Source organism: Staurois parvus, unplaced genomic scaffold (genome assembly GCF_062004578.1).
Source record: "Staurois parvus isolate SC_StPar_1 unplaced genomic scaffold, SC_StPar_1.0 ptg000318l, whole genome shotgun sequence".
Taxonomy (NCBI): Eukaryota; Metazoa; Chordata; class Amphibia; order Anura; family Ranidae; genus Staurois; species Staurois parvus.
In genome coordinates this window covers 1,886,972-2,031,150 of record NW_028318114.1, presented here as the reverse complement: position 1 = coordinate 2,031,150, position 144,179 = coordinate 1,886,972, and the positions used below count along the sequence as shown (strand labels likewise).

Genomic DNA, 144,179 nt, shown 5'->3' with positions numbered 1-144,179 from the left:
ATTGGGCCTTGGTCACAGAGAATTTCCAAGTTTATTACAAAATAAGCATACGTCCTCATGCACACTGGATGTTTTTACAGCTGCTGTTTTTGGCTTTTGGTGTTTTTTTCTACAGCCAGTAAACTCCACAGCATGTTATACTATGTATCCATGCACACATAGACTGTAATCAGCATTCTTTGGCAGAGGCGTTTTTTTTTGGCTGGAAAAAAACCCAGAACTAGTTGGTTTCTGGAGAAGTTTTTTTAACTGTAAATATGCTCTAATGCTGAAAAATGCAGCAAAACACGGTAAAACGCGGGAAACCGGCATTTTGGACTTTTCTTTTAGCAAAACCTGCTAAAAACCCTAAAAAACGCAAACGCGGAAAAACGCTAATGCAAAAAAAGTTAAAAAAAGCTGAAAAATGCACGTGTTTAACATGACTTTACACAGCTAATGTTACCAGTGTTATTAACATGCCCAGTATGCATGGAGCCTAAAGCTATGGTGTGCAGCTACCATGGTTTTGAGGGCAAATCTTGCAAGCTAAAGATTTGCTGTCCCAGCAAATTTATATGCAGATTCACCCAGGAGAATTTTGTTTTAACCGTAATGCACTGTATGGTCTTTGATCTAAAGCCAGACCTTAGAATGTCCAATGAAATAGCTTTTGTTTAAGTTTAAGGGAAGGAGGGAGGGGAGGCACAGAGCAGCCATCATGTCAGTGAATTGGAAGCTGTACGGAAAACTGACAAACTGATTTGGGGAGTCTAAGATCAGATAGGAAACTATACTTTAATTCTGGATACTTTTTTTGTTGTTTATTTTATTTTGTGATTGATTCAAGGTTAGCGGTCATTTTAGCTACTGTTTTGGTTGTTCTCATTTATGCTGGGGTAGATTTTTTGCATTTTATGTCAACTGTGTTATTTAGCTCTAGTAAATCAGGGCCTTGCTGTTTTTAATTGTTCTGCTGCTGGCCACATTTACACTACCACAGAAAATACGGATAGCTATAGAAAACTACTGGATAATTTCTGTCTGCTGGACAAAGTGTTTTTTTTACTGTTTAGTGTAAAAGTATGTGTTGCTGATAAAGCTACCTGGAAAAAAAATCTTTTTATTTTAAACTGAAATTAATAAGACTGGAATGCTGCTGTATATAAACCTAGCTAATTGTGAAAGAAAAAATTAATTCCATAGCCAAATATAAGCTAACAGTTGTGATCTAAGGTAGCTCATGAATGACAGCCAGCCGGTTTGGTAAAAGCAACCAGTTTGTTTATTTGAGAAAACAGATAAACAAAAAATAGCTTTCTTCAGCCCCAAACAAGTTATCAGTCCAAAGTCCTGGTACAACAAAACAATACAGCAAGCTCACTGCCAATCTTTGGTCCTGCACTGGAGTTATGGCTCCTCCATGGTAAGGGTGCCAGGCAGGCCACAAGGGGGTCAGCAACCCAAATCTCAGTTTGTTTGAGAGTTCACACTTTACTTACAACTTAGGAGCCTCCCTCTCCACTCAACCTCATTGACACAGTTGCTGAACCCTGCTTGCTGCCTTTCAAGACTTCCCCGGCTAAGGCTTAACCCCTGCAGGACCAGCGATGTCTCCAAAATTGTCTTTCTTAAAGGGACCACAATTCAAATATTGGGGAGATGTGTGTGCCATTTAGGACACATTCCTGGTGTCCTGTACACAGTGTATAAAGATAAATAAAATAGTGCAGCGCTTGTAAATAGATCCAATGCAGAAAACAGCAAGAAAGCAGCAACAAACTGAAAGTCAATCAAGTATCCTTGGTACTCGCAGGGGTGGGGTCTTAGGGAATTAAGCAACCTAAATTGGACGCAGAGGAGATTTATTACACAATGTCTTGATTTCAGCCTAAGCCATAACTATTTTTGGTATGATAAGGTTTTCTATAGACAGATTAGGGGTGTAGCCATGGGAGCTCGTTTTGCCCCAAGTGTGGCAAATTTGTTCATGGCCTACTGGGAACAAGATTCAGTATATAAAGATAAACCTACTGAACTGGCAATGTACAAGAGGTATATAGATGATGTATTCATCATATGGAAAGGGGATGAAAGAAAATTAATGGATTTTTTAAAACAGTTAAATAATAATAATAAGAACATAAAGTTTGTATGGAAATGTAGTAATCAATCCATCCAATTTTTGGATTTGGATATTCAAGTACAAGGGGAAATTATTAGCACTAAAACGCATTTTAAAGATGTGGACAGGAATTGTTACATTCCGATAGAGAGTTGTCATTTTCCCCCTTGGTTACTTAACATCCCAAAGGGCCAGTTCATCAGGTTGAAAAGGAACTGTACATACAAAGATGATTATAATATTCAGGCCATGATTTTAGAAAAAAGGTTTGCATCCAAAGGCTATTCGGTGTCGGATCTTGAGAAGAATAAATTGGAGGTGGCTAATATAGATAGAGAGAGACTTATTGCAAATAAAATAAAAAATTATGATAGGAGAAGGTTGATCAAGTAGCGGTTATTTTGGATTTCAGTTTACAATATAAAAAGATCCAAAATATTTTTAAGAAGCATTGGCCAATTTTAAAGATGGACCCCTTACTAGGCAATTTATTGCCAGAACAGCCCAAGTTTATTTACAGGAGAGCTCCTACTTTGAGGAATAAAATTATGAGGAATGTATTAGATCCACCTAAGGTGAATAGAGAAAATACCTTGTTCAATATTACAGGTTTTTATCCTTGTAAAAAATGTAGTGTCTGCAAAGCCACAAAAGGGCAGAATCAAAAGAAGAATGCGTTTGCGTCTAATAGCAATGGGAGGTCATTTGGGATCAAAGATTTTATTACGTGTAAAACTGAAGGGGTTGTTTACGTTCTAGAGTGTAACTGTGGTCTGCAGTATGTGGGACGCACTAAAAGAGCTTTGTGGGTTAGATTGAGAGAACATGTGAAAAATATACAAAAGGGTAACCCAAAACATAGTGTCTCCAAACATTTCGCCAGTCATCATGGGAATGACCCCTCTGGATTGAAATTCTGGGGGGTAGAACGATATAAAAAACATTGGAGAGGGAGCCACAAAGTGAGAACAATAAGTCAGGCGGAGTCGAAATGGATTTTTCTTATGCAAACGCTGACACCTAGAGGCTTAAATATTGAATTTGACCTCAATTGCTTCATTAATGATTTTTAATATTGCTTGGTTTAAGTTTAAAATGTTTAAAACATAAATTGGTGGTTTTAAGAATATATATGATTCCATTTATGTGAACATGTGGTATGGGTATTATACAGGAGTTTTATTAGATCATTTTTTATTGAATTTTATTAAATTTTATTAAATTATGTGGAATTAGGTGGTAATTAATTTAATTAATATTTCTTCAAATTAAAAATTAAAAATTAATATGTTTAATATAATCATAATATATTAAATTAATTTTATGAAATGGGGTAGTTTTAAAATATGTCTATGTGGGAATCAGTGGTAGTGGATATGTGTGATTTAATTTTACACATATATCGATTAATCCCTCTATCATGTTTATATATTTCCATACATATATTCATTTATCCTTTGTCATTTATTTATATATAGATATATTTTACAGAGTATACATCAATTTTAATAATTTATATGAATCGCTGTGTTTAATAAAGGTTTTTGTCATTGGGGGGTGATTTTAATTAGTTTAGGAACAGTAGAGAAGGCATAATGGGAAACCAGGGGAAGTAGCGGCGGTTCACGGCCGTCCTATGCATATTGGGCTCCAAGAAAATGGAGGTAATATACACGCCCCTTGTAAATTATCCTAAGTGGTTAAAAGGAAGTCCGGCCATCCAATGCGGCATCCTGAAGAAGCCACGTGATCGTGGCGCAACGCGTCGACGTATTTCCGGTCATAGGGGTGACGTACTTCCGGTTCCGGGTTCAGACGCCATCTTTGTACACCTGAATATACCCATAGCACATGGGGAACTGCTTCTCTCTGTTCGAGGATATGTGAGTGCGTTTTTTTATATATCTCTGAGTGCATTAAAACAGTGTTGCACTATGGAGGTCTGCTTTTTCTTGCATATGCGCCCTGTGTCTGAGTCCGTATTGTGAGGGGAGTTATTTGAATGGAACTCATTGCCTGGAGGAGGATCTTGATTAAGTCGGTGGAGGCAGTGGAGGAGGAAAAACCTGGCAGAGATATATAATATATATAAAGCTTTGTGACCCGCAAGGGTCGAATGTGGAAGGTGAGGGGGCACTTTGGCTATTATTGAGGGGAGTCACATCAAGATTATCACGTAGAGCACAATTGCAGCATGGAGTGAAGTCATTGAACACTTTTATTATTTTGCACAGTGTGGCATCACTAATAATTTTGAATTGATTTTTCATCTAATTGTTTTTATTTAATTGGATATATGTATCACTTTGCACAGTTAAGAGGCATTAGTTGATCATCACTATATCACCAGGGGGCGTATAATTTATATGTGGGGATGTTGCACTAGACATTTTCGTTTAGATTGATTATCTGTTTGCACATTTGGAATTTATTATTTAGGCAGGAGATAATTTTTCATAATTTTTCATTTTTATATAAGTTGAGCGCTTCACCATTAATATAATTTGTTTGCACATATCTTGAGGTATAAAGAATAGGTGATAGCAGCTAACTTTTGGTCACTAGGTTCTGTGGAGCGCAGGGGGATTTTTGTAAATATAAATATTGGCACAGTCATAGAAATGAAAAGCCCTTATGTACTTGGATTTTTAGAAATGGGTTCCCAAATCGATATGTCCTTGCTGTGGGAATACCTGGGGATTGCTCACTCTAGAGTAATATTTTGAAGCTCAGAAAGTTCTTAACAGTCATATTATTAGTTTGTTGACATTGAGGTTATATTTGGAAAAAAAATTGAAATGGCCCAATGAGGCTAAGACTATGTTCCACAAAACAGTAAATAGTGAAGTAAACTCAAGGGTATTTATCTTAAACTTTATAAATATGGGGTGCCTTTAAGGGTTTCAAAAGCTGGGAGACGGGGCGGGGTTTTAGAGTCATGTGACCGCCGTGATTTGCTGTCACAGTAGTCACATGATCGGGAAAGGTCCCTATCACAAGAGGAGATCTGGACCTTTCCGTGTGTACCAGACATGTGTGCTGGGAGAGTGCAGGGCGCGCCCTCTCAGCACATATTTTTTTTTAATTGCACGCAAATGTGCAGCCACTCAGCATCAAGGCCCAGATGCCGAGAGGCTGCACATTTGCGTGCGGAGGTTATGGATTTGTGTATTTTTGCTCAAAGGCACGCCAAAAGATCCTAACCTCTCTGTACAGTATTTTAAAATAAATTGCATTGGTATATATCTCCTATGGCAGTGACCAACGTCTCATGTTTTTTAAAGTAGTTTACCTATTAGACCTAAAACTTCCAGAATTTTACAGCACGATTTGTTCACCCTAGACTTTATTTGGGTTTGCTCCTGTGTTCGGGTTTATCAAATGAACAAGATTTGCCAAACCCTTAGCAACCCCTTGGGCAGATTCACCCATCGCTATTACTGAACAAGAGATGGTCAGCACCTATCTGTTTGGAGGGATTCATATTAATGGACTTCTTTCTTTTCACAGTATTGAATGGCATATGGACATCAATCAACATAACATTAGTGTTGAGACCCTCCTGCGCTCCAAATAATGTGTTTAAACAATTAAAACAAATTAAATATATGAACCCCAAACAGCTGCTAGCATTAAATCATATACCAGTGATCAAGTGAATATAAACTATATAAATGCTGCGCTACATTCAAACTTATTAAGTGAATGTGGAATCCAATGACACAAATCCAATATAGTGACAATAATAATGAAATAAATAATACGTGCTTACTAATAACAAAATTATCAAATAAAACACCCAAAAAGATGAAAAAACACAAACATAAATCTATACGCATGTGCATAAAAATACACATACATATAATTACATCACACGTGCAAATGTGAAGTGAAATAATGATTACTTATTAAACGCAAACAAAAAGTCCAATATAAAAATGTTGAAGGTGAACAAAACTGTAAACGGTGTTTCCAATAATACTGTAAAGTGACCACAGGTGAAAACAAATCGTGCAGGTATCTGGGTGTAGATAGAGCTTATGAATCCAACCACCTTCTGGATTAGCCTCTCACCTCATCACTTCGACCCTTGCGGATCAAAGAGCAATAATGGATCCCTCTCACAGATCCTCCAGGCACCACAGCACTCCAAAACCGCTTTTCAGGATTTAATATTCCCACTCAAGCTCTTCTCCAGGTATAGGTGAAATATCAATCTCTCAGAACAAAACAGAGGAATCCTCCCATAGTGTAGTATATTTATTATACCATAGGAACATAAAACTTTTTGGTAAAAAATTCCACTTACATAGCAGCCAGTCCACATAAGACCCTCATGCTCTCAGATGAGGATATATCTGTGTTTGTTGGGTGTACAGCTGAATAACAGGTGTACCAAGATGGCCGCCACGCCGGAAATACGTCACCGCGCTTACGCCGACGCGTTACGTCACAATAACATGTGACTTCATCAGGGCCCTGATGAAGTCACGTGTTATTGTGACGTAACGCGTCGGCGTAAGCGCGGTGACGTATTTCCGGCGTGGCGGCCATCTTCGTACACCTGTTATTCAGCTGTACACCCAACAAACACAGATATATCCTCATCTGAGAGCATGAGGGTCTTATGTGGACTGGCTGCTATGTAAGTGGAATTTTTTACCAAAAAGTTTTATGTTCCTATGTTCCTATGGTATAATAAATATACTACACTATGGGAGGATTCCTCTGTTTTGTTCTGAGAGATTGATATTTCACCTATACCTGGAGAAGAGCTTGAGTGGGAATATTAAATCCTGAAAAGCGGTTTTGGAGTGCTGTGGTGCCTGGAGGATCTGTGAGAGGGATCCATTATTGCTCTTTGATCCGCAAGGGTCGAAGTGATGAGGTGAGAGGCTAATCCAGAAGGTGGTTGGATTCATAAGCTCTATCTACACCCAGATACCTGCACGATTTGTTTTCACCTGTGGTCACTTTACAGTATTATTGGAAACACCGTTTACAGTTTTGTTCACCTTCAACATTTTTATATTGGACTTTTTGTTTGCGTTTAATAAGTAATCATTATTTCACTTCACATTTGCACGTGTGATGTAATTATATGTATGTGTATTTTTATGCACATGCGTATAGATTTAAGTTTGTGTTTTTTCATCTTTTTGGGTGTTTTATTTGATAATTTTGTTATTAGTAAGCACGTATTATTTATTTCATTATTATTGTCACTATATTGGATTTGTGTCATTGGATTCCACATTCACTTAATAAGTTTGAATGTAGCGCAGCATTTATATAGTTTATAATCAACATAACATGTGCATGCTTGCAGTCCTCCTCCATGAAGATACAAATCCATATGTGTGCTGTGCATGACTTGTAGCAATGGTTACTAGTAAGGCATGGCATTTGGCAGTTGAATTTTTAGTTAAAATTATAGCAATTAGTACTACTAATGTAACTTACCAGAGTAGTGACATAATGTAAACCAGTTATAAACAGTTGTTTAGTGAAGCTAAATATTGGCACAATCATAGAAATGAAAAGCCCTTATGTACTTGGATTTTTAGAAATGGGTTCCCAAATCGATATGTCCTTGCTGTGGGGATACCTGGGGGTTGCTCACTCTAGAGTAATATTTTGAAGCTCAGAAAGTTCTTAACAGTCATATTATTAGTTCGCTGACATTGAGGTTATACTTGGAAAAAAAAATTGAAATGGCCCAATGAGGCTAAGACTAAGTTTCTTCGAAAGAGTAAATAGTAAGGTAAACTCAAGGGTATTTATCTTAAACTTTATAAATATGGGGTGCCATGCTCTATCACAAACCTATGCCTGAATGGTATATTAGAACCCAAACATGATTTTATGTGCCTATTAATTATAAGTCTGCATGATCTCAAAAACATAAATGTGCAAAACCATCAATGCTAATCCATACTTAAGTGACAGAAAATGAATAATTGTTGATGGTTTTAAAAAATAAAATAAAAAGTGAAAAACCAAAATATTAAGAGATGATATTAATAATGAATTAAAAAATAATAATAAGGTGAAAGTCCAAACAAATGTGCCAAAAAAATGTCCTATCAATTAAAATAGTGATATAATAAATATATAAATAAATAAAAAGTCCAATAAATTCCTGTGTAAAGACAAACTTTGTACAGAGTTCAGCAGGTTGGTAACGTCAGTATACTCTCCTTCCAAACAGCCTGTGGTTATATAGGTGGAGTTGTGTAGAGAGGAAGATGCCGTGTAAGCCTGTATGGTAATAAGGATCTCTCCCTCCTCAGAGCACTCCTCAATCCAGCTCTCTATTGTTCCTCATGTGGGCCATAGAAAAAAAGAAAGGTATATATTGTCTTATCATAGATAAAAGAATGACTTTATTGTGCGCCCATTATGCACTCACATTGTAAAAAACAGTACACACTTTTATGATAAAACCGCTGCATGCGGTGGAGACCAGCCTCGTAAGTGTGCTTACACACACTGTCAGTACTCGCCGTATTAGGTAGTCGTATACGCGGTGACGTCACTGGGGAGGGGCACAACTCCACCTATATAACCATAGGCTGTTTGGAAGGAGAGTATACTGAAGTTACCAACCTGCTGAACTCTGTACAAAGTTTGTCTTTACAAAGGAATTTATTGGACTTTTTATTTATTTATTTATTATATCACTATTTTAATTGATAGGACATTTTTTTGGCACATTTGTTTGGACTTTCACCTTATTATTATTTTTTAATTCATTATTTAATATCATCTCTTAATAATGAGATTTTTCACTTTTTATTTTATTTTTGAAAACCATCAACAATTATTCATTTTCTGTCACTTAAGTATGGATTAGCATTGATATTTTTGCACGTTTATGTTTTTGAGATCATGCAGACTTATAATTAATAGGCACATAAAATCATGTTTGGGTTCTAATATACCATTCAGGCTTAGGTTTGTGATAGAGCGCGGCACCCCATATTTATATATTTTCTACTCATTGCTGGCACACATTTATGAGGGTGAGCAAGAGAGTCTGTGACCTATTTAGCACAAACGATATATAATATATACTTCAGTGGCTCACAAGTAATTCTATATTACTATTTACATTAAACTTGCTGTGCTCAAACTGTTCATCACTACCTTTTCAATCCCTGAGACTACATGGCTCATTTGCCTAGATTCAACACAGGAACAACTATGCATTTTAATACTTATCATAATAAAAGTAATGGTATGCCAAATCTGTACACAATGAACAATTATTCTTCCTTAAACCTAAACTAGCATTACATTTTTTTTTTCATGTTAAATGCATGCATGCTAAGCATTATGTAAGTGTGACACTTACAGGTATTTGTTACCTCTCAGAGATCACAGCACTTCCCCAGATAATGCCTCCACCAGCTTTCTTCTTCACAGTTACAGTCTGTGTTCACAAATGTCTGACACACAGCAGCCCCTTGCTCCAGGCTCTCACTTTGTGAAATGATGCAAAGTTACAATGTTGAATTATTACCATTGGTGTAAAGGGAGACAAAGGAAATACATTCTTCTTCCTGCAGCAGACTGATGACATCATCTGAATCTAGGCAACGTTTTTTGAATTATACAGGTACAGCTTTTTAGAAATTATAATGTTGCTGTATATTGTGAAATATCAGGACAGGAACTTATTCCTGTGGAATCAACTTTATCATTGGAAAGCATAAATAAAACTATAAATGCATATAAAAACAAGTAGCCCTGGTCTTGTTTTTATATGCTTTTATAGATATGCTCAATAAAAAGTGCTTTTTGCACCGTTTCTTTCTCCCATATTTTACAGGCAAAGATCCCCCTCCTTGAACAGTCTGCAGATTAAGCAGGCATAGCAATCAAAAGCCAAGTGGGAGAGGCTCTGTAAGACTAGTGGAGCCTAGTGCTGAGCTGTTAGGACCACAAGACGGGGAATTCTGCAGCTGCTGGTCAGAAGTACTGGATCACTAGTTGTATTGTACATGAACATTGCCACATAAGCTATTAGACAACTCTTTCTGGGGTGTAATAATGCTGGTAAGTGATTTTACTTGATCCTTACATTCTGCGAATAAGCATCTACAGAGAGACTTTGTGATATGGGCCATTCCTCCATGATACACATATGCATTTATTTATTTATTTTATTGGGCTGAGTTGTTCCTACTATTGGACTATTTGGGAATATTTATTTTTCCCTGAAATTCAATAAATGGAATTTATTTTGTTAGTTTTGAGAAGAGAACTTATTTTTAAAAGGTTTGCACAAAGCGCTATAACTTTTACTGCACTTATTGTTACATTTTACCTAATGGTGCATGTAGCTGCTAGGGCTTCGCAATTCTAGTACAATTAAAACTCTTAGATACAAATTGGTGTGAGTGAGAACATTAGTGTATATTTGATTAGCCATGGCAATAGACCAAATCTGTGTGAAGTAAAGGCTCTGATTGGGTGTCTCTGCCTGAAATCAGGATTTTGGAGGATGGAGAGTGGAGGTTTGATAGTGGAGGGTGGTAGAGAAAATACTATACAGTGAGGTAAGGGAGGAAGCATGGTGAGATTGTTGGAGGAGAAACAAGACTAGATTGTAAGGAAGAATGAGCAAAACTGAACGGTGGAGCTGTTCTGTAGAGCATTACTGTAAGCCAAGGCCAACATTCATTATGGCTTTAGCATAGAGGAAATGGGTTAAATGATGCAGGGCATCATTTAAGCTAACAGACTGGAAGCAGCAGAAGATTGAAGTAGAGTGCTGTGACAGATAGGAGATACATATTTCCTGGGAAACGGATTTTTTATTTTAACTATTGCTGAAAATTTAAATTGTTTCACATTTTCAAATGGGACATTGGAATTTAAAACTCTTCCCCATTTTGATAAGAAAGGATCCTTCCAAGAAACACAGATGCATTATATAACTACAGCTTTCTTTTTAGAACTCTGATTTTGATGTTCCAGCATTGTCCCATATTGGGATTTCCTCATTCAGCAACATACTGTATCCTCTAAAAGCTTCAAAGGAAGTTGGTGTTGGAAGACTATGCTAAGGTCTGTCATCACAGGTCTGAATGGAGTAAAGGTAGAAATATAATGCCCAGCAACTGTCACCTATTGTGAGTCCTAGTTTGTGAGGTCTAAATGGGGGATCATCTCCACTCAAAGCAACAGCTAATTATACCTTACTTGTGCTGGTCTACAGTACAATTGCACCCCCTCCTCCTGGATCAGTCCTCACCTGGTTACACCTCTATTTTTTGAATTTGTTGGATTAAAACATCATAACAATTTGTTATTAGTACATGGGTTTCCCTCACAACATGTAGAAATTTGGGTATATAGAATATGGGTATACTGTTTATTTTTCATTTTCAAACATACTGTGGATGGGTGGATATGTTTCATGAGTAGCTTATATCATGTACTAATGCCAGTTGAAGAGGTTGTTTTGCTAACATTACAATAAAACGGTTTCATATGCTCCAGGCTTAACTATGGCAAAATTTAATTATTAGGGGCCTTTCTATAAGCCCACAGGGTTCCAGCAACTTGCTTGTAGGATTCAGGACAATCCTTTCTCTGTCTGCATCTAGGTGATTTCACTAAAAGGAAGTTGCACATACAGGATGATCAGTCATGGGCTACCTTCAACAAATGTTATGCCTGCGGTTAGAGGATATCACCCATACAGATTTGAATGAGAAACTCAACCACTACTCCTCCCTTTCTGACATAGAGCAAGTTGCCCTGCGGTATTGTGTTGGATTTTATTAGCTACTTCTCCATCCCATCCCATCCTACAGCAGTAGGTTCTAAGCAGGGAGAAAGAAAACATGGACATGCAACATAAACTGCATGGAAAAAGTTCCAAAAGGAAATATATTTGATCAGTAAAGTTGCTGGCAGTGATGTAAGTATCTGCAGTTCTAAAAGATGTCTCTTCCTATGTGCAGTGCATTGCTTTTTACTTGGGTTTTGTATTAATCCTATCTTACTGCTGTGTTCCAGGAAAGTAAGCTGATCAAAAAAGATCTAAAAACAACTTGAAACAGATTACGCCTTGGAAGCTGGTCTAAAACTATCCATCTGTGTCAAGATGTTTCTATGTGTAATTAGTAATCACTTTCTGGGTCTTGACATCCTTCATTTTTATTGCCATTATATGTACTATAGTTACAACGTGATCAAAGCCCTCAACCTTAGGTTTTTCCTAAATATCATCAGGATAACATTTCTGGCAATCGCTCCAGTCTCCAAGGCTCTGACTTTGATATTTTAGTGATTCCCTTTTACCAGTAAACTGCGGAACAGCAGTAATAATAGGGGAACATTTTAATCTAGGTGGTGAAATGAGTGGAGAGACAATTTTAATTCTTTTCATCTGCTTTTGAGTTTTGTCTAGTGTTGAACTAGCTCCAAACAGGTTTTGTCTGGATCTAAAAATAATATCTTGTAACCTGTAAAATAATTGTCAGGGCCACCTGCAGCAAGGTTATGTTGATCTCTCTATTACTCTATCACACCACCTTTTTAAGAGGACATGCAGACTTTTCCACTGCTTAACCAAGGTTGTAATTTTGTCTCTTCACTCTTACCACCAATGAAGAGGGTGCTGTTGCCTTTTATATTAATATTATACAGTATTTATATAGCGCCAATAGTTTGCACAGTGCTGTACATTATAGTGGGAGACAGTACAGTAACAATACAAAGCGATACACGAGAGGTTCGAGGACCCTGCTCCTTACAATCTAGGGGGGAGGGGAGAGTGGTACAGGAGGAAATATCTGTGGGGGATGGAGTGGTGAGAAAAGCGGAGGAGATCAGCAATTAGGTGAGGGCTGGGTAGGCTTCTCTGAAGAGATGTGTTTTCAGGGTGCACCTAAAGGTGAGGAGGGTAGGTGACATTCTGATGGATTGGAGTAGCGAGTTCCAGAGGATGGGGGAAGCCCTGGAGAAGTCCTGGAGATGGGCATGGGAGGAGGAGACCAGGGAACTGGAGAGTAGGAGGTCTTGTGAGGAGCGGAGAGTGCATGTTGGGTGGTAGATGGATATCAGGTCGGTGATGTAGTTTGGGGCAATGTTAATATTTTGAATTTTATGCATTGGGCAATTGGAAGCCAGTGGAGGGATTGGTAGACAGGGGAGGCAAATACGGAGTGTTTGGTGAGGTGGATGAGTCTGGCCGCAGAATTCAGGATAGACTGAAGCGGGGATAGCCTGTGTTGGAGTAAGCCGGCGAGGAGGGAGTTGCAGTAGTCAAGTCGTGATATGATAAGGGAGTGGATGAGTTGCTTTGTGGTTTCTGGGGTTAGGAACGTATGTATTTTGGAGATGTTGCGGAGGTGGAGTCTGCATGAATTTGTCAGCAATTGGATCTGGGGCTGGAAAGACAGATTGGAGTCTAGAATGACACCTATTACTATGTCTATGTCTATAGTTAAAGCCATAGAATTTATGTCCTCTTATATTCATCTTCCAGTCTCCACTCAAATCTACAGTTTCTTAGGAAACTAGGTCTTGCAGATTTTATATTATTATCTAATTTATCCTGGTAATCTGCTTTGTCCTTTTTTAACATCATGTCCCATCATGCCCACACACATTATGAATTTTAATTAGTTAAAAAAAGTGTTTTGGCTTGTAAAAAAATGATTTTGTGGTGCTTTAAAGTAGATCTATCTGTTTGACACTGAGACAGAAGCTGATGGGAAATCCAAAATTTTACAATTGTTACCAGAACAAATCAAAGTTAAATTTTCAAAGAGAATACCTTTTCCAGTGACAGTTGTCTGAGAGAGCATTTCCTTAACTGTTTACAGGTATTTAATTGGTGCCAACAATTTATGCAGCACTTAACATTCACATCGATCCCAGCTCTCAAGGAGCTTGTAATAAGGTCAGTATCACACACTCTTGTTAGTGCCAGTTATCCTACGAGCATGTTTTTGGGGTTTGTTAGGAAACCAGAATATCTGCAGGTATTAGGGCAAGCCTCTGTTGGGAGTAGAAGCAATCTCCAGATAATTCATGAAAGACAAAGGGGAATACAAAGGGGCCTAGAAATGTAGACTGTTTGTAATTTTTGTTATACAAGAGGTTTGCATTAGCAGCTCACATTTTGGAAGATAAAGGCAGGCACATAAAAATGGTGTCAGGTGAGGTGGAAAAGGTTCCCATCGCTGGCCGTGTCCATAGCAGTGCTGCTGTATAACCCGAGATGTCTTTCATGGTACAAAAGGTGATAGCTGCAGGGGATGATCTAATGGAGGTGACTTAAGTACAGTTCTTGGGTGGACGTGGGGTAGGCTTCCCTGAATAAGTGAGTTTTCAAAGATTGCCTAAAGGCAGACAGGGTGGGGGCTGACCAGACATACTGGGGTAGGAAGTTCCAGAGGATGGGAGAGGTTCTGGAGAAGTCCCACAGGCAAGCATGGGAGAAGATGACAAGGGAGCTAGAGAGCAAGATGTCTTGGGAGAAGTCCTTGGGTGATATTTGCAGATGAGGTTGGTGATGTAGCTAGGGGCAATGTTTTAGATGGCTTTGTACATTGTGGTAAGTATTTTGAATTTTATACATTTGGGCTAGAAGAAGCCAGTGAAGGGATTGGTAGAGAGGGGAAGCAGTCGCTGATAGGTTGATAAAGCGCATAAGTCTAGTAGCAGCAAGCATAATAGACTAAAAAGGGGATAGCCTGTGTAAAGACAGGCCAGTGAAAAGGGAGTTGCAGTAATCAAGGTGAGATATAACTAAGGCGTGAATACGTTGTTTTGTGGTGTCATTAATCAGGAAGTGGTGAATGCTGGAAATGTTGCGGAGGTGGAGGTGATAGGATTATAGCCAGTGATTGGATGTGGGGCCTGAAGGAGAGGTCAGAGTCTAGGGTTACACCTAGCACCCTGGCATGTGGGGATGGACCAATGGTTGTGCTGTTGATGTTAACCTCTTGCCCGCCACCCTGTAGCAAAAATACTGCTACAGGGAGGCAGGGCTGCACAAAATCACACACACACATACACACACACACACACATATATATATACTATATATATACTATATATATATATATATATATATATGATTTGCATTTCGGGTTAGGGGGCGCGCCCATTGGCTATCTAGCAGAGGCGTCCCTAGGGTTGGTGTCACCCAGTGCGGTAACACTTGGTGTCACCCATCCAGAGAGGAAGGAGTGGTGCCGGTGTAGTGGTAAAATGAGTATCCTGGCTCGTGAATATATGTATCCCCTGAACCAACTGCTCATGTGCCGGGTTCAGGAAGAGGAAGCCAATCTCCAACTGTAGCAGAGAGCTGCCACAGTTAACCCCTTACAAGCTGCAAACCACTGAATCTGATCCCGCGGATCAATATGGGTTGCAATATCAGTTAACCCCATATAGGCTCAACCTATACGGGGTTAACTGATCTTGATACCCCATAGTGATCCGCAGGATCACTCCAATAACTGGCCAGGAACTTCACAGAGCCCAGAAGCTCTGCTGGCATACTGCTCCTGCACCCCTGTGTTGTTGTTACCCGATGCATCTCGCACCCCTCACACCCCCCTAGGGTTGCCACTGCTATCTAGTAAGTGCATATGGGTGGAGGAATAACAGCACTTTATTTTGCACACTGGATGGATGTCAACACTGGTAGTCAGTTTTCTTGGTGGATCTTTATGGAACTTTTGTTGCTACAATAAAGGTGGGAGAATATTTGCACTTTATCATTAATTTTGCACATTTATTTATTGTATGTCATTATACATTGACATTTGGTGTTTGACATTTTATTGTATATTCCTGCACCTTTATTTAATTTTTTGGAATGCATATTTACGTACTGCACTTTTTTTTATATACTAGGCCAAAAAATACAATGTTCACCTTAAGGCTTTCTAGGGTCATAAATTGCGCATCTAATTTCCTAACTATGTATCACATTTTTGGACACATTGACTGGCCACACTAATTAGGAGTTTTTTATATGTGAGGTTAGGAGTGCTTTTACTGACCCTAACTACTATCTCCTTTAGCTGCAGAGGCAGTGGTCATGGGTGTACACATGCTGTTGTTGCAATGCTTTGCTTCTTAGCCATGGCAGGAATTGTACCCTCTGTCACCTTTAAGTAAATGAGGCGCTTGTGTGGGGCCCAAGGAGTTAAATCAGGCAGTGAAGAGGCAATACAATACCTCCTCGCTGCCTGTCAAATGTTCCCTGAAGAGCAATCTGTGTTTGTATCACTGTTAAGAGAGTACCACACATATGAACAAGGACACTGTGACTGTCTGCACTCATCTGGTGACATTGTACTGCTGTGGTGGTGATCAAAGACAAAGGCTGGCTGCACTGATATTTTTATATATGGCCATATCTGTTCAATACAAATGAAAATTCATTGTATTGAACATTCTTTCATAGTGGTAAAAGCCTATGTTTAGTTAAAAAAAAATTGCAAAGGACATTACATATCTTCAGTGTGATGGGTCTGTTATGCTGCTGTCTCCTGCTTTGGGTGAAATCCTTCTTCAACAATTTCCTCTACCCCTGTAATTTTCACCATACATCGGGTGTTAATAGAATTGAGGGTTCTGTAACAAGTACCCAACTATGACTGTCCTTCCTGCTCACCTTCTCCATTCATGGAAGCCAGTATTACAACTTTTGTAAATAAAAAGTGATCTATAAATGGAGGATGGGCAGATGTTGAAGGGGCCTCCATTCATAGATCACATTTCATTCATAGAAGCTGTAGTACAGCATCAATAAATGAAGGAGGTAGGTGGAAAAGTTGGGCATAGTTGGGTACTCTTAACAAGTGCCTGTCACAGGTCTGTCAGCTCTATTAACCCTTGCTGCACTGAAAGATTACAGTGGCAAAGACTGAGGAGGCATTAGAGAAAAAAGATTTCACCTAAACCAGGAGACAGCAACACAAGGGACACGTCACATGCGTATGCATTATTCATCTTTTAAACTACATTTAGGCTTTAATAAAGCAAAAAATCCTCATCAACTACGTCCAAGCACAAGATCTGTGTTGTGTACAGTAATATCAATGTAGCACTACCACCTTTGGAGTCGCTATAGATTTGGGTCCCCCTATAGTCCTGCACACCCAGGAAACACTCATTTCTCACACAGACTTACATCCAGTAGACAGTAATCAGTCCTTTAGCTTGTTTTTTTGCGATTTTATTAGGGGATGAATAACTTGGATTGAGTAAGAGGTGTATGAGATACCCAAGGGAACGGCAGCTGAGGACAATCTTCCTGGAACTATGCACAAGCCACTTTAAACAGTAAAATCTTCTTCTGAAGAGCTAGCTAGGTTCTCCTAGTGTACCACCCCAGACCCCAGATACTCCTGTATCCAGCTGTCTGAAGTACTTCCTGGGCAGGGGATCCAGTGCCTGTCACTTTAAATGTAGAACAGTCCTGGGTAGAAAGCTAATCCAGTTTCCCACTAGTGTTCCTTCCCTTTACTGGCCCAGGAGGTGTAGGTCTACTCAGTCCTCTGTCAGTGAGCAGATGGGTAAGTGGATGCTTCCAGGCCTTCCTTGCTGCACAGATGGTCCTCACTCTGGGGGGAAATTATGTCCTGAGCTTTCCTCCGCCTAGAGGTGAGCCCCTTCCCAACTGGACCACTTCCCAGGCTCCTGATTTTCAGCCTCTCACTTCATCTTCCAGCAGAGCTCTCCTGCTGCTGAGCAGACTCCACCACATTTGAAGGCTGCCCTGGCCCCATGCCAAGCCTCCTGCTTGGGGATTGGCCAAAGTCCTCCAAGTGTGCAGGCCAGCCCCTCCTTACCCCTGCCTACTGCGTCTGGAATTTTCTCCAAGATTCTAGAGCAAGGGGAGGTATCGGGAAACTGACCTGCAGAGCCTCTCAGCTCTGACTGAAATTCGACCCAACTAACTAACACACACAGGCTGCTATTCAGCCCTCCTAACTGAAAATCAAACTCTAGCTCCCCCTGGTTATCTAGAGGGGCGCTACATCAACATTTCATTGCATATGAAAAAACTGTCAGACAACTCACACCTCTGTTAAGAGATCCATGCATAAGAAACAAGTGGTGCTCAGTTTCCTAGAGGATATTTTCGGATCATAATGACCCTGCTTTGTCCTCATTATAATAATACAGCACATTGGTTACTGCTTAAGCAAACTGTTCAGTAATTGTTTTATTATATCAATAATATTAATTTTGTTTCTTATAAAAAAAAGTGTATTAATTCAATCTTTTTATGTTTGGTAGTAAAAACAAATAGCATAGGCACTTTTGAAGTAATAGAGCTGCATTTTAATGTTATTTATTACATGGTGAAGATTTACAGTGTATATTTTAAGGGTTTTATAGCAGTTGTTTAAACAAGACAAAGCCACTAAAAATAATCACCTAAGCATTATTTATTTATAAATGCTGCCACACATCTCATGTACTGCAGTAAAGAGACAAGGATATGTGAATGCAAATATCTCTTCAATGTAAATAATGTATAGGTAGCTGGTAAGCTACCCACATTTTCAGCTAAATTAGATCCCTGTGAAGTCTAGCCTTGGGTGTATCTTAAGATATTTTCATCTTCTCCAGAAAATGTTTTCTGGGCACGGATAATAACTACAAGAAAATTCAGTGCAGATAAAAGGATTCTTGAGATTTGTGACCAGGCTGTTAAAGTCCCTTCTTCCAAATGCACAGGAAAAAAAGTGTTAGCACAGAAACCACATCTTTAAATGAGCTAAGACATCAATGAGTGTTTGTCAATATTTGAAACAATGTGCATTTGGAAATTATTGTATATTGGGATGATTCTAGTTAAAAAATGAGAATGTAGACAGAATAAATGTAATGAATAGATGAACTGATTTCAGAAGGAAGAAAAACTAATGTTATATTCTATTTTCCAAAATTTAAGAAAAACCTTTGATAATAGGCTACCTAGAATCACATTATTGTTGGAAAATACTAAGTGACATATAGGTAGTCCTAATTGCATGCTTTTATGTTGTTTGGCAAAATAACTTTGTCTTGAATTTATTTGGAGTCCTGAAAACACACACGAACACCAGCATGCACACACACATTCAAGCATCCTCTTGTAACATAGTGTACATACTGTATAATCTATAATAATTAAATGACATCTGTCAAAATATTCACAGATTAAACTACCCTTGGTTGCCATTAATATGTACCATCCTGTACTGCTTTGTGGGTTTAATTTTTCAAAGCTGCATTGTAATAGCCCTCGACAATATGCAAATTCTGACTTTTACAACAATTGTTTATGGTCATTGTGGGACTTTATTTATGTAGCACCCTCCTAGGTAGGTGCTAGGATTTGGATGGTTAGGTTAAGTATAGCTGTGTTTCTCTGCTTAACAGAGAGGCTGTTAGGAAATCTAGTTGGGTACTCTGCTTAACAGAGTGCTGTGATGGATTAGTCAGGTCTAATCACGATGTTCTGGTGCTGCTGAGTTTGCCTTGAGTTCTGCCCTCCAGGAAGCTATGAGAGCTATGGGAGGGAACTAGGAAAATGAGCAGCATGAATATGGATACAGCACTGACCAATTGTAAGTGAGGGCAGTCCCATTGCATGCTGGAAGTGGTATTTATGTTCTGTGAGCACATGGGTTTGGTATCTTTCCTGGGAAGGGATTAAACCAAGCCGGGCAGGGAGCAGGCTTGCCTCACCTGGCACTAACTGCCATACGGGCCGCAGGTGGTCGACCTGAAGGTCTGAAGTTAGGGAGAATGACCCTGGTTCTACAGTATACTGACTGAGGGGGCAGTCTGCCAAAGCTCTGTCTGGTATCACTGGAAGGAGGCTACCATTCTGTCCTTGGGCCTTGTGAGTACAGACATTAAGGAATTTGGAGAGTCTGTGTGCTTGTTATCCCCCTGGTGCTTGATAGTCAGCATGGGTTTGAAAAGGAAAGGGAACACTGGCTAATGTTCTGAAGAGCGTATCCAATTATTGCTACAGCAAAGGAGTTTGCTCAGCTATGTTACCTTTGGGCTGCTGCAATCTGACGTAACTGGCTTGTAACTAAGGAGCTCAGCCCTATAACTACTACTACTGCAAAGAGGGACTTACTCCTAAATTACTTGCTGCTACAATCTAAAGAGAAGTCAGCTATCTGCTTTCAGACAGGACTTCAAAGTGCTCAGCTAAGAGATCAGCTAGATGTCATCAGTGTGAATAGTTATGATCTTGGAATATCCTACTGTGAAGAAAGGGGGAAATCTGGACAAAAATACAAGTGGTTCTTATGAGGGTGGCGCTACAATTATGTAGTTTTCATTTTTAAATAAAGGTGTGGGCTGATTTACTATGTATACTTTTTTTCTTAATGTTTCAGCAGGGGTACTCCTTACTCATTTACATAGGGAGCAGACATCTGGGGGCCCTCCTATTTTAAAGGCATCCTCCTAATGTTGAGAGAATGTGGGCTGGAATGATTCAGGAGGAGGGATGGCACACTCACTGCCCCTCTCTTTCCCCACAAGCAAGGCCACATGTTTGTTTTGTGAGGGGTTCCCCTCAGAATCCATACCCTCTCCTTACTCAGGCATGCAGTCTGAGTGAGCTGGCTGTCTTGAAAAAAATAAATAAAAAAAAAAACAATAAATAAAATTGTATGAGGTCCACTTCAAATTTCAGACCAGACCTTTATAAGGTTTTTGCATGCTTCTTAAGATAGAAACCACTCAAACAAAAAAGTTCCCTCAACATCTGTACCCATGCATTTACCCAGGCATTTAACCTTGCTGGCCAGAAAAGGGAAGGGCAGAGAGCATGCAACCCCCTGAACCATGCCAAGCTACATGCTCTCAACATTGGGAAGGTATCTTCCAAAGGGTGGAGGGAAAATAACCCAGTGGATTTGGGGGTCTGCATGGGGGGATCTATCAGAATTTGGAAACCTTCTTTAGAATAAGAGGACCCCAGATATATCCCTATGTCAAATTTGCAGTGTACATAATACCACTTGTATTTATTCACAACGATAAATAGTAAATGCTCACACACTCCAAGGCATCCACCAGTATGCTAGTGCTTAGAATGGGTCATGTTTGTGCTGAGAAGCTGCCATCAATGTGATAGCTTTGTGCACAGGGCTCAATGTTGCCTTTTATGAATTCCCCTGATTATGTACTTGATCTTTGTTTCCTCTTCCTACATGCTCAATGATTATATGAAATGACAATGAAAAATGTGGAAGAAAAATTGGCCTCATGTCCATAATGTCTGGTGTAGTTTACCTCAACTTTATATAAAGAAAGTGATGAAACTATTTTTCATTCTTGTGGCTTGAATTGACCAGAGAATTGAAAATTATAATTTGTGCACATTGAACTCATAAAGCAATATGGTATAGGAAGGTGCTTTAAACTACAACTTTATGTAATACAACAACAAACTATATATTCCAATTTTTTGCTCAGACCTGTTAGGTAAGTAACACAGTTGTACATATTATGTATGTTATTTCATGCAAATATATTTTTACAATTTATTAAAAAAAACACACAGCAAGCATATACACGCCGTTCATGGTTAAAGATACCACAGATATTGAGCTGTCATCTTATCTTAATTCCTGCTTATGTTTATACCTCATGTTTTGCTCAATCCCTTATCTTTCTGTCAGCCTACATGCATAAAACCTCCTTGTCAAAAAATCTATACAGTTTAACATATTAAAGCTAGGAAAAAGAAATAATGATAGTTGAGAGAAATAAAAGTAGGAAAAAAAATTGCTTGATTTCCCCCATCAACACAGTCAGTGTTAATGGGGGAATCCTTCCCGCTAAGTTTTTTGTTCTCTCAGCAGGGGGCAGAGACGGGGTGCAAGGGAGAGCTGTCACTATCGGAAGAACACAGTGATTATTGCTAGCAGATAAAGAGGCAATAATTGCATGAAACATCCAACAGGCTGGTTGTACCCAAGCCGTGCAACAATTGAATGCCCATTGATGGTTTGAATCTCAGCTAGTCCCTGCTAAACTGACCAAGATTCAAACCGTGGTTACATGGTTACTTATTCAGTTTATCGGTCGCGGAGTTACCTACACAGTGTTCATTGGTTTGGGACTGGTCCTGTGACCCCCACATAGGCTGTTCTTGTTTGGGAGGGGTATTTATTTCAAAGCATATTGAAAATGTTTTTGTGTCGTTTTTTTAAACTAATTGCAGTAATTATAAGACAATACAAATATGTCTCTGATCATAATTATATCATGCTACATGCTCTTTTTATTCTTGATATTTGGTGGAGAGTTGTGCCCAGAGGTCATTTGGTCATTACTCTCATACTAACTTTGGGTATTTTATTCATACTATATCTTCTTAGAGGTATGAGGAGACTAACCCTTTCGACTAAACTTTTCCCTCCACCTCTCACAGTCTGTGGCATCCCATCCATTGATTAACACTACTCTCACTCTGATTAGATTGAATGATTCACTTATACAGATGAAAGACTAACCCTCTTTAATGATCCCAATTGTAGGTAACCTTCAGTTTCAACAAGGGCAATTTTTTTATTGTCTTCAGGTATATTTCGCCTACATTTCATATCCTTGGAAGGGATTAAATCAATTGTTGATCAATGGGGGAGTTTCCGATGCCTTTCTGGAGAGCTTTACAAATTCAACATTTTTGGTGAGCATCTGGAGGGGCAGACGTTCCTTGACCTTCCGTATGGATTTTGATCATTTGAGTCCAGCAACAACTCCAATAAGTTATGGCTTGTCATTTTTGTATGGATTACTTACTCACCCACCTGACCAGTCTGCCTCTTCCTACTTGGCAAAATGGAAAACTGACCTAGAAACAACTTTTTTGGAAAAACAAAGGGAGAGGATCCTGTGATTTGCCCATTCTACCTCACTCATAAGTAAAATTCAGGAAAATAACTTTAAAATAACCTCTCATTGGTAGAAGGTCCACAAGCTCTTCCTGCAATCTTTCGCACTTTGTCAGCATTGTAAATGACAGAAGGGATCCATGCTACACTTTTTCTGGTGTTGCCCAGTAACCCGTACCTTTTGGAAGCAGGTAGGCGATATCTCTTTCAAGTTGACAGATGTAAACCTGCCAACAAACAGTGCTCTGGACAATTAATTTTTAGTATTCCTCTGCTAACCTACTTCATGTGCAGTATATGTTTCTGTTAGTTGTTTTTATATGGTCCAGCTGGTTTATGTAGTTTGCCATCTGCTTTCCTTGTTAGTATTGAGAATAATGAGTTGCTGTGTTGTGGCATGCACCGTCCCCCTTTTCTAATATAAACAATTACAGTATTCCCTCTAGGTAGGCTTGACAAAGAGAGAAGTCCTTTTAAATGCATAGCCATGCCCACTGCTCCTCCCACATGTGACCTCATCCAGGAGTTCCTTTGCAACACACTGTGCCTGTGTACAGAGCTCTGGCCTGTGCTCCGGCTACAGCTATTCCTCTATCTGACAGCACTGCTAAAGGACTAAAAGTGTGAACACAAAGAGGTGCCCATGCTGGGATTGTTGAGTACATGCCTTTTCTATTATAATTTTGTGTGTGGCCAATTTGCATTTGATTTAAACATTAAAGCTTTTAACTCTACTGCACTTAGTGTGTGCTCATCTTGTTTGCCTGTGTTTTGTCAATAGGTTTTTATTGTTTTTTCAAAACATATAAATCAAAGTGAAGGTATAATAAGATAGGTATAGCATATTAAACAAGATAGAGAGAACAAAACAGCACAAGTGACGGTACACCGTTAGTCAACAGAACTTCAGGATTCAACTAACACAGTCATAAGAGATGTTACAATGGGGTTTATTTACTAAAGCTGGAGAGTCCAAAATCAGACTCCCTTCTGCATAGAAACCAATCAGCTTCTAACCTCAGCTTGTTCAATGAAGCTTTGGCAATGAAACCTGGAAGCTGATTGGTTTCTATGCAGAAGGGAGTCTGATTTTGGACTCTCCAGCTTTAGTAAATAAACCCCAATATGTCTAAGGTCAATATGCATCATTTGTTAATCCATGTGTTCTATGGTTCCCATTAGGAATCAAAGGCCTATACTCTACCATTCCACAATGCCAGGGTGCATTCATAGCAATGATGAAGTTTAGTGGAGGTAATAACCTTCAAAGGGTTAGGAGCATGCTGGGCTTTCCATTGCTTGGCAATTGTGAGTCTAGCAGCTATTAATATGTGCGTAACCACCATACTTATGGAGTTTGGGAAGTTATCTTTGTCCAGATCCAAGATGGCCAAGGCAGGGTTAGGTGATGTCAGTACTCTTGTCACCTTTGAGGTTTTTTTGAATATTTTCTTCCAGTAGCTAACAATACTTTTACAAGACTATATGATATGCAATAGGTTGCCAGTTTGGCCACAGCCATGCCAACACAGCAGTGACTGAGCGAAAGAGACTTGGGCTAAGCTGTAGGGAGTTAAATACCAGAGAAGGACATTTTTTGGGGTCAACTCCCAATGTTGAACACAGTGTGTAGCTGTGTAGACCGCCTTAAGGGCATTAATCCATTGTGCAACAGTATAGTTAGAGGTTAAGTCCTCCCAATGTAGGACTTGTTTAGATTTGATGAAGGTCAGCTTTTCCTGAACAATATTATAAATAAAGGATATGCCTTTGCGTATGGGGGTCGAAGAGAGGTAAAATTGTGCTAACTGTTTAGAAAGTTGAACCTGGGAAGGTGGGCATTTTGGAGACAACTTGAAGACAAACAGGAGAACAGGTGAGACGCTCTTACGGGACTGGAGTGCTGGACTTCCACGGCAGCAGGGTACACAGGGAAAGACCAGAGAACACAGTAATACACAGAGACATAAACAAGAGAGACAGACTGGGAGTACACAGGTTCAGATAACAAGGTTGGCTGGAACACATAGGGAAAACCGTCTGGTATAGAGGAACAAGTAACAAACTGAGTACAAAGAAAGCTAGGGAGGTGAAGGAAGATGGAGTGCTGGTAGGACTGTATGAAGTGACAAAGCAGGACACATGGAGAGAGAAACAAGGCTGAGAGATGGGATCTGGGAACAAGGCAGGGAACAAGCTGGGAAGAATGCAATTACTGAAGATGAGAACAGGCAGAGACACTGGTGTGACAAAGCAGATGAGAGAGAGACACTTATAAAAAAAATTTTACGGTCCAGGCAGGGGCGGACTGACCATTTGAGCACTTGGGTACTGCCTGAGGGCCTGGGGTCAGTAGGGGGCCCCATGAAATTCCCCTGGTACCTTTTTATAGGCTTTTTTCGGTGTTTTTTGAGTGTGGGCAAGGACACAGGGGCCCCATGATCCCCTATTGCCTGGGGGCCCCATGAGTTGTCAGTCCGCCCCTGGGTCCAGGAACAAAGCTTTCCCCCTTTCAAGGCACTTTGTGCCCATGTTGATGGGGAGAATGGCCACATCCTCATATTATATGCCCCATACTGGATGTGAGAGTCCTTTTAGAATCTGGAAGCCCCCCCCCCCCCACTGCCTAACAAATGAGCCCCCAAATAGTAAGCCTTCAAACTACATATAACCCCTTATTACTCATTAAATTTAAAAAAAAACTCACCATGAAAAAGTCTTCTATTGAAAAAAGGAATGATGTAAATGTAGGGGTTGATTTTCTAAAACTGGAGAGTGCAAAATCTGGTGCAGTCGTGCATGGTAGCCAATCAGCTTTTAACTTCATTAAATTAAATTTGTTAAATTAAGTTTTGACAGAAAAGCCTGGAATCTTATTGGTTTTAGTGCAGAGCTGTACCAGATTTTTCACTCTCCAGTTTTAGGAAATTAACCCCTTAATGTCAATCACAATGTCCAGCAATGTGGATCCAAATCAATCACGTTCAGCTCCACCCAAATTTGTTGACCTACAACCGAACTGGCCAACAAAGCTGGCTTGTCACTACTCAAATGACCAATCCCCAGCACTGCGGGAATTTGGACAATATCTTTGGGGATGCTGGGTGATGTAATTATCAAACTATGGTCATGACTGTATTCGATCAATAATATCACTCAGTCTCCCTATGAACTTTGTTTACAAATATAAGCAGGGTGAGGATCTGCAATATACAGGGCCAGTGCAAGGATTTTTGTCTACACAGGCGCCCCCTCCCCCCAATCACCCTAGCACCATTCCCCTCCACAATAGCAGTGTGTAATGGGTGGGAAGAGGAATTTCCCACTTCCCCTCAATGGCTACAGGCAGCTGGCAGGTGAGGCAGTATAAGGGAATGGTTGACAGTTATTTCAACTACTTGAGCACCAGAGCCATTTTTTAAATTGTTGAAAATTCTTTAAAAATTGTTAAATGCTTTAAAAATTATTTTAGGCTTGAAGATTACTAAAACACCCCAAAACATTATATATTTTCTCTAAGCAGGCACCCTAAAGAATAAAATGTTGGTAGTTCCATTTTTTACATTACACAAAAATAGCACAATGGTTTTTAAAATTCAGAATTTCAGTAAAACATACACTCAAGTTAATTTTTTGGCACCTTAATGCAGTTTACTACCCAATTGTTTTGTAAAATATTAAAGAAGCGGTTGTGCCGAGTAAATAGATACCCAAAATGTCAAACCTTAAAATTGTGTGCGGCACATGCGCGGCCAGGATCGATGGCGGCCGCACTTTAAGTGAGCTCCGCTCATCCCCGGTGTTAGGAATGGACTGGCCAGCAATGGTGGGACTCACCTGCCTTTTGATCTGCAGTACCAGGGCTGGCCAGCGGGTGCTCCCAGCAATCAGAGACTCAACCTTTCAGCCAGCTAACACCTGGAACTGATGATGCTGGGGTATTTAAGGGATGGCCAGACTTGCAGACTCTGCCTTGGTGTTGTGTTTGTCCTGGGCCCTGTATCTGTCCTGCATCCTGTTTCTGTTCCTTTGCTGACTTCTCCTGCTCTGATCCTGGCTTGTGACCCTGACCATTCCTCTGTCTGACCCTCTGTACTATGCTGCTTGCTACCTGCTGAACCTGGCCTGTGACCCCGACTATTCTCCGCTTGCTCCCCCTGTACCTACCTGCCCAATTGATATTGACCCGGCCTGCCTGACGACGCTTGCTTGTATATACTGTTATCTGTGGGTGGTTTGGTTTGGTTTGTTTGCACTGTATTATGTTTTAGTATTGCACTGCGTTTATGTTTGTACTGTTAGTGTTAATAAATTATATTGTTTATAACATATCTGAGGTCTGCGTTTCCCTGCTTCAGTCACACACCTCTGGTCATACCTGGGAGCCCTGACATTACACCAAGGCCAATCCTGACCAGAAGTGGCTGCACAGGGAAGCCATCTTGGCTTGTTGATGGGAAGGATGGATCTAGATGAGGTTGAGTATTTATCTCTGCTAGTGCTTGATGACAGAGAGTATGCTTATCAGACTCTGAAGGAGTATACCCGGGATGAACTGCTAGAATGTATACGGCTCGCTCATGTTCTAGTAGATCAGGGCACAGTTTTCTCTATGGTGCAGCCATTGATTCAGGTTTGTGTTGAGTTGGTTTCATCTGGTTTCCCCGAATGCAGGGATGAATTTTTGCCACCATTTAGTGCAGACCAGGTAGAGTCCCTGGTGTGGTTATTAGAGGATGATGTGGGTTACTTTCTGGAGCGTTATTCCACATGTTCACCACAGACACTGAGAGATTGTATAAACGCAGTGCAGTCATTGACCAGACAGACTTTGTGTAAACTCAGCTTTGTTCAACCCCTACTGCAGACATGGACAGATTTGTTGCACCCAGCCTCAGTCAGCTTACAAAGACCCAGTCCTGCTTCTAATCTATTTCCTCAAAACTCTATTCCTGCATTCCCAACAGCTCCTCCTGCCCTGCTATCTACCGCATGTCAGTCCCCTGTTCCCACTCGCTGCACCTATCCTGCCTTTAACCCTGTAAAAAAGCCCTCTGTAGCAACTGCTCCCTCTCCTGTTCCATCCTCCAGTTCTTCTCTGTCTCCAGCTGCTCCATTCGTTTGCAGACCTGCGTTTACTTGCAGTGCTCCAGTAGTTAAAACCAGAAAAAAGCGAAAATTCTTTCCAACCAATACCATCCTGCCAGTATCCAAACCGGTGAGCCTGCCTTCCGTGGTTCAGACTGATGCCTGTACGCAGCCTGAAGCCTCTACTCGGCCTGAAGCCTCTACGCGGCCTGAAGCCTCTCCTCAGCCTGAAGCCTCTCCTCAGCCTGAAGCCTCTACTCGGCCTGATGCCTCTACTCGGCCTGATGCCTGTACTCGGCCTGATGCCTGTACTCGGCCTGATGCCTGTACTCGGCCTGAAGCCTCTACGCGGCCTGAAGCCTCTATGCGGCCTGAAGCCTCTCCTCAGCCTGAAGCCTCTACGCGGCCTGATGCCTGTACTCGGCCTGATGCCTGTACTCGGCCTGATGCCTCTACTCGGCCTGAAGCCTCTACTCGGCCTGAAGCCTCTACTCGGCCTGATGCCTCTACTCGGCCTGATGCCTGCATTCAGCCTGATGCCGCTACTCAGCAGGATGAACTGATCCAGCCCGACGATCCTATTAGGCCAGTTGACTCGATGCCCGCTGTGAATCCAGATGATCCGGTACCTGATCCAGTGCCCGCTGTCGTGCCAATTGACTCAGAGCCCGCTGTCATACCTGGTGACCCGGTGCCCACTGCCTTGCCAGATGACGCGGTGCCCGCTGGCAAGCCAAATGACCTGATGCCTGGTGACCCAGTGCCCGCTGTCATACCTGGTGACCCGATGCCCGCTGTCGAGCCAGACGATCCAATGCCTGGTGACGCGGTGCCCACTGCCTTGCCAGATGACCTGATGCCTGGCGACCCAGTGCCCGCTGTCATACCTGGTGACCCGATGCCCGCTGTCGAGCCAGACAATCCGGTACCTGATGCCCCGGTGCTCACTGTCGTGCCTGTTGACTCGGAGCCCACTGCCTTGCCAGATGACGCGGTGCCCGCTGTCGAGCCAAATGACCTGATGCCTGGTGACCCAGTGCCCGCTGTCCAGTCAGACGATCCAATGTCTGACCCAGTGCCCGCGGTCATACCAGTTGACTCGGAGCCCACTGCCTTGCCAGATGACGCGGTGCCCGCTGACAAGCCAAATGACCTGATGCCTGGTGACCCAGTGCCCGCTGTCATACCTGGTGACCCGATGCCCGCTGTCGAGCCAGACAATCCGGTACCTGATGCCCCGGTGCTCACTGTCGTGCCTGTTGACTCGGAGCCCACTGCCTTGCCAGATGACGCGGTGCCCGCTGTCGAGCCAAATGACCTGATGCCTGGTGACCCAGTGCCCGCTGTCCAGTCAGACGATCCAATGTCTGACCCAGTGCCCGCGGTCATACCAGTTGACTCGGAGCCCACTGCCTTGCCAGATGACGCGGTGCCCGCTGTCGAGCCAAATGACCTGATGCCTGGTGACCCGATGCCCGCTGTCCAGCCAGACGATCCAATGTCTGACCCAGTGCCAGCGGTCATCCCAGTTGACTCGGAGCCCACTGTTGTGCCTGGTGACTCGGTGCCCGCCGCCCCGCCTGGGGGCCCGAGACCTGTCGTTCCGCCTAAGGGCCCGAGACCTGTCGCTCCGCCTGGGGGTCCGGCACCTGCCACTCCGCTTGAGGGCCCGAGACCTGTCGCTCCATCTGGGGGTCCGGCGCCCGCCGCTCCGCCTGAGGGCCCGAGACCTGTCGCTCCACCTGGGGGTCCGGCGCCCGCCGCTCCGCCTGAGGGCCCGAGACCTGTCGCTCCACCTGGGGGTCCGGCGCCCGCCGCTCCGCCTGAGGGCCCGAGACCTGTCGCTCCGCCTGGGGGTCCGGCGCCCGCCGCTCCGCCTGGGGGCCCGAGACCTGTCGCTCCGCCTGGGGGTCCGGCGCCCGCCGCTCCGCCTGGGGGCCCGAGACCTGTCGCTCCGCCTGGGGGTCCGGCGCCCGCCGCTCCGCCTGAGGGCCCGAGACCTGTCGCTCCAGCTGGGGGTCCGGCGCCCGCCGCTCCGCCTGAGGGCCCGAGACCTGTCGCTCCATCTGGGGGTCCGGCGCCCGCCGCTCCGCCTGAGGGCCCGAGACCTGTCGCTCCGCCTGGGGGTCCGGCGCCCGCCGCTCCGCCTGGGGGCCCGATGCCTGTCGCCCCGCCTGGGGGCCCGATGCCTGTCGCCCCGCCTGGGGGCCCGGTGCCTGTCGCCCCGCCTGGGGGCCCGGTGCCTGTCGCCCCGCCTGGGGGCCCGGTGCCTGTCGCCCCGCCTGGGGGCCCGGTGCCTGTCGCCCCGCCTGGGGGCCCGGTGCCTGTCGCCCCGCCTGGGGGCCCGGTGCCTGCCGCCCCGCCCGGGGGCCCGGTGCCTGCCGCCCCACCCGGGGGCCCGGTGCCTGCTGCTCCGCCCGGGGGCCCGCTGCCTGCTGCTTCGCCTGGTAATCCGATGTGCCTCTGCCCGGAGTCCTGCCCGATGTGCCTCTGCCCGGAGTCCTGCCCGATGTGCCTCTGCCCGGAGTCCTGCCCGATGTGCCTCTGCCCGGAGTCCTGCCCGATGTGCCTCTGCCCGGAGTCCTGCCCGATGTGCCTCTGCCCGGAGTCCTGCCCGATGTGCCTCTGCCCGGAGTCCTGCCCGATGTGCCTCTGCCCGGAGTCCTGCCCGGTGTGCCTCTGCCCGGTGTGCCTCTGCTCGATGTGCCTCTGCTCGATGTGCCTCTGCCCGGAGTCCAGCCCGGTGTGCCAGTCTTTGATATCCCGCCAGTTGCCAGACCCGGGCGGTGGAACATTTTGCCCAGCTAGGACTGTTTGGAGCGTCCTGAGGCCGCTCCTTGAGGGGGGGTACTGTTAGGAATGGACTGGCCAGCAATGGTGGGACTCACCTGCCTTTTGATCTGCAGTACCAGGGCTGGCCAGCGGGTGCTCCCAGCAATCAGAGACTCAACCTTTCAGCCAGCTAACACCTGGAACTGATGATGCTGGGGTATTTAAGGGATGGCCAGACTTGCAGACTCTGCCTTGGTGTTGTGTTTGTCCTGGGCCCTGTATCTGTCCTGCATCCTGTTTCTGTTCCTTTGCTGACTTCTCCTGCTCTGATCCTGGCTTGTGACCCTGACCATTCCTCTGTCTGACCCTCTGTACTATGCTGCTTGCTACCTGCTGAACCTGGCCTGTGACCCCGACTATTCTCCGCTTGCTCCCCCTGTACCTACCTGCCCAATTGATATTGACCCGGCCTGCCTGACGACGCTTGCTTGTATATACTGTTATCTGTGGGTGGTTTGGTTTGGTTTGTTTGCACTGTATTATGTTTTAGTATTGCACTGCGTTTATGTTTGTACTGTTAGTGTTAATAAATTATATTGTTTATAACATATCTGAGGTCTGCGTTTCCCTGCTTCAGTCACACACCTCTGGTCATACCTGGGAGCCCTGACACCCGGCCAGTATAGACTCACCCGACAGCCGCTTCCACTCCTCTTCAGCTGGGGGTGAGTCCTACGTACCCTGCACCCGGCCCGGCACTTGAGGAGACTTGATGGGGAAGATAGGGCGCTGGAGGCCCCCCTCCCCACAGTCACGTGACCCGCGGCCGTCGTTGCTCTGGCGGTTCCTTTCCAGGCCGCAATCCCCAGCCTCTAGTATGCCTGGGAGCCCAGGAAGGGATCGCAGCCGCCCGGTGGTCGCAGAGGGTACTGCACCCACAGATGTTCCAGCCTCTGCCCTGACACAATCACTGCTGGAGGACTATGAGCCCCAGCATGCTACTGGGGGGGTTGCGGAGCAGTCTGCATCAGGGAAGCACCCTCCCTCCATCCAGGCACCTCAGCAGGCCACCTCATCAGCTTCCCTCACATTGTCAGCGTTGGATGATAAGTTACAAAATTTTTTGCGCAACATTACTGCGTCCATATATACGGAGGTGGGAAAGCTGGCCTTGGAGCTTAGAGGGGAAATTGCCCAGATTGGAGACCGCACGGACAGATTGGAAAACAAGTTTGATAATTTGGTACAATACGTCCACGTACTGGAAGAAGATAACGCTTACCTGAAGCACTCCATGTCCCAAATGCAGCTCCAGCAAGAGGACCTGGAAAACAGGGAACGGCGCCAAAATATCCGTATTCGCGGTATGTCCGAGTCTATTGCAGATGCACAGCTGCACCGTCATCTTCTGTCCTTCTTTACTGCCACTGCCCCCTTAGTTCCAGAAGCAGATTGGCGTATGGATAGGGCTCACCGCTCCTTGGGCCCAAAACCTGCTGAAGGCACCAGACCACGCGACGTTATTGTTCGCTTTCATTTTTTTCAAAGCAAAGAAGCTCTACTTTCTGCTGTTCGTCATAAATCATTGCTGGATTTTGAGGGTGACAGACTCCAACTCTTCTGCGACCTGTCCCCGATTACGCTGGCTAAGCGACGAGACCTGAAGCCGATTACCATGCACCTTCAACAACACCGTGTCCCTTACCATTGGGGGTTTCCCTTTCGGTTGGTCGTAAATAGGGACAATACCCAAGTTGTGCTCCGTGATCTTCATGAGGCGGACTCCTTCCTAAAACGCCTGGGACTTCCGCCTCTGTCAGAGGATGGGTCCTCTCTGCCACCAACTCCGTCTCGTCCGTCCGCCACCCCCAGCAGGATTTGGACCCAGGTTCGCAGAAGTCGGAAGAGACCTTCACGTACCTCACAACGTCCGCGCCATCCTCGGTCAACTGATCCATCTGCTTGACGAATCTCTGGGGCTACCTTCTGGATCTGGTGATGAACCTTTTCCTCCTGGGTTTTTGGTTCTCTCTCTCACTTTTTTTTTTCTCTACATAATTTTCCCACAGGTTTCCCTTATTTGTCCGGCCAAATTGTTTTGGGTGCTTTTTTAATTTTTGCTTACTTTTTCTTTCCTGGCCGGGTTTGACGTCCTCTCTGATGTTCTGGTTGTCGTGCTGCTCCTGATTTTGTCTAGCCATAGGCCTAGATGACTTGGGTCACATTGTTGCTCCCGAGTTTATATCCTTGCGGATACTTATTTCTCTGTTTTTTGTTCTTTACACTATTGCCTTGCAAAGTATTGTGTTCAACTGTTTGATGTTTTTTGTTTTTTACTGTATTACATCGATGGTATTCCATTCATTTTTCATGCTATTACATGTAAAACCATTGTCGTTATTTTATAATGGCTTTGCGGTTTCTATCATATAATGTCAAGGGCCTCAACTCCATTCAAAAACGGTGGATGGCTTTGAAGGAATTCTGATCCTCAGGAGCAGACATTATTTTTGTCCAAGAGACCCATTTCAAATCGACTGGCTCTTTCCGTTTTGCCTCGAGATTTTTTTCCCAAGCGTACTCGGCCTTTGATCCCTCTGGGAAGGCCGGGGTGGCAATCCTTATTGGGTCACACTGCTCCCTTCGGGTTGTTTCCTCCAAAGTTGACCGTCAGGGTCGTTATATTATTTTAGAGTGTATGCTTGGTGAGACTCCCCTTGTTCTGTTGAATTTGTATGCTCCCAATACAGGTCAACTGCAATTCCTGTCCCAAACGCTCGCTAATCTGGACTCCATTACTACCTCACAGGTGATTGTAGGGGGAGATTTCAATCTGATTTTTTCCCCTCATAAAGATAGGAAAGTGCTTTTTGAATCCACCCCCTCGAAGCGGCAATGCTCCTCTTCAAAATTGATTAGGGAGCATCGTCTCTTTGACGCTTGGCGGATTAAACACCCTCTTCATAAACAATTTACATTTTACTCCAACCCTCACCGTAGCTATTCCCGCCTAGATAATTTTTTCATCTCTGCCTCTTTGCTCCCACTTCTGGTTTCCTCTGAAATCAATCCCATCACTTGGTCTGACCATGCCTCTTTGACCTTAAATCTTTTTTTCCCCCTGCCGTGTCCAAACCGTGTCACTGGCGCCTTAATGAGACATTTCTTTCCACAGATCATCTTAGGGATGAATTGTCACGGGGACTCGATTCATATTTCACTCTTAATGTCGGTTCCGTAGCTTCTTCTTCATCTCTGTGGGAGGCCCACAAGGCGGTTTTTCGTGGATTTTGTATTTCCATGGGTTCTCGTTTAAAAAAGTCCTCGGCGAGTGCTAGGGCCTCTCTCATACAACAGCTCTTGGTGGCGGAACGTCGGTTACTGAATAGGCCATCTATTTCGGGGCTTCAGAGGGTGGCATCTCTACGTGCCCAAATTAAAGCTTTTGACTCCAGTAAGACTGAACAGTCCCTCCTTTGGGTTAAACAGAAATTTTACGAATTTTCTAACAAGCCACACCGTATGTTAGTCAACCGTCTCAAAGCTCAGTCCCCTTCTACGATGCCCGACCTTCTAATACAGCCAGATGGAAGCCCTACTTATGACCCTCGGTCCATGGCAACACTTTTTGGCTCATTTTATGGGAAATTATATAATTGTCTGACCCCGGACCTTCACCCGTCTCTCACACAGTCATCATTTGACAATTTTTTTGACCCCTTGTCACTTCCGAAAGTAACATCCTCAGACATAGACGCCCTTAACGCAGACATTACACTACAGGAATTATCGGACACAATTAAACACCTCCCTTCTCGTAAAGCCCCGGGACCGGACGGATTGCCTTACTCGTACTATAAATCTTTTATTGGTATTTTGGCCCCGCATCTCCTCTCCCTTTACTGAGATCTTTTTAAGGGAATCATACCCCAGACTGACTTCTCCCGTGCATATATCTCGGTTATCCCTAAGCCTGATAAGGTTCACTCTATCGTAGATAACTATCGCCCTATTGCCCTATTTAATTCCGATTATAAGATTTTTACTAAAATCTTGGCCAATCGACTCTCCGATATTATCTCCAAGCTCATACACAGGGATCAGGTTGGCTTTGTACCTGCCAGACAGGCTGCAGATAACACCAGGAGATCTATTGATCTGGTTGATTTTGGTCAATCGTTCCTCTACCCCTGCTGTGTTATTGAGTCTGGATGCTCAAAAAGCCTTTGACCGTTTAAGCTGGCCCTATATGTTCATGGTTCTGGAGAGATTTGGTTTTAGGGGTTCATTTGTAGCAGCTTTGAAGGCCCTTTATTCATCCCCTTTCTCACAGGTCAGATTAGCCTCCTTTCTCTCACCCCCCTTTCAGATGTCAAATGGCACTCGTCAGGGCTGTCCACTCTCTCCCCTGCTGTTCATTCTCTGCCTGGAGCCATTGGCTATCGCCATCAGGTTGAATCCGGATATCCGGGGAATACAATCCCATTCTCATGAGTACAAATTATCGTTATTTGCAGATGACATTCTCCTTACACTTACGAGTCCCCACACCTCTTTACCGATTTTGCACAAAACTTTGAAACAATTTGGGGCTTTATCAGGCTATAAGGTCAACACGTCCAAAACTGAGGCACTTCCAATACATGTTTCTCCTGACGTTCTTTCCTCCCTTCAGGCAGCCTTTTCCTACCGATGGTGCACCCACTCTTTAAAGTATTTAGGTACCAACCTCACCTCCTCTTACCAATCCATATATGAGGCCAATTTTCCCCCACTGTTTATAGCAATTTCTCGCTCTCTGAAACACTGGGATGCCTTGCCCATTTCCTTCCTCGGTCGTATTAATGTCCTAAAAATGACCGTGGTACCCAAACTTTTATATCTGTTTGCAACTCTGCCCGTACCCGTTCCTATGTCCAATCTCCACTCCCTTCAGAAATCTTTCTTACACTTTATTTGGCACAACAGGCGGCACAGGATTGCTCGTTCGGTTCTGCTTTCCCCACGTTCTAGGGGAGGCTTGGGAGCGCCGGATATAATAACATACTACTTTGCAACCCACCTTCGCTTTCTCATGTCATGGTCCACCCACTACCCTCCCAATACATGGACTGAGATTGAGTCTTTGCAATTGTCCCCTGTTCATCCGTGTTCCCTTCTCTGGTCGACCTCAGCGGTGGAAGTCCTTTATTTTCGACACTTATTCCTAGGTCCCATGCTTTTCTCATTGAATGTTTGGCAGAAATGTAAGGCTAAATTCACATTGGCCTCTGATTGCTCCCCACTGACAAATATCCTTTATAACCCTAATCTTCCAGACAATATGGCCAAGTCCCGGATGTCTCTCTGGGTAGGATCTAACCTTTTTCAACTACGTCACTTGGTACACCCGGTGACTCGTAAGTTGCATTCATTCTCGGATCTCCAGAGGAAAGCCTCTCTACCCTCTCGCCATCTGTATATATACCTTCAAATACGCCACTTTTTCTCTACTCTATCACCCTCATTGAGCTTAGGGAAACCTACCCCCATCGAACGTCTATGTATGGAAGGTCCCCACTAGAGATGAGCGAATCGAACTTGGCGAAGTGGAATTCGTTTAGAAGATTAGGAAAAATTCGATTCGTGCCGAATCCGAAAATTAGCAGACTTCGAATGCGCGAATCGAAATTTTCCAAAAATGGCGGCGACATGTGTGGCGACGGAGCGGGGATCTCTGGGAAGGCGCGCAGACAAGGCGCGCTGACCCATAATGCATTCATTCATGACATGTGATCGCATTAGCCAATCAGCAGCCAGCCAGCACTGTGTAATGGTCGAGCTATAAATTGCGGCCATCTTAGAATTCTCCATTAGCCTCCGGTCATTCAAGAGAGACAGACCTCTCTGTATTAGGGAAAGAGTTAGGGCCAAAGAGACTTTAGGGCCACAGAATCGTTACTTAGGGACACAGAATTGTTACTCAGGGACACAGAATTGTTACTCAGGGACACAGAATTGTTACTCAGGGACACAGAATTGTTACTCAGGGACAGACACAGAATTGTTACTGAGGGACACAGAATTGTTACTGAGGGACACAGAATTGTTACTGAGGGACACATAATTGTTACTGAGGGACACATAATTGTTACTGAGGGACACAGAACTGTTACTCATGGACACAGAACTGTTACTCAGGGACACAGAATTGTTACTCAGGGACAGACACAGAATTGTTACTGAGGGACACAGAATTGTTACTGAGGGACACAGAATTGTTACTGAGGGACATAGAATTGTTACTCAGGGACAGACACAGAATTGTTACTGAGGGACACAGAATTGTTACTGAGGGACACAGAATTGTTACTGAGGGGCACAGAATTGTTACTCAGGGACACAGAATTGTTACTCAGGGACACAGAATTGTTACTCAGGGACAGACACAGAATTGTTACTCAGGGACACAAAACTGTTACTCAGGGACACAGAATTGTTACTCAGGGACACAGAACTGTTACTCAGGGACACAGAATTGTTACTCAGGGACAGACACAGAATTATTACTGAGGGACACAGAATTGTTACTCAGGGACACAGAATTGTTACTCAGGGACACAGAACTGTTACTCAGGGACACAGAACTGTTACTCAGGGACACAGAATTGTTACTCAGGGACACAGAATTGTTACTCAGGGACACAGAATTGTTACTCAGGGACAGACACAGAATTGTTACTCAGGGACAGACACAGAATTGTTACTGAGGGACTCAGAATTGTTACTGAGGGACACAAAATTGTTACTGAGGGACACAGAATTGTTACTCAGGGACACAGAATTGTTACTCAGGGACACATAACTGTTACTCAGGGACACAGAATTGTTACTCAGGGACACAGAACTGTTACACAGGGACACAGAATTGTTACTGAGGGACAGACACAGAATTGTTACTGAGGGACACAGAATTGTTACTGAGGGACACAGAATTGTTACTGAGGGACACAGAATTGTTACTCAGGGACAGACACAGAATTGTTACTCAGGGACAGACACAGAATTGTTACTGAGGGACTCAGAATTGTTACTGAGGGACACAAAATTGTTACTGAGGGACACAGAATTGTTACTCAGGGACACAGAATTGTTACTCAGGGACACAGAATTGTTACTCAGGGACACATAACTGTTACTCAGGGACACAGAATTGTTACTCAGGGACACAGAACTGTTACACAGGGACACAGAATTGTTACTCAGGGACAGACACAGAATTGTTACTGAGGGACACAGAATTGTTACTGAGGGACAGACACAGAATTGTTACTGAGGGACAGACACAGAATTGTTACTGAGGGACACAGAATTGTTACTGAGGGACACAGAATTGTTACTCAGGGACAGACACAGAATTGTTACTCAGGGACACAGAATCGTTACTCAGGGACACAGAATCGTTGAATTAAAGAGTATGTCAGACAACACGCAGAGGAGTGGCAGAGGAGGCAATGTTTCAGGAGCGAGCAGACGTGGCAGCAGAGGAAGAGGTCGAGGCAGCACTAGTTGCAGCCAGAGGCCAGTGCTCCCGGTGTCATCCAGCGGTCGTGTCTCCACCGACAACCCTGCCGTCATCGATTGGTTGGCTCGGTCGTCTTCCTCTTCCCAGGTCACCTCTGACACCTACAGCCAACGGTCGGTGGGTACGTCAGACACAACCGTTAGTTGGCATGGCCCGGGAGCAAGCCCACTGAAATCACGTGTCCTCGACCTGCCCCTGTCCTTTGGTGTTCCCTCACCAAGCGAAGTATCGCATGCTGTGGGCTCAGCCCCACTGTACAGTGAGGAAGAGCTAACAGAGGGCGGTCAGGAACGGGGGGAGACATCCGCCTCTTCAGCAGCCAGGCGAAGAAGTACTGGCGAGGAGAGTGGCTCGGTAGCCGGTCTAGAGACAGGTCTGTCTCCTGACCCACACGCAGCCAAGGGGGCTAGTAGTGAGGCGGAGACCCTAATTGATGATGATGAGGCTGATCGCACTTGGCAGCCTCGTCGTCATCAGGCTATTGCTTCCGCATCATCAGGAGAAGAGGGTGGCAGCTTGGCAGCGAGCAAAACAGTCGGTGGGTTGCCCAGGAGGCAGCAGGTTCGCAGCAGTGTCAGTAGAGGCAAACGGCCACGGAGTAGAGCACCAGCTCCACTGCAGCCTACCACCACGGCCAGTAGTGGTGCCGGTGTGCACGGAGGAAGTAGCAGTCAGCCAGTGAGGAGTAGCGGGGGCAAAGTTTCCTACTCGGCGGTGTGGCAATTTTTCGTCAAGCCGCCCGAGGAAGTAAACGTAGCCGTATGTCGACTATGTGGCCAGAAAGTCAAGCGTGGCCAGGGGGCCCATGTTGGGACTACAGCGTTGCGGCAGCATATGCAGCGTCGCCATTCGGTGGCCTGGGAAAACCGTGATAAAGATACGGCGGTTCTGCCTGCCCCAGCCCCCGCTCCATCACCCGCTCCGTTACTTGCTCCGTCACCCGACGTCAATCGCCCTCTATCAGCCAGTCAAGGCTCCAACACCTCTGCTGAGGGGAGATGTCGCTCGTTGGCATCTTCCGCTCGTTCAGATGCTCCTTCTCCTGCTACTCCTCTTCACGGATTCCGTCAGCAGTCTTTCTTGGAATCCGTTTCCAAGAGACAACAGTTTGCGAGCACGCACCCGACGGTGCAAAAGCTGAACGTCCTCCTGTCCAAGTTGCTGGTGCTGCAGTCCCTCCCTTTCCAAGTGGTGGACTCAGCACCTTTCCGAGAAATGATGGCTTGTGCCGCGCCGCGGTGGAGAGTGCCAAGCCGGCATTTCTTCGCCAAAAAGGCAGTGCCAGCCCTGCATTCACATGTAGAAGAGATGGTGGGCCAGTCTTTGAGCATGTCGGTCTCTGCCAAAGTGCACGGCAGCGCCGACGTGTGGAGCTGTAACTACGGTCAGGGACAGTACATGTCATTTACGGCCCACTGGGTGAACGTGGTGCCGGCACAGCCGCACCAGCAACTTGGACAGGTCACGACGCTTTTGCCTCCACGTTTGCACGTCCTTGGTCCAGAAAAGATGTCCGCCTCTACCACCTCTTCTTCCGCCGTGTCCTCAGCCGCCACCCCTGTGCCAAGTCCCATTACCCGACCGGCATATCACATGTGCAGGTCGCAACGGTGTCACGCTGTGCTGCACCTGGTATGCCTTGGCGAACGTAGTCACACAGGGGAGGAACTTCTCAGTGTAATGAACAGAGAAATCGACAGATGGCTGTCTCCACGCAAACTGAAAATCGGAACCATGTTGACCGACAACGGAAAGAACATGGTGTCTGCTCTGCGTCAAGGAAGGCTGTGCCATGCGCCATGCATGGCTCACGTGTTCAATCTGGTTGTCAAGCGGTTCCTAAAATCCACCATCCCACTGCAAGACATCCTTAAAATGTCACGTAAACTTTGCATGCATTTCAGCCATTCCTACACCGCAAAGCACACCCTCCTTGAGCTGCAGCGGCAGAACGGAATTCCACAGCATCGCCTGATCTGCGACGTTGCAACAAGGTGGAATTCAACCCTACATATGTTAGACCGCCTTTACGAACAGCGAAAGGCCATCACCGATTTCCTGATGTTACAAGCGGATAAAGGTACTCCCCTGTGTAACTTAGATGTCAGCCATTGGCAGCTCATGCGTGACACCTGCCGCTTGCTCAGGCCCTTTGAGGAGGCCACGCTATTCGTGAGTCGGCAGGACTATGGGATGAACGACGTCATTCCTCTGTTGCACGTCCTGGAACAAATGCTGTTAACAATGGCTGGTCAGGGTGCAGTAGACGTGGCGCACAGATCTCAACGCCACATGACCCCTGTGGGGGCAGGACAGGAAGAAGAGGAGGAGGTAGAGGAGGACATTGGTGCTCAGGAATTATTGAGTGAAATGGGTGGTTTTTCCACTCAGAGGACAGGAGTGGAGGAGCAGGAGCATATGGTAGAGGAGGAGGAGACAGAGGACCCAGACGCACCGTGGCAGTATGCTGTGGAGATGGAGGCAGGGAGTCCCTCGCATTCCTTGGCACAAATGGCCCATAGCATGCTCGGTTGCTTGCGTAGCGACAGCCGAATAATAACCATCAGACAGAGGGATGACTTTTGGCTGTCCACCTTGTTGGACCCTCGCTACCGTTCAAAAATGGTGGCCTTTTTCACACCTGCTGAGAGGGAGGCCAAAATAACGTACTATAAAAACCATCTATGTAGTCAGTTGTTCTCTGCCTTTCTGCGCCAACGTCCATCCTCAGACACTGTGGGCCCTGTGAGCTCGCGTTCCGCTGCTATGGCAGCAGGGGAGGGGTGGGGTGGTAGGAGCAGTGGCAGCTCCACCAGCAGCGGCTGCCTCAGTCTGCAGTCGATGATGAGTAGCTTTCTTCACCAGTGCAGTGAGGAAACTACTAACCAGCCGCAGCAGCAGCAGCATCAGGTGGACCTGGAGTAGGACCTCAAACAACAGGCTTGGGCCTACTTGGACAGCACCCTGCCAACCGAGGTAGACAATCCCCTTGACTATTGGGCAACGAAACTTGACCTTTGGCCCCAACTAGCTGAATTTGCCCTTGAAAAGCTGTCATGCCCGGCCAGTAGCGTGGCATCGGAGCGCGTGTTTAGTGCGGCAGGAGGTATTGTAACTCCGCGGAAGACACGACTGTCCACCCAAAGTGTGGAGAGACTCACGTTTGTGAAAATGAATCAGGCGTGGATTAGTCTGGATTTCAAACCACCAGTTCCTGACACAACTGACTAAATCCGCCATGAATCATGCCCCAAACATGTTATTATTTTTAACATAGGCCTCTGTATGGCCTTCAATTTAAGCTGCTTACGCTTCGTCAGTCTGCCATGGGCCCCTGTACCGTCTCCTGTTCCTGTTGCTGCTGCCAGGTCCAGAGTGTCTCATGGGTCCCTGTACGGCCTCCCATTGCTGCTGTCTCCATCGCCACACTCTGCCATGTGCCACTTTCAGGTCTCCTCACACTGCTGGTGGGTTCCATTTTGTCATAGGGTGCTGGCAGATTACGGGCCTCCCATTGCTGCTGCCAGGCCCGTAATCTGCCATGGGTCCCCCTACCGACTCCTCATGCTGCTGCCAGGTCCAGAGTGTCTCATGGGATCCTGTACGGCCTCCTATTGCTGCTGTCTCCATCGCCACACTCTGCCATGTGCCACTTTCAGGTCTCCTCACACTGCTGGTGGGTTCCATTTTGTCATAGGGTGCTGGCAGATTACGGGCCTCCCATTGCTGCTGCCAGGCCCGTAATCTGCCATGGGCCCCCGTACCGCCTCCTCATGCTGCTGCCAGGTCTAGAGTGTCTCATGGGTCCCTGTACGGCCTCCCATTGCTGCTGTCTCCATCGCCACACTCTGCCATGTGCCACTTTCAGGTCTCCTCACACTGCTGGTGGGTTCCATTTTGTCATAGGGTGCTGGCAGATTATGGGCCTCCCATTGCTGCTGCCAGGCCCGTAATCTGCCATGGGCCCCCGTACCGACTCCCCATGCTGCTGCCAGGTCCAGAGTGTCTCATGGGTCCCTGTACGGCCTCCCATTGCTGCTGTCTCCATCGCCACACTCTGCCATGTGCCACTTTCAGGTCTCCTCACACTGCTGGTGGGTTCCATTTTGTCATAGGGTGCTGGCAGATTACGGGCCTCCCATTGCTGCTGCCAGGCCCGTAATCTGCCATGGGCCCCCGTACCGCCTCCTCATGCTGCTGCCAGGTCCAGAGTGTCTCATGGGTCCCTGTACGGCCTCCCATTGCTGCTGTCTCCATCGCCACACTCTGCCATGTGCCACTTTCAGGTCTCCTCACACGGCTGGTAGGTTCCATTTTGTCATAGGGTGCTGGCAGAGATACGGGCCTCCCATTGCTGCTGCCAGGCCCGTAATCTGCCATGGGCCCCCGTACCGACTCCTCATGCTGCTGCCAGGCCCGTAATCTGTCATGGGCCCCTGTACCGCCTCCTCATGCTGCTGCCAGGTCCAGAGTGTCTCATGGGTCCCTGTACGGCCTCCCATTGCTGCTGTCTCCATCGCCACACTCTGCCATGTGCCACTTTCAGGTCTCCTCACACTGCTGGTGGGTTCCATTTTGTCATAGGGTGCTGGCAGATTACGGGCCTCCCATTGCTGCTGCCAGGCCCGTAATCTGCCATGGGCCCCCGTACCGCCTCCTCATGCTGCTGCCAGGTCCAGAGTGTCTCATTGGGTCCCTGTACGGCCTCCCATTGCTGCTGTCTCCATCGCCACACTCTGCCATGTGCCACTTTCAGGTCTCCTCACACGGCTGGTAGGTTCCATTTTGTCATAGGGTGCTGGCAGAGATACGGACCTCCCATTGCTGCTGCCAGGCCCGTAATCTGCCATGGGCCCCCGTACCGACTCCTCATGCTGCTGCCAGGCCCGTAATCTGTCATGGGCCCCTGTACCGCCTCCTCATGCTGCTGCCAGGTCCAGAGTGTGTCATGGGTCCCTGTACGGCCTCCCATTGCTGCTGTCTCCATCGCCACACTCTGCCATGTGCCACTTTCAGGTCTCCTCACACTGCTGGTGGGTTCTATTTTGTCATAGGGTGCTGGCAGATTATGGGCCTCCCATTGCTGCTGCCAGGCCCGTAATCTGCCATGGGTCCCCCTACCGACTCCTCATGCTGCTGCCAGGTCCAGAGTGTCTCATGGGTCCCTGTACGGCCTCCTATTGCTGCTGTCTCCATCGCCACACTCTGCCATGTGCCACTTTCAGGTCTCCTCACACTGCTGGTGGGTTCCATTTTGTCATAGGGTGCTGGCAGATTACGGGCCTCCCATTGCTGCTGCCAGGCCCGTAATCTGCCATGGGCCCCCGTACCGCCTCCTCATGCTGCTGCCAGGTCTAGAGTGTCTCATGGGTCCCTGTACGGCCTCCCATTGCTGCTGTCTCCATCGCCACACTCTGCCATGTGCCACTTTCAGGTCTCCTCACACTGCTGGTGGGTTCCATTTTGTCATAGGTTGCTGGCAGATTATGGGCCTCCCATTGCTGCTGCCAGGCCCGTAATCTGCCATGGGCCCCCGTACCGACTCCTCATGCTGCTGCCAGGTCCAGAGTGTCTCATGGGTCCCTGTACGGCCTCCCATTGCTGCTGTCTCCATCGCCACACTCTGCCATGTGCCACTTTCAGGTCTCCTCACACTGCTGGTGGGTTCCATTTTGTCATAGGATGCTGGCAGATTACGGGCCTCCCATTGCTGCTGCCAGGCCCGTAATCTGCCATGGGCCCCCGTACCGCCTCCTCATGCTGCTGCCAGGTCCAGAGTGTCTCATGGGTCCCTGTACGGCCTCCCATTGCTGCTGTCTCCATCGCCACACTCTGCCATGTGCCACTTTCAGGTCTCCTCACACGGCTGGTAGGTTCCATTTTGTCATAGGGTGCTGGCAGAGATACGGGCCTCCCATTGCTGCTGCCAGGCCCGTAATCTGCCATGGGCCCCCGTACCGACTCCTCATGCTGCTGCCAGGCCCGTAATCTGTCATGGGCCCCTGTACCGCCTCCTCATGCTGCTGCCAGGTCCAGAGTGTGTCATGGGTCCCTGTACGGCCTCCCATTGCTGCTGTCTCCATCGCCACACTCTGCCATGTGCCACTTTCAGGTCTCCTCACACTGCTGGTGGGTTCCATTTTGTCATAGGGTGCTGGCAGATTACAGGCCTCCCATTGCTGCTGCCAGGCCCGTAATCTGCCATGGGCCCGCGTACCGACCCCTCATGCTGCTGCCAGGTCCAGAGAGTCTCATGGGTCCCTGTATGGCCTCCCATTGCTGCTGTCTCCATCGCCACACTCTGCCATGTGCCACTTTCAGGTCTCCTCACACTGCTGGTGGGTTCCATTTTGTCATAGGGTGCTGGCAGATTACGGGCCTCCCATTGCTGCTGCCAGGCCCGTAATCTGCCATGGGCCCCCGTACCGCCTCCTCATGCTGCTGCCAGGTCCAGAGTGTCTCATGGGTCCCTGTACGGCCTCCCTTTGCTGCTGTCTCCATCGCCACACTCTGCCATGTGCCACTTTCAGGTCTCCTCACACTGCTGGTGGGTTCCATTTTGTCATAGGGTGCTGGCAGATTACGGGCCTCCCATTGCTGCTGCCAGGCCTGTAATCTGCCATGGGCCCCCGTACCGACTCCTCATGCTGCTGCCAGGCCCGTAATCTGTCATGGGCCCCTGTACCGCCTCCTGTTGCTGCTGCCAGGTCCAGAGTGTGTCATGGGTCCCTGTACGGCCTCCCATTGCTGCTGTCTCCATCGCCACACTCTGCCATGTGCCACTTTCAGGTCTCCTCACACTGCTGGTGGGTTCCATTTTGTCATAGGGTGCTGGCAGATTACGGGCCTCCTATTGCTGCTGCCAGGCCCGTAATCTGCCATGGGCCCCCGTACCGACTCCTCATGCTGCTGCCAGGTCCAGAGTGTTTCATGGGTCCCTGTACGGCCTCCCATTGCTGCTGTCTCCATCACCACACTCTGCCATGTGCCACTTTCAGGTCTCCTCACACGGCTGGTAGGTTCCATTTTGTCATAGGGTGCTGGCAGAGATACGGGCCTCCCATTGCTGCTGCCAGGCCCGTAATCTGCCATGGGCCCCCGTACCGACTCCTCATGCTGCTGCCAGGCCCGTAATCTGTCATGGGCCCCTGTACCGCCTCCTCATGCTGCTGCCAGGTCCAGAGCGTCTCATGGGTCCCTGTACGGCCTCCCATTGCTGCTGTCTCCATCGCCACACTCTGCCATGTGCCACTTTCAGGTCTCCTCACACTGCTGGTGGGTTCCATTTTGTCATAGGGTGCTGGCAGATTACGGGCCTCCCATTGCTGCTGCCAGGCCCGTAATCTGCCATGGGCCCCCGTACCGACTCCTCATGCTGCTGCAAGGTCCAGAGTGTCTCATGGGTCCCTGTACGGCCTCCCATTGCTGCTGTCTCCATCGCCACACTCTGCCATGTGCCACTTTCAGGTCTCCTCACACTGCTGGTGGTTTCCATTTTGTCATAGGGTGCTGGCAGATTACGGGCCTCCCATTGCTGCTGCCAGGCCCGTAATCTGCCATGGGCCCCCGTACCGCCTCCTCATGCTGCTGCCAGGTCCAGAGTGTCTCATGGGTCCCTGTACGGCCTCCCATTGCTGCTGTCTCCATCGCCACACTCTGCCATGTGCCACTTTCAGATCTCCTCACACTGCTGGTGGGTTCCATTTTGTCATAGGGTGCTGGCAAATTACGGGCCTCCCATTGCTGCTGCCAGGCCCGTAATCTGCCATGGGCCCCCGTACCGACTCCTCATGCTGCTGCCAGGTCCAGAGTGTCTCATGGGTCCCTGTACGGCCTCCCATTGCTGCTGTCTCCATCGCCACACTCTGCCATGTGCCACTTTCAGGTCTCCTCACACTGCTGGTGGGTTCCATTTTGTCATAGGGTGCTGGCAGATTACGGGCCTCCCATTGCTGCTGCCAGGCCCGTAATCTGCCATGGGCCCCCGTACCGCCTCCTCATGCTGCTGCCAGGTCCAGAGTGTCTCATGGGTCCCTGTACGGCCTCCCATTGCTGCTGTCTCCATCGCCACACTCTGCCATGTGCCACTTTCAGGCCTCCTCACACTGCTGGTGGTTTCCATTTTGTCATAGGGTGCTGGCAGATTACGGGCCTCCCATTGCTGCTGCCAGGCCCGTAATCTGCCATGGGCCCCCGTACCGCCTCCTCATGCTGCTGCCAGGTCCAGAGTGTCTCATGGGTCCCTGTACGGCCTCCCATTGCTGCTGTCTCCATCGCCACACTCTGCCATGTGCCACTTTCAGGTCTCCTCACACTGCTGGTGGGTTTCATTTTGTCATAGGGTGCTGGCAGATTACGGGCCTCCCATTGCTGCTGCCAGGCCTGTAATCTGCCATGGGCCCCCGTACCGACTCCTCATGCTGCTGCCAGGCCCGTAATCTGTCATGGGCCCCTGTTCCGCCTCCTCATGCTGCTGCCAGGTCCAGAGTGTCTCATGGGTCCCTGTACGGCCTCCCATTGCTGCTGTCTCCATCGCCACACTCTGCCATGTGCCACTTTCAGGTCTCCTCACACTGCTGGTGGGTTCCATTTTGTCATAGGGTGCTGGCAGATTACGGGCCTCCCATTGCTGCTGCCAGGCCTGTAATCTGCCATGGGCCCCCGTACTGACTCCTCATGCTGCTGCCAGGCCCGTAATCTGTCATGGGCCCCTGTACCGCCTCCTCATGCTGCTGCCAGGTCCAGAGTGTCTCATGGGTCCCTGTACGGCCTCCCATTGCTGCTGTCTCCATCGCCACACTCTGCCATGTGCCACTTTCAGGTCTCCTCACACTGCTGGTGGGTTCCATTTTGTCATAGGGTGCTGGCAGATTACGGGCCTCCCATTGCTGCTGCCAGGCCCGTAATCTGCCATGGGCCCCCGTACCGACTCCTCATGCTGCTGCCAGGTCCAGAGTGTCTCATGGGTCCCTGTACGGCCTCCCATTGCTGCTGTCTCCATCGCCACACTCTGCCATGTGCCACTTTCAGGTCTCCTCACACTGCTGGTGGGTTCCATTTTGTCATAGGGTGCTGGCAGATTACGGGCCTCCCATTGCTGCTGCCAGGCCCGTAATCTGCCATGGGCCCCCGTACCGACTCCTCATGCTGCTGCCAGGTCCAGAGTGTCTCATGGGTCCCTGTACGGCCTCCCATTGCTGCTGTCTCCATCGCCACACTCTGCCATGTGCCACTTTCAGGTCTCCTCACACTGCTGGTGGGTTCCATTTTGTCATAGGGTGCTGGCAGATTACGGGCCTCCCATTGCTGCTGCCAGGCCCGTAATCTGCCATGGGCCCCCGTACCGACTCCTCATGCTGCTGCCAGGTCCAGAGTGTCTCATGGGTCCCTGTACGGCCTCCCATTGCTGCTGTCTCCATCGCCACACTCTGCCATGTGCCACTTTCAGGTCTCCTCACACTGCTGGTGGGTTCCATTTTGTCATAGGGTGCTGGCAGATTACGGGCCTCCCATTGCTGCTGCCAGGCCCGTAATCTGCCATGGGCCCCCGTACCGACTCCTCATGCTGCTGCCATGCCCGTAATCTGTCATGGGCCCCTGTACCGCCTCCTCATGCTGCTGCCAGGTCCAGAGTGTCTCATGGGTCCCTGTACGGCCTCCCATTGCTGCTGTCTCCATCGCCACACTCTGCCATGTGCCACTTTCAGGTCTCCTCACACTGCTGGTGGGTTCCATTTTGATATAGGGTGCTGGCAGATTACGGGCCTCCCATTGCTGCTGCCAGGCCCGTAATCTGCCATGGGCCCCCGTACCGACTCCTCATGCTGCTGCCAGGTCCAGAGTGTCTCATGGGTCCCTGTACGGCCTCCCATTGCTGCTGTCTCCATCGCCACACTCTGCCATGTGCCACTTTCAGGTCTCCTCACACTGCTGGTGGTTTCCATTTTGTCATAGGGTGCTGGCAGATTACGGGCCTCCCATTGCTGCTGCCAGGCCCGTAATCTGCCATGGGCCCCCGTACCGCCTCCTCATGCTGCTGCCAGGTCCAGAGTGTCTCATGGGTCCCTGTACGGCCTCCCATTGCTGCTGTCTCCATCGCCACACTCTGCCATGTGCCACTTTCAGGTCTCCTCACACTGCTGGTGGTTTCCATTTTGTCATAGGGTGCTGGCAGATTACGGGCCTCCCATTGCTGCTGCCAGGCCCGTAATCTGCCATGGGCCCCCGTACCGCCTCCTCATGCTGCTGCCAGGTCCAGAGTGTCTCATGGGTCCCTGTACGGCCTCCCATTGCTGCTGTCTCCATCGCCACACTCTGCCATGTGCCACTTTCAGGTCTCCTCACACTGCTGGTGGGTTCCATTTTGTCATAGGGTGCTGGCAGATTACGGGCCTCCCATTGCTGCTGCCAGGCCCGTAATCTGCCATGGGCCCCCGAACCGACTCCTCATGCTGCTGCCAGGTCCAGAGTGTCTCATGGGTCCCTGTAAGGCCTCCCATTGCTGCTGTCTCCATCGCCACACTCTGCCATGTGCCACTTTCAGGTCTCCTCACACTGCTGGTGGGTTCCATTTTGTCATAGGGTGCTGGCAGATTACGGGCCTCCCATTGCTGCTGCCAGGCCCGTAATCTGCCATGGGCCCCCGTACCGCCTCCTCATGCTGCTGCCAGGTCCAGAGTGTCTCATGGGTCCCTGTACGGCCTCCCATTGCTGCTGTCTCCTTCGCCACACTCTGCCATGTGCCACTTTCAGGCCTCCTCACACTGCTGGTGGTTTCCATTTTGTCATAGGGTGCTGGCAGATTACGGGCCTCCCATTGCTGCTGCCAGGCCCGTAATCTGCCATGGGCCCCCGTACCGCCTCCTCATGCTGCTGCCAGGTCCAGAGTGTCTCATGGGTCCCTGTACGGCCTCCCATTGCTGCTGTCTCCATCGCCACACTCTGCCATGTGCCACTTTCAGGTCTCCTCACACTGCTGGTGGGTTCCATTTTGTCATAGGGTGCTGGCAGATTACGGGCCTCCCATTGCTGCTGCCAGGCCTGTAATCTGCCATGGGCCCCCGTACCGACTCCTCATGCTGCTGCCAGGCCCGTAATCTGTCATGGGCCCCTGTACCGCCTCCTCATGCTGCTGCCAGGTCCAGAGTGTCTCATGGGTCCCTGTACGGCCTCCCATTGCTGCTGTCTCCATCGCCACACTCTGCCATGTGCCACTTTCAGGTCTCCTCACACTGCTGGTGGGTTCCATTTTGTCATAGGGTGCTGGCAGATTACGGGCCTCCCATTGCTGCTGCCAGGCCTGTAATCTGCCATGGGCCCCCGTACTGACTCCTCATGCTGCTGCCAGGCCCGTAATCTGTCATGGGCCCCTGTACCGCCTCCTCATGCTACTGCCAGGTCCAGAGTGTCTCATGGGTCCCTGTACGGCCTCCCATTGCTGCTGTCTCCATCGCCACACTCTGCCATGTGCCACTTTCAGGTCTCCTCACACTGCTGGTGGGTTCCATTTTGTCATAGGGTGCTGGCAGATTACGGGCCTCCCATTGCTGCTGCCAGGCCCGTAATCTGCCATGGGCCCCCGTACCGACTCCTCATGCTGCTGCCAGGTCCAGAGTGTCTCATGGGTCCCTGTACGGCCTCCCATTGCTGCTGTCTCCATCGCCACACTCTGCCATGTGCCACTTTCAGGTCTCCTCACACTGCTGGTGGGTTCCATTTTGTCATAGGGTGCTGGCAGATTACGGGCCTCCCATTGCTGCTGCCAGGCCCGTAATCTGCCATGGGCCCCCGTACCGCCTTCTCATGCTGCTGCCAGGTCCAGAGTGTCTCATGGGTTCCTGTACAGCCTCCCATTGCTGCTGTCTCCATCGCCACACTCTGCCATGTGCCACTTTCAGGTCTCCTCACACTGCTGGTGGGTTCCATTTTGTCATAGGGTGCTGGCAGATTACGGGCCTCCCATTGCTGCTGCCAGGCCCGTAATCTGCCATGGGCCCCCGTACCGACTCCTCATGCTGCTGCCAGGTCCAGAGTGTCTCATGGGTCCCTGTACGGCCTCCCATTGCTGCTGTCTCCATCGCCACACTCTGCCATGTGCCACTTTCAGGCCTCCTCACACTGCTGGTGGTTTCCATTTTGTCATAGGGTGCTGGCAGATTACGGGCCTCCCATTGCTGCTGCCAGGCCCGTAATCTGCCATGGGCCCCCGTACCGCCTCCTCATGCTGCTGCCAGGTCCAGAGTGTCTCATGGGTCCCTGTACAGCCTCCCATTGCTGCTGTCTCCATCGCCACACTCTGCCATGTGCCACTTTCAGGTCTCCTCACACTGCTGGTGGGTTCCATTTTGTCATAGGGTGCTGGCAGATTAGGGGCCTCCCATTGCTGCTGCCAGGCCCGTAATCTGCCATGGGCCCCCGTACCGACTCCTCATGCTGCTGCCAGGTCCAGAGTGTCTCATGGGTCCCTGTACGGCCTCCCATTGCTGCTGTCTCCATCGCCACACTCTGCCATGTGCCACTTTCAGGTCTCCTCACACTGCTGGTGGGTTCCATTTTGTCATAGGGTGCTGGCAGATTACGGGCCTCCCATTGCTGCTGCCAGGCCCGTAATCTGCCATGGGCCCCCGTACCGACTCCTCATGCTGCTGCCATGCCCGTAATCTGTCATGGGCCCCTGTACCGCCTCCTCATGCTGCTGCCAGGTCCAGAGTGTCTCATGGGTCCCTGTACGGCCTCCCATTGCTGCTGTCTCCATCGCCACACGCTGCCATGTGCCACTTTCAGGTCTCCTCACACTGCTGGTGGGTTCCATTTTGTCATAGGGTGCTGGCAGATTACGGGCCTCCCATTGCTGCTGCCAGGCCCGTAATCTGCCATGGGCCCCCGTACCGCCTCCTCATGCTGCTGCCAGGTCCAGAGTGTCTCATGGGTCCCTGTACGGCCTCCCATTGCTGCTGTCTCCATCGCCACACTCTGCCATGTGCCACTTTCAGGTCTCCTCACACTGCTGGTGGGTTCCATTTTGTCATAGGGTGCTGGCAGATTACGGGCCTCCCATTGCTGCTGCCAGGCCCGTAATCTGCCATGGGCCCCCGTACCGCCTCCTCATGCTGCTGCCAGGTCCAGAGTGTCTCATGGGTCCCTGTACGGCCTCCCATTGCAGCTGTCTCCATCGCCACACTCTGCCATGTGCCACTTTCAGGTCTCCTCACACTGCTGGTGGGTTCCATTTTGTCATAGGGTGCTGGCAGATTACGGGCCTCCCATTGCTGCTGCCAGGCCCGTAATCTGCCATGGGCCCCCGTACCGCCTCCTCATGCTGCTGCCAGGTCCAGAGTGTCTCATGGGTCCCTGTACGGCCTCCCATTGCTGCTGTCTCCATCGCCACACTCTGCCATGTGCCACTTTCAGGCCTCCTCACACTGCTGGTGGTTTCCATTTTGTCATAGGGTGCTGGCAGATTACGGGCCTCCCATTGCTGCTGCCAGGCCCGTAATCTGCCATGGGCCCCCGTACCGCCTCCTCATGCTGCTGCCAGGTCCAGAGTGTCTCATGGGTCCCTGTACGGCCTCCCATTGCTGCTGTCTCCATCGCCACACTCTGCCATGTGCCACTTTCAGGTCTCCTCACACTGCTGGTGGGTTCCATTTTGTCATAGGGTGCTGGCAGATTACGGGCCACACATTGCTGCTGCCAGGCCTGTAATCTGCCATGGGCCCCCGTACCGACTCCTCATGCTGCTGCCAGGCCCATAATCTGTCATGGGCCCCTGTACCGCCTCCTCATGCTGCTGCCAGGTCCAGAGTGTCTCATGGGTCCCTGTACGGCCTCCCATTGCTGCTGTCTCCATTGCCACACTCTGCCATGTGCCACTTTCAGGTCTCCTCACACTGCTGGTGGGTTCCATTTTGTCATAGGGTGCTGGCAGATTACGGGCCTCCCATTGCTGCTGCCAGGCCTGTAATCTGCCATGGGCCCCCGTACTGACTCCTCATGCTGCTGCCAGGCCCGTAATCTGTCATGGGCCCCTGTACCGCCTCCTCATGCTGCTGCCAGGTCCAGAGTGTCTCATGGGTCCCTGTACGGCCTCCCATTGCTGCTGTCTCCATCGCCACACTCTGCCATGTGCCACTTTCAGGTCTCCTCACACTGCTGGTGGGTTCCATTTTGTCATAGGGTGCTGGCAGATTACGGGCCTCCCATTGCTGCTGCCAGGCCCGTAATCTGCCATGGGCCCCCGTACCGACTCCTCATGCTGCTGCCAGGTCCAGAGTGTCTCATGGGTCCCTGTACGGCCTCCCATTGCTGCTGTCTCCATCGCCACACTCTGCCATGTGCCACTTTCAGGTCTCCTCACACTGCTGGTGGGTTCCATTTTGTCATAGGGTGCTGGCAGATTACGGGCCTCCCATTGCTGCTGCCAGGCCCGTAATCTGCCATGGGCCCCCGTACCGCCTTCTCATGCTGCTGCCAGGTCCAGAGTGTCTCATGGGTTCCTGTACAGCCTCCCATTGCTGCTGTCTCCATCGCCACACTCTGCCATGTGCCACTTTCAGGTCTCCTCACACTGCTGGTGGGTTCCATTTTGTCATAGGGTGCTGGCAGATTACGGGCCTCCCATTGCTGCTGCCAGGCCCGTAATCTGCCATGGGCCCCTGTACCGACTCCTCATGCTGCTGCCAGGTCCAGAGTGTCTCATGGGTCCCTGTACGGCCTCCCATTGCTGCTGTCTCCATCGCCACACTCTGCCATGTGCCACTTTCAGGTCTCCTCACACTGCTGGTGGGTTCCATTTTGTCATAGGGTGCTAGCAGATTACGGGCCTCCCATTGCTGCTGCCAGGCCCGTAATCTGCCATGGGCCCCCGTACCGACTCCTCATGCTGCTGCCATGCCCGTAATCTGTCTTGGTCCCCTGTACCGACTCCTCATGCTGCTGCCAGGTCCAGAGTGTCTCATGGGTCCCTGTACGGCCTCCCATTGCTGCTGTCTCCATCGCCACACTCTGCCATGTGCCACTTTCAGGTCTCCTCACACTGCTGGTGGGTTCCATTTTGATATAGGGTGCTGGCAGATTACGGGCCTCCCATTGCTGCTGCCAGGCCCTTAATCTGCCATGGGCCCCCGTACCGACTACTCATGCTGCTGCCAGGTCCAGAGTGTGTCATGGGTCCCTGTACGGCCTCCCATTGCTGCTGTCTCCATCGCCACACTCTGCCATGTGCCACTTTCAGGTCTCCTCACACTGCTGGTGGGTTCCATTTTGTCATAGGGTGCTGGCAGATTACGGGCCTCCCATTGCTGCTGCCAGGCCCGTAATCTGCCATGGGCCCCCGTACCGCCTCCTCATGCTGCTGCCAGGTTCAGAGTGTCTCATGGGTCCCTGTACGGCCTCCCATTGCTGCTGTCTCCATCGCCACACTCTGCCATGTGCCACTTTCAGGTCTCCTCACATTGCTGGTGGGTTCCATTTTGTCATAGGGTGCTGGCAGATTACGGGCCTCCCATTGCTGCTGCCAGGCCTGTAATCTGCCATGGGCCCCCGTACCGACTCCTCATGCTGCTGCCAGGCCCGTAATCTGTCATGGGCCCCTGTACCGCCTCCTGTTGCTGCTGCCAGGTCCAGAGTGTGTCATGGGTCCCTGTACGGCCTCCCATTGCTGCTGTCTCCATCGCCACACTCTGCCATGTGCCACTTTCAGGTCTCCTCACACTGCTGGTGGGTTCCATTTTGTCATAGGGTGCTGGCAGATTACGGGCCTCCCATTGCTGCTGCCAGGCCCGTAATCTGCCATGGGCCCCCGTACCGACTCCTCATGCTGCTGCCAGGTCCAGAGTGTCTCATGGGTCCCTGTACGGCCTCCCATTGCTGCTGTCTCCATCGCCACACTCTGCCATGTGCCACTTTCAGGTCTCCTCACACTGCTGGTGGGTTCCATTTTGTCATAGGGTGCTGGCAGATTACGGGCCTCCCATTGCTGCTGCCAGGCCCGTAATCTGCCATGGGCCCCCCTACCGACTCCTCATGCTGCTGCCAGGTCCAGAGTGTCTCATGGGTCCCTGTACGGCCTCCTATTGCTGCTGTCTCCATCGCCACACTCTGCCATGTGCCACTTTCAGGTCTCCTCACACTGCTGGTGGGTTCCATTTTGTCATAGGGTGCTGGCAGATTACGGGCCTCCCATTGCTGCTGCCAGGCCCGTAATCTGCCATGGGCCCCCGTACCGCCTCCTCATGCTGCTGCCAGGTCCAGAGTGTCTCATGGGTCCCTGTACGGCCTCCCATTGCTGCTGTCTCCATCTCCACACTCTGCAATGTGCCACTTTCAGGTCTCCTCACACGGCTGGTAGGTTCCATTTTGTCATAGGGTGCTGGCAGAGATACGGACCTCCCATTGCTGCTGCCAGGCCTGTAATCTGCCATGGGCCCCCGTACCGACTCCTCATGCTGCTGCCAGGCCCGTAATCTGTCATGGGCCCCTGTACCGCCTCCTCATGCTGCTGCCAGGTCCAGAGTGTGTCATGGGTCCCTGTACGGCCTCCCATTGCTGCTGTCTCCATCGCCACACTCTGCCATGTGCCACTTTCAGGTCTCCTCACACTGCTGGTGGTTTCCATTTTGTCATAGGGTGCTGGCAGATTACGGGCCTCCCATTGCTGCTGCCAGGCCCGTAATCTGCCATGGGCCCCCGTACCGCCTCCTCATGCTGCTGCCAGGTCCAGAGTGTCTCATGGGTCCCTGTACGGCCTCCCATTGCTGCTGTCTCCATCGCCACACTCTGCCATGTGCCACTTTCAGGTCTCCTCACACTGCTGGTGGTTTCCATTTTGTCATAGGGTGCTGGCAGATTACGGGCCTCCCATTGCTGCTGCCAGGCCCGTAATCTGCCATGGGCCCCCGTACCGCCTCCTCATGCTGCTGCCAGGTCCAGAGTGTCTCATGGGTCCCTGTACGGCCTCCCATTGCTGCTGTCTCCATCGCCACACTCTGCCATGTGCCACTTTCAGGTCTCCTCACACTGCTGGTGGGTTCCATTTTGTCATAGGGTGCTGGCAGATTACGGGCCTCCCATTGCTGCTGCCAGGCCTGTAATCTGCCATGGGCCCCCGTACCGACTCCTCATGCTGCTGCCAGGCCCGTAATCTGTCATGGGCCCCTGTACCGCCTCCTCATGCTGCTGCCAGGTCCAGAGTGTCTCATGGGTCCCTGTACGGCCTCCCATTGCTGCTGTCTCTATCGCCACACTCTGCCATGTGCCACTTTCAGGTCTCCTCACACTGCTGGTGGGTTCCATTTTGTCATAGGGTGCTGGCAGATTACGGGCCTCCCATTGCTGCTGCCAGGCCCGTAATCTGCCATGGGCCCCCGTACCGACTCCTCATGCTGCTGCCAGGTCCAGAGTGTCTCATGGGTCCCTGTACGGCCTCCCATTGCTGCTGTCTCCATCGCCACACTCTGCCATGTGCCACTTTCAGGTCTCCTCACACTGCTGGTGGGTTCCATTTTGTCATAGGGTGCTGGCAGATTACGGGCCTCCCATTGCTGCTGCCAGGCCCGTAATCTGCCATGGGCCCCCCTACCGACTCCTCATGCTGCTGCCAGGTCCAGAGTGTCTCATGGGTCCCTGTACGGCCTCCCATTGCTGCTGTCTCCATCGCCACACTCTGCCATATGCCACTTTCAGGTCTCCTCACACTGCTGGTGGGTTCCATTTTGTCATAGGGTGCTGGCAGATTATGGGCCTCCCATTGCTGCTGCCAGGCCCGTAATCTGCCATGGGCCCCCGTACCGCCTCCTCATGCTGCTGCCAGGTCCAGAGTGTCTCATGGGTCCCTGTACGGCCTCCCATTGCTGCTGTCTCCATCGCCACACTCTGCCATGTGCCACTTTCAGGTCTCCTCACACGGCTGGTAGGTTCCATTTTCTCATAGGGTGCTGGCAGAGATACGGGCCTCCCATTGCTGCTGCCAGGCCCGTAATCTGCCATGGTCCCCCGTACCGACTCCTCATGCTGCTGCCAGGCCCGTAATCTGTCATGGGCCCCTGTACCGCCTCCTCATGCTGCTGCCAGGTCCAGAGTGTCTCATGGGTCCCTGTACGGCCTCCCATTGCTGCTGTCTCCATCGCCACACTCTGCCATGTGCCACTTTCAGGTCTCCTCACACTGCTGGTGGGTTCCATTTTGTCATAGGGTGCTGGCAGATTACGAGCCTCCCATTGCTTCTGCCAGGCCCGTATTCTGCCATGGGCCCCCGTACCGCCTCCTCATGCTGCTGCCAGGTCCAGAGTGTCTCATGGGTCCCTGTACGGCCTCCCATTGCTGCTGTCTCCATCGCCACACTCTGCCATGTGCCACTTTCAGGCCTCCTCACACTGCTGGTGGTTTCCATTTTGTCATAGGGTGCTGGCAGATTACGGGCCTCCCATTGCTGCTGCCAGGCCCGTAATCTGCCATGGGCCCCCGTACCGCCTCCTCATGCTGCTGCCAGGTCCAGAGTGTCTCATGGGTCCCTGTACGGCCTCCCATTGCTGCTGTCTCCATCGCCACACTCTGCCATGTGCCACTTTCAGGTCTCCTCACACTGCTGGTGGGTTCCATTTTGTCATAGGGTGCTGGCAGATTACGGGCCTCCCATTGCTGCTGCCAGGCCTGTAATCTGCCATGGGCCCCCGTACCGACTCCTCATGCTGCTGCCAGGCCCGTAATCTGTCATGGGCCCCTGTACCGCCTCCTCATGCTGCTGCCAGGTCCAGAGTGTCTCATGGGTCCCTGTACGGCCTCCCATTGCTGCTGTCTCCATCGCCACACTCTGCCATGTGCCACTTTCAGGTCTCCTCACACTGCTGGTGGGTTCCATTTTGTCATAGGGTGCTGGCAGATTACGGGCCTCCCATTGCTGCTGCCAGGCCCGTAATCTGCCATGGGCCCCCGTACCGCCTCCTCATGCTGCTGCCAGGTCCAGAGTGTCTCATGGGTCCCTGTACGGCCTCCCATTGCTGCTGTCTCCATCGCCACACTCTGCCATGTGCCACTTTCAGGTCTCCTCACACTGCTGGTGGGTTCCATTTTGTCATAGGGTGCTGGCAGATTACAGGCCTCCCATTGCTACTGCCAGGCCCGTAATCTGCCATGGGCCCCCGTACCGACTCCTCATGCTGCTGCCAGGTCCAGAGTGTCTCATGGGTCCCTGTACGGCCTCCCATTGCTGCTGTCTCCATCGCCACACTCTGCCATGTGCCACTTTCAGGTCTCCTCACACTGCTGGTGGGTTCCATTTTGTCATAGGGTGCTGGCAGATTACAGGCCTCCCATTGCTGCTGCCAGGCCCGTAATCTGCCATGGGCCCCCGTACCGACTCCTCATGCTGCTGCCAGGTCCAGAGTGTGTCATGGGTCCCTGTACGGCCTCCCATTGCTGCTGTCTCCATCGCGACACTCTGCCATGTGCCACTTTCAGGTCTCCTCACACTGCTGGTGGGTTCCATTTTGTCATAGGGTTCTGTATGGCCTCCCATTGCTGATGCCTCCACCGCCACACTGTGGCTCCACACTCTGGTTTTGGCCCCGTGACTGCCCAAATGAGTGAAGTGTGCGGTGATTCTAAGATCGACGGCACTCATCTGCATGTCATACTGACTGACAGTATTATTTCTCTTCCCCAGCAGACTCCAAGGGCATTTAAATTAAAGGTACAGTGTTCTGCACTAATATAAAGGCTCTCTGAAGCCTATAAACACCCTTTTTATAAGTTAAATTCGCTGCAAATATATTTGCCTCGAATCAAATTTATTCCTCGAATTCGCCGAATCAGCCGAATCGAATTTTTGAATACTTCGCTCATCTCTAGTCCCCACCAAAGGGGTATTGTCTCTAGCACCTATAAAGTTCTTATGGAGGCCCCCCCTTTGTCCAATGACGCTCACCTCTATATGCGTAGATGGTCTCAATTTATACAACGTGATATTGACTTATTGTCATGGAAGAAAATATGGGACAATGCATCTAAATCCTCTATTTGTGTGGTTTTTAAGGAAAATATATACAAGATTATGATGTTGTGGTACAAAACACCAGAAGTTCTTCATGTTTATAATCCGAGTGCTTCTCCTGCTTGCTGGCGCTGTAGTAGAGCTTCTGGCTCTCTTTATCATATTTTTTGGACCTGCAGCTCCATTGCTCCTTTTTGGGAAGAGGTTCGCTCCTTGTTGCAATCGTTGTTGCATGTTTCTCTCCCATTTGACCCATTGCATTTTTTGCTGGGCCTGCCATTCCCGGGTCTACCTAAACTAGCCAGAAAACTTGCTGCACATGTGCTAACAGCGGCCAGGAGAAGTATTTCTATGTGTTGGTTATCCTCTACTCCACCTTCAGTGCCAACTTTGTATAAACTTATTGCCGATGTAAGACAGATGGAGTGTTTGACTGCTTCACATAGTGGTTTGTTTGCTGTATTTGAGATGATTTGGCTCCCGTGGGATAATTTCTCTTCCTCTATGCTGGCCCGAAATGTAAGACCCTGATTATTAACGCACTGTTAATATATGACTCCATTGGTCTTGACTAAATGTAATCCTTGCCATCGGAAAAAAAAAAAAATTGTGCGCACCCATGAAACAGTGAAAAACTTCATTGCCCTATATTTTTTCAAAGGCAACACTTTAACTAGTGACTAGTGTACCTACCCACATTCACTACATGGGAACTGTGGTTTTCTTTTACTGCAGAGAGAGAGAAGCGGATATGATATAATTCCTGCTGTTATACCTCCTCCTTGGCAGAACAGATGTTGTTATTTTTTTAATTACAGAGATGAGGTCATGAAAATTCAATTAGACTTTTCTCCTAAATAGTAAGGCTTTTCAAAATTGTATTAACTGTTTACTGTTTTGTGTAGGGGGTCTACTTATCGGTGATTTTTTTTTGCCTGTCCTGGAGTTCTTCTTTAAAAGCCCCTACAGGTCATCAGTTTAGATTTATGCAGGAGTTCTGGTGCTAAACGTATTTCTCTCAAGCCAGCGTGTGTTGTGAGATTAAATATGTGTAAGGCAATCACCATTTTCCTACATACAGTAGGTGCCCAGTGTGTTTTTGTATATTTGTGTGTAGAGAGGAAGGAGGGCCGCTAAACCTTTTTTGTTTTTATTTCTTTTTAGTTTTTTTGATGTCTCTTTAAATGTAAAAAAAAATGTATTCATTATTTTTTTGTTTTATATGACTCTTTTGCTATCACATAGGGAACCAAATGCCCCCTATGTGATTGCATGTACAGTAAATGACAGGTTCTCTTTATAAGATATCCGGGGTCAATTAGACCCTGGATGTTTTCTTTGTACTCCACTTCAGCTGATGGAACAAAGATGGTTTTTCATCACCTGCTTCCAAAGGCACTGTTACTGGTGACATGCAGTTCAGGACCAGGAAGTGACATCATACACGTTGCTTGCTGCTCTGTGTATGGGAGAGAAGCCCAGTGGACACATGTCTGTTGAGCCCTTGCTGGCCTTCCAACACTAGCCTTGACCACACCAGGCCCACAGGTGGGACAGCAAAGCCCGGTAAACATGGCGGGGGGGGCAGCACATTCCAGTGGTTCCGAAAGTGATCAGCCACTTGTATCACTTCCACATTGAAAGCTTTACTAAAGTATACACACTCCCAGCCAGTATAGTTATAATATAGTTGAGTTTGCTACCTGACTACTATCTCCCTTTATCTGGCCCAGGGGGTGAAAGATTACCCGCTCAGTCCTCTCCTTGTTGGGTTTGTGGCTACCTTCAGGGCTTATGCTGGGCTGGCTCCTTTCATGATTCCCAGGCTGACCCCATGCAAAGCCTCCTGCTTGGGGATTGGTCAGAGCCCCTTGAGTATGCAGATCATCCCCTCCTCACCCCCACCCACTGCCTTCTAGAAACTTCTCAAGGTTCTAGAGCAAGGAGAGGTATCAAGCAACTGACCTGCAGAGCCCTCGGCCTTGACCAAAAGTTACCTGGCTGAGTCATCCCAGGTTAATTCATACCAGGCTGATATCCAAAAAAACTCTCTTGCTCCCCCTAGCTAACTAGAGGTGCACTACACACATATATTCCTATGGTAAAATTGTTGAAGAATAGTCTGGCGACACTCCTTTTAAATGGATGAAGGGAGCTGTAACATTCTCAGAGTTACTACTTATGCTACATATGCATATCTACATTAAGAACATGTTAATGAGTTCAGTTTTTATATTATAGTGTTGCCGCTTTTTGTCTCTGGCAACCATCTGAGCACCAGAAGCAGAGAGGCAGTGAGACAATCTCTAGAATTTCATTTGTTTCTGTTCTCATTGGATATCTGTCTGTACAATGCTGAGAGGACTGCACAGTGAAGACTTATATGTGTTCCATTGGTCCTTCTGCTTGCCTAAGAGGGCTAAGGAGAGCTGACTAATATTTGTATGTTACCCATAGTCAGGGCTAGTGCTGTTAGGCTATTTTGCACCCTAGGCAAGACCAGCTACTCAGAAAACAAAAATTGTGAGCTTGCCTGTGCATCAGGTTCCCATTGCTGCCTGTGCCCTGGGCCACCTCTCTGTTGAATCGCCTCCAACTGCTAAGCTATAGCCTCACTTTCCACCCTGCTCAGAGGAGGAAGGGATAATTACTCCACCACTGAAAAAATCACTCCACCAGTGAAAGGCTGTGAGCAGCCGCAGCCGGGTGCCACTGATCAGCATTGGAAAATGCAAGGTGGCTTTAGCTTCCTGCACCTTAAATTAAAAAAGAGTCCCTCTCTGTTCCTCACCTCCTGGGCCCCTCTTGTGAACTGATGGGGCCCAGGGAAAATATAATTAATGTTACAACAGGGCCGGCTGTATTGCCTACCGGCAGCCCTGGTCGTGGCTGCATCCTAGGCAGCCGCCTATTTTGCCTAGTGGTAGCACTGACCCTGCTTGTTGTCTACATAGAAAATAATCTTTATACAACAGTGCCTGTGTCCTAGAATAATCAAACTGCATTACCGTTTGGTGTCCAAGTAGATATACTGTATGATCACCTAATGTATGCTACTGTGATGGACCGTGCTTTACATCTATTGCTGTAGCACATGACATGAATACAGAAATGTTGTTAGAGGCTTTTCTGAAAGAAAATAGACAACTGCATTACAGAATCCTGTTTTTGAAGAAAGTAAACTGGCTGAAAAGAGGCTTCCTTTGGTGTTAAGGCTAATAAATGGATAAATCATCTAATTTCTTCAAAAGAATAGGAAAGGATTTTCTGCTCTGCAGATGTGCTGAGCCTTGGTATAAATCTCAGCAAGCTTACCTAGGAGGAAGGTGTTGAAATCCATTTGCTAGTTAGTCAGGAAAACAGTAACACTGTCACTGAAAATGCCATATGCCTGCTATTGTTTTAAATTGCTATATCAGTCCCTCAAAGCTGGGATACTCCTGCATCCCCTGTTTGTGTGCAACATGTTCTTTCTCTAAACATTTTAAAATAATTTATTCCCTGACTTTTGGAACCACTACAAAAAAAACGTTTACCACCAACTTCTTAAATGACATGCACATTGGAGTCTGTATGCATTTTTTATTCAAATTCACTTGCAAATACCTGATATATATATATAATGTGCTGCGTAAATTGACAGCACTATATAAGTACCTGTAATAAATAAATAAATATAGTTAGTAATATGACTTACACACTCAGATACAATCCACAGTCATCATTTTTGTAAACTCAGGGGAAAAATATGTTGTGTATTTTTTTATTTAAAAAAAGGGGGCACGCTTTGTGACTGGAAAAAAAGGCTTAACTTTTTCATACAGAAAGGCTTCTGTACACAAGTGAACAAAACAAATAAGTGACTATTAAAGAGGAACCTAACTCTGTTTTTAACTTAAATTAAATTCAGCGTCCACAAATATTATACAGTATATTGAGAAATAACACTACAATTTGTTTTCTGAATAGTATCTCACTGCTTGTAAAAAGTACTGTTTACCTTCAGGTGGATTAACTGTAAACGTTTAAATATTTATTTAGTTGTTTATTTATTAATTTTGAGTTGAACCTGATGGACAAGTTTATTTTTTTCATCTTTATTAACTGTAAAATGTAAAATACTATGTAATTTATATGCTTGTAAAAAGTACTGTTTACCTTTTAGCTGTGAACTTTTATGTATTTATTTATTAATTTTAAATTGAACCTGATGTTTCTTTACTAACTATGCAAATTACCGGTACTATGTAATTATATACATCTTTACATGTCCTTATTTTCAGTAACAAACTACTGTACTACCATAAGTCACTTCAATATACAGTATGTTGATACAAAGCATCTAGCAGTGCTTGGTATATTCCTAATCCAAAAAAATGGTGACAGGTGAGGCAGTTCTATTGGGTTCTGCATAGATTAATCTTAGCTCATAAAGGTTTTACTTCTGTGAGCATCCCTTTACTTTTTGACCATGTCATAATATGTATACCTTTTTGGAATTTGAAAATGCTCCTATTTTGTAAAGCTCTGGTTGTACTGAGTTAACATATCCTGGCACATACAGTACAGATGGCTATTGATAGCATCCTTAACCTGGTCTTGAGAGACCAATATAGTGCAATATTCAGGGTTACACTCTATAAAGCATGACACTCTATAAAGCTAATATTTTCTTTACCCGTTTTATTTTGTTTGCTTTATTCGTTGTAACTTAAATTATGACAATCTGGAGTATTTAATTGCTGTGTACTAAAAATCTATTTCCTTTTTAGCAAGCTGCCACCATTGACTAAAATTCTAAAGTGTATTTATTTGTAAGCTCTGTTTTTCACTGTCTTATTGGGTGTCAGCAGAGCAAGGTAGGACCTGAACCTAATATCCTAAAAGGTGTGGCTAAAGATAAGAAATGCGCATAAATCCTTAGCACAGTGGTGTTTGTTATCATCCACTTATCACTTTTCATCTATATTCCATGCTCCCAAACTGCTCTAGCAATTCTTGAATATTTTGGATCTGTACTCAAGCTATGGCTCTACTATGCTACAAAATGAGAATAATAATCAACAGCTGGAGCTTTTTTTTTTTTCATCATGTAGGAACTATACCAAAAGGCTAATGCTTGCCTCTTCTGTAAGCCATTTATCAAAAGTGAAAAAGAAGTACAAGTAGAATCTTCTTGTTAAAAAGTTGCTAGTTTGAACAAACAAACGATACACTTCTCCACTTAATTGAAGATACATTCTCCTGTGATATAGTTGCAAGTAACATCCAAACCACTGTCCATCCAATTAGATATACCTAAAGGAATTGGTGGTCCAAAAATAACTTAATCAGTAAAGGTAGACTGAAGGAGTAAAGTTCACAGGCACATACAAGGAAAGCAAAATGACAGATGTACCCCCCAAATCTAATTGTACAACTCACTTGAGACTTACGCAGTGTACAGTATAGATTATTAATGCTGTTAGAAAACATTAGAAGCAAGTGGCACTTTGGATTCCATTAATTTTTGGCATTCTATATTATTAAATGCAATAAGACAACATGATACAAATGAAAATAGAACACTTAATTCATCAGTAAAACAAAACTCAACAATTTACACTTTCAAAAGGAAGTATAATTTTTAAGGGGTCAATTTTAGTTTACTTGCATTACAGTCTTTAACTGTATATGTTGTAGTTTTAACCTCCCTGGCGGTCTAATTATGTCAATATTTTTTAATGTCAAAGTGGTACATTGTTTTGCATGGAAATTTGTTGTTTTATATTGTAGGCCTGTAATTCTTAGGAATAACTCACTTAAATCTGTTCAAACAAGAGTCTAGTAAACATCCCGAGTGTGATAATGTTTGAAATATGCAATCATAAATTATAATATAATAAATAATTATAAAAAATATTAATATATTTAATTCATTAATGTAATCAAACCAAAAACACTGAAATTTGAAATAGATTTTGGATGCCATGGACGTTCTCAAGTTTCCAGGCAGAAAGAACGATAAAAGTGCAGGCAGGGCACTGAACAAAGCACTAGGGACAAAATTTAGGTGCAATGGTTTGGTACAGTAATGTAATCCTAACAGATTACAATGTATTGTGTGTATGTCATGTTTTTATTTTTTTAATCTCCCGCCGGTTCCGCCCCCCTGCATCACAATGCTCGCAGGGAAGGGAACCAGGAAGACGGATGCCGGCATCGGCTAAAGGACATGGCTGGAGGACACAGCGGGAGGACATTGGGGGATCGCTGAACAAAGAAAGGACCGGGGGATCGCTGAACAAGGACTACAGTGTACTCCTGAGTGTGGCTCAGGGTTACCACTTTTGGTACTGTAAATTAACCCCGAGTCACACTCGGGATTACCGCTAGAAAGGTTAATAAATGTTTTTTTTTATAATTTTGACAATAATGAATAAAGAAAATAACATATAATGAGAAACAGCCTTACAACATACAGGGCAGCATCATGGATGGGTTTAACTGCCACTAAGCAGGAGCTTACTGGCTTTGTACATTTAAGGCATTCATCGTGGATGAACAGGACAGCTTCCTGCTGTCAATGATTTCTAAGGATTCAGAAGGTGCCTGCACCCACTGCATCCTTAGCAGCCATTTACATCACCCAACCCATTCACTTACCTGGTCGAAAATCTGCCAACCATGTGAATAAATGGGTTGGGTGACATCAGTGGTTGCTAATGACACAGAAGGTGCAGGCACTTGCTTTTTCCTCAGCAGTCACTGACATCACATGGCCAGGAATTGCTGGCCATGTAAGCAAAAAGGGTGGTAATAGGGGGTTCACATAATTTCCTAAATATGTCACACGGCCATTTTTGGGCAATGAAAGCATCATTAACTCTGTCCGTTCCCTTAGGACCTTGGGAAAATGAATAAATGCTATTTAAAAAAAAAAAAGACTCAAAAACTACTTAAGTGTTTTATTTACTGTTTATTTTTTTGTGTGAATGTGGGTGCAACACTTGGGTAACCCTTACTATCAAAAGGGTCTTCCAGATTCTGATAAACAAAAGGCAAGACAAGAGTGCAATACCCCACAGTGTAGTATATTAAGCAGAAAGCATTTATCAAATGGATAAAATTGCACTCCCAAAGATAGCATGTACTAGGCATAACTGTCGTAGTTACCTGGAAGCCAGGAGTGATGAAGTGTAAATAATGACCTCTGCCTTGGCCACTGGCAAGGGTATGAAATAGCACTTCTGACGCAATAAAGCTGCTATCACTGAAGGAACACTCTCACCAATCTACAGTCCCGGAAATGGAGGCCGCTTCTTCCGCAGCCTGTCTTTCCTAGGGCTACCCACCTGATTATATAGGAATATGTAAGAAGCAGATCTGAGAGTGGCTCAAGCCCAGCCCAACAAGGCACAGCTTACATTTACAGATTCTGATATACTCCTTGCTAAGTTGATAAGGGGGTACCACCAGCCCTCCAGTACAGGGCCCAGGCCAGCATGGGGGCCCAGGCAGCTGGGTGAATCAGATGTGGACAGGGAGGGTGATCTGCATGGCGTGCGGGGGGGCAATTACTGGAACCGATCCCCTGTATGGCTCTCTGAAGCAGCTTAAAGTTGGCTTTCTCTTCTCTCCCTCTCACTGGCTTTCAGCTGCTGTGAGAGAACCATAAAGGGGATCAGTTCCAGTAATTGCTCCCCCACCACATCCATCACCCTCCCTGTACACCATACATTTCTCCCTGCTGCCCAGGACCCCGTGTACCCCCACTCCCGCAGTGGTGCCAGCTTCCCTCCTCTCCTTCCCACAAGCAGCTGCAAGCACACAATAGGATCCTTCAGGATGGAGAGAGAGGGGGAAGGATTCGGTGAATACTGTATGTCACATTTACCAGCCCCTTTCTTTCCTGAATGAACACAATGAGTGATTGGTACCGATTACTCACTGTGTTAATTCATAATTGCAATTCTAAGCATAAAGCATAAAACTGGGGGTTTTTTTAGGGAGGGGGGCCCTGTCAGGTTGGCTATATGGAGCCCTGTGGTTTTTAACAGCAGACCTGCACACACCCCCACAACCACTGGGCCAGTGTTGTTTGGAAGAGGCCCTTGTACTTATCAACTGGGACAAGAGGCTTTCCCAGGTGCTTTTGAGATGCTATCCCCAATAAAGGGAATTTGACCAGGCTGAATGCCGAGATTGAGACTTCAGTGTTACTTTTTGGAAGACTTCACAGTGCGGTTTTTTGTCATTCTTTTTTTGTATGGGATTCACCCTTAAAATCAATACCACATCCATACTCCCCATGCTATTTGTTTGACAATACCTAACCTAATAGCCAAGAAAACAACTATTGTTGATTTTACAGATTCAGCTCCCATTGATTTTAATATAATTCAGATTCAGATTGGTTCCTAAACATATCTAATGTTTGCTGAAACCTGCTCAAATGAAACTCAAGTATGTCACAGCTCATCACTACCCACCATGTGAACTGTGGCATTTTTTAAGATACGCTGGTGGTACTGATAGGTCTGTGTAGCAGTGTGCAGAGAATCAAGCATTGATATGCTTTACACCTGGTGTATAATTTAAGTCTTCACTAGGATGAGTGAAGGTGCATGCAGGCTGTATGCAGGCTGTGGTGGACTAGATTCCAGGTCTTAGCAGACCCAAATTTTCTCATAACTAGCCAGGAGGCTGAACATGTGTTGTGTACAGAATTATACTGAAACAACTGCCCTGTCAGGGAAACTATTTTTCTTTGTGTTTGATGCAATGGTCATGAATAAATATGGGCTAGTGAAACCTTGAATACACTTTGGTGCAAGATTATAAAATCTGGAGTCTCAATTTAGGACCATTTGTCAGAAAATGAGTAATCTGTTAGTATGATAAATTTGTGTATTGCTTATTTCTGAAGGAGATGCATATGAATGGATATGTATGGGTCCCCTGATTCAAGATGACAATAATTCTCCCAGCAATGTCACATCCTCTGACACACCATGGCTAGAAATTGAGGATTTGTTTGCTGTACAGAACCAATAAGGCAACAATAAGAAAATGGCAGCAGCAATAAACAATAACAAAATTAACAAATCTGTACAATGCAACAATGAAAAGTCCAAGTTTTTCTGTACTCAAGTCCTATCTAAATGTGGTGCTAGATGCTAAATGGTCCTTGAGTCCCTCCAAAACCAATCCTACTGGCCAGTGTGGTAGTAAACATTTGGGCTCAAAGTCCTACTTTTGATCACTTAGATATATTTATATTTCATGGTAAAGGGTGTAAATACCCAAGCGAAGTTCCTGGTTGGGTGATATTGTTCCTTTGAGAGGAGAATAGGGGGGTCATGGCCAGCAGCCTCTCACCACTATGTAGTCTGTTAAGGAGTCTTCTTCTGCTCTCTAAAGACTGAAATCTCTAGCACTGGAGGACCCAGTAGCAGCAATCTCTCATGAAACCAGTGACATCTCTCTTCTCCAGAATATCCTCCCTGGATATATCTGATATCTGAGGGATATTCTTGCTGGATATCTCTGACAGCTGTGGCCTCTATACGAATGCAGCAGCACAGTCTCAGTTCAACACTACAGTGGCCTGTGGCAACAACACTGTATCCTCTTTGTGGCACCTTCCAACACTCCGCTACAGGAAACTTCTTCCTTTTTTCCCATCTCCAGCACACCCTTGCTCCTGGGGCTTCTAGTCTCATACAGTACTTAGTGTAATAGAGGTTGTCTCCTGGGGACTACATCTCCCATAGTTCAAGGTGGCTCCCAGCAGTACTTTACAGTTCCCTGCAAGTCACAGTGGGGTTGATTTACTAAAACTGCAGAGTGAAAAATCTGGTGCAACTCTGCATAGAAGCCAATTAGCTTCCAGGTTTTACTGTCAAAGCTTAATTGAACAAGCTGAAGATAAAAGTTAAATGGCTACCGTGCATAGCTGCAGCAGACTTTGTACTCTCCAGTTTTAGCAAATAATCCCCAGTGTCTCTATATCCTGAGAAGTGGACAGGGATCTCCATCTGGCTGCAATTGCAGTCCTGTCACAGTGACTGTGTTCCTTTTTTCTGTCTACCTTTCCTGTGATTCCAATCTGAACATTACAGCCAGGGAGGGAGAGATGGCAGCTGCTGCAGTCAGGATGACTGTGTGTGGGGCTATGTAAACTTTCACAATTCAGTCAGGGGAGCTGTGACTGAGGAGCAACACAGACCAGGTCTGTATTACGTTTTGGTAGATGCTGAAGTTTTTTTATCTTTGAAGGTCTCAAATGGTTAGACTTGTGTTCCCTATAGAGAAGAGAATCCAATAGGGGGAATAAGCACAAACCAGTGTGGGGGAAAACATGCAAAAATTTATCAACGTGGTGTTAGAAATGGAAGCTATTGAAAGGTGTAATTTTTGCTAGAGTTCCCAAGAGATGTAATAAGCCAACAGGCAATTCAGACTAGCACACCAAAAACAATTAACCCTCCAAACTCTGTGCAAATTAGCCACTTATTTGACTTTAAAAAAACCTCTAACAGATACACAAATTGTTTCAATTTTGGCTGCAGTGAAATAATATGGTTGATTTACAAAAGACAAACAGAATGCGCACTTTTGCAAGTGCAGTTGCTTAGAACTTAGTAAATGAAGGAAAGCACTGCTGATTTTTATTATCCAATCACATGCAAGCCAAAATTCTGTATTTTTAATTTTCCTTACATGTGATTGGGTATTCTTCATTTCATTAACTAGAGTTTTTTAAATCTCCAGGAGGATATTTAAAAAAAAAAACCTAAGGCTGGGATCTAAAACTATACTAATTTTACCGAAGCAAACATAAGTAGTTCCAAAGCACTGTTTGACTAGTGGCAGTGCCAAATAAAAAGTATGGTTTCTCAGTGCTGGGTGGTGTGAGGGTAAATATATTCTCTTGGGGAGTCTCTAAAATTACTTGCACCAAAATGGAAGTTGTTTTAAGCTTTTAGTAAAGATTGGGCACCTCTTTTGACTAAGGCAGATGCAAAATTAAATATGCATATAAAGCATTTAGGGAGTACTATGGGGAGTAAGGAAATACCATATACAAAAGTGTTTTTTTATTGAGGTAATACAGTATACAGATAATAAAAGCAACATATTTATAGTAAAACTGTGCAGTTTAATTATGCTAATTTTTCCCTGTAAATCTTTCAATTATACACCAAGCAGTATATTGGATAGTTTTAAAATTCATATACTGTATTTTTACCATAGCAGAACAGAATATTGTACATTGCAGGAGGTCAGGTGTTACAATCCCAGCAAGGACAGAGGGAGTCAACCATCTACATGCCAATTATGTTTTCCCATTCTGGGAAATGCATTACTAATAAATATTGATGTAAGCTCTCCACAGGACAGATTTTATTTGAGATTGCCAAAGTATATTTAAGAAACTAAAAAAGTTGTAAAATATAATAAGGCAATCTAATCACCTAACATTTATATTGAAAAAAAAAAATCTGTAAAACCAGAAAAATAAAAAGTGTTCATTAGAATGGGGGTCCAATTTGAAAGTACTGACAATTCGTTTTGAAACAGTTATACCATAATATCTTTTTCACAAAATATGTATAGTACCTGTCTCTGTGCCCATAACAACAATAGTCCTCATAATCACGCAGCAGGCCCACTCTCTTCTGACAGGGAGCTTAGTATTAACCATCCAAGTTGCACATGTAGATTAATTAGATAGATGGATTGATTAGTTGGATGCTCTACACCCCTATCCCCCCTCTTTCTTGTTCCTCTCTCCCCATCCTATTCCCTTCCCACTCACCCTCTTTCTCCCTTCTCTTTTTTCTCCTCTCCTCTCCCAAAACTCTTATTATTATTATTTTTTAGTCTTGGTCCCACTGCCCCATTTTAGTTTTTTTTCTTTCCTCCTCTTTCTTCACTCTCATACTGGAGTTGCCATAGTCCTAGTACACTCATCCCAAGAGGTGGCACCCGTCTAATAGCTATTTGCCCCTTTTTCGCCTGCTCGTTGTGGCTCTATAGCCACACTTTTTTCAGGGGATTAATTGATCAGTGTAGGTCTAGACTTACGTCCGTGGTCTATTAGACCTTCTAAACAGTTATACACACATACACACATACCTTTTAAGAGTCACCCCAAACTCCTTGGTTGTTGGGAGCTCAGCTCATTTTTTTAGCAACCCTTATGCAGATGGTAGAGTCCCATCCTGTCACTTCTTGTCAACCCCAGTCTTACTGGGTAATTACATTTGGAATGTATATAATGGGTAGCATAATCTTTCTATCAGAGCTTTCGTTTGAATGAACCTATAGTGAATGAATACTTCGTTCCATGCAATGATGTGATACTGTATATTTGTTCTCTGATAATTGTACTTACCTTTTGTTCAATAAAAAATTCTTATGGTAAAAAGAAATAGTCCTCGTAATTATCTTACCTCTAACGTGAGGTTGACCCAATAAACATTAGTTGCCAGTGGCTTATATAGCACCACTAATAATAGCTATAACATTTGTTCTAATGGCCTATGCTGCACACCTGTAATTCCACATTTACCACCACATTTTAAACAGTTTACCATCATTATTCTTAGGATCATTACTAATACTGCTTGTGTAATATGCTCCTAGCTCCTTCACCATGGTGGCCCTGACTAAGATTGCTTGGGTAGGGGGATTGATGCACAGAAGTAAGCCCTTTCTTTTCACAGCAAGCTTTAATTTCTATGGGCTATAAAGGTGCAGGTAAAGAATAAGTAAAGCAGATTTGGTAAACTCCATTTGGCCTCCTCTGCTACTAATTTTGTATGATGATACATGGGCATAGCATGCTCTGTCTATAGTTAAGCCCTTGTGGGTAACTTATTCCTGCACTACTAACAAAAAACATTTTTTACCTGACTTTTACCTGAAGGGTTCCATCCCATACAATCAGGGGTAAGTTGTTTTTTTGTGTTTGTTTGTTGTTTTTATTTTTAAGGGTCTATTTTTTAAGTGATTCCAGTAACATTTATGGCATTTATGCAGAAATGTAGTGTCTATGAGCCATATGATAGGGTTTTATTTTCAGCTTATGATTTTCCACAAATAAATGTAAAGGTTATCAAAATCAGTTTTGTGATTTTGCTCCACTAACTTTTTACTCCACTAACTTACCTCTGTATGGGAGGTATATTTAGATATATGGAAAGCGGTATAAACAAAATTAACTAATTTATTTACTCCTCAGTATTTCTATAGTATGTAACATAATGAAGAGCTTTCAGAATTTTCTTATACCACATTAAAAGACATTCTTGCTTTCCAATATAACTATATGTGCCAAAATGGCTTGCAAGCACCATCAAAAGTTGCCAGTTCCTGCAGTAGTGTGTATTTCAGAAGTGCCTTACATATGCTGTATGTTGCATTAACTTATGAAGGAAAATGTGGATATTTTTTGAAAGTTAATTTGTTTTAAGGATTATATAGAAAGTAATTATAGGCAGAACACTTAGAGTTAAAATATATATTTATGAACTGTTCTAATTTCCAAACATCTTGCAGCACTGTTCAGCCAGTCTTGTGGTCCAAGCACTACTATCAAGAAACAGAACCCGGTCTATTGTTTTGTTTTCTCTTAGCTTCCCTTCCCCCCCTTGCTAGTTGTCACTATTTAAAAAAAAACACTCCACCCCCCCCCCCCAACATTAATTCACAGAGTTCTGTGAATGGGAAATTGCAAGTACAGGCAGCCTTTCTCAATGCTTTCTCAAATTTCTTCCTGCCAGTGTATATCTGCTTTCCCCATATGAGGTACGAGCAGACAGATACACTAACAAGTCTACAGGAGTCCTGCATGGCACCTGTGATCTGCTGATTAGTATATGTTTTAAATGCATTTTTTGAATGCATTTTTCCAGAGTCTTGTTAACGTGCATTATAAACATGTAAACACTTCTGGGAAATTTACTAAAACTGCTGCACACAGAATCTGGTGCAGCTGTGCATAGTAACCAGTCAGTTTATAATAATAAAACCTAGAAGGTGATTGATTACTAAGCACAACTGCACCAGACTCATTTGCAGGGAAAAAAAAACAGCATTTTTGCATGCACATGATTGGATGATGGAAGTCAGCTGAGCTTCGTCTCATTTGCCAAGTTCTGGAGAAAATTTCCTTGCAAAGTGCAACTTCCCTTGCAAAGTGAACAGTCTATTTTTCTTTAGTAAATCAATCCCATTGATTCAAATAGGCCCCTCAAAATGCACCAACACGTGATATCTGTCTTGTGCTGAACACGGAACTGCCCTATGGCCAGTGTGAGCAATATTGTGATTGCTGTACAGAGACAGTTTGTGGATGCTCTAAAGTTGGTTGGGGGAGGGTGGTACACATCAGGTGTTTTTGTTCCTGTATGTCTATTACTCCATCTATCACTTGACTAGGGAGTGCACTTGGATGGTAATCTCACAGCTCATGCTCATGAAACATATGACGCTTGGTGACATCATCACAGACACGTTGCGCTCCACATATGGTCCAGATCTTGGTACCAGGCCCCTCCATCTTGCTGGCCTGTCTGGATACAGACAGAAGGTTGATTACCATCCACAACCGCACATTATATTGCTCACTGCGAAAGACTCCCCCATGACAGATTATTGATGTGCCTGCTTTTATCTACCCTCTTGTAAGTTGCTCTTCACTATGTGCAATAAATAAGTTAAAAGTCTACACTTAGAGGTGCCTTTCCTCTTTCTTCTCAGGACAATGGTGTTTGCCTACAGCATGTCCTTGTGTTTTTGTGCAATTTAAACACTGTTGTATTTCATAGATGTGAAAATATTTTACTGAGGGTTGAGACTAAAAAACTAAAAGTATTTCAAAACATGTTTTTCTTTTTTGTGAGATAAATTTGGGATATCGTATGATAATATATATATATATATATATATATATAACTTTTAATTTATATTTCTATGACTTTAAATTTTACAGGTATTAAAATGGATGCTAGCGTGGTGGTACTACACTCAATAGTAAGTGACAAGTGTGTCCTATTACTGATAGGCGGCACACATGTCACAGGCCAGTCCAGAGACTGCTAATCAAGATGGCAAAGAACGGTGTTAGTGTATGCAAGGAACAGTTTGAGGTGTTGAAGTTTCTTGTGAACTAAAGTGTAAAACCTGTGGATATCTAGAGAAGACTTCAAGCACAGTATGGTGATGAGACACTCAGCCACAGTAAGACATTTGAATGTGTGAACGTTTCGTTTTTGTCCATCAGTGATGATCCCAGCCATGGTGGTTCTAAGCCCACAGCAGTCATTCTCATGAGCATTAAGTGTATGGAATATCTGATCCTGGATAGTTGCACAAGTGAAGAATTTCAGCACTAATGACAAAGTGAAGCAGGCTTTCCTAGGATGGTTCAGGCATACTGACAAATCTTTCTATGCCGAAGCCTTCCAGGCATTAGTTAAATGGTGGGATAATTTTATAAATGTTGTAGGGGAGTATGTCGAAAAATAAATGCAGTTTGGATCTGTAGTAACAATATTAATAAGTAGTTTAACCACCTGCTGACCCAGCCCAGTACATTTACTGTGGCAAGTTGGCAAGTACAGGCACAATAATGTACCTGTATGTAGTCACTTTGTTCTGAGTCCGCTCGCACATGCACGCATAGACCCTGAAGACTGTGCTGTCATTGACTGCACCACAAGCCGATAAGTGGGTCCTGGCCAATGAGTTATGGTTGGAACCCACTGATTGGCTCAGTGAAAGACAGGAGGCTGCTCTGTGTTGGTAAACAACACAAAGCTCTCTTCAGACAGCAGCAATGTGCTGTTTTTTTTCCTTCCTGCAAAGCAGGGAGTAAAAACCAGCACATTGCTTAGCAAAACAGCACACAATGTGAGCAGAATGCACAGTAAGCAATCCAAAACTCTGCCTTATGTAACAGTCCTTAGCCCGTGGGCATCCACTGGACACAAAAAATATATAGTATTTCCAAGGTAATGGTGTTGATTTACGAAAACTGGAGAGTGAAAAATCTGTGCCCAAGTCATCTGTGCCATGTGTGAATGCAGTCTGAATGTTTCTCAACCTTGGCAGTATTAACCACTTCATTGCAGTTCAGCTGATACAATTCATCTGTAATTTTAGCCTTTGCAAGTAAAATGTCCCCTTTTGTGATGGCACAACTGTCACCTTGGAAGGTCACTACATTGCCTTGTTTTGTGAGCTTCTTCTCTGACAAGAGATTAGTTTCAAGAGCAGGGACATACAGGACATTTTTCACAGGTATCTATCTGGCAACACTCTAGGAAATAGGATAGTAGGGAAAACATCTACTTTTACATCTGATTCCATTATTTCCCCATTAGCTGTGGTGTTTTTTTTTTATGTTTTACTCTGGTCAAGGTGAATAAATATATTTCTGTCATTTGTCATGTGACTCATAGCTCCTGAATCAACACACCATGCCTGAAAAGATGAGGTGCAACTTTTGGATTGAAAACATATTCATTATCTGAAGAAAAATCAATTTCTTCCTTCACGCTTTTGGTCGTTTGTAGTTTAGTTTGTTTTTGCATTCTAGCTTTCCAAATTCTACAATCTGCTTTTAGTAAGTCCTCAGTGGCCTTGGAATCAATCAGATCCTCTGAATATAAAATGTTGTAATAGGAAGTAAGAAGAGAATTACTTTCAGAGGGCATTGTAAGAAGTTTTCCCTAGGGAGACTGGAGAGTTGAAATGTAAGTGGGAGTGCGGGGCCAGTACAGAGCCATGCCAATAATTTGCCTGCCTTGTTGCCGTATCTATGGAATTTCAGGGTGGAGTAGGTTAGTTTAGCTGCCTCCTTCTGTTCAGCCTAGTAATCAAGGGCACGTTTAGCAGATGCCAGGTCAGCTTGTTTGCCGGTGTACGATTTCGGGAGAGCGGGATATGTGCTTGACGAAGAGATTCACTGGCTTGATGATATTGAAGTTGAGATTGTTTTTTAAATTGTGTGGTATAGGATATTATGCACCCGCTGAGGAATGTATTTCCAGTTTCCCAGAACAGATTAGGGTTTGTTAAATGAGCTTCATTTGTGTCTGTGCCCAAGCCATTTAAAGATGGTTTTTGAAATCCTCATTATTAGCTAGTTAGGTGGGAAAGAGCCAGGAGCTGGTAGGTCTTGGAGCTTTCAACCCATTAGAATTGGACATTGATCAGAGATAGCCATATTGAATATTTCAGTCTTCCGCAGGAAGGGAAGGAGAGCTGGCAAACAATCTGTAATCTGCTTTTAAATGGCCTTGTTTCTTGCACACAAAGCATTCACATGTTTTCTTGTTGCATGTTACTGTTTTCATTCCTATTTTTTGTATTTAAAGCAGACTCTGCACCATACACAAAATTTATCATAAAATGAACTACAGGCCACACTACTACTTTAAACCTGGATGGGCAGGTTCTCCGTATACTTTATTTGACCCTAGTTGCTATTTTTGCAGTAGCTATCATGGTGGGTGAAAAGCAGGGTAGCTAGAGAACACAGCAGAGGTCAAACTGAATTCAAGTTTATCAAGCTTGGGTGTTCCAGAGAAATTAAAAAAAAAGGAGAGGCAAAATGTAAGGATAAAAAAGAGGGAGAAGATGCTAAAGTAGGCTCAACAGAGAAGTCAAAGGCAAAATTGCTTAAGCATTCAATGGTGGTGTTCAAACACACTGCCATAGGTGAGTCTGTTTGAGCCACCTGGGTGTGCACTGCAGAGTAATATAAGAAAATATCAGAGAATAAAAGTAGCGAAGCTGTTGCTTGACATTGGAAATAGAAGGAGGGGGAGTGGGAGAAAATAAAAAGGGGGGCAAGTAAGGTATGAGAAGAAGAGAATGTAGGAGGCCATCCAAGAGGGTCCAGAAGGCAAAACTGTTAGCGAGGTCCAGAAACCAAAATGGTGTGGCAGGTAAGTGTGTAGGAGGGCCTAACAGCGAGGCCCTACAACACATCCAGTAGGAATAGGATCAGTTAAGGTTTTTATAAAGTCCAGGAAGGTCCCCATGGATGGTAATGAACTCCCAAAAATTGGAAACACAATGACATATGAAATAGAAAACAAGAACAGAATAATGTCTATGAACATGTATAATAACCAGTACGTTTATAACCATGAAACCATCTTTGAACGTCCTAATGGTAGATGTGTGGGGTCCAAGACAAGCCCAAAAAAAGGGCAAATGAAAAATTATAGCAGTGATTCAGTCTTCATCCAGGACATTAGATCTATAGGTTGATCTGGTTTTCCTTGACATGGGATGATGTCTTCTAGGCAGGGGTTCCCAGAGTGCAGTGAGACAAGGAGATTTGCAGGATGAAGCTTGTGAGTTCTGTGAGTCAGTCGTGAGTTATAGCTTGGTAAGGACTTCCTGAGCTTCTTCTGGCATAGAAAAGATGTAAAGATGGCCTTGGAAGGAAAAAGATAATTTGAGGGGAATTTTCCATCAATATTTAATGCAATAGTTTTATAACGTTTGGACGTAAGGTTTTAATCCCTTATGCCTCAGGAGTGTTTGCGGAGCTAGGTCAAACAAAAATTTGGTATTTGTGTGTTTGAAAAGTCAAATCTCGTTTGTACCAGGCCACTTGCATAACTGCTTCCTTGGTCCTATAAAAGGTAGGTTTGTCTACGATGTCACAAAGAGATCCTTCAGGCTTTTTTTGGTCCTAGGGATTTGGATTCTATCGAATTCAAATCTTTTGATTGGAGTTCTTGGGTTAAACTCTTGTAGCAAAGTGGTAAATGTAGAGTTTAAGTCCTCTATGGATTCAGGAAGACCTCTAATCCAATGTCATTGTCTTGCTCATGGTTATCTATCACCAAAATAGCATCATCCATTTTGTGTTCGAGATCGTCAGTATGGGATCCTATGTCCCTTATTTCGCGAGTGATCCTAGTGGCGAGTTTTTCTGTTGCAGTGTTTAGTTCCTGTTGGAAGAAGAGTTTGTATTTCTTAAGAAGAGCTGAATCTTGAACAGTCACTGCAGTGGGATCTGCAGCAGAAAGACTATCATTAGAGGAGTCGTCCAGCTGGGATATGAGCTCTTGGGATGAGAGTGGATGTTCAGGTGAAGATTGTGGAGAGGCCATTTTAGATGGAGGCCATTTAGCAGGAGCAGCTGAGGTCTTGGAGGAGCCCATGGAGGATTTTTTTGGTTTGGCTGGAGCAGTGGTGGAATATTTCCCCATGGTCCAGGAAGAAGCCAGGGGCTCTTGGGTAAAGGACCCAGCAATGATTGATATTGGGAGTATCTCCAATGAATGTCAAAGCCTACAATACAGTTCCATATGCAACAAGATTATGTGATACTAGGAGGAATGCTGAGAAGGAGCCAAGTGCTGGAATTCAGCAAGACATGAGTCAAGGAGCTGTTCAGGCTATACGGATGGGACCTCCAAGATGAAAAAGAAGGTAGTTGGAGCGATTTCTAATAATAGGGCTTTGCTTAGGCAAGTGGTAATGTCTAGATGAGAAAAATTAGGTGTAGAATCCCTGATTTAAACCCACAGTGAATTAAAGGACACATCCCTCAAAGTGTGCTTGTTCAGAAATTATAGAAGGTGCAGCCTGCCCAGCAGCTATATCAAAGCCTGTTGTCTGGTGTGGCTGCAGGGGGCACTGGAAGTCCGGAACAAACATGGAAGCAGGTGGCAGATGTGATGGAGGGCAGGTTCCACTGCAGAAGCTCAGGCTACAAGAGCTAAATTGAGACTGAAAGCCAGGCCGTGGGACAGGGGAGGGGTTGAGGCAGGAAGATTCGCAGGCTGTCAATGAGATCATGAGGTGGCAGTGGGTGAGATGTACTCAAGGTTCCCCCGGGACTGTGTCTTTTCTCCCCCATTTCAGAAAGAGTCCCACTGATGGCTAAGATCTTCAAGCCTGTGACACTGCTGTCCAGATTGGATGAAAAATTCCCCAGGGACACCATTGCAAGAATTCATTATTTTCATGCAAAGGAAAAATCTCTGCATATACTATGCAATACAGAGTGACTGTAACTAAGCCTCTTAGGAATCACCATATTCCTTATCACTGGAATAATCCCGCTAAACTGATAGTAATCAGCTTCCTCCACTCAGATTTCTGCAAGAAATCACATATTTTTACATTGGGGCTGTTTGCTTCACATGTTTTTTATTTTATTTTTATTTTTTGTTATCTAGTTTTACACACCTGTGAGTGTGACTGTTCAATTGTCTCCTTGTTCCAGTGATAACCTAATATACTGTGTTATGCTCTTTCCATCCGAGACTTACATATCTTTGTTCCCCTCTCATCTGAGAACATCTGCTGGGTAAAGAAATACAAGACAAAAAGTCCACAGTATGATTATCCTCTACAGCCGATCCTTGTGTGGGAAGTGGTAAGAATATCTGCCCTAAACACTCTGTATATCTATTTTATCAACAAGACTTATACCTTATCATCAAAATGTCCTTCAAGATAACATCACTCAATGTTAATGTCTGAATAGCCCATCACGGAGATATATGGTCTGGAGGGAAGTTTGTAAACAAAAACGTGACATAATGGTGTCTACAAGAGACTCATTTAAAAAGCAAAATCCCCCTAAATTATCACACAGCCAATTCCCCCATGCTTACTTCTCTAATGCATCTTCAAAAAAGCATGGAGTAGCCATTCTTGTTAAAAACACAGTGGCATTCAAACAAATTTCAACAACTTGTGATGAAGAAGGGAGATACATTATACTAGTATGTGATATAAATCTTAAATTAACACATACTCACCAAATTCAAGGCAACTCTCATATATTAATAAGCTGTGGAAAAGTGATCTTATGTGAAGACTTCAATGCAGTTTCTGACCACAACACTGACCTTTCCAACTCCTCCTGCTATTGTCACTATAGAACAACTTTAGCCAACTTTCTTAAATCAGCCAATTTGTTTGATATTTGGAGATGTCAACATTCTACAGAAAAAGACTTCTTCTTTTCTCGAGTTAACTTTACGTATTCCAGAACTGACACGTTCTTGACAGACACATTTCTTCCACGGAACATTACCAACTCAGAAATGGACTCTGTAACATGGTCAGACCATGCACCAATTTCAATTACGGTAGGAACCCAGGATACTACTACCCTGGTCAACTGATGGAAAAACAATGTCTATCTTTTTGCTCACCCTGAATTTTCTACAAATATTGAGAACTCTCTATATAAATGACACCCCTGGGATAGATCCACAAACTCACAAGGCATTCATTAGAGGTGTCCTCCTCAAAAAAGGGGCAGTGGTGAGAAGGCAGAGGAAACAGCAAATGAATCTAAAATCAAACAAACATCTTCCCCATCCATTAGCACTAAACTAAATCAAGCCAGACACGAATTACGCAATTTATTGCTTTCATAACACGCAATATACAAACCATGAAAGCAAATCAATACACACACAACAGTAAGGCAGGTAAACAGCTGGCATACCAGGCAAAGGAGAAAATCACTAAACAACATATTTCATATTTGGTGCATCCTAATACTGGAGCTAAATTACACAATTCTAAAGAAATAGCAGATGCATTTAGTAGCTACTATAGAGCTTTGTATAATCTGATGATTCTAACACTCCACAACCCTCTCATGGGCAAATTCTGGATTTGTTTAACAGCATATCTCTGCCAAAATTACAAACTAAAGATCTGGAGTTGGTAAATGCCCCTTTCACTGCGAGGGAAATAATAAAGGTTATTGTGTCTTTACCACTTTACAAGTCTCCAGGTACAGACGGTTACTGTACAGACTATTGTAAAACGTACTCAAAAATTGTATTGCCTTTCCTGCAGAGAGTATTCACTACTGCTGCCTCCAAAGCTTCCTTTCCATCAGAAATGCTTAAAATGACTTTAATAACCTAGCCTAAGACAGGGAAAGAGCTGGATTGTGCCCAAAACTTTAGACCAACTTCTCTACTGAATGTAGATTTAGAAATCTATGCAAAATTATTGGCCAATAGACTGGCCAAATTTCTCCCCAAATTAGTCAAACAAGATGAAGTAAGTTTTGTAGCTGGGAGACAAGCCCTGGATGCAATGAGAAGAATACTAAACCTTATCTTAAAACAAATAAAATAACTTCCACCCTACTGTCATTAGATACCCAAAAAGTGTTTGACAGAATCCATTGGGGATGCATGTCTCAAGTTTTGGTATTAGAGGTCCAATGCACTTAACTATTTCAGCACTGCATTCAACTCCATCAGCACATGTCTATACGGAAGGTTTGTTCTCAGACAAATTTTATATCACTAATAGCACGAGGCAGGGATGTCCCCTTCTCCCCTTAATTTTTGCATTGTTAATAGAGCCGCTAGTGGAAAAAATTAGAACTCACCCACACATTAAAGGAATCCATAATAGGGATGAAAACCACACCATACCACTCTTTGCAGATAAAGTAATTCTATCATTATCAAATCTGGATTTTTTCCCCTGCCTGCTACACATGAAGTACTTCATATGTTTAACAAAATATCATATTATAAGCTAAATGATGCTAAATCAAGTATACTAGGTATAGTTGTGGAAGATAAAATAAAAAAAAATACTGTAAGACAAACTATCATATACATGGTCAGATAGCACTCTTAGGTATTTAGGCATAACAGTAACCAATTCTCTTTCTAACCTGTTTAAATGCAATTTTCAACCTCTTACCAGGTCTATATCAAAACAATTGGAGAGACTCAAAAAGTTTTATCTACCTTGGTCAGGCAGTTTAGCAGCATACAAAATTATCATCCTTCCCAAAATCTTATGTTATTTCAATGTATTGCCTATCTCTTTACCCTCACACTTTTACGCAACAATGCAACGTATGTTATCTAAATTTATCTGTGCTGGAAGCAAGGCTAGATTTTGCTCAATCAACATCAAAATATCGGTGTGTATCAGCGTGTGTTCATCAAGGTCCCCTTAAGCACTACTATTCTCAGCAGCAGTGACAAAAACTAGGCAGTTCAAACAACACCCAACTATTTCAGCCACATTACAAGCATGGGAATACTTCCTATTAAGGAAAGATAACTCAGTTAAGCATGCTATGACTTTCATTCCATTGGTAGCAATTTCATTCCTTACCTCAGATTTAAATTTGAACCAATGGGAGAAATTTGGTATAGTCAATGTCTTAGACATCTGGAATCAAAAACAAATAATATCCTTTTCAGATCTCTGTACTAGACATTTTCTGCGTAACAAAGAATTCATGACCTGAGCTAGAACTGTAAACATTCTGAGCACAACTAAAATTGTATGGTCCTTCAGGACATCCACTTCTCCTCCAAAAAAAAATAAATCACACTTCTTTACAATATATCACAGAGCAAACTGTCCTTTGACAAGCCCAAATAACTTAGCAAATGGGAAACAGAATTTAATCTATCAATCAATAAACAATGGCTGAAGCCTATTAAATTTAATTACTTTCATACTAAATGTTCAAACTTCAGACAATTACCACAAAAGATACACCTCAGATGGTACAGCACTCCATACTTTCTAGCAAAATGTATGCCAGGTATGTCAAACAGGTGTTGGAGGGAGTGTGGACATATAGGCACTCTAACTCATACGTTTTGGTATTGCATCTCCATACGTAGTTTTTGGACAGCATTTGCAAAACTCATAGCAAACATTACAGGGATCTTAAATAAAGTACAGACAGAGCAAGCTCTATTGAGTGTACACTTGGATATATATAGAAAGTGGCATCAGTTTCCACTATGGGCAGGGTATTGAGCTTAAAATAGATGATTCTTACGACAACAAGAAAATAATGGCATAAAAAAGGCACATACAATAGTTTCATGAAAAGTTGGTCTCTTTGGCAACCGTTTTCATTAAAAAGATGACAAAAGAGAGAAAAGGGAAGAGAATTAACCAATAGTGAAGTATCAACAACGCAGCTTTTCTTTAAACCTTCTGTTTAACCCTGATCTTGACACATATCACTGAAAAGAGGTGAGAGTACAAGTTTATGTTTGCTTATGATACTTTTCCTTTTCATTAACTTCACAAGAGTTTGCACAGGGTAGAGCAATTGTAAGTATACATCCAATAAATACACAAAGACATGATGTCAATTGGTATATACTGTATATAATATGCATATAATAAGGCAAGAGCAACTGTTAAAAATGTTATGTGGCATATATATATATATATATATATATATATATATACATTTCAACCTATGTATTCACCTATGCAATCCTGGGTAATATTTTCTTGTATTTGAGATTGTCTTGTTGGGAGACAAATAATCTCTTCTTCTTTTTTGTATTATATTTTTCATGTTAAAACACAATAAAAAGTTAAATAAAAAAAAAATAAAAAAAAGTACTTGCACACCCAGTCAGCGAGGAGCTAATCTAGTGTGCAGCCATCTTTGTCGGCTGCTTGACAGTGCCTACCCACCCAATATTGGGTGCCCCCCACCCAATATAATACAGTTTTTAATATAGTAAAAGCCTTCATAGATATTAGATGAAGCCTCTAGAGCTGACTTTTTTGGCAGGATTAGGCAACAATTCAATGTCTAATCATTAAAATAAGAACCTGGCATGTTTTCATAGATGTTAAAGTGGTTGTAAATGCTCAAGCAATGTGCACAAGAACCTCTGCTCTCTGGGGACTCTCCCTCCTCATTGGCTGAGACAGCAGCGGGAGCCATGCTCCTACTGCTGTCAGTCATAGCCAGTGAGGACAAAAAGGGGTAGGGCTGAGCTGTGTGAATGGACATGCAGAGCAGCGGCTCAGGAGTGAGCCTGCTTGGGTGCCCCCATAGTAAGCAACTTGCTCTGGGAGCATTCGGCAGGAGGGAGGGGTCAGAAAAGCCTGCGGGGGACCCAAGAAGAGGAGGATCTGGGCTGCTCTGTGCAAAACCATTGCACAGAGCAGGTAAGTATGACTTTTTTTTTTTTTTAATATTAACAATTTTTATTGGTTTTCAAAGAAATCATATGTTACAGAAAACAAGGAGAGAAAAACAAAAAAGACAAGCAAAACAGAGAAGTACATCGATGGCAAGGATTACATTTAGTCAAGACCAATAAAGTCATATATTAACAGTGCGTTAATAATCAGGGTCTTACATTTCAGGCCAGCATAGAGGAAGAGAAATTATCCCACGGGAGCCAGATCATCTCAAATACAGCAAACAAACCACTATGTGAAGCAGTCAAACACTCCATCTGTCTTACATCGGCAATAAGTTTATACAAAGTTGGCAATGAAGATGGAGTAGAGGATAACCAACACATAGAAATACTTCTCCTGGCCGCTGTTAGCACATGTGCAGCAAGTTTTCTGGCTAGTTTAGGTAGACCCGGGAATGGCAAGCCCAGCAAAAAATGCAATGGGTCAAATGGGAGAGAAACATGCAACAACGATTGCAACAAGGAGCGAACCTCTTCCCAAAAAGGAGCAATGGAGCTGCAGGTCCAAAAAATATGATAAAGAGAGCCAGAAGCTCTACTACAGCGCCAGCAAGCAGGAGAAGCACTCGGATTATAAACATGAAGAACTTCTGGTGTTTTGTACCACAACATCATAATCTTGTATATATTTTCCTTAAAAACCACACAAATAGAGGATTTAGATGCATTGTCCCATATTTTCTTCCATGACAATAAGTCAATATCACGTTGTATAAATTGAGACCATCTATGCATATAGAGGTGAGCGTCATTGGACAAAGGGGGGGCCTCCATAAGAACTTTATAGGTGCTAGAGACAATACCCCTTTGGTGGGGACCTTCCATACATAGACGTTCAAAGGGGGTAGGTTTCCCTAAGCTCAATGAGGGAGATAGAGTAGAGAAAAAGTGGCGTATTTAAAGGTATATATACAGATGGCGAGAGGGTAGAGAGGCTTTCCTCTGGAGATCCGAGAATGAATGCAACTTACGAGTCACCGGGTGTACCAAGTGACGTAGTTGAAAAAGGTTAGATCCTACCCAGAGAGACATCCGGGACTTGGCCATATTGTCTGGAAGATTAGGGTTATAAAGGATATTTGTCAGTGGGGAGCAATCAGAGGCCAATGTGAATTTAGCCTTAGATTTCTACCAAACATTCAATGAGAAAAGCATGGGACCTAGGAATAAGTGTCGAAAAGAAAGGACTTCCACTGCTGAGGTCGACCAGAGAAGGGAACACGGATGAACAGGGGACAATTGCAAAGACTCAATCTCAGTCCATGTATTGGGAGGGTAGTGGGTGGACCATGACATGAGATAGCGAAGGTGGGTTGCAAAGTAGTATGTTATTATATCCGGCGCTCCCAAGCCTCCCCTAGAACGTGGGGAAAGCAGAACCGAACGAGCAATCCTGTGCCGCCTGTTGTGCCAAATAAAGTGTAAGAAAGATTTCTGAAGGGAGTGGAGCTTGGACATAGGAACGGGTACGGGCAGAGTTGCAAACAGATATAAAAGTTTGGGTAGCACGGTCATTTTTAGGACATTAATACGACCGAGGAAGGAAATGGGCAAGGCATCCCAGTGTTTCAGAGAGCGAGAAATTGCTACAAACAGTGGGGGAAAATTGGCCTCATATATGGATTGGTAAGAGGAGGTGAGGTTGGTACCTAAATACTTTAAAGAGTGGGTGCACCATCGGTAGGAAAAGGCTGCCTGAAGGGAGGAAAGAACGTCAGGAGAAACATGTATTGGAAGTGCCTCAGTTTTGGACGTGTTGACCTTATAGCCTGATAAAGCCCCAAATTGTTTCAAAGTTTTGTGCAAAATCGGTAAAGAGGTGTGGGGACTCGTAAGTGTAAGGAGAATGTCATCTGCAAATAACGATAATTTGTACTCACGAGAATGGGATTGTATTCCCCGGATATCCGGATCCGACCTGATGGCGATAGCCAATGGCTCCAGGCAGAGAATGAACAGCAGGGGAGAGAGTGGACAGCCCTGACGAGTGCCATTTGACATCTGAAAGGGTGGTGAGAGAAAGGAGGCTAATCTGACCTGTGAAAAAGGGGATGAATAAAGGGCCTTCAAAGCTGCTACAAATGAACCCCTAAAACCGAATCTCTCCAAAACCATGAACATATAGGGCCAGCTTAAACGGTCAAAGGCTTTTTGAGCATCCAGACTCAATAACACAGCAGGGGTAGAGGAACGATTGACCAAATCAACCAGATCAATAGATCTCCTGGTGTTATCTGCAGCCTGTCTGGCAGGTACAAAGCCCACCTGATCCCTGTGTATGAGCTTGGAGATAATACCGGAGAGTCGATTGGCCAAGATTTTAGTAAAAATCTTATAATCGGAATTAAGTAGGGCAATAGGGCGATAGTTATCTACGATAGAGTGATCCTTATCAGGCTTAGAGATAACCGAGATATATGCACGGGAGAAGTCAGTCTGGGGTATGATTCCCTTAAAAAGATCTCGGTAAAGGGAGAGAAGATGCGGGGCCAAAATACCAATAAAAGATTTATAGTAGGAGTAAGGCAATCCGTCCGGTCCCGGGGCTTTACGAGAAGGGAGGTGTTTGATTGTGTCCAATAATTCCTCTAGTGTAATGTCTGCATTAAGGGCGTCCATGTCTGAGGATGTTACTCTCGGAAGTGACAAGGGGTCAAAAAAATTGTCAAATGATGACTGTGTGAGAGACGAGTGAAGGTCCGGGGTCAGACAATTATATAATTTCCCATAAAATGAGCCAAAAAGTGTTGCCATGGCCCGAGGGTCATAAGTAGGGCTTCCATCTGGCTGTATTAGAAGATCGGGCATCGTAGAAGGGGACTGAGTTTTGAGACGGTTGACTAACATATGGTGTGGCTTGTTAGAAAATTCGTAAAATTTCTGTTTAACCCAAAGGAGAGACTGTGCAGTCTTACTGGAGTCAAAAGCTTTAATTTGGGCACGTAGAGATGCCACCCTCTGAAGCCCCGAAATAGATAGCCTATTCAGTAACCGACGTTCCGCCACCAAGAGCTGTTGTATGAGAGAGGCCCTAGCACTCGCCGAGGACTTTTTTAAACGAGAACCCATGGAAATACAAAGTCCACGAAAAACCGCCTTGTGGGCCTCCCACAGAGATGAAGAAGAAGCTACGGAACCGACATTAAGAGTGAAATATGAATCGAGTCCCCGTGACAATTCATCCCTAAGATGATCTGTGGAAAGAAATGTCTCATTAAGGCGCCAGTGACACGGTTTGGACACAGCAGGGGGAAAAAAAAGATTTAAGGTCAAAGAGGCATGGTCAGACCAAGTGATGGGATTGATTTCAGAGGAAACCAGAAGTGGGAGCAAAGAGGCAGAGATGAAAAAATTATCTAGGCGGGAATAGCTACGGTGAGGGTTGGAGTAAAATGTAAATTGTTTATGAAGAGGGTGTTTAATCCGCCAAGCGTCAAAGAGACGATGCTCCCTAATCAATTTACGAAACGATTTTGAAGAGGAGCATTGCCGCTTCGAGGGGGTGGATTCAAAAAGCACCTTCCTATCTTTATGAGGGGAAACAATCAGATTGAAATCACCCCCTACAATCACCTGTGAGGTAGTAATGGAGTCCAGATTAGCGAGCGTTTGGGACAGGAATTGCAGTTGACCTGTATTGGGAGCATATAAATTCAACAGAACAAGGGGAGTCTCGCCAAGCATACACTCTAAAATAATATAACGACCCTGACGGTCAACTTTGGAGGAAACAACCCGAAGGGAGCAGTGTGACCCAATAAGGATTGCCACCCTGGCCTTCCCAGAGGGATCAAAGGCAGAGTACGCTTGGGAAAAAAATCTCGAGGCAAAACGGAAAGAGCCAGTCGATTTGAAATGGGTCTCTTGGACAAAAATAATGTCTGCTCCTGAGGATCGGAATTCCTTCAAAGCCATCCACCGTTTTTGAATGGAGTTGAGGCCCTTGACGTTATATGACAGAAACCGCAAAGCCATTATAAAATAACGACAACGGTTTTACATGTAATAGCATGAAAAATGAATGGAATACCATCGATGTAATACAGTAAAAAACAAAAAACATCAAACAGTTGAACACAATACTTTGCAAGGCAATAGTGTAAAGAACAAAAAACAGAGAAATAAGTATCCGCAAGGATATAAACTCGGGAGCAACAATGTGACCCAAGTCATCTAGGCCTATGGCTAGACAAAATCGGGAGCAGCACGACAACCAGAACATCGGAGAGGACGTCAAACCCGGCCAGCAAAGAAAAAGTAATCAAAAATGAAAAAAGCACCCAACACAATTTGGCCGGACAGATAAGGGAAACCCGTGGGAAAATTATGTAGAGAAGAAAAAAAAAAAAAAAAAAAAGTGCAAGAGAGAACCAAAAACCCAGGAGGAAAAGGTTCATCACCAGATCCAGAAGGTAGCCCCAGAGATTCGTCAAGCAGGTGGATCAGTTGACCGAGGATGGCGCGGACGTTGTGGGGTACGTGAAGGTCTCTTCCGACCTCTGCGAACCGGGGTCCAAATCCCGCTGGGGATGGCGGACGGACGAGACGGAGTTGGTGGCAGAGAGGACCCATCCTCTGACAGAGGCGGAAGTCCCAGGCGTTTTAGGAAGGAGTCCGCCTCATGAAGATCACGGAGCACAACTTGGGTATTGTCCCTATTTACGACCAACCGAAAGGGAAACCCCCAATGGTAAGGGACATGGTGTTGTTGAAGGTGCATGGTAATCGGCTTCAGGTCTCGTCATTTAGCCAGCGTAATCGGGGACAGGTCGCAGAAGAGTTGGAGTCTGTCACCCTCAAAATCCAGCGATGATTTATGACGAACAGCAGAAAGTAGAGCTTCTTTGCTTTGAAAAAAATGAAAGAGAACAATAACGTCGCGTGGTCTGGTGCCTTCAGCAGGTTTTGGGCCCAAGGAGCGGTGAGCCCTATCCATACGCCAATCTGCTACTGGAACTAAGGGGGCAGTGGCAGTAAAGAAGGACAGAAGATGACGGTGCAGCTGTGCATCTGCAATAGACTCGGACATACCGCGAATACGGATATTTTGGCGCCGTTCCCTGTTTTCCAGGTCCTCTTGCTGGAGCTGCATTTGGGACATGGAGTGCTTCAGGTAAGCGTTATCTTCTTCCAGTACGTGGACGTATTGTACCAAATTATCAAACTCGTTTTCCAATCTGTCCGTGCGGTCTCCAATCTGGGCAATTTCCCCTCTAAGCTCCAAGGCCAGCTTTCCCACCTCCGTGGATATGGACGCAGTAATGTTGCGCAAAAAAATTTGTAACTTATCATCCAACGCCGACAATGTGAGGGAAGCTGATGAGGTGGCCTGCTGAGGTGCCTGGATGGAGGGAGGATGCTTCCCTGATGCAGACTGCTCCGCAACCCCCCCAGTAGCATGCTGGGGCTCATAGTCCTCCAGCAGTGATTGTGTCAGGGCAGAGGCTGGAACATCCGTGGGTGCAGTACCCTCTGCGACCACCGGGGGGCCGCGATCCCTTCCTGGGCTCCCAGCCATACTAGAGGCCGGGGATTGCGGCCTGGAGAGGAACCGCCGGAGCAGCGACGACCGCGGGTCACGTGACTGCGGGGAGGGGGGCCTCCAGCGCCCTATCTTCCCCATCAAGTCCCCTCAAGTTCCGGGCCGGGTGCGGGGTACGTAGGACTCACCCACAGCTGAAGTGGAGTGGAAGCAGCTGACGGGTGAGTCTTTACTGGCCGGGGATGAGCGGAGCTCACTTAAAGTGCGGCCGCCATCGATCCTGGCCGCGCATGCGCCCCCATGACTTTTTTTTTAATTGCATTTAATATCAATTTAAGTAAGATCTGCTTCATGCCACCAGCAGAAAGAGGGGAAAGAAACTTAACATGTTATATTGGTTCTATAAATAGTTGATTTCTGTGTGATTTCAATCAAATTATACTGATGAAAAAATGATTTTCAGAGAAACACTATGCTATTATTTATATAGCGCCATCAATTTATGCAGTGCTTTACATATATATTGTACATTCACATCAGTCCCTAACCCTCAAGGGGTGTACAATCTAAAGTCCCTAACTTATATTCATACATACATATACTACGGCCAATTTAGACAGGATCCAATTAACCTACCAGCATGCAATTAGGGCCCTTGTGCCTGCATAATATATTAAAGCTGATAAGCTCTACCTAATCTTGTCTGTCATCAGGATATATCAATTTGAAATATATCTAAATAAATAATCAGGTTTAAACTGCTCTAACATAATCCTGGAGGTGACCACACAAGATGTCCTAGTTTCTAATACTAAAGGGCATGTATCTTGTATAATTATATATAATACAATTGGCACCTGTATGACCTTTTTCAAATTTGCCAGGCATAAAAAGTAAATGAAGTATATGATAGGTTAGAGTGGTGTGAATTTATTTGTACACCTGTCAGCAAACATAACTGGACCTGCTGACAGTTCTTCAAAGATGGTGGTGTTTAGAGGGTTCAAGGAGCTGTTATGGCCCTTCATTATTCTTTGACAGGTCTGGTTAAAGCTAATGTGTAAATTGCCTGTTTTTCTACTATGAACTATTGCATATTATTTACTATTTGTTAATTCCAGCCAGAAGGTGGAGCTCTAAGTTTATTTTTCATGTTTACTCGGCTAAGTTACTCTATAAGCTAAAGAGACCCTGTCATCAGACAATTAATTTCAACAACAATCTTCCTATTGGATTATTTGTGCATTTAATGTGTTTTATGTTTGTGAATTATCTGTAAAGCCTCCAAAAGGCCTGGGATTGTCGTGGAGCACTGCCATCTTGTAACACTCTACAGTATTCCCCTTCACACCCCTCCCCCCCCCACCACACACACACACACACACACACATACAACTCCAAAGCCATATCACATACAGAAATGGTAATTCAAAGGAAGCATGCTTCAAATAAGCATTCAATATACTTGTTATTGAGAGATGCCTGCACATACCAACTGCAAATGTCATTCAGATCTGTTAAAGCCAAATGACAGGTAGTGTCAAAGCTTACCTATATTTCGCATAAAAATGTGTTCAGCTGCTAGTAGCCTTCTTTAACTTAGTCACTTCAACTGCTTTTGTGGAAATGGCTTTTCACCAAAGAGAAAAGCTTAAATTAAACACAAGAGACTAATACTGTATAAATCCCAGAATGATCTGCAAAACCTATGCCAGGCATACAGCCTTGTTAGCCTGTTCCCACCCACCCATTACTGCTGTGACCAATCACAGCAGGTCACATGACAATTGTAAACAATGGATGGCTTCCTTTTATGCCATCCATTGTATACAATTGTGTCACTAGCTGTGATTGATTACAGTGATCACAGACTGGGCCAATCACAGTCCATCTGCATCATGTGATTAGCTGTGGCCAATCACAGCTAATCACAACAAAAAAACCTGAATGAATTGATTTCATTCACTTAAATGCTTGCATAATGTGTACAAAAAAAACAAAAAAAACGGATCACTTCCCCAGAGTAGTACAATGTAACTATAGTAACATTATACTATTCTAGTCACAGTGTATTATGAAAAAAATATTTTAAAAAAAGAAAAAATGGAATCAAAAATGTAAAGAATAATTATAATTTTCTTTTGTACTATTACTAGTCAGTGTCCCTGATCACCACCACACCAGTTATAAGATGACGCTGTACTGCACTGGTGACAGTGTGTAAAAAAAAAAATTACAACTTCAAAAAACTATCCATACCTCTTACTAAATACGTTGAACTGTCTACTAGGCACCATTTGGAGATATCTGTACTGTCCTGACATTTTTGGGCCTCAAGAAATTAGTTTGGCTATCAGTACTTCATGACTGATCAATTTTCAGATAAATACCATAGTTTGTGAACTCTGTAACTCCTACAGACTAAATAATAAATACTGATTTGGGTTATTTTCACCAAAGAAATGTAGCAGAATACATCGTGGCCTAAATTTATGAAGAACAGTTATTTATTTTTTTAATTTTCGGTGTTTTTTCATTAATTTAGCAAACAATAAAAACCCCAGAGGCGATTAAATACCACCAAAAGAAAGCTCTAGCTGTGTAAATAAAATGATAATAATTTAGTTTGGGTACAGCATTGCAGGACCACACAATTGTAATTCAAAATGTGAGAGTGATGAAAGCTGAAAACTGGCCTGGACAGGAAGGGGGTAAAAGTGTTTGATATTGAAGTGGTTAAATATTAGAGATGAAAAATAAAGATTAAATAGGTTTTGGTTCTTTAAATCTATGAAAACATTGTGACCTAGTTTCTAATAAAAATTCATTGCTGCACAATAGCACTAAACATATAACCAAAGAAATGGATAGACAAAACCCTAGTGCTAAGATCTGTGAATTGAATACAAAAAATATGGTGTTTAGGTATAAATAAATTACTGTATCGTCTTCAACTATATAATAAAAGGATACAAAAAAAAGTTCTAAAATGCATCTTAAATAAACGTCCTCAATATTCACCTACCAACGTATCCTTAATGTGCTAAATCATATACTCCATCACTTGTGAATCCACCACCACTATCTTAAGAAGCTCCCTATAAGTTCTGATCTCTTCAGAAAACAACTGCTAATAACTTTTTCCTGACAGGATTATTCTTCAGAGATAAATCAGTACTCCAGATACTCCAGATGCAGCATTAAACCAAATAATACAATAATAATTAGGAAAAGCTTGCAATAGTATAACACGATTTTATTATCTTGTATGAATCAAAATAGAGACATAAAACGCACATTATTAGTGCAATACAGCACTTTGAAACATAACATGGCATAACACACTAGAGCAATAAATCACTCTCGTGGCTTTGAATGTGGGTATGAACAATCCAACCACAAATCCAACCTTTTTCAATTGACACCTTGAGGAACGCAACGGGAATCCAAACCGGGTTCAACAAGTGTAATAACAGAAAATGATGCAAAATTGCGCAGAATGGTTTAAGAAGCTTCTGTGATAGAAGACCAGGACGATGAGGGCAACCTCTCTCGCATCTCCTGCCAAAGCACTCCTGAAAGTGAAACAGAGGGTGCAAAGGGATAGGAGGAACATGAGTGCCAGAAAATATAGCTTTCAGAAAACAAGACTGGAGATGCCAACCAGGATGATTTAGCAGGGTCTGTGCGCAAGAGTATGGAGTCTGCAGGAAAACAAGCAGAGCTTAAAGAAAATGTTTCAAGAAAATGACAGATAAGTAGCAGAACTTGCAGCTGGAACATGATCCAAGCAGACACTTGTTAGTGGCTTGGAGCAGAATCCAAGGTATTAGCAAAGTCATGGACCAAACTAGGGTACCAACAATTAGGCAACGCAGTACCAAATCAGAAGCCCAATCAAGGTCAGGGACAAAATAAAGGTCATGAACTGGTTGAGCAAAAGTACAGACATGTCAGGAAGCTAGGAACATGCTGAAAACTAGTCAGTTTTGCAAATGAGTTAAAGCATCTCTTAAACAAGGCCATCTGGTGGCAATACTGTCTCTGGGCATGAAAACATCTGCAAACACTCTATGACGCATGCATACATGCCCCTGCATGTAAGTAGTAGGCATGTGCCTAGCCATTACACATGTGCATAACCATGATCAGAAGTATGCTCAGGATAAACACTGTCATAAAAGTATTTGTAAAATAAAAATATATTTTAATAATATAAACGTTAATGGATGAGTATTTACAAAACAGGACAAGGGTACCATGTGTAAAATAGCAGATTTGTGGAACAAAAAAAAATTAGCAAATGTATTATGGAACACATTTCCTAGCACTCAACACTGCAGTGAAAAATGATAAGAACATTTTGTATCCACAATTCTTTCTATTAGTTGACACCAATAATTTTGAATTACAAGAGGCAGGGCAGCCTCAATAACTATTAGGAAATAACAAGTATAGCAGATGTACCGGTGTATTGAATCAGGAAACTGCAAAAGCAACAGACTGGTCAGTCGCCTGCAGTATATAGGGACCTGAATGAGTTAGTACAAAGTACTGCTGTTTCTCCTTCCTTCTTGTCTTGAAGGTTGCTATTGGGTATTTCTGGAGAAATTTCCCCCAAGCAACAAGCTGCCTATTGGATTCCCCCTGAGGAAGCCACGTGACCCTGTGGCGTAACACATAGGGGAGGGGCTCTGACGTCACAATGCCATTACGAGATATGGCGAGTATAGACAGTGGACCTGGTACAATACACTGCTCTTTGTTGAATTGTTACATGTGAGTGCACATTTTATATACAATAAAGCTACATTCTTTATAAAGGATAAGGCACTATTATTGTTTCCTTTTGCATGATACGGCATTATACCGAGAGGTGGAGTCAGCTATTTGATCCGCACAGTAAGAGGGATATCTGTTCCCCCATCCACCCACTAAGGCAGAGTGGTTTTGGAGAGGAGAAAGGGAGATCCCTAGTGGGAGGAAGCTGGTACTACAATACATCCATCTACAGGAGGATTATATCTGTTCTATATGGAAAATACCACCTAGTCCTATAAGGACAAAAGCGCTTTAGCCATACTAAAAGTTTGGCTAATACAGGAGGTGAGCGGACACCCATTATTTGACACTGAGAGTGGATCACTGCACAGTATTGCACATTACTAAAATTGAAAGCACAGAGTGGACTATTATGTTTTGATATGCACATTTACACAGTTTTGCACTGTTTGAAGCACTTTTTCAGCACGTTTTGTTTATTATGTTTCAATTAATTTTGCATTTCATATTCTGTATATTATATGGTGATATGGTTTAGAAATTCAGAAGCACATTGTAGAGCGCGACATATATGATTATATTTATATTTTATTTTTTATGCACTATTTATGAGTAGGTGTATGTTGTTGCTGCACTATTAATTAATAATAATGATTATGGTTATTAAATTGATTACTTATTAATTATATTATAATTAGGGAATATCACATTATAGCTCACAAGTATTTCCACTTTATTTGCCTATTGGGCTATTTTGGTGGTACTCTGATTGTGCCCTTTATCTGCCTATTTAGAACCAGATCCTGCTCTCACGCTGCCAGCCACCTAGGGTTGAATAATCAGCACTCCACCCCCCTTTCCTTGTTTAGTTATTTGCAATGTCACAGTGTTATTTAGTGTAAGTTGGTCATCCAGTCTATATCTGGATGGACATTGTTATTGAGTCATTCTGCTGAGATTAAAATTAAGAGCTATGGTGAAGTTGAATTTAGGTTTTTGGAATTTGTAAAATTTGGGTTACCCTTTAAATAAACAGTGTGGCCATGTCATGATCATTTAAACTGATGATTGGTGTCCGTCTCTTTTTTGTTGTAATTTTACTACTTTATGCTACGCCATGTCCCTGCAACATCTGTACTTGGCTAAATTACAAACTTTATGTAGAGGGGCAAATGCACAGGAAGGGGAAGAGAGGATGACATTGTTGGCACATGAGTATTAGGCAAAAATTCAGGACTAAAGGCAGAAATTTTCAAGTATGAAACCAAAAACTGTATGATAGGTATGTAAGAAGGAAGAAAGAATAAACAGGATGAACAAACCTAGCTAATTAACTAAAACAAACTTTTAATCTTTCATAATGATTAAACTCACAGGTATGCTCAAGCTTGGTGCATGGATGTGGCCCTTAGCAGCTATCTCATCCTTCACCCTTCATGGTCAGTGGCAAGGTTTTATGTTAGAAAGCCTCCTGGACAGTCTCTGGGATCCTGCAGTGGAGAACCTGCTCAAAGGCACTTGTGTCTCATTTTTGCCTCCTACAAACTCCAGTTGGTCAGTAGAAATGTGCCGTAGCAGGCATTAGCAACAAGCTCTGTCACTTCTAGTTTACCTGTCAGAAAGAATTTATACAGACAAAGAGTTGTAACTCCAGACTTTTGGAGACAGCTTCAGGAATGTTCAACAGCCTCAAAAAGCCTAGAGTTACATCAAGCTATCACTACTGCAGTAGTGTTTTTTTTCCTGTATGTGTCTTCCCTGGCAGGCCCCAGCAGAGCATTGTGCCCACTGCATGTATACATACCCCTTAAACTATATGTCAGTAATACACCAAGGATACGTGAAATAAAGTCCAAATGTATAGTCAGTGATCACATCCCAGTGTTAAGTGCAATGTTTTGGGGTCACCATAGACCCCTTTGTCAGGCATGTGATACATAAACATGGAGTTAGGCTTTGATAATTGGTCAGGGCCAAGTTTTATATTCCTGCAGTACTATCATAGTGAAGTAAATATAGAAATTTATAAATCAAGTTGCAGTCTTATAGCTGCTGTCTCATAATCTGTCCCACTGCTCCTATTGTCTTTGCTGTGCAACAGAATTAATAAATGTCCCCTCTATGTATACTGTATATTTCAACTGTTTATATTTTTGCAAAAAGTTTCACTTTAATTATTTGAGCCCATAGCCTCTTAGCTTTTCATTTTCAGCTACTTGCAAGTGAAAAACTAATTAGGCGGTGGCTTCTATGATAGTTTGTTAAGTAATGTTGCTTTGTGTATGATCCTTTAGTTGCTTTGTTATGTGTATTATTTAGACTACTACAGAAAATGTTATGATAATAAGTGAATTATTGGAATAAATGCTTTTTCATTTCAATTTCTCCTGATAGGGTTTGGAAGCAAACACAGAACTGATGAGTTAGTGTGACTAACCCCTCCTTTTTCTTTCTATATTCACCCTTTATTTGTTAGTGGTTTCAGTCAATTTATTTTGCACATTTGCGTAAAACTGCTCAAGAAGCAATTATAGCCAGATGCAACAAATCAACAAGTCAATTTTCACATATGCATTTATAATTTTTAGCTTTCAGTCATTTTCTTTCAATATCTGAGAATTTTGTTACTAATATTGTACATTTTTCATACCTGTGATATGACCTCTACCACCAGACAAATTGTTCATAGTTTCTAATAAATTAGGTATTAAAAAATAACATTTCATATTTTGAATAATGTTCTTTTTTGTGTAGTCATTATGAATATACCCTTGAGAGCTGAGACTTGATGGATCTTCAGCAGTGACACAGTTGGAAACCAGGGAAATACATCACAAACTCAGCTTCTCTGCAGAATTACTAATTATAATGGAGCACACAGTCAAGAAGTCATTTGGAAAATGTTGATTATTCTGCTTTTAAACTGTTTCTTTATTGAATTGCATAAACAAGTCTGAGTCTGTAGGTAAGGAAGGGTTTCTAATTCGATCTATATGGCTGCTGAATATAAACAGTACATTAATATTAATTTATTGGTCCATAAAGAACAAATGGAGAAGAACAAGAAAATGTATTACTGAATCAGTATTTATGGATAACCAAGTAAATTGCAGCTCTGCACTTGAAAACAAAACTATTTATCAGGTTTCACCGGATAGTCTTTAAGCAATTGAACTCTGTTGTTATTTTTTGATAAAACACAACCTAGTTTGTTGAAATATTTAAGATTGATGTTGATTAGTGATTTATTTCCCATCTAATAATGTATATTAGACAACAGGGATCCATATTCATTAACCTTCCCAGGTTTCTAAATTCTCCCCTCTTATACCATACTATTTCTATAACTTACTACAGCACACTACAAAGATGACTGTAACACCTTTATAATCAAAGGTCACTGAAGCCTTAAAATGCATTCACTTATTGACTGTGCTAGTAATGCACTTCCTTTTCTAGGGACTTACTCTTCTGTATCAGGATAACACAATCACTGTAGGACTTCCCATACCTCTCTTACTCTTCATAACATAGAGGGGTGTGGTTGTGTGGTTATGTAGTCCTTGGGTGAAGCTGAGAACAAAGTAAACGATAACAGTCTGCACAAAGAGCACTGCCAGTCCTAAGATGACAATAATGCACCTCCAGTCCCAGGATAACAAAGCTCACTCAACCTTCTGTATAAGGACAACAGAAACAAGACACTGTTGTTATTATTATTATACAGGATTTATATAGAGCCAGCAGTTTGCACAGCACTTTACAATGTGAGGGCAAACAGTACAGCTACAATACAGTTCAATACAGGAGGGATCAGAGGGCCATGCTCATTAGAGCTTACAATCCCTGTGGGGGATGAGCTGATGGAGAAAATACATGAACAGTTGTTATATGGAGGCAGGATAAGCTTCTCTGAAGGGAAAAGATTTCAGGGATCACCTAAAAGTGGATAGAGTAGGAGATAGTAGGACAGATTGGGGTAGGGAATTCCATAGTATGGTGGAATCTCAGGAGAAGGCCTTAAGGTGAGAATGGGAGGGGGTAACAAGGGAACTAGAGAGCAGGAGGTCTTGGGGGGAATGAAGAGAGTGATTTGGTTCGTAATTTGAAACTAGGTTAGTGATGTAGTTGGGGGCCGATTTGTGGATGTCTTTGCAAGTTGTTGTTAGTAATTTGAATTTAATTTGTTGGGTGAGTGGCAGCCAATGCAGGGATTAGCAGAGAGGGGGGGCGGACACTGTCATAAGGTGGATGAGCCTGGCAGCATGACTATGTAAAGGTAAGCCAATGAGGAGGGAGTTGAAGTAGTCGAGGCGAGAGATAACCTGAGAGTGAATTAGAAGCTTTGCGGTGTCATTGGTTTGGAAGGAGCGTATTTTTGGAAATGTTGTGGAGGCTGAGATGGCAAGCTTTGGAAAGTGATGGGATATGGGACCGAAAGGAGAGTTCAGCATCCAGGATTACACCTAGCACCCTGGCATGCAGGGACAGGTTGATGGTTGTGTCATTGATCTTGGCAGAGAAGTCAGGGGAATGGGCAGGCAGGGGAAGGAAATATTTAAAGTTAGTTTTTGGATAGATTGCATTTGAGAAGTGCTGTGACATCCAGACTGATATCTCAGTCAGTAAGTTAGTGATCTGATGTTGTGAGCTGAGGGGTAGAGAGATAGATTTGGGTGTTGTCAGTGCAGAAATGATCACGAAAACCATGGGAGGATATCAGCTGACCCAGGGAGGAGGTGTAGATTGAGAATAGGAGAGGTCCAAGACAGAACCTTGGGAGACCCCAACAGAGTAAGGAAGAGGAGAGGAGGAAGTAGAATTGAGGGTCTTTTTTAATATAAATTGACAAATGAGCAAAAATGTTGAAAAATGTTTTGTGGTTGTTTTACTTTTTTGATCAAACATTTTCTAAGTTTTAAACAATTCCTGTAGGCCTTTACTCTTGTCTGGAAGGAAGAGTGTGAACTGAAGTGGGCTGGTTTGCAAAAAAAACCCAAAAACTCATGTGATTGGCTCTTTTGGTGATCACCCAATCAAGAACCAATAAGCATAGTTTCCAATCATTAGTGTCAGATCTGTCATTGACAGTGCAGTTTCAGAGATAAAATCAATTATAAAATATAGTGCTTCACTAATATTGTGTTGTCTTTTGCATGGATTATGAATAATCAATAATTCAATCAGCGGTGCCTCAGAAAATAATACATTCTGCCAGGTAACACCTGGGCAATTAATGCAGTCAGCTAAAGGTGCTTGCAAATAAAACAATAATTTATAAAATAATTTAACTGACTTACCATATTTTCGCTCCATAAGACACACTTTTTTCCCCCATAAAAATGGGGGAAAATGTCAGTGCATATTATGGAGTGAATGTAAAGCGGCCGGTCCAGTATTTCTGCCGCCACCATGTCAGAATATCGGGCCGGCCACTCAGCTCTTCTCTCCTGCAAGACCTTACCTGTTCCTCGCTCCAGCGCTGCAGTCTTCACGCGGCGGCTTCTGTGACAGCTGGGTACCCACTGCGCATGAGCGAGAAGCGCTGCGCTTTGTGATTGGTCTGGCGTCTTCTGGGACACATGACAGGGAAGTTCATAACTCTAATGCAATTATTTCTTATAAATGAATTGGGTAAATCTTGTTAATAGGTAGGAAAGTGTACTATCTTTTCCCTTTTCACTGAGATCTATGTTGCACTACCTTTCTGACTGACAGAGTTCTTTCATTTACTTGGTGTTAAGCCATGAAAATAAGTACAAATGCATAATGTAGAAATTTTTACATTGACACATGAATATTTGTGAATAGTGCAGAATGTGATGTCATTACCCCTCCTATTATATCCCTAATACCCTTTGTTAGATTGTTTCAGTTCAAGCTGTCAGGAATACTTTCTGTTCCTGCTCTAATGATTGACATTTGCTTTTGACTCTCTGGGTCTGTTCCTGCTGGTTATAATCTGCACCCGTAAAGAGCTAGGACAGCCAGTAGAAAAACTTGCATGGAGCATTCTTCTCCTTCATTTGTTTCTGGATATGTCAATTTCACTTTTATCCCACAACAAAAATGACAGGTGCCATTCAAGACACCACCAGGTCCTCTTTCATGACAACCTCTAGGAATGCCAACAAGGACAGAGCTCACCCCAGCTCAAAACATCCAGCAGGAAAAGGAAGTCCTAAAAATCTCACATTACAGCAAATCTCTGTAGGGAGGTGTATGAGAGCCTCATCTCGGGCTCCAACCAGGCCATATCCCTCCCAGACTGTCATAGATCTTATATGAAATCATTATGCATGTCATTATTACGTCTCATCATATCAGAGTGTGTTTTTATAGGGAGCCAATTAACCCCAGTTTATTTGTTGCCTTTAACCTCCCTGGCGGTATTCCCGAGTGTAGCTCGGTGTAAAGTTTCAGTACCACAAGCGGTAACCCCGAGCTACGCTCGGGCTTACCATGCGGCGCTGCTCCGGGATCCCTCAATCACTTACCTTGTCCTTCGCTCCCACGATGTCCCTCCTGCAGTGTCCCCGGCAATGTAATCCGGCGGATGCCGGCATCTGTCATCTGGGTTCCGTCCCCTGCGAGTGTCGGGACGTACAGGGGATAGAACGGCGGCAAATTTGAAAATGACAAAAGTGACATTCACTAAAATCACTAAAATCACATAGTAAAACATTACTGTATCAAACCATTTCACATACATTTTGTCCCTAGTGCTTTGTCCTGTGCCCTGCCTGCATTTTTACTGTTCTTTCTGCCTGGAAACTGAGAAATGTCCATGGTGTCCAAAAAGTGTCCCTTTAGGTCAAAATCGGTTTTAAACCAGCTAGAGAACAGCGATAGTAAATCAGAACCACTTGTAGAATTGAGTGATAATGATTCATGGGGGAAATTCGTCATCAGACACTGAAAACGATTTTGCGACTTTCCTCAGTGATGTGCGAACTTGGCGCTATATTTCAAATTTCATTGTTTTTGGTTTGATTATATTATTGAATTAAATGTATTATTATTATATTATTATTTTTTATGATTATTTATTAAATTATAATTTATGATTTCGTGTTTCAAGTTTTATCCTACCCGGGATGTTTACTAGACTCTTGTTTGGACAGATTTCAGTGAGTTATTCCTATAAATTACAGGCCTACAATAAAAAAAACATATTTCCATGCAAAAAAATGTACCGCTTTGAGCACAGAAATATGGACATAATCATACCGCTAAGGAGGTTACTATAGTGGGAAATAAAGATCAATATTTTATAGTTTTTGCGGACCCTTTATTCCATGCTTTAGGGGGATTTATCCTTTTTCCTTAGTTTTATTTTTTGTCTTGTTTTTCTTCCTTTTGGATACACACTTTTATTTTTATTTTTCATCTTTCCATTTCCACTACGTGTTTTTTAGTACTGGTGTTTTTTAACTTATCATTTGCGCTTTTATTACCCTTCTTGCTCTGTTATCCCAGTACAAGGCAAAGTTCCCCTGATACAAATTTTCTTTAATTGAATGCCAGCCAATGATGCTTGTATTTATTCCTTCCAATACATGGGATCTCTGTGCAGCACGGTGGCTAAATGGTTAGCACTTCTACCTGGCAGTACTAGGGTCATTGGTTTGAATCCCAGCCACGGCACCTCCTGCCAGGAGTTTGCATGTTCTCCCTGTGCCTACGTAGGTTTCCTCCGGGTCCTCTGGTTTCCTCCCACCCACCAAAAAGACATGCTGCTAGGTTAATTGGCTCCTGTCTAAATTGTCCCTAGTATGTATGTGTATGAATGTGAGTTAGGGACCTTAGATTGTACGCCCCTTGAGGGTTAGGGACTGATGTGAATATACAATATATATGTAAAGTGCTGTGTAAATAGATGGCAATATAAGTACCTGAAATAAATAAATAAGTCTCTATATAATGATTAACCTCCAGAGGGCAGAGTGAAATGCATTAGGAGGATGTGGCCTGGTTGGAACCCAAGCTGAGGCTGTCATACAGGGATTTGCTGTGATGTGCAGCTTTTAGGACTTCCTACTTTCACTTTTGTATCTCTGTATTATCGGAATTGTTTGTCCTGTTTTTGGATGGTTTTCTCATTTTGACATTTGGCTTCATTTACTTTCCTTGCTGGCATTCTCCGACTGTCATTTTTCACCATCCATCTGCATATTTTTGCTATGAAACGCACCAGTTTTCATACCTATGGAGATAGAAGTTTTCAGCCTTCCTAAGCAGCAATCCCTTGATGATCCTTACATAGACATTATTGCCTAATTGGGGAGACATAAAAAGAAGGGTTTTGATAGACAACATAAGGAACGTGGCAAAAAGCATTGCAGAGTACAAAATGTGATGTTTGACAGAGGAAAAAAAAAGTTTCAGAAGGAAGTTAATTGCAGTAGGCTAAGAGAATGAAAATGAACAGTTGCCATACAGATATACTGTAATGGATATAAATGAAAAAATGACAAATGGTGGCAAATAAGTTCAGTAGTGAGACAAAGAATGTATATTAAAAAAGTAGAGGGAAATACATTTTTATGTAGTACAGGTCAGAGGAACTGTTTCAGTTTTTTTTTTCTTTTAATTTTGCTTTGCAGCATGTATAATACATTTCCATCTACATTTACAGTGTTCTGATACAATTGAATTCTGAAAAAAAAAATACCATATTTATAGTGGAATCTAATTGTCCACAAAAACATTCATATAAAGCCCTATCACTATACTATTCCTTTGAGTGTGGGGAAAGTACTGCAGATCATATGTGTTTTCTTTTTTTATATGCCCAGCTTCTGACAGCATGATTCATAAGATGCATTGAACAACTGAAAAAATGATTGCTTCGCTCTGCAAACTACTGATATCCTAATAAACCAATTTCCTTAGACTACATACTTCAAGAAGCTAGATTTATACCATCAGGAAATCCTACAATCCATACATTATTGATCTGCAATTTATTTTTCCCAGACATCTGCCCAGTGTTCAGTGTTTTGATTAAAAACCTGAAGATATCATCCTGGGCAGTTGTCAGAACATAAATCAGAGCGTAAAAATATAACACATAGGGTGTCTTCTGCTTATTAACTTTCTATGACCATGAACTGCTTTATAGATGTTGTACAGATCCCATCACTGATAAACAATAAACACTAATGTGCATTATAAATTACATGTAAGAAAATAAATTAGGCTTCAGCTAAACAAGATAGATAACAAAATGTAAAATATCTACAGTTTATAAATTAAACAAAATTTTAAAGGTAAATTAAAGCTTACAGCATGCCTTTCCCACATTAGCCAAATCTTTATTCAACAGCACTATTTAGATTTAATTGCACCCACTGAGTTGTAATTAAAACCTTTGAGAATCACTCTTATTAGTACAATTTGTATCTTTTTAAATACCGATGAAGAAATTAATCTCTTCAGAAAATGATTTTTCTTTTTTGCTTATTTCAATGCTTAGTTTGTAAAGCTACAGTTTTAAAACAAAATTAATATTGTACATTAAAAATGTTATTCTCTTTAGAGGAGGGCAGATATCCATTCCTTGTACAAATAAAAAAAACAATCAAGTAAATTTTAAAGTGGACTTGTAAGTGTTCAAAAAAGGCAAGTGGGGAACAAAAAAAAATTAAAATTACTCTACTAGCAGCAGCATTGTCAGTCTTCCATGTGAGCCCTTTGAGTTAGCTGCTAGGATGACTAGCTATTAAACCTAATAGGTAGCTCAATGGTCAGCTAAAGAAGCTGGCATAACAGGCTGACAAAGCTGCTGCTAATTACAAGGTAGTGGCATAGCCAGCAGCCAGAATTAGGAAGTGCTGTAGCTGGCAGGATCTCTAAGTAAGAAACTTTGCATCATAGTCTCAATAAACAATTTGCTTAAGGTATATCTACAGTATACCCATTTTTTATTATAGTGTTGCATAGAACAGTAAAAGGTTAGAATCCCCATCCACTTTCTCTGCTATCCAGAGCTCCATTTTCTCCTTTTCTGTTCTGGGGTCAAATATTTACTAAACAGGCAGTGAGGAAACATTTGTACCAGAGACGCAGACAACTAAAAAGCTGACGGGTTTTTAGCATACCCCTACTTAACTTAAAAAAAAAAAGTTATATTTCTGTCTGTGGTGCCAGGGCAATCTTCTCAAAAGACAGGAAGTGAAGGAATCTCTCCAACAGGGCCTAGGAAGTCAATAAAACTTGACATTGATGCCTAATCCTTTCCCACTAGCCAAAACTAAGAAGAAAGTTTGCTAAAGATAAATTTTGACCCCCTTCCCTATAATCATACATCCTTGATAATTATCTCTGCAATTGCATTTATAAATGCTGCTGCAGAAATAACCTGTAGGTGGCCAGTGTGCCTATTAATGGCTATGTACTGAGCCATCATTTAATGGCTTAATACAGAGAAACTGTGTACAGAGCCAATCTAAGCAGCTCTGTACCATGTGATCACTGTGATGACCAATCACATTAATCACAAATGTATGCACTACTATTTATAGTGTTGACCCCTCAATAGAGTAAGGAGAGGAATCATGGTAATTTATAACTAGGAAGTGAATGAAAAATATTTTAACTATTTTTTTAAACCTTTTACTCCCCCCAATCTTTCTACACATCTGATCTGAATTGTGTGTTTATGTAAAATCTGTATATTAACCTCTCACATCCTTTATCCTGTGCATTTACACATTTACCTCTTCATATCCTTTTCCCTTTGTATCTGGCATTTACAAGCAGTATAAAGCACACAATTACCAAGATCCATGTCTCAACCCCCTCAATATCAGCATGTTTCTTAATTTCCACTATAAAGTGGCAAAACGAGATCACCTTTGAGTGTCTACTTTCCAAAAGGGGGATAATTTTTGGGATGTTTGTATTATCCTGGAATTTTTATTATATCACTAAGTAGTAATGGTCCGAACACCACTATTTTGAGTTCGCAGTCGAACATTCGAACCTAATGAATGTTCGACCGCAAACTTGAAACTTATTGCAAGTCTAAGGGATATGGGGGTTTGGGTACTGCACTGCGGGACATGAATCAGTGGAAAAAAAATTCAAAAAGTACTGTTTTTAAAGGGGAAGTAATTTTTCATTTTTTTAAAGTAAAAAAAGAAAACAATCTTTAAATATAATGCCTGGAGGTCCCCTTAAACTATGTGCAAAGTTGCACATCTGTACAATGTGTAAAACCTGCTGCAGCAGGACTGAATTTTCTTTATTGCATATATATATATATAGATAGATAGATAGATAGATAGATAGATAGATAGATAGATAGATAGATATGTATGAAAAAAAGACCCTTTACTTTTGGTAGGGAGGTTAGGAGGGACTCCACATTAAAAAAAATTAAAAAGTGGGTGGGGTTCCCCCTACTAGGCCCTTTAGGCCTGGTAGGACTTTTAAGGGGAACACTCAAAAAAATGGAAGGGAAAAGTGTGGGGTTCCCCCTAAATTACTACCAGACTCTTGATCTGAGCACTGGTCTGGCAGGGCAGGAAAGGAGGAGGGGTGAACGAGATCCCCCCTCCCTGCGGCTTACCAGGTCACAAGCCTTCGGCATTGGGATGGTGTCCCATGCCGATGGGGACAAGGGCCTCTTCCCCACAACCCGGGCCCTGTGGTTGTGGAGGTCTGCAGGCAGGGGTGCTCATTAGCATCAGGGTACCCCTTTACATAAGTGGGCACCCTGGTGCTGCCCCCTTGTGAATAAGTAAGGGGTACTTGTACCCTTACCCATTCACTAAAAGGTTAAATTCAGCAAGAAATAAAGATGCCAGACTTTTGAAAAACTCCTTTACAGAACAAAAAACAATTCAACAGCAATGGTTCCAGCATTGTAATCTATTGTCAATCATGGCGTTCAGCACTGTTACAATGATTTGCTGAAATAAAAAAAAAAACAGACGCCTACCGACCCGTCCACACCCACCAAGCACTTCCCACAATCTGACATTTGCCGATCAGGTAAACAATTGGGCAGAGCTAGCGGTGATGTCACCGCTGGCTCTGCCCAATTGTGCTGTGATTGGTCAAAGCATTTCACAAGAAAATCACAATGCACTGTGAGAGCTCAGTGTATAGTGGGGCGCAGAGGGCGAATGCGAATGGCCGATGTTCGAGTCGAACTTACGGTTGACTCGAACATCAAGCCCATCCCTGTCACTAAGCAAAGGAAGTGGGGTGTATTTTGTCTCTTTTTATATAAAAGTTATAAAATCCAGTGGTTAATAAAGAAAGCTTTATCTGTCTACAAAAATAATTTGGGTACAGTGTTACATGATGGAGTAATTGTAACTTAATGTATAACAGCACTGGAAAACTGAAAAATTACCTGGCAATGAATGAATAGTGGCTGGTGCTCAACTGGTTTAAAAACTGTGTATAGTGAGACATGATGTGAAACATACAGAAAAATAGATTTTGAGTTTACACTTTTTACTTTTAATGGATACTAAAATACTTTTTTTCTTAAAATAGCAACAGATTATAGAATTTCAAATGGTAATTTTTTTAGGTAAAAGTGAAAAATAAAATCATGTAATTTGAATGGTTTAATAAAAGCTTCATGTGGGGGGCGCATGCGCGGCCGGCTCCGGAGATGGACGCTCAGGAGAGCTCTGTCCTCCCGCCAGCCTGACAGCGGCACACTCAGACCCCAGGGAATCAAACCACCGACGACACCTCACTTACCCCTCGCCATCCAAATGGGCGATGATCCCAGGGAATCCAGGGAAAATGACTAGCTTCTTCCCTGCAATCTCCTCAAGATGGCGCTGGCTGCACAGTAAATGGTCTCACAGCACAGCAGGAGGAGAACACAGGATCACAGACAGCATATCACCCAGATGCCAGGCTGAGGAGATCCTTATACCCAGGGGACCAGGGTGAGTCGTCTCCCCCCCCGTCCCCCACATCTAGTAGCCCTGCTAAATCCAGGCCCAGACTGGACACAGGATTACCCCCTGACAGACAGTCATCCCCACCAGCCGCAATTCTGACAGAAAGCGTTCAATCTTTAATTGAATCCTGCCCTGCCTCTGACCAGCCTATCACAGAGATTGCCATGAAAAACATGCTCCTATCTCTGCGCCAAACAATACATAACGACATGATGACATCAACCCACAAACAAATCTACTCTCTTCTAGCCCAATACCCTGGGCCTCACCAAAGCATTAGCTGGCGATCGGCCCTAGATCGAATACGTCAATCTTTCAAGTTCATCTCAAGCCTGAGCTCCCGTGAGAGTCATGCTTATTCGTGCTTCCTCAGTCTACAGTAGCTGTTTTTATAATATATATACCGTATTTTTCGCTCCATAAGACGCACCTGACCATAAGACGCACCTAGGTTTTAGAGGTGAAAAACAAGAAAAAAAAATATTCTGAACCAATGGACTGCAGACATAGTACAGGGGATGACCAGAGACTGCGGACACAGTACAGGAGATGACCAGAGACTGCAGACATAGTACAGGGGATGACCAGAGACTGCGGACAGTACAGGAGATGACCAGAGACTGCAGACATAGTACAGGAGATGACCAGAGACTGCAGACATAGTACAGGAGATGACCAGAGACTGCGGACAAAGTACAGGGGATGACCAAGAGACTGCGGACATAGTACAGGAGATGACCAGAGACTGCAGAAACAGTACAGGAGATGACCAGAGACTGCGGACACAGTACAGGAGATGACCAGAGACTGCGGACACAGTACAGGAGATGACCAGAGACTGCGGACACAGTGCAGGAGATGACCAGAGACTGCGGACACAGTGCAGGAGATGACCAGAGACTGCGGACAGTGCAGGGGATGACCAGAGACTGCGGACAGTGCAGGGAATGACCAGAGACTGCGGACAGTGCAGGGAATGACAAGAGACTGCGGACAGTGCAGGGAATGACCAGAGACTGCGGACAGTACAGGGAATGACCAGAGACTGCAGACAGTACAGGGGATGACCAGAGACTGCGGACAGTACAGGGAATGACCAGAGACTGCGGACAGTACAGGGAATGACCAGAGACTGCGGACAGTACAGGGAATGACCAGAGACTGCGGACAGTACAGGGAATGACCAGAGACTGCAGACAGTGAAGGGGATGACCAGAGACTGCGGACAGTGCAGGGGATGACCAGAGACTGCGGACAGTGCAGGGAATGACCAGAGACTGCGGACAGTGCAGGGAATGACCAGAGACTGCAGACAGTGAAGGGGATGACCAGAGACTGCTGACCTTTGGGGAGGGAGGGGGAGCGGGTACCTGAATTTGACAGGTTCCCTGCTCCCACTTCCGCGGAGTTGCCTTCCCTCTTCTTCCCGGGCCGGCTTCTGTGACAGCCGGGTGCCCACTGCGCAGGTGCAAGAAGCGCTTCGCTTTGTGAATGGCCCGGCGCCTTCTGTGACCTTTCATGTGTCCCAGAAGACACCGGATCATTCACAAAGCGCAGCACATGCGCAGTGGGCACCCGGCTGTCACAGAAGCCAGCGCGGGAAGACTGTGCAGCGCTGGAGCGAGGAACAGGTAAGGCCCTGCAGGGGAGAACAGCTGAGCGGCCGGCCCGGTATTCTGACATGGTGGCGGCAGAAATACCGGACCGGCCGCTTTACATTCGCTCCATAAGACGCACTGACATTTTCCCCCCTTTTTGGGGGGGAAAAAAGTGCGTCTTATGGTGCGAAAAATACGGTATATATATATAATATAATAATATAATAATTTATTGTACACGAAAATTATTATTATGAAAATAATTAACGTTACCTGTGTTTTTCACAGGTCTTTTTTACCCCTGTGCTTTCCCCAACCTACCAGTCAACAGTCGCCCCTCTTAACGAACCCACTTACACAAGTGAACACTCTCACTACAGCCAAGACCAACCCAAACCCAGTAAACTACATACTCAACGGTCCACCACCTCTGTCAAGAGGAACAATGCACAACTTCACAATTCCAGAACCACTACCGCAACGAGATTCTTCCCATCTACTACCAACAATATGATTACTATAACCTCGCTAAACGTCCGGGGCCTCAACTCCCCTTTCAAAAGATCTTTGCTCTCAAGAGAAATCCGCTCCATACAACCTGATATTCTATTCCTACAAGAGACCCACTTTGCATCATCCAAAATTCCTAAACTCAGCATTCTCCACTTCTCCACAATGTACATGGCAACAAATCCCAAAAAGAAAAATGGCGTCATTACAGCCATAAAAGACTCCCTACAATTCCAACTCATCTCTGAAATATCAGACCCACAGGGACGCTACCACATATTATTCTGCAAAATTAGCGATACTCCATACACACTGGTGAACGTCTATGGTCCCAACACCAACCAACTCCAATTCTTCAACAAACTTACCGTATTTTTCGCTCCATAAGACGCACTTTTTTCCCCCAAAAAAAGGGGGGAAAATGTCAGTGTGTCTTATGGAGCAAATATAAAGCGGCCGGTCTGGTATTTTTGCGGCCACCATGTCAGAATACCGGGCCGGCCGCTTAGCTGTTGTCTCCTGCAGGACCTTACCTGTTCTTCGCTCCAGCGCTGCACAGTCTTCCCGCGCTGGCTTCTATGACAGCCGGGTGCCCACTGCGCATGTGCTGCGCTTTGTGAATGATCCGGTGTCTTCTGGGACACATGAAAGGTCCCAGAAGGCGCCGGGCCATTCACAAAGCGCAGCGCTTCTCGCACATGCGCAGTGGGCACCCGGCTGTCACAGAAGCCGGCCCAGGAAGAAGAGGGAAGGCAACTCCGCGGAAGTGGGAGCGGGTACCTGTCAAATTCAGGTACCCGCTCCCCCTCCCTCCCCAAAGGTCCGCAGTCTCTGGTCATTCCCTTCACTGTCTGCAGTCTCTGGTCATTCCCTGCACTTTCTGCAGTCTCTGGTCATTCCCTTCACTGTCTGCAGTCTCTGGTCATTCCCTGCACTGTCTGCAGTCTCTGGTCATTCCCTGCACTGTCCGCAGTCTCTGGTCATCCCCTGCACTGTCCGCAGTCTCTGGTCATCTCCTGCACTGTGTCCGCAGTCTCTGGTCATCCCCTGCACTGTGTCCGCAGTCTCTGGTCATCTCCTGCACTGTGTCCTCAGTCTCTTGGTCATCCCCTGCACTGTGTCCTCAGTCTCTGGTCATCTCCTGTACTGTGTCCGCAGTCTCTGGTCATCTCCTGTACTATGTCCGCAGTCTCTGGTCATCCCTTGTACTATGTCCGCAGTCTCTGGTCATCCCCTGTACTTTGTCCGCAGTCTCTGGTCATCTCCTGTACTATGTCCGCAGTCTCTGGTCATCTCCTGTACTGTGTCCGCAGTCTCTGGTCATCCCCTGTACTGTGTCTGCAGTCCATTGGTTCAGAATATTTTTTTTTCTTGTTTTTCACCTCTAAAACCTAGGTGCGTCTTATGGTCAGGTGCGTCTTATGGAGTGAAAAATACGGTAATTCCATCATCGCTCAACATAGAAAAGGCAGAATACTCATCGGTGGAGATTTTAACATCATCGCCAACCCTCTTCTGGACTCCTCATCCAAACAAAGAGCTTCAAAAGAGTCCCTTAACCAATCTCTTCATTCCATTGACCTTTACAATATCTGGAGATGTCAACACAGTACAGAAAAGGACTATACTTATTACTCTCCATCCCAATTTTCCTACTCGAGAATCGACTACTTCATCATTGACAAATGGACCCTACAACACGTGACTTCCTCCAAGATCGGAACTATTACATGGTCAGACCATGCTCCAATCACCATCTCCCTTGATGACATACAACATTCCAAGATTCCCCGAATATGGCGTCTGAATGCGACCTTGTTGAAAAGTCATGACTACAAACAACAAATACTAGATGCCCACAAGACATTTTTTGAACTTAACGATTCACCTGATATTTCCATATCCATTCTTTGGTCAACCTATAAAGCATACATGAGAGGTATTTTGATTCAATTAAATTCCCGTATTACCAAAAATAGAACCCAACAAATAGACAAACTCTTCGCATCAATTAAATCAAACGAGGAAAAAAACAAAAAATCCCCAGACCAAGCAACCTCCGCATCCCTCACTGCAGACAGAAACAAACTAAGATCCCTCCTACTATATAAATATGATCTAAATCTCCAAAAAATGAAAGCCAAATTCTATTCATTAGGTAACAAAGCCAGCTCACTATTATCCAAAACAATAAAACAAAAACGTTTAAAATCCAAAATAGCTTCAATTAAACATCCGTCTACAAATTCCCTTCACACTAACCCACAAGAGATAGCTAACACCTTTGCAGAATATTATCAAAACCTATACAACCTCAAAAATGACACAAACACCACCCAACCGACAGTCACATCCATTCAACAATTTCTCCACACGACCAACCTCCCCCGATTATCCCCGGGCTAAATTGATGCCATCTCTATCCCTATTTCCCCCAAAGAAATAGAAACAAACATCAAAACACTCCCACTCAACAAATCTCCAGGAAATGACGAACCAGGAAATACCCTAACGAATACTACAAACATCTATCCACAGACCTATCCCCATATCTGTCCAAACGTTTTAACCACGCCGCCGCAACAAGCTCATTTCCCAAGGACATGCTACAATCCATTATAACGACCATTCCAAAACCCAGCAAAGACCCTCAACTTAGCCAAAATTACAGACAAATCTCACTACTCAATACTGACAAAATTATACACGAAAATTATATCTTGAAGACTTCTCACATACCTCCCCACTCTTATCCACCCAGAAAAAGTAGGTTTCATCCCAGGTCGCTCCCACACCTTAAATCTTACTACACCACGACTGTCCTGGATCAAATGTATTTTTGGTGGAACCCATCGAAAGAAAAAATTTGGTCCATAATGGAAACCCTCTCCTTTTATCCCCTGAAACCCCAAAATTTAACCCTAATTCCACCAACCAACCGCATAGAACACAAAATAAAACACCCCTGCATACAAGCCTCCCTACAAGCCTGGCGTGACCTCCTGTCCACCAATTTCAAAGACATCAAACAAATCCCCACTCCAACTAATTTACTACATCTGTTTATACCCTCGTTAGAACTATCGCATTGGGAAAAACAAGGCATAATTAATATTTGAGACCTCTACACCAACAAATCTATACACCCTTTCATGATCTTCAAACAAAATATATCTGAAAACTTCACATACCTAAGAATTACTCACTGTCTACAAACAACAATAATACCTCACACTACCAAATTACCATCTACAGCGTACCTTTTTGTCACCAAATCTAAATACCCAGGTAAAGGCATCTCTAACTTTTACGCGTACCTCACTAACCTACAATTCACGCTACAAACTACCTCTCTTACCAACTGGGAAAAAATCCTACCAGAACCAATAACCTCACAATGCTGGGAAAATGCTTTCAAAAATACATATAAAGCTACCCGATGTAGCTCCCACTGGGAGTCATATCTAAAAATACTCCACCAATGGTATCTGACTCTGGTCAAACTCTCTCTTTACTACCCAAAACACTCCCCTACATGCTGGAGACAATGCGGGGAAACAGGCTCAACGACACATATCCTGTGGTCTTGTAAATCACTTAGATCCTTCTGGAATACTACCTTCCAACTAATATCTGACATAACCAAAAGTGTGATTGCCCCAAATCCCTCATTAGCACTCCTACATATCGAGATTGAAAAATTTCCCTCTCACTCCCGCACAATTATCACCCACATTCTCTTTGCTGCCAAAATAAACATCACTAGACTATGGAACTCAAAAAACGCCCCCTCAATCACCTCACTGATTACAGACCTCAACTTCCAATGCAAAATGGAGAAAAAATTTGCAATCAACACTGCCTCCCTCCTTAAACTCAGCCACAAATGGACCCGATGGTTAAGTCACCCAAAATGTTCTGTACAACCCTGATAACACTCAACATTTAAAAACATCACCTAATCCCTGACTGGTACATCCTTCTCCACCTAGTTATACCTTTCTCCCCCCTCCTCCATCTCCCCTACCAATAACCCCCCTAACATCCCAACCCCTCACCAAAGTTTTTCATTCATATATAAATACCTCTGATGATATAGCTAATTAAAACAAACTTCATCATTGCCTAAAGAGTGGAATAACAACTACACTGCTCAAATGTACAATGTTTTATTTTATTGCATTATGGTATGAATGAACAATGTCTTATTCCCTTGTTCTCCTTTTCCCTGAAAAAGTCAATAAAAATATTGAAACATAAAAGCTTCATGTGTTATGAAACACTTTTCAGAACTTTTTTATTCCTAGAAAAACATTGTTTGTCTGGAAATTCAGAGTTGGTTCTCTATTATTTAAAGAAATATCCATAAACAATTGCACTTTCTCACATTTAAACTTCAAGGGAATACTCCATATGCTGCTGTGTTACCAACTGACAATTAAAAGAGGATGTGATCTGAATATTTGCACCGTTAACAAGTCAAAGAAAGCTTTTGTGAGGTGTCTTCCAGACGGCATATTTACCAGTAGATTGCTTCCTTCACTGTTGCTGGAAAATAATAGAGTGCTTTTTTCAATGCAAAAGATTCACATAGATAAAAATACAATTTAATGCAGTTAGAGTCATGAAATGTATATTTAAATATAGCTAGCATGAGTATAAATGTCTTTATAATAGCTTCCTGAAAATCCAAGCACTGCATGATTCAGCATGGCAAAGAAACACTCAACACTAAAAACAAAATCAAAAAAATGTAAAGTGACAGTGTAAAAATAAAAAAAAAATTAAAAAAGCACATGTCAGATAGAGGGCAGTAATTCTAGCACCAGCCCTGCTGTGTAAATCTAAAGTGGTAACCTGTAAAGACTTTTAAAGCATCCCCTATGGATAATAAAATGGATGCTGTTTGTTGCCATTGCATATGCCTGCACAATTTTAAAGTGTGAGATGTTTGATATTTATTTGCTTGGCGTAACATAATCTCATAATCTTTTAAATTTTACAAAACAATTGGGTACTATGTTGTGTTTTTGTGCAAACATTTTTTTAAAATTGTACTTTTTCCCAAAAAATTGTGTTTGAAAAACCACTACGTAAATACTGCGTTACATAAAACATTGCAACACTCATCATTTTATTCTCTAGGACCTCTTCTTTTAAAAATATATAATGTTTTGAGGTTCTAAGTAATTTTCTAGCAAAAAATACTGATTTTCACATATAAACAAAATGTGCAAGAAAAGGATTGGTCTTAAAGTGGTTACCCAAGCAGCAGACTTTGTGTGATTCCTTGATCAAGTTGTATTTTAAACTACTATAGAAAAACTTAAGATCAGATCATGAATTCCTCTTTGAGACTGCCTACCTTAAAAAGAAAATATGATGCAAAAACACTAAATCTTGTCACAAATAAGTCATACATTTTCTCCCACATTTTCTAGTTAGTTTGGCAGAGGTTTTAAAGATCCACATCGAACAATTGAGTACTGCCCGTGATACTTTTTTTATTTGCACTAACATACAATTTTGAGGACAAGCTTTCGGGGAATGTCCCCTTCTTCAGGCCTAAGCAGTACTGAAACAAAGATTTAGCAGAAATGTTTTGTTTCAGTACTGCTTAGGCCTGAAGAAGGGGACATTCCCCAAAAGCTTGTCCTCAAAATTGTATGTTAGTGCAAATAAAAAAAGTATCATGGACAGTACTCAATTGTTCCTGTCGCAAATGCACTAATACGGCTACAATCACCTCAAGCAAAGATCCACATCAGAATTTGTATTTGAATTTTGACATCAGAATTTGGAAAAAGGCCCTGTCATGAAGCATATGTTTTGTATGCTGTTGGCAACACTCTCTTTATACTGTATGTTGTATATAGCTTACCATGTGATCTGCCATATTAACTTAATGATATTAATCAATGCAGCAGATACAGATTTATTATACCACAACCAGGGGTGGACTGACCATTTGGGAACTCGGGCACTGCCCGAGGGCCCGGGGTCAGTAGGGGGCCCCATGAGATGCCCTTGGTATCTTTCATAGGCTTTTTTGGATGTGGTTTGAGTGTGGGTGAGGACACAGGGGCCCCATGATCCCCTATTTCCCGGGCGCCCCATGAGTTGTCAGTCCGCCCCTGACCACAACTGTAACTTCTAAAGCTTTGTTCATTTTTAAAATTATATTCCAGAGCCAGCTATTTATATTTTAATATAACACCTATAATTGCATGGAAAATAGTTTTATTTTTTATTACTAGATAATTGATGACAAATATTGAATATTGAGTGGGTTGTGATAGTTCCCCATACACAAATGATTTATGTGCAGTGTTAATTGGAAAGTTTCCTGATATTTGTCCATTGGGGATCCAACTGATTGATCACTTTTATTTTGTTTAATGTTTCAGGCTTTAAAATGTCAGTATGTCTCGCACAGGAATAGGAACTTCAAGATATATCAATTTTTCTAATATAGTATTCTTATGTTCTGCAAAAATAATTATTGCTAGATTTATATTTGTTATCTCAAGCTGACCTTAGTTTATGTTTAAAGTGTCACACAGCTTTTTTGGCACATTTCAGAATGTAAATGGGACAGTGGCACAATTTTGTTGTGTACATTTCTTTTATCAGCTATTTGATATTATATGAACATGTTATCTATCTATCTATCTATCTATCTATCTATCTATCTATCTATCTATCTATCTATCTATCTAGTATGAGAGAGAGAGAATATATTGTATGTATTATGATTATTTATATGATATGTTATTATATATTATATGAATCTTGCTTCACATTTGCTATATATTTATCCCTCTTTTCTCTGTATTCTGGGCTTGCCCCTTCTTTAACCCCTCCATTTTTCTTTGCTTGCTTATCTGTTGCTTTTTGCCCTGTGCCACTTTCTTGTTTCCCCAGACATCTTGTGCTTCTCATTTTCTTCATCTCTTGTTCCTTAGCTTGTGAAAGAACTTTGGTGTCCAAACCCCATGTTCTAGTTCTTCATAATAAATATATTGTCCTCCTGAACCTTATTCACATCTTTAATGTATTAAAAATTTTCAGTCACGTTCATATTAAGTTCCTGAATTCTCTACTGAAATGTTTTATTCCCCAGACCTTTCATAATTTTGGTTGCTAAACTCTGGACTCATATCTCATCAATATATTTTTGTGAGGTTAAAGTATAACTAAAGGCCCATTTTTTTTGTTTCAGACAGAGAGGAGATGGATTAGAACATATATCAGGTTTTCATTGCAGACTGTGCTCCTATTAGGGTTATTCACCCTCTCTATTTTTCCTGTTTACCATTGTAATTGAGAGTGAAAGTAAAAGAAACCCCCAAATTTTGGGTTGTCCCCTAAAATGTAATTTGGGGAAATTTTTCAAATGGAAACACTAGTTCTGGTGACCTGGGGACCCCAAGGAATTCCTTCAATTTTCATTGAATTTCTCTCACTTCATGTCTTGCTATGGGACAGGAAGAGAAGGTAAATTTCCCTCCCTTATTCTATGCATAATAAAAAAAAGAGTTATGCCTTTAATTCTACTTTAACTTTTCTCTTGCATTTCCTGTTGTTCACATTCCTTTTTCCTTTACCCCTTGGTCACATCAAGCCCGAATTTGAAATCATACGACTTACAGTGAAGTCGAACGATTTCAAAATCAGGTGAGATGCCGATTTCATTTTTGCAAGACATCTGAAACAGATGTCTATGAAAATTGCACCAAAAGTAGTACATGTACTACTTTATAAATCAGCGCAGCTCCGACCAAGTCAGAACCGCATAGATTTGACCGCTGTAAGTGCGGACAATAGGGTGTGACTTGGCATACGATTTACAAGTCGCATGGCATGCAAATTGCATGCCAAGTCACACCTGATGTGACCAGGGTGTAAAGGGTGCTTCTTTATCTTTCCCCACATACTTCTTTATGCACTTTAATTATGTACATGTTTTTTCTTCACAGAAATTATAGCTTGTTCATTTTCTCTAGGAGCTGTCACAAAAGCCAGGCTGATAACCTGCTAATGGAACTGACAATGATTGGCCCTGACCAGCCACTTGATTTTCATGCATGAGCAGTATAAAGAAAAACTGTCGGGATACAGATGCCATGTCTTTTGGCTCTACAACGTGGCTTTAGTGTATTACTACTGTTATCTAATTACTTATTTTGTGGAACAAGCTCTGAAATTATCATAATCAGCTGTTATTTATTATTTCTTGATTTATTTTGGCTCACAGATGGTATTTAAATGTTTGACATGTTAACTGAAAGAATATGCCAAAATATGAATGTTCAATAAACTTTCACATCCACAATATATGGTCAAATAATAAGAATTCAGACAGACAAGTGTTAATTCAAGCCTGACTGTCCATGGCCCACTCCATTCACTGTTCTTTTCAACATGGAAGCTCAGGATCTCATGTTGGCAATATCTAGGACAGTCTGCATAATGATACATCTGCCTATTAAAATCCACCCCACTAGACTGATGCTCAGCCATCAAGGTGTTTCATTATTTCCGTAGCTGCTAACAAGAGCCAGCCTACAGTGTCAGGGCTAAGGTCTCTTTTCTTGAGAGGAGTGTTGAGGAAGAGTACTGTGATGTTTTTAGACAACTTTAAAGCACCCTCCATTGCATAGAGAACCAAAGAGATTTAGCGATGACGCCACAGGTTGTAAAATCGGGTATGTAATGAAAATGGAAAGGTTTTATTTAACCACTTCACTACCGCGCTATAGCAAAATGATGGCTACAGTGCAGTAGTCCAGTTCTGGGAGGGCATCATATCATGTCCTCAGAGAACACGCCCCCCGCGTGCACCCGGCGCTGTCTGTGATCACTGTGTCCTTTGGACACACCTGATCACATGACATGGTAAAAGGCGAATCACAGAGACCTTTTGTCACATGATCAGCTGTGTCCAATCACTTGCCGGTTATTTGCAGTACTTTCCTCACGTTGTTACAGCATGAGGAAAATACTGCAGGTAACCGGCAACTGTAAAAGCAGACATCTGCACTGATTATAGTGCCCTGATTATCAGTGCAGCCCCAAAAGTGCCCAACAGTGCTTCCCATCAGTGCTCAACAGTGCTGCCCATCAGTGCCGCCCATCAGTTCCAAAAAGTGCTGACCAGCAGTGTTGCCAATCGGTGCCCATCAGTGCCGCCTATCAGTGCTGCCGTCAGTGCCATCAGTCGATGGTGCCAGTTAGTGCCCTTCATTGCCACTTATCAGTGCCCATCTGTGCTGCATATTAGTGCAGCATTATCAGTGCCTTCTCATCAATGCCCATTAGCACCTCCTCATCAGTGTAGCCTATCAGTGCTCATCAGTGCTGCCTAATCAACGCACATTAGTGAAGGAGAAAAATTACCTGTTTGCAAAATGTTATAATGGAAAAAAGAAAACCTTTTTTTTTTCAAAATTGTTGCTTCTTTTCGTTTATCTTGCAAAAAAATAAAACGCCCAATGGCGATTAAATACCACCAAAATAAAGCTCTAAAATGTCATATGGGAACAGTTTTGCATTGCAAGGGCCGAATAGGCAAGTGGTTAAAATGGCATTAGAATGTTAATGGAAGAAGGAAGAAGGAGCCAAGGAAGGCAAACTACAAGCAAATTAAACTTCAGCTTTAACGTGGTATTAAACCCAAAACCAAACATATACTACACTGTAACTTGCCAATTCTTAGATGTGATGGCTGCAATCATTTTTTTCCCTTTATTTTCACCTGATCTGGTCAGTAATGCCTCGTACACACGATGAGAATATCGGATTGATGGTCATCTGTCCTTTTTGCATACTAGTCTCATATCGAAAATTAAGAGGTTACTAAAGTTACGGAAATTCTTGTACAACAGAATACAACTTCAGAAGTGTTGTAATATATTGTATTGTATTGAAATGTATCCTTAAATTTCCGAGTATGCGTGGTCTTGGTCTCAATATTTTGTGGATGAATACTGTACTGATTAAACGAAAATTGTTTGCTCTGTTATTGTACAATAAGATTTTTTGTGATTGTCTTTAGGATATTGTTGCATGAATGTTTGTGATTGGCTGTCAAAAGCTGTGTACTGAAGATCAGATTATCGTATAATTCCTCCAAAAGCAATTTTTGTCATCAGGGACAATCTAAGGACCCTAACTCACTCATACTAGGGCCAATTTAGACAGGAGCAAATTCACCTACCAGCATGTCTTTGGAGTGTGGGAGGAAACCGGAGTACCCGGAGGAAACCCATGCAGGCACAGGGAGAACATGCAAACTCCAGGCAGGTGGTGCCGTGGTTTGGATTCCAACCAACGACCCTAGTACTGCCAGGTGGAAGTGCTAACCATTTAGCCACTGTGCTGCCTTCTCTGATCTTCCCCTGCTTCTACAGTCCCCAATCCATCTGATGATAGAACAGAGCCTTCAGGGCAAGCTGCACATGCTCAGTTCGGTGTGTATTGCTAGAAAGTTTTTTTGGGGGAACGTGCATGTGATCAGCACAGGGCCAATCAGCACTATCCAGACAAGGATCCTGGGTCCTGCAGCCTCATAGGACAATCAGGGGAGAATGAAACTCCTCCTACAAGCTTTAACCAGTGCTCTGCTGGACACTGATAGATGTCACAAGGCTGCTATGTACTGCTGATGAGAAAAGGTATTTAGCAGTTTATATTTACTAAAATAATTGCATTTTCATGTTATGTGTACTGTGGGAGACCAGATATAGTGAATGCAAGGTCATGGGTTTAGTAACACTTTAAGAAAAAGAAAACTAATGGAGCCACCACATCTAATGATCGGTAAGCTGCAATATATTACATTTTTGATTTTGGGTTTAATGCCGTTTTAAGCATGTTATTACATCAACACATCAAACAGTAGATTTAAGACAATATTCAAATAAGTGCATGAATGTGTGCAGAGATTCACCTGATGTTATCATGAAGGGCCCCCCAAGTAATTTCTGGAAAGCATTATCTCACCTTCACTACTGTATCTTGTTTCAGGACATCAAATGCAAATTCATGTTGCACGAAGTGTAAACAATCAATGTCCTTAGACCCCTTTGCTATAGGGGGTCAAAACATGCTCAATGTATATTTTCTCATCCAGACTCATATGTCTTAAATTGGACCAAATGCACCGTCTGAGTTTCATCAAGCCATTCTGGTGACTTGATGGTAGTGTTTACTCATGAAACAATATGACGTCATCACGTAGCATCGCCATTTTAGTCTATCTCTGTTGATTGAGGCTTTTCATCTTCTGTGCTTGTGTTTTTTTGTCTGTATAAATAAACCAGCTGTATTTTACTGCACTATGAGAGGCACCTCCTTATTTCTGCATGAGTAAACACTGACCCCAAAACACCAGGATGGCTTGATGAACCTCAGGCGGTGCATTTGGTCTGATTTAAGACATGAGTCTGGATGAGAATATATACATTGAGCATGTTTTGACCCCCTATAGCAAAGGGGTCTAAGGATCTGGTAAGCCTCCGATTTGATATTACGTTGGTGGAAATTCACGTTGGTGGTTATGTTGGAATGAAGATTTCATTACCTATCACAAGAATCAGGGGATTGGTTCACACTTTCATGAATTGTTTGTGATTTGCTTTTTTTTCATGTTTTATTTTGAACACCATTTTGTTCATGTAGCATTTAATGTATACTATTAGCATATTTTGTATGTAACTTTCACATTGATGGTTTATACTTAGCGCAACACGAATTTGTATTTGATTTGTTATTGAGAGGGATATCCTCTGTGAGTGTTTGTGGCTTCGCACAATGGGAGCGTGGGGTATTTGCGCAGTTAAATTATTTACTATTTCAGGACATACTGTATATAAATCCATACTCTATCCACTGGCATTAAGGACTTAAATTTGTTTGCATGCCATGAATGAACAAATACATTTAGAATGTTTACTAAAGATGTAATAAAACTGATTGTGATTACGTTTGTTCAAGGACAATTATTTATTTTGTTTTTGATACATGTGTTATATTGGGGAATGTTATTTTATAGTTTTGTTAATAGAGTTTTTATTTAAGCTGGCTCTAAATGAATTGAAAACCGAACAATCTGGTGTTCTAAAAACAAATATAGCTCATGCAATTGTGCCATTTATTGTTTCAATTGTCTAAAAAAAAAAAAAAACCAGCATGTTGGATCAGGCATTTTCCATTGCAGCATAACAATCATGTATCGCAGCTGGCTCACAAATGATGTGAAAAACAAACGATTCAACAATCGACATAAATTTAGTTTGTTTTCTTTACTCATCTATTGCTAGATTTACACCATTGAAAACCTATAGAATTCCTTAGAGCTGTGCTGAACCAAGGGTGGGATGGTCTGCCCAGGTGCCAGCAATTACGGATTGCATTTGCTAAGGGCAGACTACTCAGGTTTATTGATTTTTTGACTGACAGTGCTAGAATAGTTCCACACCTGCTATCATTTGGTAGAGCAATACGTAGATACAAGACCAGTGAAATGTCTCCTCTCATCTCTCAAATAAGTAACCAGTGACCATCAATTATATTTTTGTAATGTGATACTCTTCCCACAGAACACCAATAAAAAGGACATTTTTCCCAATTCTTTCTTTTTTGGTCATTTTTATTATTTCTTTTTTTTTCCATAACATTTATTATGAAAGTTCAAGACAAACAAATTATACAAATTATACCGGTAGTGCATAGTAATCCAGTGTGGTAAAGAAAAGAGTACACGCAGTAGTATATCACCATAGGCAAAATACAAACATAGAGAGATGATTGGGTAGACAAGCATATACAAAGATTGCATGTCATACATGCTAGCAGTGAGGTTATTATTTGGCACATAGGCGAGACAACAAACAGTAAGGGCAGGGGTAAAGGCACCAAATACCCAAATCCAGAATAGGGCAATGAGGAGCACAATATGGGTAAGCTCAGGAATTGATCCCCCAAAGGTCTAAAAACATATGAGAGGCGAGGTAAGGGAGCAGGGAAAATACGTAATGGCCAAGTATATCCCATAAAGGGAATCAGAAAATGCGAGCACTAAATGGACACCAAAAAAAAAAAATTGGTGGGAGCTACGAAGTGGGTTGCATGTAGTGAAAACCCATGTTTGGGACGAGATCTTCATGGATCAGGCGGCATGTGCAAATATGTGTGGGTGTTTGTCACCTATAGGCCGGGAAAGCAAGACAATGGGGTAAATGGAGAAGAAAAAGGAGGACCTGCAAGATGAAAAGGAAAAAAGGGAAAGAAGCAAATTAGGATAAAAAGGAGTCTAAAAGGAAGAGGTAGGGAGGAGGGATATTCAAAAGGAAGGAGAAAAAAGAAAAAAAAAAGGGGGGTGGGGGGCTAAGGGGAGGGAGTGGAAGAAAGGAGCAGAGAGGAAGGGGGGGGGGGGCAAGGGAAGGGGGGGAGGGTAGGCAGGCTTATCATCGATGTAAAAATTCTAAGGACAAAACAGCTAACATTTCTCCCGAAGAAGGTAGAAACCAGTGTCAGACAGTCGGGAGACCCATTATTTCTTTAATATTATGATTACTACTGAAAATATTTCTGTTGCATGGGTGAGTGTAAAGTGATCTTCTCTAGGTACAACATATACTCTAGTAGGTATGCGAACACTTTAGAATATTGCAGTTCTCTTTTAAATGACAGAAATCAAAGTAAACAATGTTCAACAAATGAAGCAAACAGACCTGATTAGAAAGCTCACCTGTGGGAAAATTAACAAACTAATATCTTTTTAGTAAATGGTAGTTCACATATAACATTATTAACCATATTTATGATACAGTTGTAAACATACATATCTTATTTTAGGTAAAAAAATAAAATACTGAAGCATAGCCCCCACTCCCCAAAAAGCACTCAACATATAGAAAAACAGAAACAGACACTTGGCCTATAATTAGATTCTAAAACCACAGAAAGTTTATATACCTGCCTCAAGTTCACTCAGGATGCTGTTGTTTAATCAGGCGACGAATAAAGAAAATAGAACAGTATACTAGAAGATCAATACAAAGGAGGTTCACAAGTTCAGCTGCCAGAAGTTCATTAAAGGTTTTTTGTCAAACTGATTCTTAAATAATGAAAATAAGCTAGAAATCTCATAGAAAGAAGTTTTACAAGGTCAGTCAAAATGTCTAGTTCCCACAATATATTACACAGAGTGTGGCCTTATATGAAACAGACCATATTTAAAGTGATTGTATAGGGATTTTTTCTTAATTAACAAACATGTCATACTTACCTGCTCTGTGCAATGGTTTTGCATCCTCTTCTCGGGTTCTCCGCCAGTGCTCCTGACCCCTCCCCTCTTCTGAGTGACCCATAGCAAGCAGTTCGATCCCAAGTCATGCTGTGTGTCCATTAACACACACAGTACAGTTTGGCCCCACCCCCCGCTCTCCCCTCACAGGCTGTGGCTGACAGCAACAGGGCCAATGGTTCCTGCTGCTGCCTCCATGGCCAGTGAGGGGAGAGAGCATGGAGAGAGCTGAAGCTCTTCAGCACTGTACTGGCTCTGATCGGGCTCAGGTAAGTATAGGGAGGAGGGAATGGGGAGGAACTCAACACTGACTTTTTTTTACCTTAAGGCAGAGAACAATTTAAGGTGAAAAAACCTTTTGCCTTTAGAATCATTTCAATACAATTAATTGAGGGACAGTATTTGATACTAAATATCTGCTAAAAAGTACATTTAGGAATAGTGTATTTGCGTATGTTTTTCTTTCATGTTTACATATTTTCTCTTTTGCTTAGCCTTGAAACACGGCAATAGCTGTTTCTGAATTGGCAACAGAGCATAATTATAATCATGTAGTGGTCATATTTCTTTATACAGGGTCCCTGACATCACCAAAGGCTGCATATAAATATTGAGTTTAATTCTACAGAAAGCTGTCAGAAATGGCAGACATGCAAAATGAGATGATCAAAAACTATGGGTATTATATAATATATGGTCACAGACTGCAGACATGCTGCAGGAAATAGTCACAGATGGTAAACATTCAATAGTAGCTGTTGGAGACTAAGGACAAGGTTTAGGAGACAGTTAGACTGAACGCATTTCATAAGACTATTACAGCCCCTTTACATGTGTCTTGGAAATTCACTTTAACGAATTTCTCCTTACCGTGAGTACTCGCAGTTGGATGCGCAGAAATCCCCCTTAAAGCTGTGCGAATCTCGCTTACCACGACTGCAGCTAAACTACACGATTCCTGCCCATCCAGCTACTTTTAGCTTCTGTTGAGATGTGGGGAATTAGAGCTCTGTTACCCTAGAATGATCAAACGACACTCTCAGGATGATGGTTGAATTCACATAAGGGCTGGTTTCAGACTCAGCTCTCTGTTTTATTAAAAATACACACATGCCCCCCACATGAATAAAGTCAATCCCCTCCCACCGAACAATGCAATGGGGAGTGCCTATACACAGGATGTACATTCCAATTGGAGCATAGCCGTTCCTATTATCTATCACTGGTCCTCCCCCATGAGCCTTCTGAGGTCAGCAGACTTCCTCCCCTTCCCATGAGCCCCCTGTGGAGAGCATATCTCCTCCCCTTCCCCCCCATGAGCCATCTGAGGTCATATTTCCTGTCCTAATTGGTATGTAAATTCTTTGTACAAGCATTCCCTAAAAATATCAGTCTGTACCTGGATGGGCCCGATACGATCTTTATTAAAACACATCCATCCAAGATACAGTTTCAAGTTGGTAATGGGTTGTAAGATATGCATAAGCCTACATGCGGAGTTCGTACCGCTTGGCGCCTTGCGTTATGAAGCCCATGTGGTACTATGCTGCTGATATGTGGATACAGGCCCACGGTCTACTGCCAGCGACATTCGCATCGAATGCCGTGGTGGTATACACGCCGGTCTATAAGCGCAGATCTGCCATCTCATCCATTACCAAGCTGAGTACTGTAATACATACATTGTACATGCGCATGGCCCAATTGCAGCCTTCAGAGCTTTAATTAAGCCACACGAGAGACATATGAATAACACGAATATATGACACATTTAAAGTTCGACCAACAATACAAAATTTCCATGACATTCCCTCCTGTTTTATCATATTCTCCTCGTGTCCCTTCTTGATCTTCTTCAGCTTGATGGGTGTAGTCTCAAAACCTCAAAGAGTTCCTGTAGTTGTCCCTGAGAATAAAGCTCCACGGGGTACCTGAAACAACAAGACCCGACGCAGACTCGACGCAAACAGGCTTGATTGAAGCAATGATCCTCAAGAGCGTTGGAACCTTCACTACAGGAAGGCTCTTGCAAAAACCACAAACAGACTTGTGGTATGAATAAGGCTTGTGATCCCACGGTGGTCTGGGGAGATCCAGCAACAGATTCTCAAATTGCCCCTGCAGACGGGGCCACACAAGGCTGGTCTCGACCCAGACAGTTTTCCAAATCGCAGACACAAACCATGATGAGGCTTGAAGCTTGCTTGAAGGTCTTGGAGAATGGGGTCTTCAGGGAGATAAATTAGAGGGAAGCCAGGACGTAATCTGTAGAGAAGGTGGTTGGTTGGTGAGGTCTTCCTCCGATCAGTGGTTGGAGTGGGATCCCAGGAGCGGGCATGGAGATGTGGTCGTCTGCCCGAGCTTGGCTTACACGGTCGATGAGGCAACAGGAACATCTCACCGCGGCATATAAAAGGCAGATGAAAAAGAGAAGCATCAGGACATATACTCCCACTTCCTTCAACCAAGATCCGATGGAGAACAGGAAATCTCCCAATCCTCCCAAACCCTTGAACGGATTCCAACCCTCACTAGCTATAGCTCTAGCTTTTCCCTGTAGTTCACTAACTTTGTCCATATGGGCCTGGACCTTGTCATCGGTGTCTTCTATCCAAGTACAACAATCCTCTCCGATGAACTCACAGAACCCCCCTTTGGAGGCTAAAAGATAATCAAGGGCCATCTTCTCCTGAAGCACTAAAATTCCCATCTGCCGTTGTTCTTGGGCAATTTCTCTGACAGCCTCTACGGTCTCGTTAAACATACTATCCACGATGACAGAAAAATTGTTCAGGCGCTTCATAAGTTCTATTCCCCATCCTGTCCATGAGGGGAACCAAGCCCATGCCTGGTCGCCCTCAGAGAACAGCTCTCTGCAAACTCTCCCTGCCATCCTTACCTTCTTGTGGACCATCAACTCTTCATGATCCATCACTACATAGGATGCTGGGACTAGCTTTATGAGGGCACACGAACCTTTCGCGTTCTGGGGAAATGTTCTATAGGCTGCCGAACCACACAGAAAATAGTATGGACCTGTCAGAGCAGAGCAGGAGGAGTTCCTCGTTCGGCCTCTGGCACTGAGCAACAGTTGCACAGACTGGGGGATTGCTCCCTCAGTCTGCACTTCACATCCGTCCTTCCAACAAACGTGGTCTGGTCGGTCAGTGTTGTTACTCAGAAGGGAAGTCTGGTTAGTCAGATTGACAGTTATACCTCCCTCACAGGTGGTAGTCCCAACAAACTTGTTACCTGTGCCAAAGCTGATGTTAAAGCACACCTGAGGGCTGCCTAGCTGTCCAGTTACCCATAATGGACTGACGAGGGTCCTACAGGAGCTAGAGCTAATATTGGTGCTAAAACTGATGTTACCTGCTAAAAATGTGTCATTAAGTTCTACCGACAAATGTCTACGTGGGGGCTGACCAGGGGTCCCTTGCTTTTTCATGCCGACGCGGATGTCATATAGGGCATGAACAGCGGCCATTGCGGACATGTGATGACTGGGTGGGGGCTTAGAGCATACCCAACAGTTAGTTTTGTTGGCGGTTCTGGCTAAACGCAGGTGCATTTTAAATAAAAGGTTGGGGTATCTGCCGTCTTTTCCTCCGTTCACACACATGTATGACATACAAACAAAAAGAAAAAGGAAAATGACACCCCTCATTCTCTGGTGTAGCTGAAAAGCTTCTTGCAGTGGCTTGCGTGCACCCAGTTGTCTCGTCCCTCGAGCTTGAGTGAGGTAGGTGTCGTCAGCTGGACTTGGTATGGTCCGGTGAACCGTGGCTCGAGTCCGGTTCTTTGATGTTTCTTTAGGACGACCCAATCACCTGGCTCAATAGAAAGAACACCTGTTATTGCATTTGGATCGCGGAGCGATTTGCGAACCCGATGGTGTATCTTCTGCAGCTCCCGTTGCAGAGATTGCACATAACCTGTAAGCTGTGAATGCAAAGATGACAACTGTTGAGGAAAGTACAACCCTGTTTTTGGGAGGTCCCCCAAACAACACCTCGTAGGGTGACAGCCCATGTGGTTGCCGAGGGGCATTCCGGATGGAATAGGGGGCAATGGGGGGACACTCAGGCCAAGGTTTTTGGGTATCGGAAGACGTTCAACCTTACCGTTACTCTCGGGATGATATGGGGTGTGTCGCCGCTGACTCCAGTTCCACCAAAGAAATGCAGTCGTGTCCTTTGGAAGAGAGGTTAATAGTGGACAAAGAAGACATGTTAGCAGAAGAGGTGTTAGTATTGTTAGTCGTGTTGCAAAATTCAGCACTGTCATTGCTGTCCTCCCCCCCCTTCTCATCTTCCAACACAGGAAGAAGAGAAGCTGGGTTAAGAATAGTGCATCGTTTGATAGTGAGGTTAATTGGGGTTAGGAGGGCTTTCCCCTGAGAGGGGTACCTTGCCTTGGATGTCCTGTTTTCGCAGGACCGTTCTTGCTGCACCGGTGTCGGTGAGGCAAGGGAGGGGATATTTTAATTCCTCTAGAAAAAGATGGATCTGGGCCGACACCGATTTGTCAACTTCCTATGAGAATTCATAGGAGTTACTTACCATGGTGGACATAGGGGCGGAGGACTCATCAGGAATGAACTGCCACCAACCTTTAGGTAATTGGGGACAGCTCCTCCTCATGTGCCCCATTTGGTGGCACTGGAAGCACCTGGGTGGGGGCCTATCCTTCCTGTGACCCAGATCCTTTGGTTTTTCGTGTGGGGTCTGGGACATAAGAACTTTGGCCTTGTCTTGTTTTCTTCTATCCATTTCCCTCTCTATTGCCGCAAGAGTGGAAAGGATAGCAGGGATAGACATCTCATTATATTCGGGTCAGGCCAGAACCAGCCTTTCCCGAATTTTAATATTGATGCCTTCCAAAAATTTGGCCCGCAACAGAATGTGCGTTGCGGTCACCTTTACCCCTTCAGTTGGAGCATCAGGTCCAACTTCCAGATCCGCATTCAGTGCCGTCTGCTTGAGACGGCGCCAGAAGCAGGCGCTTTCCTCATTAGGACCCTGGGTGAGCTTCATCATGTCCGTAGTAGAGGTAGCACCATACATTTCTGGAAGCTTTGCCTTTAGCTGTGTACAGAACTCTTTGCCCCCTGAAGTCATCTCCTCATGAGTGGTTATAGAGCACCCTGCAATCACTGTACTGGCCACTTCCATGCCCACCTTAGCCCGCAGGATCTGCGCACAATCTGACCCGCTCATACCATAGCTGAACTGGTTTTGTCCAAACATTCGAGCAAATCCTCTCGGATTGACTCGATAGTCCGGGAGCTCAGCCAGAATAGTGCGGATCTCTGCTGGGGTGAAGGGGACATGCCAAACTACCCGTTCCCCTAAAGTCCGTTCCCCCCGTGCATTGGGAGGACCTTCAAATTGCTGCACTCTGACTGGATAGGCCTCGGTCCGGGAAGAGTGCAAGGGCTGACCCAGCTTCATCGGTGGGCTTAGATTAACCACCTCGCTTACTGCACCTTCAGGTTTGAGGTCCCTCAGATCAGGGTATAGCTGGGGGGCAGGGGTCTGATCAGTGGTTCGTAGCGCTTTGATGCAATCCGCCCTGTTTCTTAACCGGGTGTCTATTCCCCTTGATTCACAGATAGTCTGCAAATCGGTTGTTGAGTAGGCTTCATAGTTGGAAACAGAAGGAGCTGGGGTGAAGCAGGGAGAAGGGAGAGGTAGAGGTAGAGGTAGAGGCTGAGGCATAGATACAGAAGACACAGAAGGTACATCAAGAGTGACGTCACTAACAGAAGAGACAGGTGCAGTTATACTTATCTCAGCCACTGTTGGTTGTTCGGGAACCCCAGCAGACCCTGATCCTGCCTGCCTTAGTAGAGTCAGCCCTGAAAGAGCTTCCTCCACCTCTGACACTGGATCCTCCTGTTTTATTCCCTCTGGAGGCCAGGTATACATCACCTGGTTCTTCCGGACAGACACCAGTTTATGTATGCCCTGCTTCCCTAATCGGATTGACCTGTGAAGCCATAGCTGTGCGATCTCTAGTTCTGACGCCTGCATCCGTGGTTCAAATTCAGAGATGAATTTTTCCCACCTCCATGCATCAAATGTACCTTCCCGGGGAATTTCCCATCTGGTACCCTTCGACCATTTATTCCACCTTTTGAGGGGTTCTGTAGACTTCCCCCCCAAACTCACCTTCATCAGTTGTGCAGCTGTCCTTACCCTGAAGAGGGCTGGTTCCCCCTCTCTCTTCATGGACTGACTACTGCCCATCGTGACTAGTCACTGGTATATATCCCGCGTCCGGGTACCTGTTTACCCCCTGGAGCACTCGGTGGGATCCTACCGAGAGGCCTGATTCCACCACTTTCCCAGCACAGCGTAATTTATGTGATACTTATCGATCACCCGAAGCGCATCAAGTGGCGGTCAGACTGAGAGCACACCTCCCACTCCCACAGCGCAATTTATGTGATCCTGACCACCCGAAGTGTTTGTGGTAACCAGGCTAAGTGTTATACTTCCCTGGACCGCCCACTCACACAGCGTAATTTATGTGGTTCTCATCACCCACTGTGTTTGGCAGGCCACACCGCACAATGATGAAAGTGGCTTTTCTCTCCCTGCACACAGTAGCTAACACAAGTCAAAACAAAAAGAGGGGTTCTTGGATGTTACTTAGGGGTCACTGGTTGGCTGGAAACCTGCTAACTGACCTTTAGGAAATTTGTGTAAAGAAAAAAAAACTTTCCTAATACACACATAAAAACCCTTTTTCAACCTGAAAAACTGTTAAAAAGGACAAAGTGGATCCTTATGAAAAACACGGGACGTTTCACAGTAAAACAATTACACAGAGGTAAACCGAAAAACTGCGCCAAAAGTAACCTTGTTGCTGACGCAAAAATCACTCATACCAGCACCGCTAAACGATCCACGTTACACACGCAATCTTCGCTGCAACCACCTAAAACCGTTTACACAAAAAGTCTGCTGGACGCGAAACACGTGACACAGCAGCTTAAAACAAACCCGCTTTACAATAAGGAACTACTTTTAACAGGAAAAACACAAGAAAAACATAATCACTATACAAGAAATCTATGTGCAAAAACCCAGACTTCACCGCGCTCCCTAAATGTGGAACACGTGAAGGGAAAACTCGCTTAACACACTTTAAATTGGCTGGCAATACGCAAATTTAAAGCTAAAAGCAAACAAATGAAACTGTAAAAAAATTTGGATTAAAAACACAAAATGGGTCAAATGCATATAGGAAACTTCATGCACATTGCATAGAGATTACTGCACATATGGTAGTCAACAAAATGGCCACCAACAGGGAAAGCACATGGTCATTAACAAAATGGCCACCAAACAAAAGGAGTCCATGTGGTTAGTCAAGAAGATGACCCCCCACAGAGGAGCACATGGTAGATACTAGAATGACCCCCCACAGGGAAGCACATGGTAACACTAGAATGGCCCCCCACAGAGGAGCACACGGCAGACTCTAGCCTCAAAATTGCCTCTAACCTCTTACATAAAACAGACTTTTGGACAGAACATACACTGGACAATTACACAACAATATGAAGTACACATACAACACAATTTGGGCACAATCACAGAACGGACATAAAACACCAACATATCACACTAACATGCACATGTAACAGAAAGGACCCCCTGCTGCATGCTTGCTGGGAGCAGTAGTACCACAAAACATTGCACAGACTACATACACACAGAGATCTTACAACAGTTAACAATTAACCTAAACCTTTCAGCACTGTAATAATTACCTCATGTGGAGGGGGGTAGAGCAATCACCACAGTACCTACAACCCACAAATACTTACCTAACACTATGCAACAACTTTTACCCGCTAAAACATATACCCGTTTAATTTTTGGTTGGAAGATTTTTAAACTTGACCAAATCCAGCCAACCAAACCCACCCCTCTGCTGCTCTCCGCAGAGACAAACCCTTGTCTTTCACCCACAAATCAAGAGTTTAGGACAAAAAAAAACTAGGTCCTTGCTAAGCGGTAATTCTTGTTAGCTAACAGAGAACGAAATCAGCCACACGAACACGCAAAAAGCGATCCTCTTAATGGCAGAGAGACCTGAAATGTGCCGGCATACTTTTTGCTAGTTCATGATGGCTATTCCCCCCTCGTACTGGGTTAGCTATGCAAGAATACGCGTTAGTATCCACCAGGCTCGCCAAACTGTCTTGGAAATTCGCTTTAACGAATTTCTCCTTACCGTGAGTACTCGCAGTTGGATGCGCAGAAATCCCCCTTAAAGCTGTGCGAATCTCGCTTACCACGACTGCAGCTAAACTACACGATTCCTGCCCATCCAGCTACTTTTAGCTTCTGTTGAGATGTGGGGAATTAGAGCTCTGTTACCCTAGAATGATCAAACGACACTCTCAGGATGATGGTTGAATTCACATAAGGGCTGGTTTCAGACTCAGCTCTCTGTTTTATTAAAAATACACACATGCCCCCCACATGAATAAAGTCAATCCCCTCCCACCGAACAATGCAATGGGGAGTGCCTATACACAGGATGTACATTCCAATTGGAGCATAGCCTTTCCTATTATCTATCACTGGTCCTCCCCCATGAGCCTTCTGAGGTCAGCAGACTTCCTCCCCTTCCCATGAGCCCTCTGTGGAGAGCATATCTCCTCCCCTTCCCCCCCATGAGCCATCTGAGGTCATATTTCCTGTCCTAATTGGTATGTAAATTCTTTGTACAAGCATTCCCTAAAAATATCAGTCTGTACCTGGATGGGCCCGATACGATCTTTATTAAAACACATCCATCCAAGATACAGTTTCAAGTTGGTAATGGGTTGTAAGATATGCATAAGCCTACATGCGGAGTTCGTACCGCTTGGCGCCTTGCGTTATGAAGCCCATGTGGTACTATGCTGCTGATATGTGGATACAGGTCCACGGTCTACTGCCAGCGACATTCGCATCGAATGCCGTGGTGGTATACACGCCGGTCTATAAGCGCAGATCTGCCATCTCATCCATTACCAAGCTGAGTACTGTAATACATACATTGTACATGCGCATGGCCCAATTGCAGCCTTCAGAGCTTTAATTAAGCCACACGAGAGACATATGAATAACACGAATATATGACACATTTAAAGTTCGACCAACAATACAAAATTTCCATGACACATGTAAATGCCCAAACATTTATGCTCCCTACAGTTCCCTTACAACTACTTGTGTCACAGTTTCCAAAGACATATTTCTTAGAAAGATCTACACTGCTCAAAAAAATTAAAGGAACACTTTGAAAACACATCAGATCTCAATGGGGAAAAATATGCTGTATATCTCTACTGATATGGACTGGGTAATGTGTTAGGAATGTAAGAATGCCCCATCGTTTGATGGAAATGGAAATTATCAACCTACAGAGGACAAAATTGAAAGACACCTTGAAAATCAAAGTAAAAAAATGATGCAGTAGGCTAGTCCATTTTTCTGAAATTTCATTGCAGCAACTCAAAATGATACTCAATAATTTGTATGGCCCTCACGTGCTTGTATGCATGCCTGACAACATCCAGGCATAATCCTAATGAGAAGACGGATGGTGTCCTGGGGTATTTCCTCCCAGATCTGGACCAGGGCATCACTGAGCTCCTGGACAGTCTGAGGTTCAAACTGGCGGCATCGAATGGACCGAAACATGATATCCCAGAGATGTTCTATTGGATTTAGGTCAGGCAAGCGTGGGGGCCATTCAATGGTATCAATTCCTTCATCCTCCGGGACCTGCCTGCATACTCTCACCACATGAGGCTGAGCATTCTCATGCACCAGGAGGAACCTAGGACCCACTGCACCAGTGCAGGGTCTGACAAAGGGTTCAAGGATTTCATCCCGATACCTAATGGCAGTCAGCGTGCCATTGTCTAGCCTTTAGAGGTCTGTGCGTCCCTCCATGGATATGCTTCTCCAGACCATCACTGACCTACCATCAAAACGGTCATGTTGAAGGATGTTACAGGCAGCATAACATTCTCTACGGCTTCTCCAGACCCTTTCATGCTTTTCACATGTGCTCAGGGTGAACCTGCTCTCATCTGTGGAAAGCACAGGGCACCAGTGGCAGACCTGTCAATTCTGGTGTTCAATGACAAATGCCAATCGAGCTCTATGGTGCCTGGCAGTGAGCACAGGGCCCACTAGAGAACATCGAGCCCTCAGGCCACCCTCATGAAGTCTGTTTCTGATTGTTTGGCCAGAGACATTCACACCAGTGGTCTGCTGGAGGTCATTTTGTAGTGCTCAGGCAGTGCTCATTCTGTTCCTCCTTGCAAAAAGGAGTAAATACTAGTCCTGCTGATGGGTTAAGGACCCTCTACATCCCTGTCCAGCTCTCCTAAAGTAACTGCCTGTGTCTTGGAATCTCTTCCATGCTCTTGAGACTGTGCTGGGAGACACAGCAAACCTTCTGTCAATGGCACATATCGATGTGCCATCCTGGAGAAATTGGACTACCTGTGCAACCTCTGTAGGGTCCAGGTATTTCCTAATGCTACCAGTAGTGACACTGTAATTTTCCTCCATCTCTCCCATCACACACACACACACACACACACACACACACACACACACACACACACACACACACACACACACACACACCACTGAAATCTTACAATCCAGTGAGAGTTAATAGAACAGAGGGAGTTTTCATTTGCACTCATCAAGAGTGCCCAACTATGCCCCCTCTTTTTGCCTCCCGCTGCCATTCATAGAATCCAGTACTATAGCTTCTATAAATGAAGTGAGGTTTATGAATGGAGGGGACAGGCCTTTCAATGATATGCCCATCCTTTACTTTTAGTTCCTTTTTCATTCTTAGAACCTTTAGTACTGGCTTCTATGAATAGGGGAGCAGGATGGAAGATAAGGATATAGTTAGGCAGCACAGCACATTATTACTAAGTCATGTCCTTTGTTGATTTTTGTGACTACACTTAGGCTTTAAAGGATAAGTTCACTTTTTAACAGAAAATAACAAAATCACATTTTTTGCAGTTAAAAAAAATGTGCATTTGATATTTGTTTGTTTGTGGAGCCTCTAAACCATTGCACCAGTGATCAGCAGATCATTGGTGCCATGCAGGTCTCCCCCTGGCCTATCAGTATATCTGCTTGTTCTTACATCCAGTACGAGCAAGCAGATACTTACTGAGGAAGGCTCAGTGAACTGCCCCTGCACTGTGGAGAGCCATGGTAGTTAATTGAAAAGTACAAGGCAACAACCGCAAAGGCTGCTGGGATTTGTAGTTTTCCCATTCACAGAATACAGTAAATGATTGACCACCACATTTTTAAAAAAAATTGTGACAGGTAGCAGGGAGGAGAAGATCCCCTGGTAGCTGTCACAATGGGGATCTGGGAGGGGGGGTGCCGGTCTGATCTTAACTTAATGTTACTGTAAAAGGTGAACTTATCCTTTAAGACTTAAGTTTAAACCAGGACCTAGAGTGACCTGGGAGGAGGGCACTTGAGATCTGTCCAGTGCTCCCTGGATAAATTGTATCTCTTTTGTCAGAATATGAGCAGTGCATGTGTAACACTGTCATATAAAACAAAGAATGAAAATGTATAGTGCTACACCAAACACTATAGTGATATGTCATAAATAGAAAGTAATTTGCTCTATGAAGAACATAAATGTGATGATAGCAGTACTTAATGCCAAAGACAAAACAACTTAAGGCAAAACAAAAACAAGATGAGTCACAAAAACAGGTGGAATTAAAAGGGAATATAGCAATGATACAGTAACCTCCGTGTACACATCTGTCATCTGCAATGTATTTAAAGGACCATATTCTACAAAACAAAAGATATAATAACCAGATTATACATAACCTTAAGTAAATTTATTAATACATTTCAATTATCAATCAATATTTTTTGTTCTTTAATTAAAAATATGTTTGGACCTTACGGCCATTAGTAGTTGAGATCTCAAGAGAAAACACAAGAGTGTTTTCTCTTGACAATGCTAAGATTCCAAATCTTCAGAGGGCTGCACCTCATCAAGTGACAGACACTGTGTTTCACTGTGGAGCACGAAGATTTGAGCGCTGGTGGTTTTTTACTTTGATTAGTAGTTGAGATGCCTATGTGGCATGGTCTACATTGCAGAGACTACCCAAAAAATTAGGTGCCATATTTCTGCTCAAAAATGATCAATTCATTAAAAATTACAGAATTTCTACAACCTAGAAATTTTATTGAATTGTTTTGTGCTTTGTTGTACTAATTATATTGTCTGTATGTATCAAATGTTTAGCATTCTATTTGAGTTTATTTTTAATCATGTGCTACCTAGAACATAGTAAAAGGTATGAAATGTGACCAAAAGCTTATATCTATATATCAACAAGAAATAATCAATGACCAAAAATAGCAAATTGGCAAAAATTGCTCTGCTTCAGAGTCCTAAAACTTGATATCTCTGTAAAGAGTGCTTGGACTAATTAGGTAAACTATGATGCAATTGTCAATTTATTCCCAATATGGTAATTTTTTATCTGTAATATACAGGCAAGAGTAGTGCCCATAGTGTTTTACTCTATGAAGTTGTTGGTTTTAATTAAACAGTAATGTCAGCACAAATTTAAAACTAGAAACAACTTTTTTTTTCATTATTTTCATTTTAGTTAAAGTTTTACAGTACAGAATCTTGTAAACTGCAGGTTTGCAAGAAAAAATAAAAAAAAATGATAATTGGAAGAAATAGAGGGTGCCTTGCAGGGCTGGTAATATGCATTATTATATCACAAAGTAGAAAGTACAACAGAGATTAATCTTTTAAGATTAATAGTTGTTGTAGACATGTATATGAATTTCAATGATTAGTATTGTCATCTGAGTTTTTGGGAAACCATTGGGACCACCAAGCCTGTTCAAAGCTTTTAGTGAGTCATTCTTGATAGATAACATTTTTTAAAACGTATGGTGCGATTCTACAGTCATCAGAACTTCTGAGAGATTTGGCACCATCTCCTTTTTCCAATGTCATGTTATTATCAATCTAGCTGCAAGTAATATACTAGAAATGTATTTTCCGTATTGATGGGGGAAGGTTTCTATCCCAATGTTTCTATCCCAGAGTAGACGGAACACATTCCAGAAGCTTCTCAGACTTTTGCAAAAGTATGTGTAATAGGTTGCCAGTTTGGCTGCAACCACACCAGCAAAGAGGGGATCCACCTGTAGCAAATTGGGCTATATGGTATGGGGTGAGGTACCATTTGTATACAATTTTGTGGGCTAGTTCCCAGTGATTTACACATTTAAAGATGTTGTAAGAGTATCATAGAGCAGTTCTCCATTGTTCTATTGTATAATTTTGTTGTAGATCATTCTCTCAAGCAGATAGGGGGACAGTTTTGGAGAAAAATAATTTATTTTGGAATGTTTTTTAAAATATGAAATACCTTTAGAAGGATTAGGGATTTTTTGGTAGAAGTTCCAGATTTTGGAGTGTACTAGAATTGGCCGCAAAGGGGAAGATACTAGGTGATGTATACTGAATAGCTTAAATGATTCAGCCATGGATAATTTATATTCTGAACATATTTCCCCAATAATTTTAAGTTTGTTGCCATTGTAGAGATCCTCCACACATTCTCCACACATTTTAGATTAAAACGGGACCAGTTATGATGATTTAGGTGAGGTAATAATGTGTTGAAGATCTCTATAGGCAATTTGATCCTAAGGTCTGGTTTGGAGTTGCCTAAGCCTGTTTGAAGTGCTCTCCAAGCAAATAGTGAGGCTTTAGTGATAGGGGGAAGATTGTCAAGAGAAAGAGGAGTCCAGAGTTCTGCTAGTAATAATAAATGCAATTTGTGTGTGGCATTTAGGGCAGTTTCAATGTCCACCCATGGGGCCTCAGTAGCAGGTTGAAACCAGTGACGCATATGGTCTAAAAGAGCAGCGTGATAATAATCTTTAATGTCTACCATACCTTTACCTACTGTCAGTTTGTGTTTAATGAGCTGCCTGTAGGCACATCTAGCTCTCTTTCATTGCCATATGAATTTCTTGAGAATAGTTGTTAATGATTTGATAATAGATTGTTTGAGTGGTATGGGGAGGGTACGGAAAAGATAAAGTATCTATGGTAGGATAAGCATTTTGAGGCATGCCAGTATGCCAGCCCAGGATAGTTCATAAAGGGAAAGATTAAGCATTTATTTTTCAAGTTTGGTTAAGAGAGGCTTAAAGTTGGCTTCGGCTAGGGTGGATATTGTGGGGGTCAATGTGATGCCTAAATATGGCACACTAGTTGTGGTCCATGAATGTGGGTAGGTTTGTGTTAAAATTGAATGGTCTTTCCTAGGAATTCCTAAGTTAAGGATAAATATTTGGAGAATTGTACTGTATAGTATGAAATAACACTAGTGGGGTTTATCAAAATAACTATGAGATCATCGGCAAACAAGTTTATAACATGCTGTCTAGTGTGAAATATAAAACCAGTAATCATAGGGTCAGTGCGGATTTTCTCTGCTAGTGGCTCAATCCTTAAGTAGAAGATGAGTGGTGACAGTGGGCATCCTTGGAGGGTGCCATTTGTAATTAAAAATGGTTTAGAGAACAGGTTAGAAATGTAGACCTGCACCAAGGGGCATGAGTATAGAGTAAGTATTGGTGAGAGTATGGGTCCTCTGAAACCACATTTTGGAAGCACATGCTGTATGTATCCTCAATGTACTCTGTGGAATGCCTTCTCTGTGTCAATTGACAACAGCAGAGAAGGGGTTCAAAATGTTTCTGTGCAGTGTATAATATTTATGATGCGATTGGTGACATCAGGAGCTTGTCTTCCTTTGACAAATTCAAGTTAGTCGGGTTGTACTAATGATGGTATAATAGTCATGAGTCGGTGAAGAGCAATTTGGTATATACCTTGATATCTGAATTTACTAGAGATATTTGTATTTGTATCTTTTCCAGGTTTAGGGATTGCAACAATATGTGCCCTCTCAGCATCTATTGTGGGAATGAAGCCTGATATTGTGCTGCAATAAATATCTTTGACATATATGGAGCTAGGGTGTTAGAGAAAGGTTTATAATATTCATTAGTAAACCCAACTGGGCCTGGTTATTTGTTCGCAGGGAGGATCTTAATTGTAGTGGCAATTTCAGGTGGAGTAAAGGAAGCATTCAATAATTCGAGCTGCAAGTTATCCAATCTTGGTAACTTTAAGCGCACATGATAAATGCGGCAAAGCAGTGTATTCCTGTTCATTGGCGATCAGACCATATTCCCACCGTGCGTGAGTGGATTCTTAGGATCAATAGGATCGCGGAAATGGAGGAGCTGATCTCAGTGGCAAAAGAACACCCCGAGCGATTCAGGAAGACTTGGGCTTGTTGGACTCATTTCCAATCTACTGATACTTATCATGACTTAATGAAGGAATGAGCGAGAAAGATTTGGAAACACGGAAAGCCTCTAGCACTTTCACCTCAGGAATAACTCCATTAATGGACTTTCACTGAATTACAGTTGTGGCCAAAATTATTCAACCCCCAATGCTGTAAAGGGGTTTAGGGACTATAGTGTACATTTGGAATTGTATTCAGAATCAAATCCTACAAGGACGTTGTAACTACCCAAATGCAACTAAAATGACATCAATTGTTTATGTAATACAGTAGTAAATGGTTCTTATGTGGTTTCTTCATTGCCACAATTATTCAACCCCTTAAAGACTACCACTCTGAAGAACAGAGGTTCATACAGGTGCTTTCCATCAGGTATTGAAAACACCTGTGGATGTCACCGAGCAGCAATCAAGCATAATAAGCACCAATTAGGCAGCTTTAAAATGACTGTGATACTCAGCTCCTTCTAGACATTTACTGGTGTGGTTACAAACATGGTGAAGGCAAGAGAATGGTCCAGGAAGACAAGAGAAGAGGTGATTTCTCTTCACAGGAAGGGCAATGGCTATAAGAAGATTGCAAAGATGTTAAACATACCAAGAGACACCTTAGGAAGCATCATTCGCAAATTCAAGGCAAAGGGCACTGTTGAAACGCTACCTGGTCGTGGCAGAAAGAAGATGCTGACTTCGACTGCTGTGCGCTACCTGAAGCGTAGAGTGGAGAGAAGTCCCCGTGTGACTGCTGAGGAACTGAGAAAAGATTTGTCAGATGTGGGTACAGAAGTTTCAGCCCAGACAATAAGACGCACACTGCGTAATGAAGGCCTCCGTGCCAGAACTCCCAGGCGTACCCCCTTGCTGTCTCCAAAGAATAAGAAGAGTCGACTGCAGTATGCCAAAAGCCATGTGGACAAACCACAAAAGTTGTGGGATAGTGTTCTGTGGACTGATGAAACAAAATTAGAACTGTTTGGGCCCACGGATCAACGCTATGTTTGGAGGAGGAAGAACAAGGCCTATGATGAAAAGAACACCTTGCCTACTGTGAAGCATGGTGGAGGGTCAATCATGCTTTGGGGCTGTTTTGCTTCTGCAGGTACAGGGAAGCTTCAGCGTGTGCAAGGTACCATGAATTCTCTTCAGTACCAGGAGATATTGGATGGAAACGTGATGCAGTCCGTCACACACCTGAGGCTTGGGAGACGTTGGACCTTTCAACAGGACAATGATCCCAAGCATACCTCCAAGTCCACTAGAGCATGGTTGCAGAGGAAAGGCTGGAACATTTTGGAGTGGCCATCGCAGTCACCAGACTTAAATCCGATTGAGAACCTCTGGTGGGACTTAAAGAAAGCAGTTGCAGTGCGCAAGCCTAAGAATGTGACTGAACTGGAGGCCTTTGCCCATGAAGAATGGGCGAAGATACCCGTAGATCGCTGCAAGACACTTGTGTCAAGCTATGCTTCACGTTTAAAAGCTGTTATAACTGTAAAAGGATGCTGTACTAAGTACTAAGATTGAATGTCACTTGGGGGTTGAATAAAACTGATAATGCTGTGAGCACAGAAAAGACATTTGTGGTTATTTCATTATAACTGTTATGTTATATTTGTCTGACCTACAAGTGCCTCTTTAATGTAAATGTAAGCAAGATGACTGAATGATCAAAAGCAATGTCAAACTGGCCAAAACACTCAATTTCAGTGGGGGTTGAATAATTTTGGCCACAACTGTATATTCCTAATTATAGATAGAATCTGTTACAGCCTGGCCGAAGCCAATTGATGTGATTGGTTTGTTTATGCCTATTTAATTCTAAACCTCATCCTCCCCCCCCCCTTTTTTTTTTTTCTCCCCATCTTCCCTATCTATTTGTGCTCTATGTTCCGCCCCACCTCATTATGATATTACCTTTCATATTCTTCATCCATTCCCACGCTCGTCTCTTTATTTTCTTTTCTTTCTTTCTTTGGCACCCCCTTTTCTCATATTCTAACTAGCTATATTTTTCATAAGGTACGGAACACTCATAGATGTACAGGTATAACAATAATCCACAAAACTAACCCACACTTTTCGAATATGGAAACTTAGGACATATATGCCTTGAGATGATACTTTTGTCTTGCACTTCATAGTCCTGTTATTTGAGCTCTCCCTACATAGAGACTAGTGTATACCGTATTTATCTAAATTACATATTGTTATCAGTACTACTATGGTTATATCTTTTGCATCTTCCTTACTGTGGGACTTTGTTTCATGATGATATACAATTTAATCTAATATCCTGATCCCGTCTGCGTTACGGGAGAACATGTAAGAGGATGTGCACGGACTGTGATCTGTATCTGTCTATGACTTGTTTTGCCTTTCATACTTCAATAAAACTTTTTTGGAAAAAAAAAAACAAAACTTTAAGCGGGACAGAAAAGTTAAAGAACAGAAGGGGTATGCACAAACCCCTCATGATTACATGCTCGTGCATGAAACGCGTAGAGGAGCCATACACGGTGATGTCACACCGCCGCAGAGACCACGAGGAGGTCCGGCGGCCATCTTTATTTCTGTACATGGTCAGTGTTGATTCCTATACTGTTCATATTGAGTTGCTTTACCCTGAATAAACGTTTTGGCTGTAAAAGTACTACACTATGGGCATTCTTCTTTTTGGCTCTTTATGAGCCAATACCATCTTAGAGCCCATAACTGGAGGATGATAGCTGTGTGGCAGAGTACCAGGGAGGAAGGAGATGTCTTGGACCTGACCAAGCTGACCACCTCTTAATGGGGACCTCCGGCTATATCTCATATACCATGCGCTTTATGATCTTTCTTCTGGTGAGTGTGCATTTTTAACATCCCTTTGACACATCACCTGATTGATCGTCTGAGAAGCACGGATCACTCATTAGAGATTATCTTGGATCACATCAGTCACTTTTTTATGCATGTTTGCACTGTTCATACTCTTCACTTAGAGAAGTTTTTGTGGGATATATTTATGTAATTCTATGTCACATGCACGGCACTTTAGCATATGTATGCATTGCATTTTTTGTCATTTTATTTGCACATTTTTATCAGTTTTAAAAGTTCATATATAAGCATATATTTTAGCGCTGCACCTTTTTATTATATTGTAGGTTCTCTGTTTTACAACAGACTTTATTTGACTTGGAAAAAGTGGATGCAGAGGATTACATCTCACGGCACATTGGATGAGAGGAAATGTGGATTCAGAATTCTATGGATTCTGTTGATGGTGAGGTTGTCAGAAGTTAAAGCAGGGATGACAGCCTAGAACAGTTCCCTTACATAGTGTGGCAGTTGAAAAGATTGCACTGTTTCTAGGGTTCCACAAATGTATAGGTTGTTACAATGAGATCTATGTTTGAGGTCTGCAATTTTGTTTTTTTATCCAGGACAGGTTCTATTTGTGTGCTTCACATGCATCCACTAAGGTGTTAAATGTAGAAGTGAATTCTCCCATTTTATTTTCAACATGACCCAGCCGGTTGCCTAGATCCTGAACTTCTGCATTTATTTTGTGAACATATGGGAATAAATCTGCTTGTAGAGATGCCCTGTGAGAGCGCAACATGCTCTTCATTGTGGTATCTGATACAAACTCCCCTGTTGTAGGAAATAGTTGAATGGGGTCCAGGGGCGGACTGACAACTCATGGGGCCCTCGGGCAATAGGGGATCATGGGGCCCCTGTGTCCTTGCCCAAACTCAAAAAAGCCTATGAAAAAGGTACCAGGGGCATCTCATGGGGCCTACTACTGACCCCAGGCCCTCAGGCAGTGCCCGAGTTTCCAAATGGTCAGTCTGCCCCTGATGGGGTCATCAGGTGGAGGTGAAGTCTGTCTGGGTGTTGATTGTACACTCCCCTCCATGACGGGTTCATCACCATTGGGGAGATCTGAGTCTCTGCGAAGTCTGGTTTTAGCTGGGCTCCTCATGGAAGGAGTGGAAGGCCCTGGAGCTGCTGGGCTCTGTAGTGCCCCACATGCTAGGCATTGCATCGCAGCCCGGGTACTAGTGGGCAGTAACTAGAGCTCTGGCCACAGTTAACGTATACAGGGCCATTTTGTTGTAGACTCTTCCTGAGGACTGAAAAAAATCCTGATAATTTCTGCAACAAGAGCTGCTCTCTCCTTCTTTGTAGCATCTCCGGTGAGAAGGGAGCTGTCACACCAGTGGGTGCTGGAGTCGAGTAGTGTGGGGCCCCAGAAATGCTTTAGGTTCCGGCATGCAGAGGAGCTGAATGCCTATGAGGCCATTTTGGTCAGCAAACACCAATCCCCCCAAACTAGAAACTACTTTCATATAACTGAATGTACCATGTTCTTGCTTCGAAAGAAGGATATTTATATTATAGGTCAGCTCGAAAATGATGTCAAAACATTAGTGTTGTCTCTTTTAGTGTTACTTAGCTATGATCAAAATAGTAATTTATTTACTACAGAGACCCTTACAAAGATATGACTTTACTAAATGCAAAATAGGTTCAATAGTTGTATTCTGTTTAAATTCCTGATTACAGATTATAAATAAACAAAAGGAATACAAATCCTAGGCATAACACCAGAGAAATTGAAAAGGTAGGACTATGAAGGATAATGCAGACTTTTATTACAGGACTGAAGTTAGAAGAGTAGAGAACACAGGCTTTCAAGGAAGACTGATATAGATAGAAAGATCAGAGTAGCCTGGAATGTTGCCCCAGCAAGCTTACATAACACCAAGGATGCTCACTTACAGTTTAATTTAAGCTATAGTGCTACTTTGCCAAGAATAACTTTAAAGAGGAATACCAGCTATGGTTAAAAAATGTACTACATTTGTGATCTCTATGATTGGTTACCACAGAAATGACATGATACAGAGTTTCTCCAATCAGCCCTGTAAATTGTGTCTGTTACCTGAGCTGTTCGATGACTGCTCAGATCACAGTCATACATTGGTGCCTCTGTGTGTTTTGTAGAGTGATATTAATAAACGGCACATATACAGATATATATATATATATAAACAGAAATATACATCTACCTCCCATTTATTTTAAAATATGGCATAGGGAGGCTGTTAAAAGAATAGTATGCAAAACAATGAAAAAGTAATGTGACATTTGTCGCAAACGTGCACACCAGAGACTGACGCAGTCTTCCATTTTGTTAAGAATCTCCATGTTGTCCCTTATTTTTCCCCCTTTCCTCTCTGTTAATCCACAGGGACATATGTGTGTTGGAAGGGTCACAGGCAGGCTAGAGCATGGCAGGGAGCCCAGAGCTATAAAACACCTCTCTGAGCAAGGTCCCTGGCTGTCTGAGCAACCTAGGCCATTTAACATCTTGCAAAAAGATAACGGAGCCTTCGCAGGAGTTCAAGGCATTCTGACAAAGCACGAATCAGCTCTCTTTTTTAAAAGATCCATTTTTCTCCTATGTCTCATATCTTGGAATATGAGAGACTTACATAAAAACCAGACATATCGTCAGATTGGCTAAGAGGAGCCGAACAGTTTGATAGGTCACTCACCTTGTCTCGAATACAGAGAAAAGCAGAAAAGTAGATCTTGTGAACCATTCAGTGTATAATTTCATAATTCATATCTACTCAATCCTCAGACGTGTCTGCATCATAATCTACCTGCGGGTGGAGTGTCACGTGTGCATAGGAAAAGT

General features: G+C 44.0%; 1 protein-coding gene across 1 annotated transcript; it reads right to left on the bottom strand.

Moving 5' to 3' along the window:
• Nucleotides 1–125,935: 125,935 nt before the first annotated feature.
• LOC149457495 (uncharacterized) lies at nt 125,936–129,687 on the bottom strand. Its single transcript, XM_089683637.1, has 2 exons — nt 127,162–129,687; nt 125,936–126,867 (listed from the first exon to the last, which is right to left on the bottom strand). Exon 1 carries the CDS (start codon nt 129,286–129,288, stop codon nt 127,873–127,875), a length of 1,416 nt encoding a protein of 471 aa, XP_089539763.1. The 5' UTR covers nt 129,289–129,687; the 3' UTR covers nt 125,936–126,867; nt 127,162–127,872.
• Nucleotides 129,688–144,179: the final 14,492 nt, after the last annotated feature.

Bases quoted from the DNA above. Each gene is read 5' to 3' on its own strand.
- LOC149457495 (XM_089683637.1), bottom strand. From the start codon at position 129,288: ATGGGCAGTAGTCAGTCCATGAAGAGAGAGGGGGAACCAGCCCTCTTC.